General features: G+C 58.7%; 2 protein-coding genes across 2 annotated transcripts; one reads left to right on the top strand and one right to left on the bottom strand.

Annotated features, from left to right (window-relative positions):
* Positions 1-16500: 16500 nt before the first annotated feature.
* On the top strand, positions 16501-44544 carry DHX30 (DExH-box helicase 30). Its single transcript, XM_088528926.1, has 20 exons — positions 16501-16522; positions 19537-19588; positions 27781-27911; positions 29545-29655; positions 31600-31955; positions 32563-32689; positions 33334-33483; positions 34102-34254; positions 35525-36346; positions 37873-37951; positions 38870-38974; positions 40014-40189; positions 40978-41184; positions 41547-41628; positions 42122-42315; positions 42395-42554; positions 42805-42962; positions 43222-43325; positions 43411-43550; positions 44217-44544. The coding sequence occupies exons 2-20, from the start codon at positions 19558-19560 to the stop codon at positions 44450-44452; spliced, it is 3522 nt and encodes a 1173-aa protein (XP_088385052.1). The 5' UTR covers positions 16501-16522; positions 19537-19557; the 3' UTR covers positions 44453-44544.
* Positions 44545-47764: 3220 nt separating this feature from the next.
* Positions 47765-105695, bottom strand: MAP4 (microtubule associated protein 4). The gene is made up of 24 exons (XM_088528938.1): positions 105440-105695; positions 102396-102461; positions 85866-85997; positions 83300-83410; positions 82650-82775; positions 81984-82058; positions 79805-80328; positions 79315-79597; positions 78336-78482; positions 77966-78136; positions 73233-76844; positions 69005-69509; positions 68755-68882; positions 62522-62622; positions 61598-61804; positions 60216-60393; positions 56831-56890; positions 56409-56725; positions 54421-54549; positions 53199-53291; positions 49595-49676; positions 48556-48668; positions 47878-48013; positions 47765-47772 (listed from the first exon to the last, which is right to left on the bottom strand). The coding sequence occupies exons 1-24, from the start codon at positions 105678-105680 to the stop codon at positions 47765-47767; spliced, it is 7545 nt and encodes a 2514-aa protein (XP_088385064.1). The 5' UTR covers positions 105681-105695.
* Positions 105696-139067: the final 33372 nt, after the last annotated feature.

The raw sequence follows: 139067 nt of genomic DNA, 5'->3' as shown, positions 1-139067 counted from the left end.
TTCCTTTGACAATGAACTTGGAGAACCAGGAATTATTCAATACCTTCCTACATATAAAATGCTTATTGCAGGATGTATCTTTTAATCCTCAACTACTTCTAGAAAAACAAGCAAACGTTAAAGATCATCTGGACTCATGTTCCTGCTTCATCTGGAGAAATCCATAGCAATTCCATTCTCTTACTGTTTATTTAATATCATTAAATGCATTTCCCAGCAGTCCCTTTGCAAGCTGAATTCCCAGTGGATCTGCAGCCCCAAGGCATTGCTGTCTAAGAAGTGCTTCCAGTGTCTCCTCTATGGCTACTTCCCCTGTTGGGACTCATTTGTCACAGCTTTTGTTTCGAGTCCCCATTGTGGAGCTGCCAGCAAGAGGGATTTGGCTGAGAAAAGGGGTTGGAGGAGTCTCTGGGTGCAAAGGATGTTATTTGTGCGCCCGAGCACTGGGAATGGGGAAGCTGCGACTGTACGTTCCTTCAAACTGCCTTTCCCTTCTGGACAACAAACCTGTTAATAAAATGTGAACAGGAAACCAAGGTGAAGTCAGACTGTTCTAAAATCAGTTGGTGAAGTTGCTACCATAAGTTCACATGAAACCTCGTGGGGAACACTGTGCAGAATGGCGACATCGGGGAACACACATGAGTACCCTGAATGAAGGGTCAGTGCTATTCAGCTCAAGGACGTCACTTTCGCTGCAGGTTTCCAGGCTGAAGTGGAAAGTGATGGAAAAAGTTTACCCAAAGCCAAGACTCTAGTCCAAAATACAACTCCTTTAAAACACTCCCAAAACAATAAAACCACCAGTGTCTTTCCTTCATTGTAGCAATAGTCAAGCTGGTCCCATTTCTAACCACCGCTCCAATGACAATCACACTGATTTTAAGACCAATGTACTCTTCAAAGTCCTATGGAATTCCAGATCAACATACTTTTCTCTCCTACATTTGTTAATTTTTTAAACTTTCTCCCATTTGTGCCTGGATTCTTCCATGCAGGATACCACAATGGAGCATCTTCCCAACCTGCTCCAAACCACTCCTTGCTTCTGTATTCAAACCTTTCCTAAAGGTCTAGGTCTTCTGGGAGACTCTTGGTACCCGCGGGTCCAGAGAAGTTATCCTGCACTACTGCATCCCCCAGCAGAACATGCTCTTCACCCACAGCAGGTGCCCACGCTCGCACAGCCCATGTTGCCCAGAAGAACTGCTTGCATGCAGCTTCCTAGCTGAACATTTGAAAAGGAAGGAGGTTGAGAGTGGCAGATTAGCTAAATGTCAAACAGCTGCTGCAGCTTTACTTCATGAGATGGCTTCAAAATCCCAAACTGATCTTTTAATCCAAACTGAAATGCAAACAATCTTTCAGTGATGAAATTCAATAGGAGATCAGAATTACTTAGCCTCAGCACACAAAGAAGTATGTCATCTTGCTTAATTAAAATAACAAAGAAAATGATGTGCTCCCCCAGCTCCGATTCAAACGGAATTATCAGCTGCACACATACAGGAAGGAGGCAGACTGGTGGCAAAATCACTTGCTGCAGTGTTTTTCAGGCATCCTCTGGCAGGTTCCTTTCATTTGTTCAGCACTAAGCACCTGCCTGTTATATCCTGACTTACTTTGTCCTGAGCGGATTGCTGAAAGAACGTGTCTCTCGGAAGATAACATTCATCTCCAGGCTAGTGGAACCTCAGCTTTAAACAGGAGTTCAGCCTGATTAAACCCTGTTAAATCACGTTGTAGCTCAGGACTCCACCAGCAAGCACATAAGCTGGTGCTGCTCATTTCTGTTGAGCAGGTTGGTTTTGTTTCATTTGTTCATGACAATTTGTATCAGCAGCTGCAGAACACAGCAAGTATTTTAGTCAGCAGCTGCATGTTGACATCAAAAATGCCAAGGACATGTCCAGTTGGCAGTCTGCACATGTGTTACCTTTCGAAAACAAGCACACCTTTTAAAGAAAGCCAAACAGCACACAACTTTTTCTTTAAAGAATATGCATATTTTCACCAGGTTTCCCTCTCCCTGGCTTGAGGAACAGAAGACTCAAAACAGTTTCATCTTAAGCTTCTGCAGATCATTTTAACAACATCAAGTCCAATGGGCTAAAGAAAAAAATGAGAACTTGCAAATCAGCAAAAGCAGCAGGCAACTGTCAACAACAGTCAATTGCTATCACAACGCGAAGAAAGCTATCAGGATTTTCCAGGCAAGCACTGACATGCTTTACTTTAAAATGAAGTATCATAAGTGCTTCTTTTTGGTTAGCTTGTTCCTATGAGCTAAACACACAAAATGGTGAGGTTTTCTTTGGTTTCTATAAGCTCACTGTAACACATGTTTATGTGGTCAGAATTCCTACAGTTTGCCAGACGCTGACTTGGTCACAGGGGCATTATTATCAGACAGAGCTTGGGATTATCTTTCACTGGAAGAAAGGGACTTGCTTACTCCATTTCATCTGAATTGACTGCCCTCAAGCACTGGCTAATATTAAAAAAAAAAAAAAAAAAACACACACATTTAATGCCACAACCTCATCTGAGTCTTGCTTAACTCACTGTAAGGAGCCAGAAGCGAAGAGTGTAGCTTTGGAAAGAGGCTGCTGCTTGGATCGTGTTGCTTTCCAACATGGGACATCTCCAAAGCGGCCAGTTTGCAGCTCAGCAGACTGTGCAATCTATCCTCTCTCAGTAAGGTTTCGAAGTTTGAGTGTAGAGGGTTGCCTGAAGGTAAAAAGAAAAAGTCATTCTCATAAGCACAAATTTCCTCATTTCATAAACAAAAAAAAAACAGTCCTGCACACAGAGCAATTAACACCTGCCAGTACTTAAATAGAACACCAGTATGACATGGGTAATTATTTACAGAATAAGAACAGAAGCACGGTGAGGGGCACCCTCCCCAGTCAAATGATGCGATGCCGAGCGCACGGGATATGATCCTGCTTCACATTATAAGGTTTTACAGCGACGCAGGGTGCCAGAGTTGGGCCACGCACAGCTGCACTTCCCTCTGAGGGTTCAGAGGCTGGCAGGAGGGAGAACAGACATTTACAGAGGGAAGTATTAAGTGCTCCAGATCGTCTTTTCCGAGTCAGAAAGTAAGCACTCGCCAGCAAACAGATCCCAGCACTGCTGACAAAAATAAGCTGCAGTTCTGCAAGGGGAAAAGTAAGATCAGGTCCCATGGTCGCTGGCAGAGCAGTGAGGAAGAGCACTACAGCGGACGCTCTCTCCTTGGAGCGCAGACGAATCGCTGTGTTACCCTGCTATTTCATCCCCATCAAATAATTACTTGTATGAAGGGAGCACATTTTATGTCTTATTCTTTTATTTAGGTTTCCAAGGCAAAGCATTTCCCTTACAACTCCAGTGAAGCCATAATATTCTATCGCTGCTTTTCTTCTTATAACCTCTCCAAACATCTTCCATGCCTTTTCCCCTGCGCTTCTCTCATCTTCCTCGGAGACTCTTCATAGCTGTGATGCTTACTAAAATGTCAGTGCTTTCCTGGCCTAACATTTTTATCAAGAACAGAGTCCATCATTCTGACCAGTATTGTCTCATTTTCCACTTTTCCCATCTGTAAGAGGCTGTTGTCTTAATTTTAAGCTCCTTGTAAGGACAACAAGACTTGTCCTGTTTAGTCTGCAGTTGAGGCATCAGTAAACTACAACCGAAATAGTTCTGTTGTAGCTCACTATTCTTTTTCCTCACCATTGCTATATGGTAAATGCACACCACATCTCCCATCCCCTCCCCAGAGATACATCAGGTCCTGTAATGGCAGTCAAGCCAGAAGAGGGAGTGTTGTCAGTCCTTTTATCTACAGCCTAAATAAATAGATTGAATTAGACCATATTCGTTTGTGCTCTGGCAAATCAAGAAATCCAAGACTGGGGAAAACAGTCAAATTTTAATCTTCATGTTAAATTTGCAGCCTTTCACACACCAACATCCCAAGTCTCAACTGGTTTATTTTTTCCCTCCAGTAAATTAATAACTCTTAAAAAGCAAGAGGCTAAAATCTGAGATATGCTCTGGTCATCACGATTCAGAAAAGCAGCTTGATTTAAGAACTGAATTTTAGAATCAGTTTCTAAACCACAGTTAACCAGAGAGCAGCCCATGCCATTCTTTGCACGTACATATATTTGCAACATGAAGCTTAAAAAAAAAGAGCTCAGAAAACTTTGGATCAGGAGCAGAGTCCTGCATTATGACATTTTTAAACCAAAAACAACTGCATGCGCTCTAAGTACGAAACACAGCCTAGTTTGCTAAGCAGCAGGCAGCTCCTTCGCTTACCATCCTGCTCAAGCTGGTTCTTGTGTTTGCAGACACGGCGGGTGGTGGCAGCAGCACGGGTGGTGTCCGATGGAAGGGACACATGAAGGAGGTTATGAAGCTCTTTCTGCTTGACGAGCTCCCCGGCACGTTCCAGCTGACCCGAGCAGCCAGCGCACAGACTGCAATCAAATGGAAGCAACTGTCACTGTCTCGGAGCCAGAGAGGTAAAATACTGTCTGGTGGCTGTCACCTCCCCAGCAGCAGCTAGTGCTTATCAGTTCTGTTCTCAACACATTTAGTCTTTCCTAAACTGTATCTTCTTAAGGTGATAAAAACTTTGGCATATTTCATTCTCAGCACAGATTGGAGACCAGAGGGTCCTAACAACTGTATTTTCACTAGTTAAGTGCAGAAATCACTACAGCCATTAATAACATGCACTCTGACAAAGAACTTTATAATCAGCAGCTTATCTGATACCACAGTGCTTTTCCTTTCTAGAGTAAGATAGCTGCTAAACTTAGTACCAAACGTTATTTCCATTTCCCTCTTTTTGCCATGGACCTGTGATTACAAGATTGTATTTCAATGCATAGATAACATTTGATTGCCCCATTGTGTACTTTTCTACCAAAACCAATTGCAAAACCAGTGCCACCTTAAAAGAGCTTCTCCCTCTGTATTCATTCACACATTCAGACTGGTGGTAGGGAGGCTCATTTATTCATCATCTTTCTTGGTCCTATACAAATGTGATAAAACTGTTTTCCTCGCTTGAATGGCAAAAGCTCTACTCAACCTACAAATGTAAAACCTGTATTTTTAGGCAAGCCAAAAAGACAAATTTGGTACTCCAATTCCATGCTGAGCTTGTAGGAAATCAATGTCACCAGGCATCCAGCCTAGGTGCTGGCCAGTGATGAGGCTTTAAATCTAGAACAACAAAACACTTGCTCCCAAATCTTCAGTGAAAAGCTGCCAATTTACACCTAGGGGCAGATCCTTGTACAGTGTCATCCACTTGTTTTCAGTCCCATACTTATCAGCAAAGCTCTAATTACACAAGTATATGAGGAAATGTACCTATAGAAAAAGGAGATATTTAGAGACCCAGATTTGCCCGGCTATTTCTGAACTGCACAAATTAGAAAGACAATGAAGATTCACGGACAACAGAAAAAGGCATTCAAATGAGAAAGTGAGAAATATCTAATCTTCACATGATACTGAGCTAGTCGCACAAAACAAGCTAGGAGAAGCCCTTAAAAAATAGCTGCAGAACTGTGTGAGACTATTTTTCACCCCAGTAGTTTCACACTCCCTGTTGCCCTGCACTATGCTGCAAGCTGCTGACTACAGGTATTTTGTACCTGAACCTTTACAAACTGTAACAGCTTCCAAGAATTCGCTTGGCCAGGGAATGAGGAGAAAGGGTTTGTTATAATGGGCCGCCAGCCCTCAAATCTGGGAAAACTAGCATCACAAAGACAGGTCATTCCACATGGAAAAGCCACTGCTTCCAAGGATGTTGTAGCCCAAGCTACAGTCTAACAGGCACCATGAACTTGCCAAGGGCAATTCAGGTGCTCTTTCCCCCGCCCTTTTGCCCATCAAGAGGTACCAGCTTGCACCAAGAGATATCAGTCCAATCAGTTGCTCCAAGAATGGGAATAGCTGATGAAGGTCTAAACACTAGGCAAAAAATGTGTTTGGAATCCCAGATACTCCACCAGTTCCCACCAGATTGCTGTTCGGTGACTTTTGGAACCATAGGAAAGACGTTGTATTCAGTAGTTCTCAGTATTTCTCAGCTTCTTTAGTCAACTTTTAAAACCATTTATCATCCATAACAGCCAATAACAAGAAACAAGCCAATTTCAGTTCAATTTCAACTTTCACTGACCTCCAAAGGAGGCTTCCTGGAGAACTTCAGCTTAAAACCACAACTGATGAAAGGATCAGTCTTCACTGATGAGAGAGTCCCTCCAGTGTTCACAATTCATGAGCTGCTTGGAAATGGCTCATTTAATCTAGCAGATAGGGAGGGAACATGTTTTCCAATCCAGAAATGCATGGCTGAGTCCCAGACATCTAGCCCCATCAGCCTCTTTTCATCTCTCTCCCCCAACAAAAGCCAGCTGTTCTAACAGGGATTTTTAACAGAAGCAACGACATTCCTGGCACTACACTGAAGCTGCTTGGAAGAAAAAAAATAAAAATAAAATCAAGTCTGAAATTTGTAGGTGGTCAAGCCACTGGAGTTTTGGGTCTCACAAGTACAACATCCAAGGCCGTCTGACTACAGTTAACTTCCACTTCTTACCCTCTGCACCTAGAGATGAAGGTAATTGTACCTGTCACCACAACTGCCTCGTGGATTCTGCTGAGAAAAGCAACAAGTTGCTTGTGGTTCTGACAAATTACTATTTAGTTGCTCTTCCATAACAGGTATTGTTTTAGCCATATGTACTGGGCACATATTTCAAACAAATATGTTTATCTTCTTTTGTTACTGCTGTTGAGTAGCTGAGTTCAAGTTTCCTAAGCAAGCACAGTTTTCCTTGTGGCATGGGTTTCTGCTCAGTGAGCAGAACAGCTCACAGAACATAACAGAACAGCTAATAAAATTCTATAATCATGTTCTAAAGCTCCACAGATGGAGCAGTAAGGCTTTTAAAATTCCTTTAACAGTGTTCATCCACTCTATTTGACTGAAGCAAGAATTTAAGGATATGCAAAGAATGCAGAACATTTCTGAAAGCAAAGGGTGAAGCAAGTTCATTAACACACGTCAAATATTGGTTTGCTGGTATCAGCTGACATATTAACGTATGAGAAAAAAATAGAAGTAGCAACAGTAAATTATAAGTTATAAATAAATAAAAATTATTGGCTTATGAAGACCAAACTATTTCATATGATTTATGAGCTAACTTCCACAAATCCTACTGCTGTTAAGTTAAGATGCTCTTTAATGCACGGATGTTTTCTACTTTCCTTCCATGATTGCCCACTGAGCTTCCCAAGTACTAACCTGCTTCTCCACACTATGCAAGAAACAGGAAGGAATAGTGTCTCCTGTCATTTGGGAGTGGAGGATGAAGACTGCAAGAGCCACTTGTTCTTTTTCGGAGGCATCAGTGACACAGAACCCAACTGGCCCTGCTGCTTGGTCAGGTCTTCAGGTCACCACCAAGGACTACTGCATCCTGGGAATAAGAAGCGACGTAGAAATTCAGAGGTGACACATGCTAACAAATTAATTCTTGAGATTGCTCCAACGAGGAGTCAAACTTCTATAGAACACTGATAAATTCTGAATTAATTTAGGAAAATGCTTAAGGAAATGTTCCTAGGCTGGTATCGATACCGTTTATTTTTCCTGGAAGAGTTGTCCACATTCATGGCTCATAATTCACACGCTGTTTAGAAGATCTTCCAGCTCTGCTCACAATTACAGGAAGCTTTAACCGACTCCATTAAAGATAAAATCAAGGCACAGCAATCTGCTGCTGCTCCAGGCACATATATTCCCTCGTCCTTACCACACTTTCTCTGTGCCTTGTGGCATACAAGCAACATTCAACTCCCTAACCCATTTCTCCTGATTATTTTCTCCACGCTCAACAGTAGGTTAATACTTTCTTGTATTAGGAAAACATCTCCCCAGTAAAAGATGCAGGTTGAAAATAATTGGAAAGTTACCCTTCCTTCAGGGAGAATTAGTGTTATTCACTCTGCAGTCTGCACCTCATAGCACATGTGCTGAAACTAGGCATATACTGGCGAATGGAGAAAACTTTGTAAAGAACAAACAACATATTCCTCACATTTATATTTCGGGCAGTAAAACTATCATAATCATTTGAGAGCAGTAAATGCTTTGCAGTAAATTCAAGATTTACATAAAATGTGTTACTAAACACATTTGAAGAAATGCTGAAATAGACGAGGCAAGCTGCGGTTACTTAAAAAAAAAAAAAAAAAAAACATTTAAAGCATCTGAAAAGATGGTGCTTCTCTGTATGTCATTGCTCTGCATTAGAGATTAAGGCCATTGAAGTCTCAGACCCTTAGGAACTATTGTTTTCCACAGAGTTGGAGCATAATTTAGGTTAGAAGGTAACTGAAGGACATCTAGCAAGATGAACCCAAATTCACCAACAAAGGACATGTATTCCTGTCACTAAAGCTTAACTAGATTTCATTTTCTTTTTAAATCTCGTCTTTTCTTTATTGGATTTATCAGGCATAATGTGCTTTCCTGTATTCACAAAACAATGGAAGTGAGAATTAGAGTTTAAAACTAAAAGATCACTAATCCCAAGAGTCACATTAGCAGTCATGCTCAATTTATCAAGGCAGGGGGGCACATGCAAGTGATTTCAAGGCTTCAGAAGCAGCTTGAAAGGAAAAATTAAGTGCTTCCAGAGGCTTCTGCAGGAGGCTGAGAGACTCTTAAAAAGGGAAAACACAAAAAAAGGTTTGAAGATGCAAAGCAGTTTTAAATTTCTCTTCAGCAAGTCCAGCCACACACATGTAAGTACCCCTCTAACTCAAGAAAAAGTTTCCAACCTGTCCTTTTCCTATCCTAATGCTTCTCAAATAGTAAACTGAAACTTTAAAAGGTAATGTCTTAAAGGGAGACACAGGCTCATACACACAACGCGCTGCAGTTTTAAGGACTAGTAAAAACTAGGCTTTAAACGGCAACGCTTTCCCTTGCGCCTCAAGGTGCGAGCCTCCAGGGAGGCCCCGGAGCTCTGCCAACTAAACTGACACTTGCACAGATGCACTTGGTGTCTGAAGCCACCAAGGAACCCTGCGTTTCAGCCACCACAAACAGGTGCTGAAATTACCTTGCTAGCACGATGCTGCTTGTAGGTATCTGCCTGCTGCCTTATTCGATACCCCCGGTCGGCGATTTGAGCCTGCTGCTCTCTCCATTGCCCATTGACACGCTGCGTGATGACAGCTGAAAAGAAAAAGTTTACAACTAATTTACTTAAGATAAACATAAGCAAAAACAAACAAGTCACAGAAGACCATGAATAACTTCTTTATTAAAAAGGAATGCATTTTCTTAAATCACTTAAGAGCTTGTCTCTGATACAGAACCAATGAATTTTCCCCCACAAATACTATCAATTATGAGCCTTAATACCAGCCTCTATCCCCAAGATGGAATGGTCAATTCAAATGAGGGGGGGGAAAAAAAAAAAAAAAAAGAAGGGGATATATATATATATATATATAAAAAATATATAAAATATATAAAATATACTATATTTAGTATATAACATATATTAAAACAGGGAGCAAATCTTATTGTGACTATGACCAGCCAAGGCAAGAGCCTGGCTCCCTCTAGATAAGCATAGAAGCATTTCTCTCCTTTGTGCAGAGCCATAAATAAATAAAACTGAGAAGCCAGAGACCTAGCTTGTATCGCCTGCCACAGAGCAGCACTAAATGTTTTTACCAAGATTAACAGCAACCGTTGCCTTCATTCCTAGTTACGTGAACAAAGGCCTGTCTTTGAGGACCGCACCATAACGCGCTGCGTTTAGCAGCTAATGCTTGGGCACTGTGCACTGGGCAGTAACCTTATCAGCCTCCCCGGGAGCAGCCCAGCTTGCAAATCACAACAGGAGAGGTGACAATTCTCACTGCAGCACTTTATGCAGCCCAGCACAAGTGACAACTGCCTGCGCCCGTGATGACCCAAGGGGGTCAAACAGGAAGAGAGACCATTAGAAACAACAGCTAACATAGACACCACCTTTCACAAGCACAAGTTGGTCCAAGTTGTGGTGTTAACAAGGCTCTACTTCTGCTATCGCGAAATCTGTGTAATAACATTACATAAAATGTCACAAAATTGCTTCAAAATCTGTTATGTAAACAGGAAGGAATTTCCAGAAGGAATAACCCGGGAATATCCATGTCTTTCAGAAAGCTTTTATGTAAGATTCTTTTGTTGGTTTTACAGGAGTAGAATTCTGCCAAAATCAGGAAAAATATTTGAAAACAAAACTGTGTTTTTAAAAACCTCTACTACAAATAAATATAAACACGCAACACCCCTTCGAAGCATTTTAGTTCTCCATAAAGAAAAACAACAGAATCAGAACAAAATTCAAAGGGAGCTACACTGCACAAATCCACAGTGATAACTCAATATGGAAGGTGTCTTTAAATTCTGCATATTTATAAATGTGCAGTGAGAGACACTTTCTGTACATACCATCCAGGGGAAAAGAAACAGCTCCATCCTCTGCCACAAAAGCAGAAGTAAAAACTGCCAAGGAGAACATCGCAATTATACACAGCTGCTGCCTTGAATTTACACACAAGAAGTTTTGAATCTATTTCTGACTGACAAGTAATAAATCTGGACATCTCTCTCCTTTTTTTCCTTTTTAAAATGAACAGAGAAAAGCAGAAGAACGTCATACAAAGACACAGCTCCCTGGCTGCTACCCTCTATCCTGCCCCCTTCTTGCTCTCCTGGCATGTATGCTTTTCCAGCAAACCCCCTTTCTGAGAGTCTTTTGCATCCTCTATTTTCCTATTAATATCTCTCCGAGAGGCTGCCATTTCTTAATCATGAGCATGAGGAAAATCCATGCGCAAACACATTTATTCACCACAGACTGACAAATAAAGGAAAAACTAGATTGCGGACAGTAGTATGAAGCAAAAAAAAAAAAAAACACAGCACATATGATTTTCTAGGCAGCTGGAATGAAAATATAGAGGCTACATAAACCTAAAAGCAGCAGCCTTTCTTTACCTTCCCTCTCCCTCTTTCTCTCCCCATCAGACATCCCAGGTTCCACTTAAAGAGTCACCTGAGGGTGGAGAGAACAGTTACGTCAATAAAAGTTAGGAAACAAGGGGGGGTCTCTAACATTTGCTACATAAACTGAACTACCTGGCACACTCCTGGCAGGCATAAAAGGTCACCTGGCTTTACAGTCTGTGTTTAGCACTAAAATCACCACACGGAACCACTGCTGGTTTGGGTCTTTCCTAAGGAACGGGCAAGTCCTCCCAAGAGCTTAGCCGCGTCCCCAAACCCCAAGAGCCCCTCTTGGAGGGCAGCTGAGCTCACAACACCCGTTTCACGGACAGGAAACGACAGGACACAGCTCATTTTCCTGCAGAGCTGCTTTTCCAACTACTTCATGCCTTTAGCCCCTGTGCAGTGAGCCAGATGCAGAGCTGTGACAGCGGGAGGGCACAGAGCTGGGGCAGAGAGCTAGCCCCCCATTTCACCTGGGTCTGACAGGCAGCTTAACTGCGTCAAATTGCCTTTTAGATGCACCCGTGAGCACAGTTTTATTAAGAAGATAAGTCTTCTCTGTTCCAAACATATGCTAGTTTTCAGGCTGCTTCACACACAAAACACAAAGCTCACCACTTGCAAAGTCCTGGTGTTTACCACAAAACAGAGCCAGCCACAGGAACCAGGGCTTCTCACACATCAGAACTGACGGGTACTGCTTTCTGGTGCACTTGAGAAACATCACTGCTTGGGGAAAAAAAATGAAAAAAAAAAAAGAAAAACACTTTAACCACAGGAAAAACATTTCCAATTTAATCCCGGTCACAGAATGATGAAGTTCACTGCTGGGCAGTCCCAGGGGGCAAAGAAACATTTCCCTGACCTCAGGAAAAGGGAAAAGCAGGCATTCCGATGACCGCGATTAAAATTATGCTTCATGGTGAAGGATGCCCAGAACTCACGTGGGCCAGCCATGGCCCTTAAGTAACTCTAACAAAATAAATAAATAAAAAGGAATAAAATAAGTAAACAAAACAAGGTCCACTGGGGTAGGAAAGGGGGGCACTTGTGGGGTAGGAAAGGGGGGCACTTGCTGGGTCCTCACCGCCCTGTGCTCTCGCTCTCTGTCTCGGTGTCGTCGCCGGAGCCGCCGCCGCTGCTGCTGCTGCTGGTGTCGGAGTCGCAAGTGCCTCGAGCGGGCGGGCGAAGGCAGCTCGGTGGGGGCCATAGAGGCCATGGCCGCTGTCGCCGCCCCTGTCGCCGCCGCCTCCCCTCAGGGTAGCGGGCGGGAACGCGCGGCCCGCGCCACCGCGCAAGCGCGGAGCCCTCCCCCGCCGCCCGGTGCAGCCCACCCATTGGTCAGCGCTGCAGCCGCCGCTGCCGCCGGTTGGCTGCCGCCGCTCGCGCTCTCTGCAGAACGAGCTCTCTCCACCAATCAGAACGGGTAAATACTCCCGAGCACGTGCTGGAGAGGGAAGAAAGCCGGGATGACGAGCCAATCACGAGCGTTAGCCCGCCCCCACGGACTCTATATAAGGGCCGCGGGCAGTAGGCGAGGAGGCGCTGCTCTGTGTGAGGCGACCGCCATCTTGTCCCGTGGTGGCAGCGGCTGACGGGGCCGTTTCGACCGCGCCGGGTCGGGCCGATGCTCTGCTGCGGTCCCCGGTGCGTCCGTACACAGAGCGAAACAAAGACGTGGTCCTGGTGGCACCATCCCCAGCGTGAGGATGAATTTCCTCCCTCCCTGACCCATTTTGCGTGCTAATTCCATTTAAAAGCATGTCAGCCCACGGTTCATCTAGCTCAAGTAATGAAATAAAGGAGGCTCAGCCAGTTGCCTCGGGCCTGCCGTGCTGTGTGGGCGTGCAGCGCAGAGGCGCTCAGGGTAACAGTGCAAGAGGACAGCGACCACACTAGGATGCGACCAGGTCTTCAAAGCCGGTCAGCAGTTAAACCAAGAGCTCTCGCTATGGGGATGCTCAGTGTCACTAATTCAGAATAGCAGGTGCAATTAATATATTCAGCTTAGAAGCTTTAGGGCAAAAAATAATAATAATAAAAAGTCAATGCTGTAACTTCACATGAGTGACTCATGAATGTGGATGTTGACCGTGGCCAAGGTCAGCATCTTCTGGATACATCATGGCCCGTTGCCTCCTCCGGTCCCTTCCAGCCAACATCTTTCTGAATTACCCTTTTATGGTTTAATTAAGCAGGGTTAGCATGACTCTGCTGGGAAGAGGAATCTTCTTTAGAAAACAACACGCTGAAAACCACATAAAGGAGTTGCAGAGAGCAGCTGCAGCGCATAAACCACCAAAGAAATACCAGGACCGAAGTCCTAGCAGTGTTTCCACACGTGCTCACCAGAGGATGGGTGTTTCTATGTTATTTCAAGCAGTAATACTTTCATCTGAATCTCTGAAAAAAGGTCACTGAGTTAGTTATTGAGCTCTAATGTTTTATTAGAGGTTTGTGGCAAGCTTGCTTTATTTTTGCAGCAGATTAAAAACATGGTTTGTAAAAACGTTGTTTAATACTTGATTAAATATTTTTTTATCAAAGTAATCAGCCAAAAGCAACATTTCAGAATTTAATGTTCGCAGTTGTTTAATTTGGCCATGCAAAACCTATCCCCAAAGGTTTATTTTATGGTACAGCTGCAGCTGGGGAGGTAATGTCATTACTGGTCATATTTTCAGGCCCATGTAATTCAGAGAAAATTGTATCCTTTGTAACAATCACTAAACCACAAAAAGGTGCCCGAGGCAAGCAAAATAAAGGGAAAGAAAGAGGGAAAAAAATAGAGAAAAGGAGCAAAACATGGATTTAAGAAGGGAAAGAAGATTTTTTTTCAGAGATCTTTACTGGACCTGTCCACTGTGAAGAAACTAATAATTTCTGTTTCTAATACTGATACTTAATGGGGAGCTGGTTATAAAGTTGCATTAAGATGCAATGGGTGTAATTGTTCCGGAATGGGGACCTTAGGGAAATCCAGTGGTCATACTTTATTTTTGAGCAGCTCCTGTAGCTGCTTTAATACCCAAGAACTATACACATCCAGTGAGGTCTCATCATGAGAGCCGTGAAGTGACATTAGCAATTAAAGCACAGAGTTTATTCTAAAAGTCTAAGGTGTGGTTTGTTATCAACCAATAACTCAGCATAGAAGCTTCCCTTAGAGGCACATTTTATACTTTAACTAGCAGCTTTGTCACACACTTTGTTTTCACAATTCTTGGGCTTAAATTGAAATGCAATTTATCCATTTGCTCCAGTATCTTCTTTTCTGACATCAAACACCTCATCCATATTATCAGAAGTTTTTAAAAGCACAGCAGAAAATTTTAACATCTTCTTTCCCAACACAGGATATGGGAGAATCATCTTTCTTTTTTTGTTCCACTGATTACAATGCCATATGAGACCAGACGGATTTTCCTTTGGGAGGTTTTGAGGTATAGGGGATTTTTTCCTGTTTCCTGCTTGCTTTCTTTTTAGAATACTTTTTGTTTTAAACATCTTCAGTGATTTGTTCCTCAAATTCTACTTCAGAAGTTCTGATTTCTTACGCACTAATTATGAGGTTATGTTCCTTTCTCTTGGCGCCGATAGAAACTAGCCTTTCTGGGTACAAAACCCCCAGGTTGGATTCAACGATCTCTTGAGCCTTGCTGCTTTGCCAGACTGGTTTACTGCTTCTCTGCCTCTTTGCCGAGTTACTCACACTGCGGGTTCCTTTACTCATCACCGTGCTACCCTCAATAGCTTTATTTTGTGTTTGACTATTTACTAAGATGCTGCAGTTTCCCTGTGAGATTCCAGGTCACTGCCGCAGTTTTGGTGGCATTCAGAAAAAGAAAAAAATGAAAATAAAAAAATCCGATTCTCAAGGACAACTGACTTTTCAAGCTAATCCTTCCCCCCTCACCAAAAAAATATATATATAGAGAGAGAGAGATTAGGAAAGCTTGAATTAAAATGGAAATACTTCCCTCTACAGCACTACATTTTTCAGCATGCTTTGGGTGTTGTGTCAGAAAAAGTTATGAGTCTGTCTTACCTCTTCTGAGGATAATTTTCCATGAAATTACATTAACACAGTATTAGCGTATTTGTCTTTAGGACTGCTACAAGGAATAGAGAGCCCAGCAGGATGAACTGCACATGAGTACAGCGTAAACTCACAGCCGGCCACCGCCGTCCCGTCCCACTGTGACAGCCAGGAAGGGACACGGACGGGACAGAGCTTGAGGGGGAGCTCGGGGGATGCAGCTGGGGAAAACACTGGAGTGTTTGGGTGTCTGGGGGAAGAAGTGAAGATTTGGAGCAGGGAATCAGGGGCTATTTTGTACCGTAACAAGATGTGCTGTAGTTCTGGGCTCTACATGGGGGCTGTAACGACTGTTATTGCAATTTGCTTTAAGTAGGGGGCAATAGGGAACTGCTTTTAGTTACTTCTGTTGCACATGAGTTTTTTAAGGATTTTCTTTTTTTTTTTTTTGCATGTATACATGTGTACTTTTTTACGTGTTGACCCAATGCAATCAAATACCTCGAATTAAAGATTTATTCTAGCTCAGCAATCCTTTATTTATGTCCCCCCCCCCCAGAAAAAAGCATTAGGAAGACAGTTGAGGATAAAAAAGGAAAATCAAAATACCAGTTATGGTTCATTTCACTAGTTACAAGTTATTTCATTTTACTAGTTATGAGGAGTGATCAACTACATTTAAATCTAAATTTAAAGCCAGGTAAATCGGGGGAAATCCTGCTCTGACCTCCTTCCCACTGCTTTTGGTCTCGCGTCCTTCATGTGACGAAGGGCCCTGCGGGCACAGTAGGAAATGGGGAGTTTATGACGTTTAGACACATTTCAGGCACATCAGTGCTTCCCGGGAGAAAGCTCCTAAGTGAGAACCCGTTAAAAACGCCATTTTGGTCTCTGGGAAACGGCGCTTTTCTTGGCGTTGGCAGACGGAGAACTTCGCTTTATAAATACAAGCGAACAGAAATGGCCAGAAGGACAAGCCGAGAGCTGCGCGCACTGCTGCTAAACCCCCCAACACAGCCGGGGCGGCCTTGCAGTGCTACGGAACCCGGATCCTCACAATTTTCCACGATTTCAAGCCCCGTTTTTGTTCACATTTGCTCGTGCTCGCCTGGTTACCCGCGGCCTGTAATGGCGGCCTCCCCCCGGCAATGGCGCCCACCGTTGCCACGGCGACAGGCCCCGCCCCCCCGGCGCGCGCCCTTCCCGGCGGGCCCCGCGCGCGCGCGCGGCGCCCTCGCTGGTAGGGCGGCCAAGCGGGGCGGGGGGGGAGGCGGGCGCGCGGCTTCACATCCGGGCGGGCGCCCCGGAAGCAGAGCGCGGGGGCTGCCGGGAGTTGTAGTCCGAGCGGCGGCGGACCGGCGCCAGGGAGTTGTGAGGAGGTCGGTGGCGGCGGCGGTAGCGCGGGGGGGGGCGCGGGCGGCGCGGCGGCTCCGCGGCCCCGGGCGCGCGGCCGGGGGCTGCGGGACGGCGCGGGGGGACGGAGGGAGGGAGAGACGGCGACGCGGCCCGAGGCCGGGCGGGGAAGGGGAAGCGGGGGGCAGGATGGCGGCGCGCGGGGGGCGGCGGCGGCGGCGCGGGGCCCGCACGGGGGAGCCGGGCGGAGCGGCGGGGATGGAGCCGCCGGGCGGGGGCGGGCGGCGGCGCCCGGGACGGGGCCGGCCGGGGCGGCGGGGCGGGAGCGGGGCGGAGGGGGGGGGCTCGGCGAGCCCCGCCGGGCCCGGCCCGGCCCGGGGGCTGCGTTCCCGGCCCCGCGGCCGCCGGTTCCGCCCCCCGGCGCGGCCTCGTTGCGCCGTTTTCCCTGACGCTTTTTGTTGTGTTGTGGCCGCCGCGTCGGGGCCGCGGCCCTGCGGCCCCCGCCGAGCCCCAGCGCATCCCGACCCCGGCGCCCTCCCCCGCGGGCTCCCCCGCTGCCCGCCCGCCGGAGCGGAGCCGGCCCGCGGCATCGGCGCCTCGCAGGGGCCCCCGCCGGGCGCGGGGCTCGGGCCGCGGGATGCGCGGGGATGATGGAGCCGCTCTCCTTTGTTCCCGTGACAGCCGCTCGGCCCTTCCTCCGCGGGCGCCGCCGCAGCTCCGGCCTTGTCTGCCCCGCGAGGCACCGGCCGGGCCTGGGATGTTCTCCTCACCCAGGCTCTTCCCCTGGGCAGGTGTCGTTTCCTCGTGTGTGCGGGTAGATGTTTCCCACTGGACCAAAGAAGTTTAGAAAAAAAGACCTAGTTCCTCGTCCTTCGAGGACTTATCTCGTAATTTCCAGTGCTGCTCTCGCTCCTCCGTCCCTTTGCGGCAGTGGCGCTGGCTCTTATCACACACTGACTCCGAGGGTCTCTTTTGCATCTCGTGTTTCCAACACTCCATCCAGCGCAAGGTATGGAAGTGGCCCACGTCCTGCCCAGCTCACCCTGTGCGGTTGGTTCTCATTCCAAATCTAGCCTTAACTTTCCCAGTGAGGGTCCTCTGTCATCGCAGGCATCTTAGGAGGACCTCTGAGGCCCCACGTGTCTCTGCTGTCCCCGGGGCCTTACTCAATGGGCTCCAAATCATCCAGAGTCTCCTTTCACTGTTTCCTTTGTGTAGCCTATTAATTTTGGTGAATGGAGCGGCTGCCCTAAAACCAAACCTCTTTGGTATCTGCCCCTTCAGCAATGTCAACAGCAAAAATGGGGGGGTTCCACCAGGAAACGGGTCATTCCTGGCTCGAGAGCGGGGACACGCGGGGCCAACCCCTGCGGTGATCGTCCCGCGGGGCCGAGCTCTTGATGACCCTAAACCCAGGTGGGTCCGTCCGCGCTGTCCTCCCTGCTCGGACCCCGCTGCTCCGGGATGCTCAGGCTCGAGGGCCTCCCCTTGGGCTCCTTCATCTGCCCGCACTGTTACTCCCCTTCCTCTTGCTCCCATCCGACCTGACTCCGGATCTTCTACTCTAGGGGCTGTTTCTCACTACCGATCACAATGAGAGTCCCCATCGTGTTGAGGAAATTCTTGGTCGTTAATCTTCCAAGTTCATCGTGTTTTCCCCCGTTGGCATTGCATAGAAAAGGCTCCGTTCTTCAGCGTCTCGCGTGCGTTTCTGTTTCCATCTCCGGGCCCAGCCCTTCTGCCCAGCCCGGCTTATTTGGGCTGTTCTTCGTCCCCTTCCCGCTTGCTCGTGCCGGGCGGGCGAACGTCGCCCGCTCTATCCGCGTCGCTGCGGCAAGGCGCCGCGGGCTCCCTCCCTGCGCGTGCAGGGACGCGCTTCGCCTCCCTGCGGGCAAACAGCTTCCCGGGATTTGCCTTGCGTGGAAGTTTGGGAGGAGGAACGCGCCACGGCTCCCTCTCGGATCCAAGGCTATACTGCAGCCGTGCGCGTTGCCGTTTGTCATCTCCAGCGACTTCAGGGTTGTTGATGCTGCTGGGATCTGCAGGTTGGCAGAAACGCTCCAGGTTTTACGATCCCAACTGGGTTGCCCGGAGAGGTTATGGAGCCTCCGCCTCTGGAGATGCCCCAAGTGGGCCCTGGGCGACCTGCTGCTTGAGCGGGCCCAAAGGTCCTGCCCAGCTCAGCGCTCCGTGCCGGGATCCGTGCCGGGATTCGTGCTCGGGCTGAGCTGCTCCGCCACGAGGGCGGCCGAAACGCGCTGCCTGCTCTGCTCTTCGCCCCGTGGCTCTGTGCCGGCCCCGTAGCTTAGCTCCCCATTGAACGCCTTGTCCTTGCTGGGCACGAGTCACCGGTGTCACTCCCATGCAAGCACAACGGTTGTAGGACACGAATTCCGTGCACCGCGGGAGCCGTTAGTGCGGGGAGCGAGTATCAGCCCGGTCTACACAACGACCCGCCAGCTCTGCTTCACACTTGCTATAAAGTCTCTGTTACTCTATTATCACATGCCTAAAATACATCAAATATTTGGCATGCCAGATAAAGCGTCCCTCAAGCAGGTTGATTTTTTTTTTGATTTTTTTTATTTGAGTAAAAGCTATTAAACAGAAAGTGTAACTTGATTTCAGGAAAGAACACCTACAAACGGATGCGGGGATGCGGGTCCTTAGTTTGCTTTAAGGAAGGGCTGAGTAACGGCCGCCTTCCACCTGTGTAGGGTGTTTTGATTTAAAAGGGTTAAAAAAACAGTAGGCCTAAAGCGTTATCTTCACAGAGACAAAGGGTTTCTCAAACCTGCAGATGCTCATCAAGAAAACGCTTCCTGCCTTTGGATGCAGAGCAGAGGGGTTTAATACCTGAGCAAACAGGACCTGCAGAATTCCCGTGAAACTGGGCAGGGGCGACCCCCGAGCAGAAGCGTGGTCGGAGCGACCAGTTTTCGAGACAGTTTCAGAAATACAAAACACTTTAAGCGCCTCGAAGGATGGAAACACTAACTCTAACTTCCTGTTTCTTTTTTGCTGCCTCTTGCTTTCCTAGGAGTCAAACCTTTTCGCTGTAATGGAGATGTTCTCGTTGGATTCGCTCAAAGGTAAGGACCTGAGAGAACCTTCACACCAGCTCCTGCTCTGTCTTTCTCTTTTTCCCTTTGTCCAGAGATTTAACACGTTAGCAGATTGATGAAGAAAACGGGTTTCTAGGAGATAGCACTGTCTCTATTCTAGGTGAATTAGAGGTTTGTCCTGCAAATGTCTCTGTTTGTCAGACTTCCTTCTCATGCATCAGAGACAAAAAAGAAGTGGATATAAACATGAGTACACCCCATTTCTGCCCTTAATTTTAGGTGTAAGGCTGTAGCTGTTAATGTCACTCGGTTCTGTCCGGGCTAGTGTACCAGGTGAAGGAGTTTACATCAAAGCACTGTAACATTGAGCACAAGTGGTAATTCTGGGGAAACAGCAGAGCCTGCAAAGGGGAAAAGACCTACAGAGCATCCAGTCTAACTTAATGATGAGGTCAATTTGATCCCTGTTGTTTGGCTTTAAGTAGCCTGGTTTAAGTTGTTTTTTCTTTTATTGTTTTTCCCTTCTTAAGGGTTTTAAGGGTTTTTTCTTTTTCTTTTCACTTTTAATTTCCTCCTCCCACACATAGCTGTATCCTTTTGTACCACTTCAGTAAGTGCTTTCTCCTTAGTGTTTGCATACTTCAAATATTTGTCAACTGTTATCGTGTCCTCTTTTCCTGTCATTGCTTTGCCAACCGCTTTATTTAGAACTTCTTAGATTTTTCTTAACGGGTCCCTCCAGCCACTGGCCGTTGCTTTGGGCTATTACTGTTATTATTTTTAAGGCTCTTTCTCTGAACGCTGTTACGTGGGCCTTACAATAGATGCCTAGGGCTGATGGAGTCTTGCAGAGGAGGCAGAATCGGCCGCGGCCTCCTCGTGCCGAGCAGAGCACCCGCCATCCCCACGCTGCTGCCACGCGGGTGCACTGAGTCACCAGCGCTTGTGGGCTCCGCATTTAACACAAAAACAACGAAAAAAAAAGTGCTTTATCCGTCCAGGCTGTTAATTATGTGCAGAGCAACTTTAGCTGGGGACTAAAAGCCCCTGACGTGGCCCGTGGAAGGTGAGCTGGGTGGGCGCGCGTTCTGCTGCGGGCCAGGGGTTTGTCTGGCCCGGTGAGCTGGGGCTTTGCGTGCGGAATCGCTCCTGCCCTGGTGGGGAAGGGAATCTGTCCGCACGGAGCTTGTCCGTAGGCACCTGAGCAGCCTTGCAAAGGTTTGGGATAAAACGAGCCAGCCCCAGCTCGCCGCGCTGCCGGGGAACGCGGCCCTGAGCTGTTCTCTCTGTGCTGTTTGACCCTCATCGCTGCAAAGGAAAGATGCCTGGATTTAAATTATGCTACCTGTGGCTTCAGGACTTTTCAAATAAATCGAATCTTAAATATTTTTTTCTTTGATCATAAGATTTTTCTTTTTTTGGTCATTTCTGGTCCCGCTCATGTCTCACTTGGCATGTGTCACCACGCTAACTTTCAGCATCCTCTCCCAGATTCCTCCTTCCCACTGACTGTGTTTCCAAGAGTTTTCCAGAGACCTGTGCTTTACCTCCCTTTGTTTGTTTTGCTGGTAATCACTGTGGTCTACACCCGTGGTTTTCACCATCCTCAAGCTCTTATCATCACTTCTGTTTCTTTCCTGATATTCACAGCTCAAAGCAGCTTAGTGGCTGTGACATTTTTCACTGATTTTTACCTCCTCTTGACCTTGCAAAAATACTAAATAAACTGTATGGAGTTGAGCAGTGTCTGAATAGAGGAACCTTTCCAGAAGGACATGTTGACGTTCACCTACTATCTGTCGCTCCGCTGTCATTTCAGCCCTCTCTGAAGCTTTTGTTTACAAACCAAATGGATGTTTTTGTTTTTATTTGAAAGTAAGAGCTCACGCAACATGTTATCAAAGATTTACATACAATTCATTTCTTTAATTGGCTGGTCTAGCCAGATGGGTTTCCTTTTCAGCGTAGGGATGCTCTTAAGATCGTCAATTAAGTGCCAGAGCAACCTTGGTCTTTCCCAAAGGCACGTTGCCCTTTGCCTTGTGGTTTTGGGGCTGCTTCAAGACTTTCTTTTGGTCAAAAATAACTGCGTGGAGACAAACAGAGGTCTAAAAAGTGTGTATATTGAAAAAGGCAAATGTACCTAAGATTTTTAAAGTGTTTTTTTCATGAATTTAATTCCAAAGACTTCTTTTCCCCTGTGCGGGATTTAGTTTGCCAACTTTTCACTCTCTGAAGCTCTTCTGGTGGAATAGGCTTTGCAGCACTCATCTAATGACACTAGTTAATCTTTTTTGTGGTTTATTGGAGACTTCTCCTGCTGACATATAAAAATAATCCTATTCTTCTGTCATGACATTTAAGCAACCGTTCATGTAAAAATTTGACGTATACGCAAGTTCTTTCCTGAATCACCGATTATTTTACCTAACAACGACATCCTTGCAGCTTATGGCTTGTCTGAGATGTACGTTGTTTGCGTATGATAATTGCTTAAAAATAGTTCCGACTTCCTTAAAAATAAAATTTCCCCGGAGCGCTTGAAATTCAGCACCGGGAACTTTGTTGGTGACATTTTGCCATTCGTACAGAGGGCAAGAGCGGGAGTCTGAACAAGAGGAAAATATGGAGAAAAAAAAAAAAGGGCAAAACATGATCGCGCTGTGCAAATGATTGCGGAATTCTTCCTTTTTGCCTCAAACCCGCTGCGGCGGAGGCTGGTGGTTGAGGAGCGGCTCCGGTGCGAGGGGGCTGGGGACGCGGGGAGCTGCCGGTGCCGGGGCTCCGCGTTCCCCCTCGGATTTGCTCTGCGGCTCCCGGGCGGGCGCGCGGGCCGGGGCCGGTGCCGGTGCCGGAGGGAGGGGGCGCAGCCGGTGCGGGGAGCCGGGACGGGCGGATTGTCCCCCCTCGGCGCCTCCCTCAGGCCCCGGCACGGAGCCCATGGCCACGTCGGGGTCCCTGCGGCTGCTCCTCCTCCTCCTCTTCATCCTCCCCTTCCCACTTCTTCATGATCCTCCTCCCCCTCTTCTTCCTCTCCATCCTCCTCCCCCTCTCCTTCATCTACCTCCTCCTCCTGCCTCCTCCTTCATTTTTCCCCTCTTCCTCCTCCCGCTCCTTCATCCTCCCCATCCTCCTCCCTCCTTCAACTTCTCTCCTCCATCCTCCTCCCCCCCTCCTCCATTCTCCTCCTCCCCTCCTTCCCCCTCCTTCATCTTTCCTCTCCTCTTCCCCCTCCTTCGTCGTCATCCTCCTCCTCCTTTCCTCTCTCCTTCATCGTTGTCCTCCTCCTTCATTGTTGGCGTCCTCCTCCTCCCCCCTTCACCCTCATCCTCCTTCCCCCCTCTCCTTCATCTTCCTCCTTCATCGTTCTCCTCCCCCTTTCTTCTTCATTCTCCTCCTCCTTCCCCCTCTCCTTCGTCTTCCTCCTCCTCCGTCCTCTCCTCCTCCTTCCCCCCTCTCCTTCATCATCGTCCTTCTCCTTCATCTTCCTCCTCCTTCATCGTCCTCCTCCCCCCTTCTCCTTCATTCTCCTCCTCCTCCTCCTTCATCCTCCTCCTCCCCCTTCATCCTCCTCCTCCTTCTCCTTCGTCTTCCTCCTCCTCCTCCGTCCTCCTTCCTCCCCTCCTCCTCCTTCCTCTCCTCCTTCCTCTCCTCCTCCTTCCCCCTCTCCTTCATCGTCCTCCTTCCCCCCTCCTCCTCATCGTCCTCCCGCTTCACCTTCCCCGTTCCCGCTCCGCTCCCGCTGCCTCGGGCTCCTCCGGGCCGCCGGGGGGCGCCGCGGAGCCCGCGGCCGCTCTGCGCGCACCATGGCGGCGCTGGGGCTGCTGCTGCAGGCGGCGGCGGCGCGCGGCTGCGCGGCCCCGCGGCGCCTCTGCGGCCGCTACCGCGCGCTGCCGCCGCGCGGCCTCGACGCCGCCGCCGCCGAGGACGAGGACGAGGCCGCCGCGGGCCCCGGTGAGCGCCGCGGCGGGGGCCGGCGCCGCGCACGCAGCGGAAGGGAGGAGCGAGCCCCGCGGGCGCCGGAGCCGGCGGCCCCCGCGCTGCGGCCGCGCCGCCATGCGCGGCCAGGGCGAGGAGCCGGCGGGCGGCGGCGCCGCAGGTAGAGCCGCGCGGGCCCCTTCCCTCCCGCGCGCGGCGCCGCGCGGCGCCGGGGGCCTCCTCGCCGGCCGCCGCGTTCGTTCGCGAGGGCGACACCTGCCGCGTGGGAAACCCCGCGCGTGTCGCGGCCTCTCCTTCATCCCGCGGGCGTTTGCGGGATTCCGCCCGCGCGGTGTCTGCGCTCGCCGGGACCCGGGTGCCCGTTTCGAAGCCGCCCGCGTGCCCCGTGCAGGGCCCATCACTTGCTGGCAACGTAATGAAGCTTTGCGAGCTCGCCCCAAGTTAACGAGCCTAACGGGCCCGTTCCGGTGGCGGCCACGAAGGGCCGCGGACTGGGTTTATTTTTGCACCTTTTCTTCGTTGTCCCTCCGGTAACGCTTTCTGCAGGGGATGTTTGCCGAGCGCTCCAGCGCGGTGTCCCGGGGACGTTTGCGGAGCGCCCGTTTGTTCGGCGGTTCCGTGCGCCCTGTGACGTCGCCCGCAGCCCCTTCCGCGTGGGAACGGCCGCGGCCTCCGCTCCGCCGCGGCCTCCGCTCCGCCGCGGCCTCCCGCATGGCGGCCCCGCCATGCCCGGCTCTCGCGGCGGGAGCCCGGCGGTGTCGGCAGGTTCGTGTGGGGCTGCGGGCGGCCGCTCCGCGCCCCGAGGGCCCTCTGCCGCCGCGGGAACCTCTAGAGCTTGGCCAAGATACCCGAGAACCCCGCGCAAAGGCTTGGGCTCCCGCCTGCTCCGTGTGCTGCTGGGGGTTACGGTTGTTCCTGGCCTTGGGTCCCATCCCAGATGGGGGAAAATCAACGTTTGTCCAAGGCGTAGAAGATGGCACTGTTGTGCCGGTATTCACACCCACGGGTGAATGGTGGGGTATTGGAGCAGGGTCTGTGCTGAAGGTCTCAGCCTCCTCATCCGCTCCATGGTGCTTCCCGCTTCCCACTGGGACTCGCCAGAGCTCAGCCTGTGTTTTCCCTAAGGAATCCTTATCCATGGGTGGTTACATTCGCCCACCCGTAAAGTCCCGGAGACTTTAGGTCAGAGGGAACCTCTGGACAACAGAGAGAGACCAACAGATGGGTCTAAACCCGTGCTCGGAGCGGGGCGGTCTGGACTGGGGCGACAAGGGCTGCGTCCAGTCAGGTCGTGAATGTCCCCAAGGGCGAAGAGTTGACGTTGGTTGTTCTGGTTGTCCGCTGCGGAAATCTCCTTGCACCTGAAGAAGCTTGGGCGGTTTCGTTGGTTTTTAACCTTGCTGTTGTTCAGGCAAGAGCTGTGTGCGTTTTTAATGGATGTGTGCGCTTTGTTAAGGCTCCTTGAGAACATTTATAAAAGGAAGAGAGCCTTTGTGTGCTCCAGAACGGGCTGCCGTGTGGCCTTGCCTCTCCTCTGCCCCACTAAAGCATCCTGGGCTATGGCCTGGGCATCACGGAGCCGCGAGGCTTTCTTCCTTGTGAAGTTTCGAGGCGCCTTCTTTTCCCGGATGGATTTACTACAGTGGGAACCTCCGTCTTGATGAGTTTTGTGTTTAGTAGTTCGTCCCGGCTGCTCTCTTGTTGCTTCTCCAGAGATGCTTGTTTGTTGTGTCCTTTGGGAAGAGGATTTGAGGGAAGACAGGAGCTGCGGAGGCTGCTTTAAAGTTTTAAAGCTCCTCTGTTTTCCTTAAGCAAGACTATGGGCCATTTTATTTGGCCTCTTTGGGACCTGATGGTGTTTCTACTTGTCAGATCTGAGAGGGTTAATAGAAGGTTTTTTTCTTTCCTTTTTTTTTTCTTTTCCTCCTCCCCCTTTGGAATTATTAACTTTTCACAATAAAGTTAAGCACTCAACGGCTTTGAAGAATAGAAATCAGTAAATTGGCCGATTTTGATAACCCCACCCTGAACGGACTGCTATCCAAGATAAGCTTTTAATATTCCTTCATGATCTCAGAGCTAGGTGGGGAGAGCTGTTCCAGTTCTGGCCTTGCTGTAGGGACTGGGGGGAAAATCCCGTTCATTTCACTTGGGGAATATTACGTTATACTCCCTCCCTCCGCAGGGCTGCAACTACCATTAACATAATCCCTACCCAAACAGCCCTTCTCAACAGGCAGGAGAACTAAGACGCTCTTGGGATGAAGATGCCAAGAAATAGAGTCTGGCAGGAAGGGAAACGTTCGGCAGGTCCCGCTCTGCAATTTGGGGTTGTTTCTTTGAGACTCACTGGTGGGGCTCAGCTTCGTGCACGACGAGGTCCTTTCAGCCCTCGGGTTGAGGGTGAGAATGGAGCCAGGCTGATCCACGAGGGCCCGGCGCTGCTCCGGGCGCATCGGATGCTGCTGCTCAATGTGCCATTGTAGCTGGGGAGAACACGCCGCGTCCGGCTGCTCATGCAGAGCCCCATCTACAAGCCAGAGCCGGGCTTTGTTATTCAGAGCTCCTGTTCTTTACTCTAGAATGGATTAAATATTTAGTCTTGACTGCAGAGTCACCTTAGAATCGAAGAAATTGGCTTCGTTATTTGGTAATCGCGTTTTGAGGGGGGTGTTTGGATTAAAAAAAAAATCACTTCTTACCTCTGCCTGTTTCTTATCACAAAATTTCTCAGGTATTGCTTTTGAGAGGGGAAGCAACTGGAGGCCAAATGGCACATGCCGCGCTCGGAGCTCTTCCTTATTTCTCGTGTACTGAGTGAGTTTAAGAGGCCGTTTGGGACTTGCCTTGCTGCTCCTCGCTCCATGCATCCCGCGGCGTGTGGGGAAGGAGCTGCGGAGGGTGCCCACACCGCAGTGGCTTTTCCAGTTTTCTCCACCAGGTCCGCGTCCGCTCCACGAGCCAGCAGGTGCATCCCATCCGCAGGGCAATTCCTGAAAATCGGCACACGGCTCTGGGGGAGCCGGAGGCCGTTCTGGTGCCCCGTGTCACAAGTCCCTGCCAGGTTTCCCTTTGTGTTTTCCGAGTCTCAGCCCAAGCGTTTGGCAGAGGTGACAACCCGTGGGGTTTCCTTGGAGCAGCGTGCTCCACGTGAGGTGTTTTTGCTTTGCGACACCCCGTTATCTGCAGGCTGGCAGGTGTTGTGTCTGCGGTGGTACCCGTAGCTCTCACCTCCCCCAGACCCCTGGCCTTTGTGCACATGTGTTGGTTTTCTGGTGAACTCTCGTGATGCTTCCCAGTAACCCCCGTCTTCCCTAGCTGAGCAGCCGCTTTGAGAGCCTCCCTCATGCACATCTGTGTTACAAAACCTCCCTCTGAAATGTTTGCTTTCTTTTCTGGAGCTACCTTCACTGTAGCAGCTCTGCAAGCCGAGTTTTCAGCAAAACATGATAGCAGATCTTGGGGATGCGCAAGTAAGGGCTTCCAGTGGGTCACTGCTCCTCCTTGGCTTTGGTGGCTCGGTGTGAAGTCCAGGTTCCAGCAGAACAGATCATCATGTACTCTTCACTTATCTCTAGATACTGAAACTTCCCCCTGAACATGGCTGGAGGATCAGAAACCTTCCAAACACAAGTCACAAAGCCCCTTTGTGGTCTGCAAGAAGTCACTTGGTGAAGCAGCTTGGTACAAACCCATATTCCATCCTCAGTGTGAGCCACCCCAATTAATTCACAAAGAAGGGAGCAGAGACAAAGTAGGACTTGCCAAGGTGCTATTTCTTTAACTTTATCCCCAATATCTGGATCGAAGTCGGAGCTTGTCTGGAGTTTCTCAGGACCCTTGGTTGGACCCCGAGGTGCTGTGCTTGGTTCGGGGCAGAATGCAGGCTCTGGAGTCTGGTCAGGATGGTTGCTGCTCGTTTGGGTTTCGATGCTTTATTTTAAAAAGGGCCTTTTCAAGCTGCTGTTTGTCAGTGTCAGCAAATCAGGGACCTGGGCACTCTGGCTTCTGAAAGAGTGGGAAGTCAATAAGATCCGAATTTTGGGAAAAGCAGGGGAGAAGCGGTTTTGCATTTTAGGAATGCAGCGTTTTCTTGCACGGGGAGCTCGGGGGACTCTGTGCTGCTCCGTTTGGTGCCTGGAGACGTGGTGGAGAACCACGTAACACTGCTCTCTGCGTAGCCTGGGGAAGCGGCCGCGCGCAGAGCCGTCCCCGCACGCCTGCAGCGGCGCCGCGCCGCCTCGTCGGGCACTCAGCTCTGCTCTCATTCCCCTTTGCAGATTCCAGAGACTTGCTAAAGGAATTTCCGCAGCCCAAGAACTTGCTCAACAGCGTGATCGGACGAGCCCTGGGTATTTCCCATGCAAGGGACAAGCTGGTGTACATCCACACTAACGGGCCAAGAAAAAAGGTAATTTTGTTGGGCTGTAAGTGGGGAAAATGAGCCAAGGACGCTGCCAGACCTGATAGGAACCCCTTAATGTACAGGACTGCAGCAGCAGTGCTGTCATTCCAAATCCATACTGTATGATAATCCTTTAAGCCAAGGATTTCTCCCTTCCCCTGCTTTCTCTTTATTTTACACTCTTTACTGGGGGTTTTGGTGTAGGTCCTGTCCCTTTCCTTTGTTTGTGGAAGGGTGATGGTCTTTTCTCCTCTCTAAGTAGCTTGCTGTAAGTGACTTCTCTCAGCAAGAGGACACATAGTCTGCTCTTGAATGTGTTGGGATAGGTACCTCACTACCTTAAAAATATTTTAAAATGTGAGGTTTTTTAGACCTTAGTAGGTCTAGATTTTATTCCTTCTAGATTCAGATGGAACAAATGCTGAAAATGCCCGAGCGATTTTACTAAAAAGATAAATCAGAAAACAAGGTGGTAGAAAAGGGAGTGAAGGGAGACTTCAGATGCTACTTAATGCAGAATGAGATGCAGACTTTTGGATGGTTTAACAAAAAAAAAAAAAGTGGTTTGCCAAGTTGTTTGAGCGTTTAATAGGCTGTCAGAGGCCTGGATCTGACTCTGCGCTATGGAATGAGCAGGAGGGCTTTCCTGGGGCTGCTCTGTGCCTTGCCTCCCTTTCCCCCATCACCTCTCCAGCACCAGATGTCCCGTCCTGGAGCTGCAGGTAATCCCTCCTGCACCCTCCTGCTCATGGGCTGGCGTTTTCCAATAACAGCCCGTGTAAAAGTTCCCAGGCAGGTCTCGTTACCACATCCTTTTTACATCTCTGCATTTCAGGCCATACGTAATGGCTGCTTTAAAGTTCCTTTAGTATTTGCATTTTTGTGTTGCTTGCTTTTCTCAAGCAGTAGTGCGGTTTCCTGGCTTACATTTTGGAAAGCCTTGACATCGTAGGTTGCATAATTAGTTCAGATTCTTGCTAGCATTTAGATTAGCATTGAGCATGACTTCAGACTCCTTAAAAAAATAAAAAATTAAGATGCTCTTGGAGAAAAGGGAGGTTGGGTAGGGGGAGAAAAACCAAGGAGAAGATGTGTGTGAGGATGGGAGGACAGGTGAGACCCGCTGGAGAAGCCGTGCTTGGGAAGGGGACGAGGCTTTTTGTGAGCACCAGGTGACGTGGTGGCCTTCGTGAGACGTCTTTCCTTCCCAGCAGGTTGTTCCCCTCCTGGCAGAGCCCCTAGGCCGAGTGCGCCGCGGTCCCTGCGGCGGGACGGGCTGCAGAGGGCAGTCCTGCCAATTCCCCAGGCATTTCCCTGCTCCGAGCTTACAGAAACTCGGTGCCAGCATCTGCAGGGGCAGAGCGAGCTCTTGGTTTGGAGATTTTATTTTTTAGAGGAGGGTTAGGGTTCAGCTGGCCCTGCTCTGCCAGGCAGCTTCTAGGTGATCCTGAGCACCTCGCATCCCCTCTCCTGGCTTCTGTTTCCGTGTTACTGAAATGGAGCAACAGAGGCACTGAATGAGCCCTATGTTTGAGATTTTTATTCCTATTCTTTCCCTGGAATTCGGAGTTGTTTGAAGTGACTTGCTGGTGGAGAAGAGTTGTTTTGTGTTGCCTCACTGGTTATCCTTGCTTTTCAGAAAGTCACTCTGCACATAAAGTGGCCTAAGAACGTGGAAGTGGAAGGCTATGGGACCAAGAAGATTGATGCTGAAAGGCAGGCAGCAGCTGCTGCGTGCCAGCTCTTCAAGGTGAGCTCCTCCTGCCCGGCCCTGTGGGGAGGAACAGGCGTCGGGAAGGGCAGACTTGCTCCTTTGGGGGCATTTTATGCTGCTCTCTACCTGTTGGCTTTCTGAACTGGGGTACTTGTTAATTAGGCATCAAGAGCGACTTCTTCAGCTGTCTAAACCAGGTTGAGCTTAAGGCCCACTTGCTTCCTCAGCCAGGCAAGAGTTCCAAAATTTCTTTGAGCTTCATTTTTCATTCTTTTTGTCTTTAACCAAGTCCTGTCTCAGGCTCAGCACATACGGTGAGATGCAGACCTTCCCTCTGGTGTATTTGGTGCTCTTACTCACCAGCTTACCTACCCTTTCTGTCCATCCCCTGAATGTGCGGCAAGTAACTTCCAGCACATTCGTTTCCCCCGCACGTAAGCCAAGGAGTGGCAATTACATGTGTCTGCTCTGAAACTCCACTAATCGCTCACCTGCTCACGCTGGAAATGATCCGCACAGATGTGCAGCCAGCACCAAACAAGTGCAGCAAGGTTATAAAAGGCACTGCTTGAGGGATGGTGTTAAATAGCAGCTATTGGGAGTAAGGTACAGTTCTGTCCTCACCAGCCAACCTGCTGTGCAGCACGAGCAGCCCAGTTTGTTTCTTGGAATTTTGCTTCCTTGTCTGTAAAGTAGAAACGCTTCTAACTTCCTGTTAAAGAGCCTCGCAAGGATGCTCTGACAGTAAAGAGGATTTTTGATCTGTTTATGGATGAAGAAAACTACAAAACAATGTAGTTTTTAAGCTAAGCCTTCAGAAGTTAATGCAGCCTTAAAGCAAGCAGTTTTTTTAACTGCATGGTTGGCAAAACTTGTTCCACAGACCGACTTCATTCCACCTGAAGCGTGGTGCTCGTTCAGCTGGCATTCACTGAACATACCCGTTGGTTTTATCCTCACTCCTCAGCGTGCAATGAAAGCCTTGTTTCCTGCTCTCTTTGTGTGTCTGGAAGTGTTAAGACCTTTTTTGAAGAGCAAAACAAATCCCATCTACCTTAAAAAAATGTTTTTGCTGAGTTTCGGGAAGTGGCTAAACTTATCTTTCTGTTTAGAACTAAGAAGCAAAAAAGCTGAAAGATGAAGCCCAGGAATATTTTAAGCCAGATACTTTGCTGCACAAAGCTATAACCAAGAGAAAGCCCTCACAGTGTGAGGCCTCGTGCAATCTTAGCTATGGAAAGAGCCACAAAGTTACTGCTTTAAGTAAATGGTTGTAAATTCAGGAAAAGTGGCGCTATCTAATTGGGCAGAGACTGTCTAAACACAGTCTCTGTGAGCATAGTGGTGACCAAAGTGAATTCCTGCTGTCTTAAGCATTCCTCCAGAACAAAATAATGTAAATAAATATAAAATACGAGACTGTTGAGAGGCCTTGGGGTGGAAATTCTGGCTGTTGGCAGCGGTTTGGTACAAGGTTGTGTGTGTTGCACTCCAGGTAGGTCCGAAGCTCCGTGCAGGTGTTCAGGCCTGGGTGCAGGTGGTAGATGGGCAGGAATTAGGAACCCTTCTGTTAGGGAGCCCTTGCTACTCCGTATGCAAACAACCATCCTTAGGGAAGGAGAAGAAACGTTCTCCAGATTTGCATCTCGGGTTATCCCAGATTATGCTTGTTCAGACCTATGCTTCCCCAAAAAGAGGCATTTCATGCTCTGAGGCAGCTTGCCAAACTTCCCAACGCTGCTTTGTAAAACACCACTGGATCCTGCTCCTTTGCTCCTTGCTCTTTAACAAGCTGTGTGGTACCAGGCAAACCAGGCGCTGAGAAGTGAGGTTAGTGAGCAGATTTCTTCCTCTCCTAGTCTGCGGGATATGAAATCAAGTGTTTCTGTATTTCTCCTCTTCCCCGTGTGTGTTCCGTGCGGAGAGGCCCTGTTCCAGTTCTGTTCTGCAGCAGTCTGACGCTGCCCTTCTCTGTTGCAGGGCTGGGGTTTGCTGGGACCCAGAAATGAACTGTTTGATGCTGCCAAGTACCGGCTGCTGGCCGACCAGCTGGGCTGTCCCGACGAGAGGTGGTGCTCCGAGGGCAAGTGGCGCTCCAAATCCGGGCCGTCCCTCGCGGACCTGTCGACCTGCTGGCGCCGCATGGAGCCGGACGACTCCATCCAGCCCATGGAGCAAGGCAGGATGCCTAAAGCCATGAGGAGGGAAGAGCTGGAGGAAGGGGAGCTGGAAGAGGGGGAGCTGGAGGAAGGGGAGCTGGAAGAAGAAGCAATCGACGTTTCTGATTATCTGCCCATGGCACATCAGGACGCTCGGACCCCAGGCAGGGATGCGAGGTACTGCTCTGCTGGGGGCTGGCACCGCAAGGGAACGCAGAGGCTTCTGCTCGGGGGTGCTCCATGGAGAGCCTGCGGCGTAGCCGGCTGCTGCCCTTCCTACCTGGCTGGGTCCAAAGAGATTTTCATCCCCAGAAGCCACCCATGAGCATTTTATCAATCCCTTTTAAATCGAGTTCAGGGGCCATATTAAATCTGCTCCCCCATTACTCCAGTGGCTTGCTTGATTTTGTTTTTTGTGGACACAAATGTTTATTATCAATTTTTAATATGCAAGAATAGGATCAGTAATGACCTGGTTGTTATATATTTAGACATGCTCTTTGGAGGTAACTTTGCATGGTGAAAAGTCAGTAAAAGCTATTGATACTGTTTGGTTTGTAAACGTGTGATTACTTTTTAGTAGGTGCATGACTATTTTGTGGCTGACATATTTTAGTAGCAAGGTAAGCCAAAGTAATAGCCAAAGTAATCTTGTAGCCAAAGTAATCTGTGGCTTTAACTGCTCAGTGTTGGAGCCAGCAGCAGCCCCAAAGGGAGAGAGTCTGAGCGTGGCGATGGGCAGAGCGGGTGTTTGTGTGTGAACTGTTCTTCTCTTCCCGTTTAGCAGGGGAGGGAGTTCCATTGAAATGACAGATGACAACACTGCCATCCGTGCCCTGACACAGTTCCCGCTTCCCAAAAACCTGCTGGCCCAAGTGATTCAGATTGCAACCTCTTCCTCCACAGTCAAGGTAAGGTGCTGCTTGACTGGTCCTGCTGGGGACCTTCTGGGAAGGAGCATCAGACACTCGGGCTGGGCTCTCTTTGGTTGCCCTTTTGGGCAGCTGAGAAGCACGGAGAGGAGGGAGGTTGAAACTAGACCAAGGGAAAAATAGTCCAAAGAGCAAAACTGACTCCTCCATGGGAACTGAGGCAGTTTCAAACACCAAAAGTATTATTACTGGGGCGGAGCAGTAGAAGCAGTTATGTGTGAATGAGTATGTTCTCTAAGGCTTGCGTTTCCCCTAGTGCCTGCAGAAACTAGAAACACAATTTTGTGTTGCTCAGACAAATGTGTAATTTCTCTGCTGACAGAATCTTTCCAGAACTCAATTCTTGCCAGTATCTGGTGATTCTCCTGCGTGGTATGTGTCACCCACCTCCTTTCCAGAGCTCGTGTGTTAACAGCCGTAACCGTGCTCCCCCAGGGACGCTCTCCACGCAGCAGCCTGTGTCCTCTCACTCCTGCTCAGCCTGTGGCTGGGCTCGGGCTGCTGTTCAGTGCAGGAAACCTGGTCTAGTGCAGAGTGCTCCGATTTCAGCTCTGCTTAGAAATACTGGGGCATGTTGGAGGCACCTGCCTGCCCCAGCCTGATGGTGTTTCCGTGCTGTTTAGGAATATATGCAGTTCCGCACGGTGGGCACCAAGACCAAGATCTGCAAGCTCACGCTGCGCTGGCCCTGCCCCATGACTTTTGCTGCCAAGGGCCGTCGCAAGGTGGAGGCGGAAAACAAAGCAGCAGCACTGGCCTGTCAGAAGCTTAAGGTAGGTGTGGGTGTCCCTGCATCCCGTGTCCCCTGCGTCTGGATGCTGCTTGCAGCTGCCTTACCATGTTTGAGTCCCAGTGGGCTGAGCCTGTCCAGTCTTTGACATGATGCTGTACAGACTGAGCCTCAGGATCCAGTTGGAATTGGTGCTGTAGCCCTCAGGTATCTAAGCCATGGTGACCCCTCAGAGGCTGGTGTGCTTGTTTGTGCCCTCAACAAAGTGAGCTTAGGGATCATCCTGTGAGTAATTTGTTCTCTTGGCTGCTTGCTGCTGACTGATGAGACGGGCGCCATTCCTGCCCTTGGAGGTGGACTAACCCAGGCACACTGCTGTGTTAGCTTTGCTGCAGACTACGGTCAGCCGAGAGAAGGTCTGAGGAAACAGCTTGGGGTTTATTACAGAGCTGTCACACACATGACAGAGCCGTAGCACGAGTGTTAACAGGGTGAGGAATTGGCCCATCTGAACTGTGCTGCGGGAGAGTGTGGCTTGAGCGTTGACTGCCTCTGAAGGTGCCAGACTTGCAGGCCTTCCCCAGGCCTCTGCTTTCCATAGAGCAGCACTTTGTCTGCAGCAGTCCAGTGTCTGATGCCAGTTTGCCTCTTCTCTTTGCAGAGCCTTGGCTTAGTGGACAAGAACAACAACCCGCTCAGCCATGCTATGTACAACATGACTTCCCTCCGAGAGCTCGGGGAGAACCAGAGGAAGCCCTGTCACATCAAAGTCCCCGAAGCCACTCTGCGCAAGATCGAGAACTACCTGAACCACGTAAGGCTTGCTCGGTGTCCCAGGACCGCCTTTCCTCATTTACAAAATTGGGCACGAGTTGAGAGCTTGGCGTTGGAGTGGTGAAGGAGGTTGTGGCTTGGTGGTTGTTGATTTCCAAAATTACTGGGAGAGGCGCTGTGTTTTGCCACGGAATTGATCAGGTGTTGCTGCCCCTCGGGGAAGGGAGACCCTTTCTGGGCAGTGGGCCCTCAGTGCCCGCTTGTCTGTGTTACTTGGCCCTCAGGGGTGTCAGGAGTGTAGTTTTGACGTGGCTACAGCCCGCTTCATAGGCTGGCACTGCTGCCTCTCGCAGCAGGAGCCGCTTTCGCCCAAACCCAGTTTCACCTTGATGCTCTGCAGCGCCTGGGTGCCAGGAGCTGGGGGTTTCCTATGGGAGCATCTCCTGCAGCAGTTGTGCTGGGCACAGCTCTCCTGCGAGTCCCAGGCACCCGGCAGTGCTTCCACCCAGGACATCCCGCTCCTGGCACGGGGGAAGCTGGAGCTGCCTGAGCAGAGACCAGCTGCCCTAGGAGCGCTCGCTGCCAAAGCAGGATGAGAGCTAAGGTGGGGTGAGGGGGAGCATAGCGAAGGTACCAGTGTGGGTTTCAGCTTACTGAAATCCGTTAAAATAGAGCACGTGAATGATGATCTCCTGCACGGGGGCATCTTGCACCGAGCATGGAAGGCTTGGTTTGAAATAAGACTGAATCTGAAAGAACTGATTTGTAGCTGAACTTCTAATTCTGTGGACATCTGGGCCAGCGCTTTGATTTGTGTTCTAGATGATTCCTGACCTACTGTTGCTCTTTTTAGTTCCTGTGGGATGTGGAATTCTTTTTCTTGTGCCAAGATAGAATATTTCTGGCTTAGTCGAACACTTGCATTTGTGCAAGTTGCATGTCTTGACTTTTTGAGAGAGAAGGGTGATGGTGTTGCTTGATAGTTCCCAAAAGTTGCCTTCGAGAGGCAATTACCTCACTTGCATATGATGGACCCCCTGACACGGAGAGCTTAAGGTGTGGGCTCCAAAATCTCTGTTGCAAAGTCTTCAAACTTTAGGGACACAGTGAGGAAAATGCAGGGAACCACCCAAATGAGCTCCTGAGTTAGGGTTGTTTCAAGTGGGCATTACGGGTCTCTGTTGCCTGAGGTTTGGAAGTGGCTTTGAGGAAGCTTCGTGGTCACCACAGAGCTGGTTTGGCTGAGTCCGTTTCCCGTGTGGGTTTCTGTTCCCTAAACTTTTTGTGCCTGCAAACGTTGTCTCTCCCAGTACCCGGTGGACATTCGGGAATCCCGGCCCCGGATCGCGGACGACATGATGAACCTGAGCAAGGAGTCCGGCGCCATCAGCGACGCAATCACGGGCAAGACCTACATCCCCATGCTGGAGGCCGAGGAGGTGCGCCTGAGCCAGAACCTCCTGGCCCTCTGGAAGAGGAGAGGAGCCTCGTGGCAGGAGAGCCACCCGCTGCCAGTGGATCCTCACAAGGACACCATCCTGTCGGCCATTGAGCAGAACCCCGTGGTGGTCATAGCGGGAGACACGGGCTGCGGGAAGACCACGCGGATCCCTCAGCTCCTGCTGGAGCACTACATCCTGGAGGGCCGCGGCGCCCGCTGCAACGTGGTGATCACCCAGCCCAGGAGGATCAGCGCCATCTCGGTCGCCCAGCGCGTGGCGCAAGAGTTGGGTCCCAACATGAGGAAGAACGTGGGCTACCAGGTGCGCCTGGAGAGCAAGCCCCCTGCCCGGGGCGGCGCGCTGCTCTTCTGCACCGTGGGCATCCTGCTGCGCAAGCTGCAGGGCAACCCCAGCCTCGAGGGCGTCTCCCACGTCGTGGTCGACGAGGTCCACGAGCGCGACGTCAACACGGATTTCCTGCTCATCCTGCTGAAGGGCATCCAGAAGCTCAACCCCGACCTGCGCCTGGTTTTGATGAGCGCTACGGGAGACAACCAGCGCTTCTCGCACTACTTCGGGGACTGCCCCGTGGTCAAGGTGCCGGGCTTCATGTATCCCGTGAAGGAGTACTACCTGGAGGAGATCCTGGCCAAGCTGGGCCGGCACCGGCACCGGCACTACGAGATCAAGGTAGGCAGCCTCTCCTTTGAGCTCCTCTGCTTTGGGTGAGGCTCCTGGTGTGTCATCAGGGAGAGTTTGGCACCGGGATCGGTCCCTCTTTCCTCTAGTTCTTTGGCTGTGCTTGCTTAGGTTTCACTTCAAGTCAAACTGACTGAAACCTGCTTAGTAGTAGAGTTCCATGTATTTCAAACTAAATTATGGATAAAGAGGACTTCAGATTTGGGTTTAAGTTACTTTTGTCCCTCCTTGATACGAAGTTTGTGCTTGAGTAAGCTGACGGCTCACTGTGCACATGTATGGATACCTGTGCAGACTTGCACATCTTCTGTTCGTGTCTTTTTTTGCAACTAATCTTACTGCCCCAAACTGTTCCTCTGGAAAACGCGCTCCCAGACTTGCGCTTTTGCTGTGGGTGATCTTCCTCCACTTGCAGGGCACAGAATTGTAGAGGTTGGCAAGGACCTGTAGAGCTCACCCCGTCCAACCTCCCTGCTCAAAGCAGGGTCAGCTGGAGCAGCTTGCTCAGGACTTTGTCCAGCAGGTTCGGGATAACTCCCAAGGATGGAGACTCCGCAGCCTCTCTGGACAACATGTTCCAGTGCTTGACCACTCTCACAGGAGTGGTTATGTTTAAAGAGGGTTTTTTTTCATGGCCTCTTGCCACTGGGCACCGTGGAGAGGAGTTTGGCTTGGTCTTCCTCATGTTTATACTTGTGATAAGATCTCCTGAGCTGTCTCCGCTCTAGTCTGAGCAGTCCCAGCGCTCTCAGCTTCTCCTCATACTGCAGCTGCCCCTGATCAGCTCCGAGGTTCTTTGTTGGACTCACTCCAATAAATCCTTGTCTGTCTGATGCTGGGGAGCCCAGCCCTAGAGCCCGGATTCCCGATGTGGCTGCATGGAGGGGCAGGATCCCCTCCCTGGCCCTGCTGGCAACGTCTTCCTGACGCAGCCCCGGGTGCCACTGGCCACCTCGACACCCTGCTGGTACCTGGGGACATTGCACTCCCCTTGGTGAAGGTGCTGAGGTTCTCCAGCGCCCATGGCAGCTCACCCAGCAGGTGCTGAGGACACTTGCCTTCAGGGCAGTCTTTGTCATGTTGGGGCAGGCTTTTGTCTTGCTCCTTTTAAGCTGGCCGGCTCCCTGTGTTCTGCCAGAGACACCCAAAAGATGCTGTCCTGTGCCAAGTGGATTTGAAGTCCTATTTGCACAAAGCCTGACTTTGTCCCCAAGAGTTTCATTTTAACTTCTTGTTGCATGTTGTTCAGTAGAGGTGCACAAATCTCAGCTAGCTTCCAAGCCTGGAGAAGAGGGAAGGGACCATGTTGCCACTGCACGACAGAGGAGACCGGCGGCAGCTGTGAGCAGAGCAGGTTACAGATGGAACCAGAAGCAGGTTCCTGGGTCCTGGGCATGGGCAGGCAGTCCAGGTGTAGACATTAGCTCTTTCCAGAAGGTGCTTTGGGAAGCTTTGTCCCTTTCTGCTGTCTGCCAGACTGCCTCATTTACCTGCGTGTGTCCTCCTGTGTTATCTAGCAATCGGATGATGAGTGTGTCCTTGACCTTGATCTCATCACTGACCTTGTACTCCAGATTGACGCCCACGGAGAACCAGGTAGGTGCTGCATTGCCCACTCCCTCTCTCCTTTTGCTGAGAAAAAAACAGCTGCAGAACCCAGGCCCTTGTAGAGAAGATGGGGAGTTCAGCTGGCTCCCGCAAGGCCACCTTGGGTCCCCGTTGAGCTGGGTGCTCCTGAGCAGCGTGGCAGGACCGAGCTCTCAGGCTTTGGCTGAGACAACGTTCTCTGAGTCCTCCTGCCTCACCTGGAGGCTGAGGTGAATAGTGCTTAAAATGGCTGTGTAATCCTGGGCTTTTTTTGGAGTTTGGAAAAATAATCTGGAAACATCTGGCTGTGTGCTGGTTCCTGGGCTGGTAAGTCTCCAAAAGACAGTGCCTCTCATTTCCAGCCCTTCCTGGGGTGAAGTGCCAAAGTTGTCTGTGCATGAGCACCACACAGCTTTGTCCTGCACAACAGGACGATGGTGGGTTTGATTTGTGGAGACCTGCACCCACAAAGCATCTTGCCCTAGGAGATGATGTCTTTGTGATGAAGGGTGGCTTCTCATGGCCCTTGTAAGTTCTCAGTGTGTCAAAGCCAGCAGAAGGTGTTCGCTCACGGCACAGAAAGGCTGCTTCTTCCTGACACAAACCCCTTGCAGTCGAGCACTTCAGCAGGTATGGGATCTCCCAGATGATCCCTGAGTTCCTGTAAGGACTGTTCTGCCGTCTGTTCACCATGAATATGACGCAGGTTTCTTTAGTGATCACCTGGCAGGGGGTAGCAGAGACTTTGAGACTGCTCCTCCTTTCTTGGAGCCTTTTAAGCTAAGCGCTGCTGAGAGCTCAGGGAGGTAATAGGTACCCTGCAGTTTTCCCTCTGTGCAGTGGAAGTGGCTTTGGTGTCTCTGGCTGGAGAAGAGCGTCTGGATTTTGGGGTCATTTGGGGTTTTTTTCGCTCTTGCTCTGTTGCAGGCGGGATCCTCTGCTTCCTTCCTGGCTGGCAGGAAATCAAAGGGGTGCAGCAGCGGCTGCTGGAGATGCTGGGATCCCAGAACAGCCGGTACCTCGTCTTGCCAGGTGAGATGTCCCTGCCAGCCCTTTTCTGCACGGGCTTCGGGAGAGAGCGGGAGGCAAATGCCTTGAGGGGCTCCTTCAGCTCTGGCACGCACTTGCAGAGCAAGTTTGCGTGCTCTGATGCATCTGCACGTTGCATAATTTTGCATGTAAAACACAACTTGTAGATCCAAACCTCTTTGTGATCAAAAAACCTCTGTCTGCTTCCAACAGCTCAGAATCAGGCAAGTAGGAAACTGCAAAATTTTGCATTCCTGTAGCTGTGTACTGAGCCTAATTAGAAAAGACCTGCTTTGTGTGAAGGAGGTGTGCAGTTGTGGGATGGAGATGTGCTTCATAGCTCAGCTTTAATTAATGAATTTAACTTTTTGTGTCCTGAGAGGAAATGTAAAACGAAAAGCCAGTATAAGTATCCCAGGCTTGTGAATTTTTATTTTATTATTATTTTTTCTTTATTAACATGTTTCCCTGTTTGAATAGACTAGCCAGGAGCACAGCTTTGAACAGCTCAGCTGCAAATGAGTGCTGATGCTGTCTGCAGAAGTCTGAGCGTTTGTTCTTGTGCTGCCCTGCTGACATACAGAGACATCACCTTTGCCACCAGGAGCTTCTCCTGCATCCCTGATCTGTAATACAGAAAATATGGGGCATAAAAGCGTTAGGCCCTCGTTAGGGCCTGACTAAGAGAGATCAGATGAGAAGGGGATACCGCGTTCCCCTACCCTGCGGGCGTTTGGGAAAGGAGGAGCTGCAGAACTGGACTTCTTGGAGTGCAGGGAGGTTCTGGTGGTGCCAGCAGCCTCTGTGGGGCAGGTAGTGGTCAGAGCTCCTGCTAGTACTGAGACATAGGTCAAAGCAACTGGAAAGAGCCCTTTCCAGATGATGTGTGGAAGCTCTTCCTGGGAAGTCAGGAACTCAGCAGCAGTCAATATTGCAGGTGCCCCTGCCCTCCATCCCTGGAGGTAGGAGGGATGCTGCGGGGGAGATGAGTGTGTCTGTCCTGCGCTGTTGGGGCAGGATTGACGTTGTCCTTGTCTGCTAGTGCACTCCAACATCCCCATGATGGACCAGCAAAACATCTTCCAGCGGCCTCCGCCCGGCGTCAGAAAGATCGTCCTGGCCACCAACATCGCCGAGACCTCCATCACCATCAACGACATTGTCCACGTGGTGGACAGCGGCACGCACAAGGAGGAACGCTACGACCTGAAGACCAAGGTACTGCTGCCTTCTGGCCTGTGCCGAGCGTGTTCAGGACGTGCTGGAGCATGAGCAGAGCTTTTGAAGTCATTGACAGGGGCTCTGATGGGGGAATCGTGGATTCAGAGCCATGTCCTCCTGGCCCCTGAGGTGCTGGGACATTGTCCCTGTTGGCGGACTGAACTTCTCACTGATCGTTTGGGAAGGGTTTATGTTTAGCCAGGTTTCTCATCAGCTTTTGCTGCCCAGGCAGAAATCTGGTGTCTTCAAAGAAACTAAGGCAAATCCTGCTCCCCTCCCACTTCTGCATCCTAACTTTTGTAGCTTTTTCATTTGCTTTTTGCCTTTTTCTACGGTCTCCATCCTAAGCTTCTTTCTAGCCAAAGCCCGTTGAGTTGCCAGCCTCGGTGCTGGACACTGCTGTGAGCTGAAGCCACCTCGGCCCCGTGTCCCGGCTCTGCAGTCGGAGAGCGGGGTGTTACGTGGAGCGGGTGCCAGGAGCGGGATTGGCACCGGGAGGTTGGGCTGGCAGCTCTCGGCAGGGTCCTGCTGAGTGCCACCACTTGGGGACAAGGCAGGTGTCCAGCAGATGGCATCAGGGTCTCACTCCTGCAGCGAGTGGCTTTTGTCCTGCTCCGTGTCCTGGCAGTGCAGGATTCAGGAGAACGGGAAGGGTTGCCCACATCTTTAGAGGGATGGTTCAGTGGCCGCAAGAAGTTTCTGGCATCCCTGGAGTGATGCAAAGCTCCAGCTGAAGCAGGATGAAGAGCCCTGAGAGCATCCGTGTCTACCGCTCGTGTTCCTAGGTGTCCTGCCTGGAAACGGTGTGGGTGTCCAAGTCGAACGTCGTGCAGAGGCGAGGACGTGCCGGCCGCTGCCAGTCGGGATTTGCCTATCACCTCTTCCCTCGCAGCCGCCTGGACAAGATGCCCACCTACCAGGTGCCCGAGATCCTCCGCACTCCGCTGGAGAACCTGGTGGTTCAGGCCAAGATCCACATGCCGGAGAAAACGGTACGTGCAGGACGTGTCCCCGGCACTGCCGCGGGCTGGAGCAGCCTGCCTGGGGCAGCTCCACGGCGGGAATCTGACCACAGGATTGATTAGGAGAAATCCAAGATGCTGACAACTCTAGTTCTTGCTTTCATGAACCAGAGTTCTCCAGGGAAGCCCAGGCAGCCTACAGGTCGCCTAGATCATAGACTAAGTCTAAAAGACTGTGCAAGAAGGAAGAGGACTGAGCTCGTCTACCTGTGGGCAGATAAAGGGCAGGATCAGTGCTGCAGCCTAGCCCTGGGGCAAGGTGGTGGCATCTTGAGGGCTTTTCCACGTTCCTGTTGGAGAATCGTGTCCCACTTCTTCACCATGTGTTGCAGGCAGTTGAATTTCTCTCCAAGGCTCTGGACAGCCCTGACATTAAAGCTGTGGATGAAGCAGTGATCTTGCTGCAGGAGATCGGTGAGTAACGCTGTGTCCTCGGCGTGGGCACGAGGGGAGCGTGTTTGCTGTCTCAGCGTGGGAAGTGGGAATTGGCACAGGATCCGCAGCGATAGACCGGGCAGGGCTGATTCCCAGCCCACAGACCGGGATGACGGCGGACAGGGACTCTCCAAACTGCCCACGTTGTGGTGCCTTTTTATTTGCCACACTGCTGTGTTGAGGGAGTGGGGAAAACTCTCTACCTTATAAAAATAGGCAGAGAAGGGAAGCTGTGACTGGGAGCTCCTGCCTGGGGGTTTGGTGATTCTCTTCGAGCTGGTAGAGCCATTTAGAGAGGTGTCGTTTAGCCCTGCATGGATCCGGGTGCTCGTTGCCACATGCCTCCTCGGGTGCTCGTGCCAGCTCTTCCAAGCCCCGTGGGAAGGTTCTCCTGGCAGGAGAAGGAAGGTTCTTCCTCTCTGTGAAGCTCCCGGCCACCCCGTTGGAACTCATGGACGCGGCTCTCTTGCAGGAGTGCTGGACCAGCGAGAAGCCCTCACCACGCTGGGCAAACGCCTTGCCCAGATCTCCACGGACCCTCGGCTGGCCAAGGCCATCGTCTTGGCATCCATCTACCGCTGCCTCCACCCTCTGCTCGTCATCGTGTCCTGCCTCACTCGGGACCCCTTCAGCAGCAGCCTGCAGAACCGCGCGGAGGTGGACAAGGTGGGAGCCGCTCCGCGAGGAGGGCGGGAAGTGGGAGCGAAGGGGCCGGCAGGGCCTCACGCCTGTTCCTCCCTCCCAGGCCAAGGCCGTGCTGAGCCGGGAGAGCGGCAGCGATCACCTGGCCTTCGTGAGAGCTGTGGCAGGCTGGGAGGAGGTGCTGAGGCGCAGAGACAGCCGTGCCAGAGATAACTACCTGCAGGACTACTATCTCTATGGCCCCAGCCTGCGCTTCATCAATGGTGAGTCCTGCAGGCCTGTTCTGCTCCCGTTTGGTCCCGGAAAGCGGCTGGGAAAAGCACAGCGCGGCCACGGGGTGGACGTGGTGCTCGGAGCACTGAGGGGGCTCTGGCTGTGGGGCAGCCACAGGCAGGAGAGGTCTCTTGTCCTTGGGCCCCTGAGGGCAGCGCTGGTGCCCTGCCGAGGCCCTTCATTTCCCGGGGAGCAAAGGAAAGCCCAGGTCTCACTGCCCGGGGCTGGGTCTCCCCCCAGGCCTTGTCAAGCAGTTCTCCGAGAACCTCTACGAAGCCTTCCTGGTGTCGTCGCCGTCCGACTGCACCATGCCCTCGTCGGTGTGCAACCAGTACAGCGAGGAGGAGGAGCTGGTCAAAGGAGTCCTCATGGCCGGGCTCTACCCCAACCTCATCCAGGTACCGGCGAGGCCGGGACGCCCTTGGGAGGAGGCGGGAGCTCCCGCTGCGCTCGGGAGCGTCGTGGCGGAGAACGAACCCCGCGCGGGCCCTGCCTGGCCTTGGGGCCACCCCACTGGGGCGCGGGGCTGTTGGCCACCCCGGTGTGGCCCCACTGCCAGCTCTGGTGGCTCCCCGTGGCGGAGGCCGGCGAGGAGGCTGCTCGTGGGCAGCCCTGCCGTGCGCGTGGGTGCTTGCTGAGACGTCCCCCGTGCCGCAGGTGCGGCAAGGCAAGGTGACGCGCCAGGGGAAGTTCAAGCCCAACAGCTACGCGTACCGGACGAAGGCGGGCACTGTCCTGCTGCACAAGTCAACCATCAACAGGTGAGCGCCGCGCGCGCGGGACGGGGCGCCGGGCCCCGCGGAGCGGCCGCGCGCGCCGGTGCTGAGGGGGCTGTTCCGCGCGCAGGGAGGCCTCCAAGCTCTACAGCCGCTGGCTCACGTACTTCATGGCGGTGAAGTCCAACGGCGGCGTGTTCGTCCGGGACTCCTCCCAGGTGCACCCGCTGGCCGTGCTGCTCATGACCGACACGGACATCCACGTCCGCGGTGAGTGTCCCCGTGCCCCGGGGCTGCCGCCGCGGAGCCGCGCGGGCAGTTGGGCCTCCCGCTCCCCAGGCCTCTTGCTTTGAAGAGCCTCTTGCTGCAGCGGGGCCTGGGGACGAGCAGCTGGGCTGGTGGCTGCGGGAAACGGGGGTGTGTGGAGGAGCGGGGCCCTGTCCCCAGGGATGCAGGTCCCTGTCCCTTGAGGAGCGGGGCCCTGTCCCAGGGACACAGGCCTCTGTCCCTGCAGGAGTGGGCCCCTGTCCCTTGAGGAGCCGGCCCCTGTTCCCCAGGGCCGCAGGCTGCTGTCCCCAGGGATGCGGTCCCTGTCCCTTGAGGAGCGTATCCCTGTCCCCAGGGATGCGGGCCGCTCTCCCCAGGGATGCAGGTCCCTGTCCCCAGGGACATGGGTCCTTGTCCCCGCAGGAGCGGGCCCCTGTCCCCAGGGATGCAAGTCCCTGTCCCCAGGGATGCAGGCCGCTGTCCCCAGGACACAGGCCCCTGTCCCCGGGCCGCGCTGCCTCGGGTGCTGCTCCGGCCGCAGGGCTGAGCCCGGCTGCACTCCGGCGCCGCGGGAGGCACCGCGGCCGGTCGGGCCCTGCGCGCTGCCCCGCTGGCCCCGGGGCCGCCCCGCGTCCTGCCCGTGCCTCACGGCTCTCCTCTTGCCCCAAGACGACGGCTGGCGCGCGACGGTCTCGCTGACGGACAGCGACCTCCTGGTGCTGGAGGGAGACTCCTACACCATCCGCCTGCTGCGCGACTTCCGCGTGTCGCTCTCCAAGATGGTGGAGACGTGCCTGTGCTACGAGATGGCCGCCATCCCCGGGGACCTGCACCACCAGCACAGCCAGCTGCTCGACATCCTCGTGGATCTGCTCAAAGGCCCTCCCGGCAGCTTCGGCGCCTAGGCACCGCTGGAGGATTGTGCGGGGACTTGTAATTTGTATAAAGATGTTCACAAATGTTTATTTAAATAAAAGTTCTATTTATCCCTTGTGAAGTCATCTCTCTCCATCCTAGAAGATTAATGTTGTCTGACTCTCCGGCCGCCGGCTCCGTGCATGGTCACCGCGTGGGACGAGGCAGCGCCCGCACCGCAGCGCCGCGCCGACCGCCGCCAGCTCCGTGGGCAGCCGCCGCCGCGGCCTCCGGCGCCGACCGCGAGCGACGACGCGCGGGCACCGGAGCGGCTCCCGCGCGGGAGCAGGACGGGGGCACCCGGCAGCGCCAGCCCCGCCGGCGCCGACCGCGACCCGGGAGCCGCAGGATCCGCCGCCAGCGTGAGCCGTGACTTGTCCTCCCCGAGCTGCCTGCGCTCTGTCCTTTGCGTTGTTGTTTCTTTTTTATTCCTGTTGTTCTTATTCCCTGTCCTCCCCGCGGGGAGGAGGCCGGACCCCGGCACCGCGGCACGGGACTGGAGGTGCCGGCCGGGCCGCGCGCGTCTCCTGCGGGAGGCCGGGAGCGCGCGCGGCCGCGCGGGACCCACCTCACAGGGCTGTTGTGAGGCCGCCGCCACTGGGGATCAGTTGTTTTTATTCACCGTTTCTAATGCTCTTTGTATATGAAATGGAGGCGCGCGGGCCGGCGGCGGGGCCCCTTTTGGGCCGCTGTCCCCGCCGCGCTCTGCTGCGGGTCGGGTCACACGTCACGGCGCGGCGGGGCCCGTCCCGCAGCCCCGTCCACCCCCTGCATCCGCATTTCACTTGCTTGAGGTTGTCACTATGATTTGACCAGTGTTTGTTTCTTTCTTTGGGCCTGTGTAAGGGGCAGAACCGTTTTTTTTTTCTTTTTTTTTTTCTTTTTTTCTTCTGCCTTCCAACAGGTTAAAAACAAAAACAAAAAAAGGGAAAAAAAAGAAAAAAAGAAAAAAAACCCGAGACTAAGCTATTGTCTAAATGGTTCCGAACTAGTGTGATATTGGGATACTTCAGTGGCTGTTATGTGATACTGGATCTTTTTACAACATAGATTAAAGACAATAAAAAGGGATAGAGTAGTAACCGCCTCTGGCCCTTTCTTTCTTTCCGTGGGTGTTTGTTTGGCTTCTTGGAGGCTGGAGCTTCCTGGGGACGAGGAGGGGACGGAGGGGCCAGGGCCGAGCGCGGCCCCGGGGCCTTGGGCACCTTTGGGGGGGATTTGCAGTGATTGAGCCCCCTCCCGCCGCCCGGTCCCCCACAAAGCGGAGCAGGCACAGGCGGAACATCTAGAAGCTTTATTCAACCCTTGACAAGAGGCAGAATCACAACATCAACTCAGGAGAGATTTTTTTTTTTCGTTGGTTTTTGCTAAAGGCAACAAGTCCTACGGCCCCGGCGGGGCGGGTGCAACAGAAAGGCAGAAGCAAACGGGCCGCGTCCCCGCCACGAGGGCCCCCGGCCCCCGCGCAACACCCCGTGACACAAAATAATACTAATAATTATAATAATAATAATAATACTTCACATTGAGAGCCCGCTTTACATGCTGCGCGTCCCCGGCGGAGGAGCGGCCCCGCGGAGGGAGCTACATTCAGGCGGCAGGAGGGAGCCCTCGCGCCCCACGGCCCTCGGATAAAAGCGCCCGATGGCGGCGGCGCCGCCGGCACCCGCGGCAGCGCCCGGCTGCTTCCCCAGCGCTGCCGCGGGCCCGGCCCGGCGCTCCGGCTCGGAAGCGAAGGCCGTTCCCGCCGCCGGCGCAATGGACACAGCTGCTTCCTTAAAACAGAATTTAAAACTCCTTGTTAAAACCGAGCGCGTCCTGGAGAGAAGAAGCGAGCGCAGCCGGAGCGAGCGGAGCTGCGGTTAGTGGCGGGCGGCTGCCGCAGGCACGAGGCGGGTTCGGGACGCGGGGAGGGCGCCGGGGTCTTCGCTTGGCGCAATGGCCAAAGGGCAGCGTTGCCGGCGCCCCCGGCGCCCTCCCCTCCGCGGCCCCCGGCTCCGCTCGGCCGGCGCCGCCGGAGCCGCCGTCCCGGCGGGAAAACCCCCCGCGGCAGCCGGAGCCGCTCGAGGCAGTGACACACGCGGGACAGTGACACACGCGGGACGGTGACACCGACACAGCGGGGCGGGGAGGAGGAGGAGGAGGAGCAGGGAGGAAGGCAGCAGCGGGAGGGCGCGGGGTGGCTGTGACCCCCCCGGCCAGGTGGAAATCGGCATCACTGGCTGCAGCTGGTAGCGGGGAGGGGAACAGAAGCACTTACGAAACTAGCAGACGACGTGGATGCAAACTAGTACGGTTTAATGCCATTTTATTAGAAACCATGCAAACTTTAATATAAAAAATACAAGTGCAATAAGAGTCTTTGTGTGTAAATACAGGGTGGGGGTAGCGTGTCGCTCTCGGCTGCCCCACGAGCTCCCCACCAGCGCGGGAAGCGTCCGGCTTCCCGCCGCCCCCTGCTCCGAGCCGCCCCCAGCGCCGCCGCTTGATCCCAGTATTTCGGCACTCGGCTTTTTGCTTTAAATTAGTTTGCTGACCCCAAAAAACTCCTTTTTTTTTTCCTTTTTTTTCTTTTTTCCTTTTTTTTTTTTTTGTTAATTTACATTTCACTTCTTTAGTGTCTTTCGCAATGGCACGAGGGGCCCAGCGCCCGGGCGGGCGCTAAACCCCCCCGCACCTCGGCCTCGGCCTCGGCCTCCGCCGGGCGGCCTCGTCCCCCACCGCGGCCTCCTGCCCCTCGGGCCGCCAGCCCGGCCGGGGGCACCGGCCGCTCCGGCCCCGCGCGCCTCCCTCCGCGCTCCCTTCCGCACCTCCCCGCGCCTTCCCTTCCCGACATGGCTTCATCCCACGAGTTTGCTCCGTCATTTTAAAATATTAAAAAAAAAAAAATAGACGAAAACCAAACAGAAAAAAAAAACGAAACGACGACAAAAAAAATATATAGTTACGCTTGCTGGATATGTCAGTAGGAAGCGGGCGGCAGCGGCGCGCGCGCCGGCGCCGCGGGAGCGGGGAGGGCAGCCGGGGCGAGGGCGGGCGCGGGGCCGCGGTCAGACCTGGGGCCCAAGCGGAGGAAGGAGCGGGAGGAGGAGCGGGAGGGAGCGGGGGGTGCGGGAGCCGCCGGGAGCCCCGGGCGCCGCCGCGGGGCCGGTGCTGCTGGGGGAGGCGCCGCCGTCCGCTCCGCTCCGGGGTGCGTCCGGGCCGCGGCGTCGCGCGCAACGGCTCCCGCAGCGCTCAATCTGCAGCGACACAAGGGCAGGGGCGGGGGGGACGGGGTGGGGGGCGATACCAGAATGGCAGCGTTAGATGCCTGGAAGATAAAAGGCAATTTTTTCCGCGTTAACAGCGGGGCGAGGAGGCCCCTGGGGCGGGCGCTGCGGCCCGGGCCGCCCCCCGGCGCGGCGCTCGCGCTTACTTGTCTCTTGGATGCGGCTCTCGAAGGGCGGCGCGTCGCGCGCCTCGGCCGCCGCCGGCCCCACGCCGTTCTCGCGCGGCGCCTCCGGGCCCTGCGCGGCCGCCGGCACCGGCTCCGCGTCCGCCGGCGCCTCCGCCTGCAAGGAGGGACCGCGCTGAGCACCCTGAGCCCCATGGCGCTGCCCCACGGCCACCCCGAGCCCCACGGCCACCTCGAGCCTCATGATGCCTGCACGGTGCCCCATGGCCACCCTGAGCCCCATGGTGCCCCCTACACCGCCAAGTCCCGGGGGCAGCAGCAGGGTCCCAGCCGCAACGTCCCCACGCTTCCCGGCCCTCGGTGACACGGGGAGGCCCTGGGTGCTGCTCGGGTGAGCCCAGGCCATCCCTGGCGCTTCCCGCCGGTCCCTTCCAGCCACCGCAACGTCCCGGGCGACAGCGGCGCAGCCGGAGACGCCGCGGAGCGGGAAGAGCCTTAACGACCTGGACTAGATGATCTCTAGAGGTCCCTTCCAACCCTAAGCATTCTATGACTCTATGACCCCCCCCCGACACCAGCAAGGGGCACCCGGGCACCCGGCGGCCACCAAACGCTCCAGGAACAACCCGGAGAGCCGGGCACGGCCCCATCCTACCCGCTGATGGGGCCGCGCCGGGCGCCCCGTGGTCCCGCACGCACCTTCACGGCGCCTCCGGCCGGCAAGTGGCCCGCGCTGTCCAGGGACCCCACTTTGGCCTGGGCCTTCTCCTTGAAGTTCAGCTTCTGGTTCTCGATTTTGACGTCTCCTCCCCCTAGGACAAGAGGAGCAGCCTCGGTGCCAAGCCCGGAGCGGAGCCGCTGGATCCCGTGTCCCTCTGCTCCTCGCCCGCTCCCGTCCCTGCTGTCCCCGAGCAGGACAAGCTGCAGAGCCACCAGCCGCTGCTCCGGCTGCTCCTGCCCCGGGAGGCCCGGCCGGACACGGCGGCTCCTTCGGGAGCACCTGATGCAGGGCAGGGAACGGGAGGGTCCTAGCGAAGCTCCCTGCGTTCGGAGCACCGCGGCTCCTCTTAGTGCATAAGAGGCCGTGCACAGCCTGCATTGCGCTGCTTTTCTCATGGAATTATTCACATTTTGCCAAACTTTGCTTCTCAGCGACACTATTAAACACCCAAAGTCCTCGGGCCCTTTGGAGCTCTGCACGGCCAGGATCAGCCAAGCCGGAGCCACCCGATGGTTCCGGCCGGGTTGTTCTGCCCTAGGCTGGGACGAGAGCGGTCGGTGTCTCGCGGTGCCGCATGCTCCGCGCACGGGGCCGATCCGCTCCCGACACCGAGCGGCGCGGGGACGCGTCCCAGCTGGGACAGGGCCCTGTCCCCCGCGCACGGGGCCACCACGCGGACCCGCTGCTCCAAGCGCCACCCGCAGCGTCCTGCATTCCCACCCTGATGGGAAACGCGGGATCCGCTCAGGCCGGGCGGGATAATTGCTATGCGCATGGCAAGTCCACACTGCGTCATCAAAGAGCCCGAAGTGTTTAAATATGACTAGAATTGGCACAGAGCAGCAGGCTGAACAAACCCCTCGCATCTGCCCTGCAGCCGAGCAGGAAACCCCACGGCTCCCAATCCCCTCAGGAAGCCACGAGGGATGGGGCACCCTTCAAACTGTCCCCCCGGACAGCAGGTGAGTGACCTGCAGCACTCACAGACACATCAGGAGGAGAGGGTGACATTTCTACCTGGTTTATGCTTGATATTTGCTTTAGAGCCGCACTTCGAGGACACTTTGGAAAGGTCGACTTTCTTGTTCTGGATCTGCACCTAAAGAGACAAAAAGGGAACAACTCAGTGCAAGGAAACGTCTCCCGGGAAGCTGGGGCCACCTCAGCCAGCAGGTCATGCTTTGGGAATCCGTGCCCCTTCTCCTCTGAATGTTTTTTCCCTGTTAATTTCCTGCTCACCGTATGCCTGATGTTACAGGAGGCTTTAGGAGCGTTTCAAGGCCTGCACCAGCCCCAAGTGGTTAATGTGAGCGGACAGGATTGAGACCAGAGGAAGCCAGCAGAGATGGACAGTGACCAGAACCCAGAGTCTGGCGGCCCGGGCACATCCACGGACCAGGAGCACTGGAAAAGGGCCCCGAAAGGGCCCCGTGGTGGCAGTGCCAGCTGTGCCGGGCGGCTCCGCAGGGACGAGCGCGGCTGTGAACAACACCCAGCGCCTCCTCGCGCCGCTCCTTCCCACCGGGACGGGGCACCGGCAACGCTCATCGCGCCCAGATGGAGCAACTGCTTCCACAGGCTCCCCTTATGCTTCCTCGGAGCCAAACACTGGCACTGGGGACACTGTGTCCTTGTATTATTTTCGTTTCATCCTGCCAGGGACTCGCTCCTGGCACAGAGAACCCTCTATGAGAAGCACAGAGCGATGCGCTCATGAAATCCCGGCATTTGTGACTCAGTGAGTGATTTTCTTCCGAGCCAACAATGAGCCAAATGTTCTAGCCCGGTGTTTGTGGACAACAGCTTGAATGGGGATAAAAGTGCCTTCTTCGGGGTGGGACCAAGCCAAAATGTCAGCGGTTTTTATGCCTTTTCCTCAAAAAGAGGAGATTTTATCCCTGACATTCGGCCTAACAGCACTGCAGGACAACTCTGATTTTTGAACTCACACTGGCACCTCGCACAACCACGGGGGTCATTGGGGTTGGAGGGACCTTGTGGAGCTGCTCCGGTCCCTCCTGGCACCGAAACCAGGGCCCGCTCCGGCGTCGGGCCGGGGCGCTCGGGGTCTCGTCCGGATTCGTTACGATGGACACGGGAAACCGATGGGTCGGGTTGTGTCTGGCTAAGTTGGGGAGATGCTCAGCACCATTTCTGCTGGAGAAAAAGCCCTTCTGCTGCTAGAGCTTTGTCACAGTATTTACAAGCCTTTGTTGGCTTGGAACTGGACTAAAATGAGGTTTAGCACCACAGAGGTGCCCTCAAAATGCAGGAACATCCATTACCAGCGAGGGTGGATGGACTCAGGAGGTCCCTCTCTCTTTACTGTTACTTTCTTTAAGGTGAGAGGGTGAAAAAATAAAGTGCGACCAATGCTTTTGTGCTTGAATTCCAATGATGTTTGTGTGGAGACTTTCCTATAAAATACAATAGGAGCAACAGCAGCTACTGCTTTTGAACAAGCCTGAGTGTCTTGGAGGGACGGAGAGGTTATCTCCCTGTACAGAGGGTAAAACGGGTGTTCATTGGACCCCAGCAGCAGCAATTAATTCACGTGGGTAAGTGTCGATCCCCCCGGCCAGAGCAACCCTGGTGCTGAGGCAGTTTCCTGCCATCTCTTGTCCCTGCGATTCCTAAAACCTGCACTGAGGCCACGGCCTGCAACGCTGGACTTCTGCAGGCACCCCATGGAATAAAACCCGGGCACCGCTCCGACCAGGAGCGCCCACGGCGGCTCTGTGGAGCAGGAAAGCCCTTGGAGGAGGGCACCGCCGTCGCGGTGCCCCACAGCAATGGGGCAGCCATACAGGGAATACAAGGAACCGCTGTTGCGGGAAGCCAGAGCGGCCACCGTGTCTCTTCTACTCACATGGGCACTGCCTGGGCTGGGTTTGGGGGCGTTGGAGAGCTGGGGACGACTGTCTGAGGCTGCTTTGGGGGCATTTGGAACCTGGAAATAATAAGCACTTTATTCTCTATTCTTAAAGAAAAAGAAAGCTTAAGTAGTGGAACAAGAAGTAAGTGCAGCAGTAAGAGGAGAGCGTGGAGGAAGAGAAGCAGCGAGTGGCACAGAGACCCGTCCCCTAGAGCTGGAAGTGTCCCCAGGACAGGACAGAAGAACAGCAAAACGCCAGGAGGAAGGGACAGGTTTGGTGAACTATTGGGAGAAATTACAATTCATTAATGCAGTTAATATTAGCAAGAAAAACATCCCCATATTTGAAGTAAAGTACACCCCCCAAAAATGGAAAAGTACGAGAGACCTGGTGCCCACCAAAACACTGTCCAAGATAGATAAGAGTGGTAAAAGTGCATTACAAAATCAAGCTCCTTCAAGTGCACGAATACTTCGGTTGAAGCAATTGCAGCTGCCACAAAAAAAAACCTTATTACCTATAAAAATCTGGGCGACAAAATTGGAAATGCACCACAGGAAGAGGTGCGCAGAGCTGGGAAGAGCTGTGCACAGCACGAGGGCACCCGCGGCTCTGCTTTCTGTGCTCCTGTCTGGGCATTGCCACGGGAGGCTCCATATAGACATATATGAGCCCCTGTAAACGTGGGCACGTCCACGAGGCTGGGAAAGGCAGCACTGGTGAGTGTGGGCAAGGGGGACAGCCAAGACCCCCGACAGCTCCGGGGGGAAGGGAGCCCGTCGGGCTGCAGCTTCTCTCCATCAGCACCTGGGGAAGCTGCAAGCGACCTGCAACCAACCAGCTGGTTAATGTCCCCAGGAGGGGCCTTGGGGACCTCTTGGAAGGCTGCCGGGAAGGGCTGCTCATCCACAGCCACGTCCATGGCCCAGGAAAAGAGGCAAAGTGGGTGCATCCTACGCAGCAGTCGTGGCACGACCAAGAGACCAAAGCTGGACCATCTGCAGAGCCAGGATCCGGGGCACCCGAATGCAGGGACCTGCCCTCCCTCCCTGCGGGACGCGGAGCGGGAGCCCCGGGCACGCATGGGCAACCACCAAGACCTGCATTTCTACCAACCATCGCTCGTAGGAACGAGTCAGCAGAGATTGGTCAAGGCAGGACAGACTGTGTCAACAAGGGAACAAGCCTGGCCAGCTACCACGGTGTTCTCAAAACCTTTAGTATTCAACTTTATATATAATTTAAAAAACATTTTCAGAATATTGTACTGCAAACCGTGGCCACAGACAGCACAGGATTAGCTCTCTATCTTAATAAGCTCAACTCTGTTACCAGAGACACCAGCAGCCTTTAAATTTAGAAATTAATCACAGCTCAAAGATTAAGTCCCCGAGTATTTGCTGCCTCCTTTTCCAATGTCTCCCTCCTTATGAAACAAGAAGGGAAATGAATCCGGCCTCGGGCCTGCTCTGCTGGCCAGCGAAGAGCTATGGGTACTGCTAGGGTACAACCTGCTACACCCTAATTGAGAATTTGGGGCGACCTAACTCCGACGACACCGAGCGCCGGCTCAATGAGCGCCATGGAAGCCATGGGAGAAGGAGGCCACATCCGCAGGGTCAACCTGGCGTCTCCTGGAAAAGCCCCGGCCCTGCATTCTGCCTCCAACGAGGACGAGGACGCACAAACAAGAACACAGGAACAGGAGTTAGTGGACAGGGAGCTTGCCCCGAGCCCATACTTACATTCCCACCTCCAGGGACATGCTTAATATTGTCCTTGGACCCACACTTGGACTGAACATGGCTGTAGTTCGCTTTTTTGGAGACTATCTGGACCTGGAATGTTAGAGAACGGAAAAACAACACAAGGGAAGAGGACTGGTTAGCAGCGCCGCGCGGCAGGCCGGAGCGGACGCCGGCACGGGCGGGCACGGAGCCGCGTCCGACTCCGTCCGCGGCAGCACGAGGTGTGAAAGCAGCAGAGGAGGAGAGGGAGAGCAGGGCAGGGGGACGGGAGCTGCCGGGGTTAGTGCGGAGCGAAGCGCTGCGGGGAGGAGGCCGGCGGGACGGGCTCCGCTCCGGCCTCGCGGGCGCCTCCGTCGGAGCGGCCCCGGAGCCGCCGGCCACGCGTTCGGACACCCAACGGGCACCTCCACGATCCCAAACCCGCTGGCTCGTTATTGGCCCCACTTTAAACTATCTCCGCTGGTTCCAGTCCCCGGGAACGTCCTCCAAAACCTCCGGACAGGAAAGCCCCATCCGAGCGACAGCTTCTCTGCTGAAGCTGCCGAAGCTTCGGTTACCCCCCAACAGAACAAGCCTCAGGTTAATTAAATGGATGCCTGTTTCTCACTGAAACCCAAGGGGTTCTGGAGGACTCTGCTGAACGGGAGGCTTTTCCTCGTGGAGGTGGGACAGGTCCGCAGTGACACCGGGTTAGTGACACGAGGGCTGAGCCTGGGGGTTACGGAGCACAGCAGGATGGTGGCAGAGCTGCATCCGGCGGGGCTGGGAAGGAGGCGACAGCTCAAAGCACCAAAGGGACCACCAGAACTCACCGCCCATCCCTGCGGCCCCTGTGCTGGGAAAACAGCTGGAAAACCTGCGCTCCGAACGGGCTGCATCCTCAGGGGAACGCGCGGCGCTGCCCTAACGCGCTCCCCCGGCACGGGGCCGGGTCCTGCGCCAAGAGCTGCGCTGGAGGGGAAGCTCCTACCCAAAACAACTCTGCCCGGGAAGCGCTTCCAGCAGTCGGAAAGGAGGGATCCGACGGGATCACCCGGATGCCTCTCACGGGGCTTAACCGAGAGCATCGCGGGGAGCACGAGAGAAAAACAGGGGGTGCCTGTGCAAGGGACAGTGACACTGACAGGAGAGAGCAGAAGAGTAAAGAGGAGGGACAGTGACTCCAAAATGGAAACGTTTTCCTTCAGCGGCCACAGAGAGAAGTCGGAAATGAACTCACTTTCCCATTGGGCTGCTTGGGGGCCCCCTCTTTTGTTACGGCTGTTTTAGCAGGAGCCATTTTAGAGGCCGCATTGGGTTCAGGCTTCCGCGCGGCAGCGCTCGGCTCGGGCTTTTTCTCTACTTTCCCCTAGATGGAGACAAACGGATGGTGTGAACCAGCAAGAGCGGAGAGCCCGGAGCGCGGCAGGACGGAGCTCTTCCCGCTCCGAGGCCAGGGATGACGCTGTGCCCAGGGCAGCGGGGAGGGCAGGAACGCCTGGACGAGGGGCACAAGGGGCTCCCTAAGGATAAGGAATCCCCTTCGTATCCCACCGTGCTCCCAGGGCGTCCCCAGCAGCGAGGGGTCCCCTCCTCTCCACGCTGCAGGTGCTCCCCGGTCCCCCGGCCGGTGTCCTTGGGCTCCGCTGCTCTGACTCACGCTCTGAGCTCAGCAGCTGCTTGGGGGCTTGTTTATTTATTTATCTTTAAGCAGTCAAATGCAGGTGGGACTGATTAACCCACCAAAGCAGAAAATGGGATGAAAATCACAGGTTTTAGAAAAACTCAGCAGCTACCTGAGAATATCCATTCTAATCTAGATGCAGCTAAGTGCAGAAGCTGGGTTTTGGGCTCGGCATAAACCCTGGATTTCCCAACCCTACCTGAAGCAGCAAACAAGAGACCCCAGCGCTCCTGAGCTGGGGTCCTAGATTCCCAACACATCCTGGTTACACAGGGCAACCTTAAAGACTCAAAAAGACAGTATTTTTCTTCAAGTGTATGGCTAGGCTTTACCACTTCTATTAAAAAAGAACACAAAATGAAGGGCAGTGGAAATAACTGTAATAATTATTTCCCTTAAGCTGACGCAATAAGCTAAAAAGCTCCACAATCCTTCAGAGCCCAGTTTGAAAAAGAACAGCTTCACGTGCTCGTTTTGGACCAGATGGCCGAAGGATTTGTGAGCTTCAATTTGTGTTCAAGTGGCACTAGATAGTACTGGAAAGGGTCACCCTGCTCCTGGCTTCAAAAACCCCTCAGCAGGTTTGGTTCAGCATTTCCAGAAGCTGCTTTGAGGAGTGGAAGGTTGTCTTCTAGGCTGCTAAGCTTTGAGGACCACATTATGACCTTGTCTAAGTCCATAACTAAGACATTTTTTAACTTTTAAGGCTCAATTCCCTGCCTGCACCGATGCTGGGACACACAGCAAGAACACCCTTCGCTTTAATGTGCCTACAAAGAGATTAAGGCTCTCAGCATGGTGTGCTCTCCTGGCCATCCGCTTACAGCTACGTGCTGGGTTAGTCACTCCAGGAGATCTGCAGTAAAGATAAGTGGGCAAATTTGTTCCATCCCGTGGGAATTAAACCCTCCGACGGGCAGGCTGCTAACATGTTTAGTTTACTGGATGGGCCTATCTGTTGTACAACGCCCAAGGAGGGTTTCAGGCTTGCATGTACCTACAGGACGGCTTTAAAACCTCAGAGGGGTGCTACAGGTGCAACCCAAACCTCTATCAATCATCTACATGGTAGGTATTCATAATGAAATGGGAGTCTAAGTCCATTTTTAAGGCCAATTTGAGCCTTGAGCAGGCTCAATCCCTCTGTTCCCAGGCAGCATTTTGGAGTAACAAGGTTTGAACGTGTAGATGAGGCACTTAGGGACATGGTTTAGCAGGCATGATGGTGATGGGTTTATGGTTGGTGATCTTGAAGGCCCTTTCCAACCATAATGATTCCATGATTCCAAAACCAACTGGTTTCTCTACTGGCATATAGGGCAGGGAAACAGCAGCACGGTTTTGGATTCCTGGATGGAGGCCAGGGAGGCTCTGGAGGTGGATTCCTGCTGCACACCAGCCCCGCTGCCCTGCGAACGCCCTGTGCACACACCAAGACCCCAAAGAGGAGCTCTGCAGAGCACGAGCACGAGCCAGCGGTGAGCACACAGCCACCCACACCAGCAGCGCGCGCCCGCGCTGGAAACGCGCTGGAAACGACCTACCTTCCCTCCGCCGGGCTGATGCTTAATGTTATCCGTCGATCCGATTTTGGAACGTACGTTTTTCAGGTCCGGAGCGGAAACGCTGCTGGAGGGACGCGGCGGCTTGGCGACCGTGCTGGCCTTGGCCGGGGGCTTCGCGGCCGCCTTCTTGGCGTCGGCGGCCGCGCTGGCCGTCGCGGCGGGCTTGGCGGGCGCCGCCTTGGGCTTGGGGCGCGCGGCGGCCGCGCCGGGCACGGCGGGCGAGCTGGCGGCGGCCGGCGACGCGGCGCTGGCCTTGGCCGCGGTGCCCGCCGCGCTCTTGGGGCGCCCCGCGTCTGCTGGGGGGACAAGAGCCATCAGGGGCAGCCGCGTCACCTTCCCCGCGCCCCGGAGACGGCCGGCGGCCACGAGCTCTGATTTAGATGGAAAATGAACAGCATTACCTGGCGGCGGCTTGGCGGCCGTCTTCTTGGCATCCGCAGGCTTCGCATCCGTCTTGATAGCTGCCCAAAGAGAAGGGGCGCGTTGGGGCGGGCGGCGCGGCGAGGGGCTGCGGGCGCCGCCGGCGCCAACGCTGCGCCCGGCCTGGGGGCCGGGGGATGCCGCAACGCAGCTCGGCGTAGATTTGCATCTGCTTTTTGTCTTAAAATAGCCCGAAAGCGCTTCCCCTAACGCTGTCTTAATCCTGCCCCGATTGCATTTCTTGAAACGATTTATAGCCTTTCTTTACCAAATTGCAAAATCAAAACCACATTTGGCTATCTATAGCCTGGGTGCCATGGCTAGATCAAGTCTAACCGCATGCGGATCTTCCTCACATAGAAGTTCTTGCCCATATTTTGGCCTCTGCTGTGACTGTACTACAATAAAAACTGCTGAACCAAAAATACACCTTTAGGCAGACACCAGGACTTGGCTACGTTCCACGTAGGAAGGGGACAGCCTAAAGAAGGAACAGCAGTCTTAGACTTTTAGGTAAACTAAAGGGGCTGAACGAATATGTATGAGATTCCAGGACAGAAAAGAGCAAAAAGCAGAAGCAGAGGTTGAACCAGCGCGGGACATCCCGCCCGGCCTGCGCTCAGTGAGACCCCCCAGCTGAGATACTCGCTGATGAGATGAAACCAAAGTGACACGGGATAATTTAATCAGTCCTCAAGGACAGATATATCATTAATACCAACCACTTTAAAAATAGGTCCTATCGAACAGACCTGATCTTCCTGTATGAGCCTGCACGTTTAGCTGAGAAAACCCACTGTATGGATGGAACGTGCCTGGTTTTTATATAGCTGAAAGGACGGACACGGTCCTTAGCTGTGCAAAGGGGTGCAGTTACCAACGTCCGTGCCAGGCAGCAGCCACGTCCATGTGTCTGGCCGAGGTTACCTCTCTTCCACCTCGTCTACCTTGTTGATGTTGGCCCACCTCGATCCCCCGCCGGGCAGCTCTGGAGGCCGCTCTGTCGCCCCTTGCTCCATCCTCCTCAAAACACGACTCCTCTCCTGCCATTCCCGGCTCCCCTCCGCGTTCCCGGAGCCGGACTAAACTGCCCGGGCTCCTGACGGGATGTTGCCGGTGGGATTTCTCCGGCTGACCTCATCTCCACCGTGCTCCCCGTTCCCTCGCTGTCCTCTGCCAACGGCCCAGCTGGTCGGGGGAGAAGCCTCTTCCCCTCCGCGTCTTGCTGCTTGGAACAAGCTTCTCGGATCTCCGCATCATTAACTCCATCTCCTTTCAAACGCCATCAGAAAGCACTTTTCTCCTTTGTTTGGGCCTCAGTTTTGGAAGGAGAAATTAACTTAATTGAACTCATTAAAGCACGTTGGGCATTCTGGGCCCCAGCTTGTATGGAGGTCAGCACAGAACGGACTGTCCAGGGCGGTCCATGGGATCAGCTGAGGTGCATGGCTCTTGGGAAGGGCAATCACTTCCCCAATGCAGGATTAATTGTATTTTCCTCTAAAGCCTGAACTAAGGAACATGTATCCAGCCTAGGGCATTCCAGTATCATTAAAACACGGACGCTATTCCCTTGGGAAAGGCGGGTTATGAATTCCTTAGAATAAAACCAGCGATACGCCCCGCTCTCCCTGCACAACTCAACAACTGACTAATGAGATCCAGTCCCTCGACAAGACCTGGGAACAAGTCATTCCATTTGTGTGGGTGGTTAAACCTCTGCGAGCCCACGGGGAGGCCCACGGGTGCTGCTGGGCCTGGAGAGGCTGCTCGTGGCTCACACGGGGGTGTCAGGCGGACGGGGACCCCGTCGCAGGGCTCAACTTGGACACAGCGCAGGCGGTTTCTGCTCCAGGATCCTCCCACATCAGTCCCGAGGGGAAAAGCAGCAGACTGCAGCTATGGAGAGAAGGTGAGGCTCGCTCCTCATGGAAACTGCTCCCACAGCCACCTTAGAAGCCGTTTCTAACGGGTTTCTGCTACCGCCTTTGGGCAGCTGAGAAAACTCATCTCTGGGAAGCCAAGGGGTATCCTGGCCAAACGAGCACAGCCCGGCCGAAGCCATCGCTCCAACGGCATCGCAAGCGGCACCGATGCCCGTCCTGCAATCAAGCCCTCTGTTCGGCCTCACAGTCCTCACGAGCTACAGACATTTTTTAAACGATAGCAATAGCAGGGCCTGTGCAGCTGGAGAAGAGGGGACCTGATCAACGTGTGCGAGTACCGAGGGGAGGATGCAGGGAGGACGGGGCCAGGCTCTGCTCGGTGCTGCCGCTGCCAGGACCAGGGGGAACGGCACAAGCTGAACCCCAGGCAGCTCCATGTCCGTGTGAGGAAGAACTTCCTTGGTGTGAGGGTGCCCGAGCCCTGGCACAGGCTGCCCAGAGAGGCTGTGGAGGCTCCTGCTCTGGAGATCTCCAACCCGCCTGGATGCGCCCGGGTGCCCCGTGCTCTGGGTGTCCCTGCTGGAGCCGGGGCTGCACTGGGGGGTCCCTGGAGGGCCCTGCCAGCCCCGGCCCTTCTGGGATGCTGTGAGGCTCAACCCCACAAACATCCTAGCTTATCTAAAATATAAGCCAGTGTCTTCTCACCTGAACGTTGTTTAATTCTAGCTTTACTCCAGGTCTAAGTGTGGAAAGTGCTATCAAAGGAAGAGCAAGTGCAGTCATGTTGAGGCCTAAAACCTAGAACTTCATTTCACAGTTACAGTATGGAGAACATCTTGGAGGTGAGCTGGTACATCTCCATGAACATAATGCATCCAGCTGGGAACACACCAAAACAAACTGGATTCACCTAATTCCTCGATTACCTGCTGCAATGGCTATCTCATCAGCTACCAGCTGTTCCTGTGCTAGGCTGGCAAGTCGTGGCTCTCAAAGCTCTCATGCGTGTCCTGCATGGCAGTCCAACCTTCTTCAGAGGCTGCTAGATTGAACTCTTTAAGTTCCATTCTCCAGATTTGTTTTCCCCATGTTCTGAATTGTCTTCAAGTGCTTATTCTAACTATTATCATTCCGAAGTTCATACTTAGCAGCATTCTTTAATCAAGTACGTCCCTTAAGCACACTAGCCTTGCAGCCCACATTGCTGTTGGGCAGCTGGAAACCCAAGCTGATTTGAAGGTCAGTCAGGGTCGCTCTTTGGAAGAGGATCCCTCTGGAGAAAAGGGCTGCAGAGCAGCCTGCTCTTCTGCTAAGTGGCTGCACTTCAGCGCTTGGTTTTCAATCACGGCTGTTTATTGGGACACTGATCAGGACACGCTGACGGGGCCAACACAGCGACACAGGAACCACGGGTTCCCGGGAAGCACCAGCGCTGCTCACACAAAACCCTGCAGGAAAGGAGAAGCAAACCCAGACTCACACGTGGGCCTCTTGGGCGGGGAAGCAGCAGTGGTTTTCACGGCCGGCGCCGCAGCCACCGGGGACGCTGCGGTTGTCCTGGGGGTGGCCGGGCTGCTCCTGACGGCCGCTCGAGGTGTCACAGACGACGGCGGCTTCGACAGCGACGTCCGCTTCTCCGGGCTCTTCGCATCTGCAACCTGCAGAGGAACAGGCTGCAGTAAAGCCCCCTCACTGCCCTCCTTCAATGCATTTAACAACAAAGAGCCTGAAATATATTGAAATTCTTTTTCTGCTAGAGAAGGCACACACATTTAAATTCTTGAGCACACAAGCTAGGTGATGTTGACACAATATAATGCAAAAGATAAATATGTGTGTATATATATATATGTTTAACTAAAATATGCAAAAATGGCTGATCATATTTAGCGCAGGACACAGACCCTGCTGAATACTGGACTTCACCCACTTCTGCTCCAAAGTTAATGTGCAGAGGCCATCTACAGATGTGCACAGGGCAAGGCCAGGCCCTAGCAATGCTTTTGGAAGCGAGCTCCTTCCTTCCTGAGCTAAAACACCTTCCCAGTTAGAAAGATGCATTTTACAGGGTCCAGGACATAAGAGATCAAAGAGCGACCTGCCAGGGCCAAACGTGAAGTCGTTTTCCCAAGGCAGAATGAACCATGGACAGGGGTTAATCCAGGGCCTGGATTAACCCAGGATTTCAGTACTTGAAAACAAATGAGATGAGATTGATCACTTCCCAAAAAAGGAATTTACAAAGATGCAAAAATCTTAAATAAAGCTGAAAACACTGCTTCCCAAAGAAGCCAACTGTGCCATTTCAATTTACCTTAAAAATAGCCCAGCCAGTGCGAGATGTTTAGTGCTACGTACGACCCAAGGGCTAGAGCGATATAAACATGCGGATTTGATTTTTAAGCAGTCAAAAGCATTTAGAACAGATGTAAAAAAGGATAAAATAATTTCATCTGTCGTGCAGATTGAGAGCAGCAAATTCATTATATTTTAAAATGCAGCTCAGTACGTTTCCAGGCGATTTCTTTTTAAACAACATTTCCATAGTGTTTAAAATTGATCAGACCGATCTGACCCATTTTGTGCTTGTTGCCTCCCAGAAACGGGGAGCTAAAGAGCACCACTGAAGCTCTCCGTTGGGTTTTCTCACCCGCTTCCCCAACCTTAGCAGTTACCCTCAATACAGGGAGCGCTGTGTGTGTGTATTAAAGAATAGATCAATATTCTCCTCCAGCGGCAGGGGAAAACAGGGGATTATCCGCGTGCCCGGGGCCGATGCGCGTCCCGCGGGCCGGAGCGGAGCCGCGGGCGCCCCGTGCGGGGCTCCGGGCCTCGCTCGCGGCGCGGCGGCCGCGCTCTTACCTTGGCCTTGGCGTCCCTGGGCGCGAGGGCGGCGGGCCGCGCGGTGGCCGGGCGCTTGGGAGCGGCGGCCGCGCCGGGGCCGCCCGGGGGGCTGCCGGCCTTTTTGGGAGCGCCCGGCGCGGCGGAGAGCGGCCGCTTGGGGCTGGCGGCGGCCGCGGGCCGGGCCTTGGGCGCGGCGGCCTTGGCGGGCGGCGCGGACGCGGCGGCCTTGGCGGGGGGGGATTCGGAAAGCAAAATCCGGGAGCGGAGCAAAGGAAAACAAACGACAGACGGACAAATGAACAACGAAAAAATACAACAGAACACAGGGCATCGTGAACCAAAACGTCGAGCTGAGAGAACATAAAAGTGATACTTAAAATCCAACGGAAAGAAATAATAATAATAACTGGCGTTCTACTTTCTGAGCGCAAAGGCCAAACGGAAGCTGCAGGCAAGGGCTGGCGTCGGGGCTGTTCAGCTCGAGGGGATCGGGCTGCATCCAAAGGCGCCGAAGGAAGCGCCGGGTGTTCCTGGCGCCAGCCCACGCGCCCCGAGCGGGTCCCGGGCGCCACTCGCACGAGCACGAGGGGCTGCAGGGCCAGGCGTGTTCCTGCCACCAGCAAGGGCACCAGGCGCCCGTCCCCACGGCCCCACGGCTGTCCCCAGGCTCCTGGAGGTGCCACCGGATGCGTTTCCCACTTCCACACCCCAGGCACCAACCAGGCAGCTACTTGCATCAAAGCTCATCATAAATTTAGGAAATCCATCGGCAATCGGATCAGCGAGGGGCTGAGTTATTTGCAACTCGCACCCACTGCCCTCGTTTGGGTGAAAGCTCCGACGCGGCAGCTCAGAAAGCAGAAGGTGGGACCCACGGCATAAGAAGCAGAGAAGCTGCAAAGGAAAAGCAGGAAGGGAGCAGGGCCCGGCAGCGGCTCCTACCTTGGCCTTCTTCTCCGGGCTCGGCGGGAGCTCCTTGTTGGGAGCTGGGCTGATATCGTTCCCTGCCGCCGCCTCCGCCGCTTTGCTCTCTCCTGGTTTGGCTGCCGAGAGAAAAGGAGGGTTTCTTAACTTCAGGCGCTTTCGGTCTGGTGCCTTTATTTCTTTATGGATGTTAATGCAGGAAGAGGAGGAGGCAGAAGTGGAAGGGTTACAGGTTGGCTGCTCGGGGAGGCCCAACGCAGCGCGCCGGCGAGGCCGTCCCGGTGCCACCGCGATGCCGCAGGGACAGCAGAGAGCGGCAGCGCCAGCCTGCCCATCGTACAAGGGCTTTTAAAGAACAGATGGTGGAGGGCTGTTAAACGCCGATCTCCCTCCGCGACCCCCGGGCGGGACATTCTGCAGCCATCCCTGCTCAGCTCCCGTCTGCTCCTATTGCTGCCTCTTCGCCTTCCTTCTCCCACATCCCGGCCTACAGCAGCGGCCCCCGGCCGGAGCAAGGAGCATTCCCAGCAGAAGGAGCGAGAGCAACACCCGGGAAGGCCGGGAAGGAGGCGGCAGCGCGGAGCCCGCGTCCCCGCGCACACGGGCCGCGCCGCGACCGCACGACCGCTTTGGAGATCACCATTGCACGGGGCATCTTCCCACTCGGCACACTTCAAGGGAGATTCCCAAAGAATATTCCAGCCAGAACACTCCAAGAATATTCCATTCCAGAAACGCCACTGCAGAAACCAGCAAAAAAGTCAGCGCTTTCTGCCAGTTTTGGGGATGCTCAACCAAAGCATGCTTGGGGGGTTGGTTTTCGTTTTTTTCCCCATATTTTCGGCCTCCATGGTAATTTTGAGCAGCCGTTTCCCTTGCACTGCCGTAGCTTCTACCTCGCCACTTGGCTTCCAAACCAGACTGACGTTGTGCAGCACTGAGCTTAATGTCCTACGCACACAGAAAAAGACTCCTGAAGAAAACGAGCATGGGAATGTCCAGGTTGGACGTTATTAATTTTCTTGCACAATTCCCAAGACTCAAGGATCATTCATGTTCATCTAGAAAGCCCTTTTATTCCACAGATAATCTATACTGGTCCTCTAAACCAGTTTTCTCCACTGAATTTCAACACACCTTTATTTTCTCCCCCATTTAATTTGTCAATTTTATCTACAGCAATACTGGAAAAAGTGGCCAACAGCTCCCGTCAGCAAACAGCCAATTTTTGTCCTTCCGCTGCTCCTCGCTTCCCATGCCCAGAGATTCCCCTCGAATCCTCCCGGCTCAGGTATCGGAGCCACCAAGGTGACTCTCCAGCTCCCTGTCCCACGCTGCCAATCGCTACGATTATTTCAGCTAATTCAGCTAATTTCCGCTTTTGGAAAAAAAAACAAGCTCCAAGACCCACGGGCAGCAGCCAATGATGTGCTGATGTTAATTATAAGTAATATATAATAAATAATTATAAATAATTATAATAATTAATATAATAATTATAACTAATATATGATAAATAGCTATAAATAATTATAATAAATAATTAATATATAATAAATAACAAACGCAGGGCATCTGGGTGGGAACTCTCCTATTTCTTGACTGCTGCTGGGACCGTCCTGATACCCCGGGGGACACAACCCCAGGATGGGGGGATAGTGAAGGACCCCCACGTGCTCCTGGGGACACTCGCTCCATTCTGCACCTAATTGCCCGGCCTCGCGCTCCCCTGCCAGGGGACATTGCTGGTTACGGGGAACAGCAGCAGAAGCTGCCAGGCCTTAATGAAAGCTGCTCATTAGGCTGCAGGGCCGTTGCAGGGAGCTTTCCCGCTGCTCGCGGCCCCGGGCACGGCAGGAGCCTCCAACGGCGTCGCAAGGACGGCCCGTCCCAGCGCGAGGAGCCCGGCCGCCCTCGTCGGCCCCGCGGCGGCAAACGCGGCACGGGGATCCCCGGTCGGCCAAAAATACGGTTTAACGGAGGAGAACGCCGGAGGCAATGAGTTAAAAAGCATGTTTGGGAATGATTTTATCACCAGGAACCAGGGATCTGCTGTGAGCGTGTGAAGGAGCCAGCCAGCAAGGCCATGGGATGCTCTGATGGGAGCAAGGCTTCGCCTGTTAAACACCACTGAGTTGTGGGCACGATCCAAAAAAGACGATCTGTGCCAAAATCGACCCTTCCAAATGGCCAGAAGCTTCAGGCCACGGTCCATGCTCTACTCCTGGCCAACTCTGGTCCTTTACATCACAACGGTGACGGGAAGGAGCTCTGTGTGGCTCACCCTGATCACCTCAGGACCCTACCGAGAACATCTGTAACAACGGCCACCGAGAGGCCCTCTGCGCTCTCAGTCCTTCGTTTCTTGGCTTCAGGTACAAATACGACCAGTTTCTGAATGCCGCATTTTCAAAACAGGTCACCTATTTGCGGAGCTCCCCCCTGGCAGGGGGGTGGCAGTTGACAAAGCCATTTCCCTTCCACCTCCTAACGCCAGGTCCTCGCAGGGCAGCAGAGCGGCACGTTTGACCTAGCCCATCTTTAGATATTCAGCTCAAAGCAGCTCTGGAGCTATTTCAGCTTCTGTGCGTGACTCCCTTGATTAACCCTGATTTTTGGTAATAACTAAGCACTTAATTACTTATGAAGCTGAGAAGATTCTGAGCGTATTTTAGCCCTCACAGGGGCTTCCTCCAAGGCACCAGCAGCAGGTGAGCACCCAACAAGGTGTTGGGATGCAGAGCTCTGCAGCGGGGCTCTTCGGACCCATCGGCGCCTTTTGCCAAGACCCGGGAGCTCCGCGGACAGCGCTCAACGCTTGGAAGGAGTTTTCCAGGTGCAAACGGGGGCTCTGTCCTCAAGCCAGCAACAAGCAGGGGGAAAACACGGTGAATCTGCTTGAAACTGGGCAAAGACAAAGGCACAAAGGGCGACCTTCGGCTCGAAGCCATCGCTCGAGCGCGGCCGCGCCGGGAGCTCGGACCAGCGCACGGCCCGCGGGCCGACTCCGCTCATCTCCTGGTGCTCGGGGGGTATCGGCACCGGGTCGGGGGCTGCACTCGTGCACATCACCCACCGCTGCGGGATGCAGGACCGCGCTGCCGAGCGAGGCCGCGGGCTCCAGCGAGGGATATTCACGGGCTTAGGCTGCGCCGAAAACATCATTCACTCAAACAGCTCCGTAATTCCCGCAGGGATTAGAGTCATCAACCAAAAATCCACTGAGAGAGATGGATTAAGGAATAAGGCAGGGACCATCTTTACTCTCCCTCTTACCCGTAAACAATTTCAGAAACAAAATTGGAGCACGTTAAACGCTGCTTTGGCCAGAGAAACGCTGCCCAGAGGCAGGAGCTCCGGGGGGCTCAGCCAGCCCCTCCAGAAGGAGCTGCTACATCCCAACATCCACATCATTAACCCCTTTCTGTACGAGGCCCTCCACATAAAGTAGCCACAAATATAAAAAGTCTCATTTTAAAGAGAAATACGAGCTTTAAACCCCCCAGGAAAGCCTAAATAAAATGTCTCCCTCTTGACCCACATAGGGCACCGCTCAGCGCTTGATCCGGCGCTGCGTAGCTCAGTCACCGCGCGCCTCTGGCCGCGTTATCGGAGCACGCAGCGAGCAGACGTCCTCGCCGCCTCCATCTTCCCAGCCCCGCGCGCTCGGGCTCTCCGTGTTCACAGGTCCCCGCTGACAAGACGCTGTTCTTGCATCGGAGCCGAACCGCGCGGCGCTCGCACGGCCGGGGTCCGTTCGCAGCCGCTAAGGCGGTTCTGCTGCTCGCATCGCGCTGCAGCCCCGCGCCGGCGCGCGGACCCTTCAGCGACTGCCCCGGCGCGCTCGGGTCCCTTCCGCCCTCCTCCGCGCGGCCCGGGGCGCTCGGCTGCTGCTTCCCGGCCCAATTCCAGCCTCTCCTCCGGCTCATCCAGAGCCAGGACCGGCGCCGGCCGGGCTCCGCGCTGCCCCTTCCTCCAACGCGGGGCCGGCGGCCCCTGCGCGCAAACCGCCAGCGAGGGCCGTTGCGGCCACCGCAGGACACAAAGGGACACAAAGGGACACAAAGGGACACAAAGGGACACAAAGGGCCGCGGCGGCGCAGAGCGCGGCCTCAAAGAGGCGCCTTGTTGGCAGCGGCAAACAAGGCGCGCGCTTGTTCCCGAGCGGCCGAACGAGGCAGCGGAGGGAGCCGCGCACCCGGCGTCGCCGCGGCCCTGCGCTCGCACCGGCCGCGCGGCCAACGCGGTCCCCGGCTGGAATGGAGCCCATCGCGCGCTCCCGCCGGCAGCAGGACCAAGGACACCTCCATCTAAAGCTGGTCAGGATGGAGGCTGGTCAAGGAGCTCCGCTCTGGGCAATTCCTTCAGGAACGTTTAAGAGGAAAGACGGGGGTCAGCGACACAGCGCGCCGAGCCCGGCTGCAGGGGCCAAGCTCACACCCAGCACCCGGAGCTGGCAGCCAACGGGCACGGAAAGGGAGGAGCAGGGAATGTTGGATCAGGTGGAATAGGCAGCGCTGGGCAGGACGCTCCGGGCGTCCCGCCTGGCGACGAGGAGACGCACGGAGCAGCACGGAGCCTGGGGAGCAGGAAGCCCCTCGGGATGCGAGGGAGCAATTTCTCTGTAAACGAAAGGCAGGGCGGATTTAGCGGCACTTCTATATTTAGAGGCAGGACTGACGGGCTCCCTGCGCGGCTCCCGCGGCGCGGCCCCGGGCGGGAGGAAGGAGACGCTTCCAAAGCCTGGAGGCAGTGCGAGGGCATCCAGGACTTTTTGTTGTTTTCTTTGCCATTTCCAACCCTCTTGGGAAAGTCGTTACCCCCCAGCTCGCGGGCAGCTCCACTGACACGAGAGCTAGAAAGCAGCTCCGAACACGGCGGTGCTGCACGAGAGCGGCTTTCCGCGCCGCACGCGGCTCCGGCACCGGCAACGGCTGCGGCGGCCCGGGCCACGCGCGTCCTCGCTGTCCCCAGCCTGCAGCACGGTGCCAGTGGCACCAAACACGCTGGAGCAGCTCCCTATTCCGACCCCAGCGACTCCACGCGGGCTCCCCAAACCCCGCTCCGCGCCGGGCGCTCCCGGCACCTTCCCGACGGGAGAGCGGATGAGCGCTGCCCCGTCCCCGCGCACACCGCGACCCGGCCCCAGAGGACGAGCACGGGGGCCGGTCGGGACGAGCGGCGGCTGCGGGGGGAAGCCCCCGCCAGGCTTTTGTCCTCGTTCCCGCCGGGACGCGCTCCCGTGCCGGAGACAAAGCCCCGGCGCCCCGCGGCGGGAGGACGCGGGAAGGGGCCCGGGGAGCTGCCGAGGGGGCAGAGCCGCCGGGACGCGGGCGGCGGCGGGATCGACCGCGCGCCCCGCGCCAGAGCCCGCGCGGCCGCCAGCCCCCGCGGCACAACCGGGCTGCGCTCGGCGCGCGGCAGCGGGAAAGCGCCCGCGCAGCCGGATTACGGCAGCGGGGAAGCGCCCGTGCAGCCCGGGTTTCAGCACCAGGAAAGCGCCCGCGCAGCCGGATTATGGCAGCGGGGAAGCACCCGTGCAGCCCGGGTTTCAGCAGCAGGATGCTCAGGAGGGGCTGCACCACGCTGGAGCCTCCGGAGCTGAGCTGGCAGCTTTGGACACGCTCTGAGCGGATGGATCCCGGCGCACACCGGAGCACCCCCGCCAGCTCCCCGCCATGCCCCCGTCCCACAGCGCGGTGCCGAGCGTACGTACCCGGCAGGTCCGCGGGCCGGGGCGGCGGGGCGCTCCGGCCGCCTTCCGCCTCGGCGCTCCGGCTCCCGGGAGCTGCGGGGCCCTCGGCGGCACCCCCGGGCTCTCCCGGCGCCGCCTCCTGCCGCCCCTTGTCACCGCCGCCCTCGGGGATCCGCTCCAGCGCGGCGCGCCGGGCGCCCGGCGGCTCCTCCGCCGCAGCCGGGGCCCTCTTGCCGGGGCCGGCGATCGGCGCGGGGCCGTGCGCCAGGCTGCTGTCGGGCGCCAGCAGCCCCGTGGCCACGTCGGCGCCCGGCGGCGGCTGCGGGTACTTGTCGGCCAGGTCGAGGGCGAGCGGCACGGCGAGGCGGGAGCTCTCGGACATGGCGCGCCGCATGGCCTTGCGCTGCTGCGCGGCGCGGCTCAGCGCGCCGCCGCCCCAGCCCCACGGCTCCTCGGGCTCTTCGTCCGGCTCGGCGCCGTCCGCGGGGCCGCCGCGGCCCTCGTCGCGCGCCAGCTCCACGGTGGTGGTGGGGAGCTGCGGCGCCGCGCCGGCCGCCTTCCTCGCGGCGCCGTCGGGCGCTGCCGCCTGCGAGCCGGGGCTGCCGGCGCCGCTTCCCTGCGCCGCGGCCGCGCTCTTGCTCTCGGCGCCCGCCTTGCCGGCCGCTTTCTCCTGGTCGGTGACGGCTTCATCCTTGGCCGGGCCGGCGCTCGCTTTGGGAGCCGCCGCTTGGCCCCAGTGGAAGTCGGAGGCTTTGGGGGCCGCGGGGCCGCCGTCGGCGGGGGGGAAGGTCTCGCAGAGCAGGGACCAGGTCTCCAGGTGCTCCTGGTACTTCTTGCCCTGCGCCTCCAGCTCCCGGGGGTCCTTGGCGGCCGCCTTGAGCTCCTTGCCCTCGAAGAAGCAGAGCTTGTCCTCGTCGGTGAAGCCGGCGCCCTTGGGCAGCGCGTCGGCGCCGGGCCCCGCGGCGTTGACGCTGAGGCCGATCTCGTGCAGCTTGCCCTCGGTGCGCTGCCACTCGAAGGCGCCCGCGCCCAGCTCCTTGGGCGCCTCCATGCGCGCCGCGCTCGGCTGCCCGAGCGGCGCCGCCTGCTCGCCGGCCACGGACATGGCCCGAGTGCTGCCGGCGCTGCCGCCGCGCGGGAGCCGCTCGCCCGCCCGCCCGCTCGCGCGCCGGCGCTGACGCCACGCGGCGCCCGCCCCCGCGGCCGCCCACGCGGGGGGGCCGTGACGCGCCGCGCCGCGCGGGACAATGCTCCCGGATGCTGCGGGGCTGCCGCTCTTCCCTAGGGAACTGCTCCTCTCCGAGCGGAACGCTTGCGCCGCCTCAGCTCGGCTCACGGCGTTAACCCCTTGCGAGCCGGCGCGCGGCCCCGCGCCGGGAGCCATGGGGCACCGCTGCCGCGACGGGATGTCCCCAAGCACCGCGGGGCGGCTCAACGTGTCCCGCCGCGTCCCCCCATTCCCGTGGGATCAGCAGCGGTGGCCGCAGGCTGCTCCCGCCCTGCACGGCACCCCTTGCAGCCGCGGCGCTGCTCCCGCATCCGCCGGACACGGGGACCCCGCTCTGCCCGCGGCACCGCCGGCTGCACGGCCCTGCCTGCCGCTCCACCGGGATGCAGCTTCCCGGTGCAAGCCTGGAAAACCATTCCTGGTCATTCGGTCACCGGCAGCTGCGGGGACGCTATTGCATGAGCAGAGCCGCAGAGCCGCGGGCATCTCCGGTGCCGGATGGGGAATATCCCTCCCCAAGGCCCACGCCGCCCCGGGGCCGGGGTCGGCACGCGTTCCCGGGCCCCGGAGCAGCCCCGGCGCGAACGCACACGCGTTGGCAAAGGCAGCGCCGCGAGGGCTCCGCACGCCCCTGAATCCAACCTGCTGCTCGGAGGTGCCACGAGCCACACGCTTACCCACCCGTATTTAAGTTCTGGGTTTAAGAGGTTGCTATATTTAAAAACAATGACTAAGGAACTGCAAATTATCCGGATCTCTCCTGACAGCCTCTAATTAACCAGAACATTTCCACCCACGGGCTTCACTTCTCCAAAGGCATCGACAGTTTTTGTGCTTTAAATATTGCTGGGTGTCTCGCTGGTGGAGAGGGGCTCCGGCTCGGCCCGCGCCGCCTCTCCCGTCGGTGCCGGTGTTAACAGGGAAGGGCTCGGAGCCGCGCGGCCGCTCTCGCCGCGGCGCTGTCGGAAAAGCAGCAGAGGAGCGGGATGGAGCCGGAGGGCATTGGGAGACCAGCACGGGGATGGGGGACGGAGGAGCCGGGAGCGGGTTACACGGCCCTGCGTGGGGACCCGCCGTGCCAGCGGGAACCGTCCCGGCTCATCCCGCGCCTCCGGAGCGAGCGGCTCCCGCGGGAAGACGCCGGGAAGCAGCCGGCGCCGCGCGGAACTGGGGCAGCCCGGCCCGGCGCGTCATGCCCGAGCGCCAATCCGCGGCGCGCAGCCTCGGCGCGCGGATCAGCCCAGCGCTGCTATTTTTTGCTCCGCTCCCTAAGCTCTTGCTTCTCTCCTCTCTCAGCCCCTGGCGTTTTCCCCCTTCCTTCCTTTCTTTTCCCTAAGCCAGCAGCATTGTTTCGGCAGCCCTTTGTGCCAGTTCCTAAGGCAACGTCGCTTCCCGGGATGAGGGGCAGCTCGGACGTGCCACGGGGCCGGGATAACGCGGCGACGCCGGGCGGCTCCGGGATCCACACCGGGCGGCTCTGGGATCCACACCGGACAGCTCCGGGATCCCCCCCGCGCGACGTGGAGCTGCAATATTGACGCTCCCAGGGCGCCGGTTCCGGCTGCTCCGAGCGGTGCTCCAAGGACGCGCGGCGCCGGGAGATGCCCCTGCGCTCCGCAGCGCGACCCGCGCACGTCGCGGCGGTGCAAACCCGGCTGCTGCTTCAGCAAAACGTCCCGCTAAAACGGCAAAACGACCCAAAGGAATAAAAAGGAAAGAAGGGCAGAAACGGAGGGGACAGCGGCGCGGTTCTGCTGCGGCTTCACAAATCTGCCCTTCGCACAGCCCTGGGAGCGTGTGCTTCACCAACGGCACTGCCGGAGACGGGGCAGGAGCCCTGCTCAGCCCCCCTCTCCCCCACAGCTCCCTGGGTTCATTAACAAGCCTTAATTAACGTGCACGCCACATTATAACTCTATGCTGAGCACTAAAACCCGCAGCAGGACCGCCCGGCCCGTGCCCGCGAAGCGCGTGGCCGCCGCGGTGCCTGCGCCCGCGCCGCGGCCTGCCGGGGCAGCAGCAAATCCAGCAGGCTGCAATAAACCACAGCGAGCCAGGAGGGGGTTCCCTTCCAAATCACAGCTTAAAAACACACAGAAAAGCGACGGAAGGGGCTTTTCCAGGCACGAGCTGCCGGGGATCTCGCAGCTCCCAGCAGCGGCCGCGGCACCGCAGCTGCCACGGCTCCCGGCACGCCGCTGCAGCAGGGTTATTCAGCTCTATAAATACAGCATGATTATTAATATACCATAAAGATATTTCCGTCCATATCTTTATTGTATAGATAAACCTGCTGCTGCTGAGCTGGTCCCGCCGCTCCCCCGGCCGCGGTGCTGCAGGGATAAGAGCAAATGAGCAGGACCCGGTGCTGCACACACCTGGGTGAGGGCCAGGTACCAAGGCAGGGGATATGGGCACGCAGGGGATATGGGCACGCATGGGGTACGGGCACGCACGGGGTACGGGCACGCACGGGGTACGGGCACGCACGGGGTACGGGCACATGCCCGCGCGCCGCGAGCCGCTCCGAGCCGGAGCCCTTCGGCAGAGCGCGCGGAAGAGTTGGGCTCTTCTGCACGGGTCTCCTGCAGAGCATCGCCCCTTAAACACAACCGTCAGCGGGGGAAGAGAGAGACTTGTAGCAGGTAATGGAAAAGTTTTAGAAGAAAAAAAAAGGGGGGGGGAAGATAGGGAAAAAGAAAAGGAAAAAAAAAAGGTCGGCCTTTAGCTTGCTGTGTTTTGCAGCATCATGCACTAGGGACGTTATTTCTGCAGGCACAGGTTCATGCAGAGTGCAGCGCTTCCACCAGAATAGCAGCACTCGGGGTTATGCAAGACGCGTTAGGAGCAGCAGCGCTGCGCAGAGCCCGGGCGCGCAGAGCGCCCGCCCGCGGGTTAGCGGCACGCGGGGACGAGGGAGGACAAGGGCACCTCGAGCAGGGACAGCCCGCGGCAGCAGCCCCCATTTCGGAGAGGAGAGACTCCCTGGCTCTGAGGAAAGCTCAGAATGAGCAGAAACCCACGGGTGTTTGTCTTTTTAGTTCACCTGTGTCCATACTGCATTCTCTGTTTCAAAATCCCTGTCAATTTCCATCTCATTTCCTACAGGAAAGGGGGCTCATTCCATGGACACAGCCAGAGGAACCTCCCCCAGAGGTGACCGGTCCATCCGCGGTGTCGGTGGAGGGATAAAGTCTTAAGATTATCGCTCCAATTAGGATGTCGTTACGGCTCTGCTCTGGTGAAGATTACTTCTCTGCAAGCCCAGGGCAGGAAACGTGTTTTATAGACAGAGCAGCTCAATGTAGCTTAGGATGAGAGTCAGAGCCCAACCGCAGGAGGAAAAGGAGCTGGTTGCAATTAGCCTGGTGCAGTTTGAGCCCCAGCCCCGCGGGCCAGCACGTTTCCTGCGCGCCGGGGCGTGCGGGGCTGTGCAGGGACCAAGAGGACTCACCGTTGCATTGAGAACGGGTCTCGTTTTCGGTCTCTGACGGCAAGAAGCTAAGGCAACTCAACCCCAGAGGTGCAAGTTTGCTTAGCAATTAGGTGGCACAATGAGTATGTCACATGAACTCCGAATGAGCAAAACAGATCAGTTCTGGAACTCACACCAAGCTGTCAGTTGGTCCGGGTTGGGGAATTAGCACTGTGAGACAGGCAAGCAGAACCAAGAGCCTTTGGAGATGAGCCCCAAACCCGTCATGCCACACTCGGTGGTGCCGCAGAGGATTAGGAGTCCCGGCTTCATGCGAGCGCACGACAAGCAGCGCGGCTGGCGCGCGGCCGGCCCGAACGCGAGCACACACCTGTGTGGGGCCGGGGCCGGGCCGCGGCGCCCGCCGGCTTCGCCTTGTCCCTGCCCGCGGCGGCGGGGGCACCTCGCGCCTTCGTGGGTCTCATGTAGCCTCTGAGCTGCTCCTTGCCTTTCGCGCCTTCTTCTGGCTTCGGCGCCTTCGCCGTTTGCTGGGCCGGCTCCTCCTCCTTCACCGCGTCCTTGGGTTTCTCCGCTGCGGAGCCGGGCGCCGGGACACCCTCCGGGGGAGCTTCCCCGTGGCTCTCGCCCCGCTCTTCAGGGCTTACTGGGGCCGGCTGGGCAGCGAGCGGGTCCAAAGCAGCAGCCTCCGCGTCACCCACTTTGTCACCCAACCCGTCGGCGTCCCTGGGCAAGCCTTGGTGGCCCTTCCCGACCGCGGGGGGCTCCGTCTCTCCCGCTCCGCTCCCTGCGGACACCTGGGTGCCAGGGGACCCGCGGGCCGCGTCCCCCTGGGCAGCGGGGCCCGTTGCTTCTGTCGCCGCCGCCACGCCGGCGCCTCCGGGCGCTGTCCCGCTCGCCGTGCCCGTCGCCTCCTGCGGCGGCACCGCGGAGGAGCGGCCGGGGTCCTGCCTCGTCTCCGTGCCCCTCGCGTCCTCAGCCACGGCAGGAAGGGGAGCTTCGTCCTGGCTGGATCGGGCGGCCTCCTCCAGCGGCGGATCCGCGGAAGGCTGCGTGTCCGCGGCCCTCTCATCCCGGGCAGGCCCTTCCCGGCGCGGGCTGCTCGGGCGCTCCTCGCTCGTCCCCGCAGGCCTCTCCGCAGCGCCGGCTCCCGCGGCCTCTCCCGGGAAGCCGGGAGGAGCCGGGCCGGGCGTTCCGGCGAGGGGCCGGGAGCAGCTCCCGGCGGCGCCCAGGCCGCGCACGTCGCTGTTCCCGTCCACGACGGCCGCGTCCGCCGCCGCGCGGAGCGGCGCCGCCGGCTCCTCCGCCCCTGCCTCCGCCGCAACGCGCTGCCCAGAGGCGCCTCTGGCTCCTTCACTTCTCCCATCGCTCCCGCTCTCTCTGGATCTATCCCGTTCCGCGGACTCGGAGCCGGCCGCTCCGGCCGCACCGGGCTCCGAGGGCAGCGCCTGCTCCGCGCCAGCCTCCGGCTTCCCGCCTCTCTCCTCGTTCCCTGCGCCCGCTTTCCCTGGCTCCAGCGGCGCAGGAGGAGCCTGCCCGCTCCCTGCCACCGGGAATTCGCTCTCCTGGCCGCTCCCAGGAGCCTGAGCGCCCGCAAGGGCTCCCAGCTCTGCGGCTCCGGCAGGGATTTTGGCCGGAGCCGGTGCAGCAGGGTGCTCTTTTTCAGCCTTTCTGCCTTTCACATCTCTGCCCTTTTTCTTAGGCCTGCTCTCCGGGCCTGGCTCTGACGGACTAACCACCACCTCCTTTCCCTCATTCGTGGGCCAAGTTTCTCCAGTTTGGACCGTTTCGGCCTTTGCTGTCTCTGTTTCCCGACCCGAGCGGCCCAGCTCCTCAGAGCAGCTTCCTCTCTCGCCCCCCTGAACTCCAGCCTTTCCCACCAGCTCCGTGGTTGCGCCTGCCCGGCGCTCCGGCGCGGGCTCTCCTTCACCCTCAGCCCTTTTCCCGCCGGCAAAGCTCCCTTCCTTTGCCTTTCCATCCAGCTCCTCCTTGCTCCCAAGAGGACTCTCCTCCGCCCGACTCTCCGGCACAGCTGCAGGAGCCTTCTCGCTCTTTCTCTTCCCATCGCTACTCCTCTTCCTAGGCTTGTCTGCCAACGAGGCGCCCAAATCCACCACAGCCGGTTCCCCCAGGGGGGTGAATCCAGCCTCCCTGCCTCTATCCGCGGCATCTGCCTCCTTTCGAGGCGCCGGAGCCGCCTCCGAAACGCTCTCCGGAAGATGCCCGGCGGGAGGACAGCCCCGCTCGCCGCCTCCGGTGCCAGCACTCGCTTCTTTGGGCCTGTCCGCTGTGTCGGGAGCGCTACCTACGTCCCTCTTGCCCTCCAAAAGGAAAGGCTGCTGGAAAAAGCTTTTTTCGCCCTTTTTGCTTCTTCCATCACTGCCTCTCTTCTTCGCCTTATCCGCTTTCGCGGTGTAACCGTGTGCGAAGGCTGCGGACGGATGCCCTCGCGCAGCAAAGCCGTTCTCCTTGCCTTTGTCAGGAAAAGTCATTTCTGCTATCGGCTCGTCCATCTTCCATTCACCATTGCTCACGTCCTCCGGGAAGGGAACCTGCTCCGGGAAATTCCTCGTTTTTCTGCCTTTCCCCTCACCGCGCCTCTTCTTGGGTTTGTCCGTCCTCTGCGCAAAGCCGGGCTCTTTTGGGGCCTGATGCTCCGGTGCAATAAGCCCAGGCTCGTTGCTCCGGCCGGGGGAACATCCCGGCGCGGCGCACGGAGCTGCCGGGAGCTGCTCCGAGGAACCGCCCGCCTTCCTGCTTCCCGAGGGAACGGAATCCTCGGGCGGTGATGCCACCAACGGGGCAGGAGCGAGGGCGCCCGGGGCGCTGACGTTGACCTCGGGGCGCTTCTCGGGGGACCCCGTTTTAGGCTTTTCAGCTGCTTTGGCCTCGGGGGGAAACCAGGCCCCCGGCTCTAGAGGACGGGGCTGTTTGAAGGACTCATGTGCAGCCTCTTTGCTCTTCTCACTACCCCTTTTCTTTGCTTCTTTCTCCAGTGACGCGCTGGAAGTCGGAAGCTCCGCGGGGACAGTCTCACTGCCCCGTTCGTGCTTGGAAGCAGGGCTCTTGGCCTCCTTTCCTTTACCAGAAAGGGCAGTTTCGGGAGGTTGGGTCGTTAGAGGGGTTTCTACCTTGCTCAGACTGTTCTCTGCCGAAGGAGCCGCCGTTGGGACGGAGCAGCCTGTCCCCTCGTCCGCCCTCTTCCCGTTTGTGGCAGGAGGGCTGATTTCAGCAGGCAGGGTGGGCACCTTTGCAGTAACAGGATCCCCCACCCTCGTCTTCTCTGCCTTGTCCATCGGCTCCAAGGGAACCTGCTTTATTTTGCCATTGGATTGTGACATCCAACTGTCACCTCTCGTCTCTGCTTTTCCAAAGCCTCCACTTTTTGCATCCAGCAGGTCGGGCTTTGGGGCCTGCTCCCTGGGCGCTGGGAAGGCATTTTCATCACCCAAGATCAGACTTCCAGCTGTTATTTTGGCACCCTTTGCCGTATCCAAAGCTCCATTTCCTGGGGCAATCAAGTGCTCTTTGCGAGCTTCAGCAGGCAGGATGGGAGCGATATCTGTCTTCCGCAGTCCAAAAGCAAATGGACAAGTTTTAGGAGCCTGGGAGATATTCTCCTCCCAGAACTCTGCGGTTCTCGGCTGCTGATTCCTCTTTTGTTTGGGCTTCTTCTTCTTCTTCTTCACCACGACCGAAGAACCTTCCACATCCCAGCTCTCCCTCGGCACATCTCCGTGGCTCTCGGCACACTCCGGCAGTGCGCGGGACGGCTGCTCCTTTTTATGGGAAACCCTAGGGGCTGCTCCAGCAACGCCGCCGAGCGCCGCCGCGGCCGCGGGGTCTAGCGCGGGGCCGGGACTCTTCGGCCGAGGGGAGCCCACGCGCCGCTCCGCGGGCACGGCCGGCCCCGCCGCGGGTTTCGCGCTGCCGAACCGGCGCTCGCCCGCTTTGGGAGCGTGCCCGAGCGGCGCGGGACGTGCACCTGGAACACAGGAAGCCTGCTCAAACATCAGCGCAACCACCCGCCTCGCAGCAAAAAAACACTGAAAGAGAAACAGGTGAGTTTAGCTACATCAGGCCGTAACATCGTAAGTAAATCGGAATTGTCAGCGCTGATGCTACCCTAGCTCTAAATCCTCCTCAGCGGTGCTGGGATGGGAAATTACACACAGGAACCTATTTAAATACTGCCGATAAATAAGTCAGCATTATTAAAGCTCATTTCTGATACATGCTCTAACCCTACCAGAAAGCAACTGTTCTTGTAAGGACACATTATCTGTTTTTATAAAGCATTAAGGATCCATTTTGCCTTAGCAAGACAGGATAACAGATGCACTTTTTTTTTTTTTAATAATCCCTTTTCTTTGGCTGCTTTCCAAACTGAGAAAACAGAAGTTTAGTGAAAAGATGAGACTAGGGTAGAGAGGATGGATGTAACGGGGCCGAGGGGCGACAGCAAAGTGTCCCTCAGCACCCCCAAAGCAGAACCCCCCGAGCTGAAGGCATCTGCTGCGCTCGGTTATGGGCAGTAGCTGCAGGCCACTGGTTTTAATGAGAGCATCAGTCATTTGTGGCCCACAAATCAGCCTCCCGCCGGACACCTGAGCAATAAGAGCTCGTCGGAGAGGCTGGGGTAGTGGAGCAGGAAGCAAATTACGTTTTCCTTTGGTAATTAAGGGGCTTGCTTTGGAAGGAGGGCTTCGCTGGGAATATTTTAAACAGAACTGATGGTCCTTTTTAATACCCAAAAAAAAAAAAAAACCTATACAGTAAATGTCAAAAAAAAAGATGTTGAGGTTTTAAGCTCTTCAGTGGAAAGATATTGAGGTTGTAAATGTTACAGCCGAAAAGATAAGCCCATAGTAGTGCCTATATTTGGACTTTTAGTCCTGTGAAAGGGGGGAGGGAAGCACGTTTAAAAGGGCAGGAATCAGAGGCAAAGTGCAAGCAGAATCACTGTGATGGATGCAAAGTACAGCACAGCGACTTGGTGCAAAAGAGATTTTTGCTTGCTCAGGAGGCAACGCAGTCAGGAGGACAAGGTGAACTGTTCCCGGGGGCTATTTCCATTCTACAGCTCCATTATTATCTACATTCTACCTGTGCTCTCCTGCAGGGGCTCTTCTTGCTGGGGTTCTGCGTGTTGGATGTGGTTGTGCTCAGCCTCCTCCGCCGGTTTCTCTGGAACAGGAAGATCCGCAGCAGTAACAGGTTTTTCGGGAAGGAGCTCTTTATTTTCTAGTGCTGTGGCTTCTTTCGCTTCTACTGGAGCTGAGCAGAAATATGGAAAAGAATAAATAGAAGAAAGAATAAATAAATAAACAGCAGAGTAAAGGATAAATAGAGTATTTTGGGTCTCATAAACACAGGAAAGCAGCGCTTTGGGAGCAAGCCTGCAGCAAGCACAGACTGCTTTGGGCTTGTTCCTAACGAAGCGCTGCCGAAGCGCCGGTCCCAGCGGGCTCCTCACCTGCTGCTTCCCGGAGATGGTCCGAGTTTTCCGGGAGATGCTCTGCCCGGCGGCGGGGAGACGACCCGGCGTCTCTGCCATTCTCTGAGGGAAGCTCAGCACAAGCTTCTGGCACCTCCAGCTCTTGCTCCGCGCTTGCGGGTGCTTCTGAAGCCAAAGAGAAAAGATGTTCACGTAACTTTTAATTTAGATCAGATTAAGGCAGATAAAACCCCTTCTTTACCTAGCCCACCTCTCCCACAACAAATTAAAGGTGTCTCACTTTCCTAGGCGGGATAAGCTGCTGTTGAGCCTCGCTTTGTGCCAGCCCTCCCCTCCTGCAGGCCTTGCTGCTCTGCTCCACACAGCCCCGCTCTGCCCGGTATTGACTCTCCTTCTCCACCTGTGTCTTTGAGCTACTACGTCCTGGTAGCAATTTCTTTTTTTTTCATTAAAGCTCCTCTCCTTTGAAGTTTATTCCCACCATAAAAAGAAACAGTTTTAGAAGGTAATATAGAAAAAAAAAATCTTACTACTCATCTTTCTGCAACGTTCTGGGTCTTCCCAGGACTAGCTGTTCTATTTTGACCGTCCCTCTCAAGTAGGAGAGTCCCTCTCGAGACATCTATGCAGGGCAAAAGTCCCTTGTCCACCACAAGGGAGAACCAAGCCTCCCCCATGGGCTCTCACAGTCATTCTGAGATGCCACATGGTGACCCAAGCCTCTCAGGCTGCTCAGAGACTGTTCTCAGATCAGAATATTGTGTATATTGCAGAAATATATTGTGTATATTTGGTATATTGGGGGAAAATAATGATACAAGAAGAAACGCTACCAGGGATGGACTAAAACGTCCTTAAAGCACTCGAGAAGGTTAGTGCAGGGCAGGTCCCCACTGCTGCCTTGCAAAGAGCCCTGCAGCGAGGGGCTGCGCGCGCAGCGCGGGCTGCGGCGCCCCGAGCGCGAGCGGCGCTGCCGGCACCACCAAACCGCGGTCACCTGCTGGGGCCCTCTCCACGGGCGCCTCGTGTCGCTCCACGGCGCGCTCCGCTGCCACCGGCTCGTCACACGCAGCGGCCTCGACGCCAGCGGCGGGGACAGGGGCAGGAGGAGTCTTGGTTTGTGCTGCAGGGCCGAGCCCGGGCTCCACGGCGTGGAAATGGTTGGCTTCCGCGGCGGGGGCAAACTCCAAATCCACGGCGTGGTGAGCTGCAGGATCCGCTGTGGGGGAAAACTCCAAATCCACGGCGTGGTGACCTGCAGGATCCGCTGTGGGGGCAAACTCCAAATCCACGGCGTGGTGACCTGCAGGATCCGCTGTGGGGGAAAATTCCAAATCCACGGCGTAGTGACCTGCAGGATCCGCTGTGGCCAAACCCAGAGCGTGGTGAGCTGCAGTATCTGCTGCTGGGGCAAATTCCAGATCTACAGCGTGGTGACCTGCAGGATCCGCTGTGGGGACAAAGTCCAAATCCACGGCGTGGTGAGCTGCAGTATCTGCTCCCGGGGCAAATTCCAAATCCATGGCGTGGTGAGCTGCAGGATCCGCTGCGGGGGCAAATTCCAAATCTGGAGTGTGGTGAGCTGCAGGATCCGCTGCGGGGACAAACTCCAAATCCACGGCGTGCTGAGCTGCAGGATCCGCTGTGGGAGCAAACGCCAGATCCACGGCGTGAGGGGACGCAGCATGTGCTGCCGGGGCAAAGCCGGCACCTTCTGCTGGGGCAAACTGCAAAGCCGCCGTGTGCTGGGCCTGGGGATCTGCTGGTGCTGCCGCGGGGACAAACTCCAGCCCCACGGCGCCAGGAGAGCCGGGATCTGCTGCTGGGACCAGGGCAGCCCCTGCGCCCGGGGCAAAGGCGCCCGGAGCCGCAGGAGCGAAGGCGCCGTCCGCGGCGGCGCCGGGAAGGGCTTGTGCCGCCGGGGCCGAGGCAGCGGGAGGCTCCGCGGGAAGGGAGCCGGCTGCTCCCGCGGGCACGGACACGACGTCGGCGGCGGGAACGCACGCGGCATCTGCGACAGAAACACACAGGAACGAAGGAGAGCTCAGATACGTGACACTGCGGTGCCATGGACAGGGGACACGGGGCCTTCCTGGCCTCAGCGCGTCGTGCCTGATGCCAGCGAGGTCTGCGGTGGCGACACGTCTGCCTCGGCGCTGACTTTGCAAGAGCTGAAGCCCTCAGAGGAGTCGTTTCGGGAGCTCCAGGCCCGGGCTTCAGCTGTGCAAAGGGTTTTGTGAACGATCGGAACTCAGCGCGCTGGTGACCCCGCGGCTCCCGCGTTGCGCTGGGCAGACACCAGCACCAGGGCGGCCCCACACCACGAGCCGCACCGAAAAACGCGGCCCCGGCTCCAGCAACGCTGCAAAGTCGGATATTAAACGAACCCAGAAAGAAAAGAAAGGAAAAAAAAGAAAAAGTGCCATCTTAAAATAGCCCTTTGGAATCCGTCTAGACAAAACGCATCTCTGGGGACCACGGCACGGGCCTGGGGAGGAAGCTCCCGCGCATCCGCATCCCGGGGGATGCAGGTCTGCGGGAATTACCAATCCGCAGCAGATTAACTTGTGCAGGACCCAAGGCAACACGTGCGCGGGGCAAAGCAAGCGCCGGAGGAAAGCGGAAAACCATCGAGCAGCGAAGCAGCCCGGCTGCACCTGAGCTCTCCTTAGAGCCCCCAGCCCCGGGGACAAGTTCCTCTCCTCCTGCCTGCTCCACCGGGACCGGCAGCGCTGACACTGCTGCGGATCGGTATCGTGACACGCGCAGCTGCAGCGGCACCACGGCCTTGGTGAGGCTGCAAAAGGTTTAGCTGGAACCCGTGTTTAAAGATAACTGGACAGCGTACACAGCTTTGTAACTGGGATTTAATTTGAAATGCCGTTGATTATGCGTGAGAGCAAATTCTGTTTGTTGTTCCCTCCGCTGCGCTGACCCTTGGAAAGGGCAGGCACGAGGGATGCGGCTTCCCACTGGAATCAGCAGATTTGTCTCTCATCATGCACAAAGGCAGGAGTAAGGACGACAGGAGCAATAAAGCTCTGGTTTTATAGGGCTCCTTTTCAAGAGGAAATCCCATCCGTGTCAATTATTATCTTAGCATCGAGGAACAGCTGAGCACACGTCCTGGGGGAAATCCCCATTCCTGCCCTGGTACCAGGGCCTGCACAGAATGGAAAGGCAACCTGGAGCCCATAGATCTGGTGGTTGAACACGGGCTTTTTGCCCAGCTCGGCACTGGCCACATTCCCTGCACCCAGCCCAGGGAAGGGAGGGTTTTCCAGGGGGCTAAGGCCCTGGTGACGGGATATGTCCCCAGAACAACACACCCTGCTGAGGGCTGGGCTTGGAGCTGCATGGCAAGGACGTGCAGCTACTTTACTTGGGGAAATGTGCTATTTTGGGATAGCCTAGAAGTATTGACAGTGCCATCATTAACTCTGTTATCCTTAACTAGGAGTCAACAGTCTACACAAACTCCTCCCACCTCGTAACACACACTCGATGCTTAATTAGTGCCCCGTGGATCATCTCCCTAAAGCACACGTTTCTCTGGGAAACTCCTCTGAGAAGCACACGGCTCCGCTAGCGTCTTTCGTTTCCTGCAAAGGGGGACAAGGACAGAAGCTGCCCCTGGTGCTCGACGCTCTCCAGAAACACCCTTACCTGGCGGCTGAAGGAAGCAGGCGGCGCCGGGCCCCGCTGCGGCGTGCTGCGCTGCCAGCCAGTGCTCCGCCGGCGCTGGGGGAGAGGCACGCGCTGAGTCCGCGCCGCGGCCGCCGCGCTGCAGCGCTGCATGGCTGCCTCGTGCCCCACGGCTGCATGGCTGCCTCGTGCCCCACGGCTGCACGGCTGCCCCATGGCTGCACGGCTGCCTCCCGCCCCACGGCTGCACGGCTGCCTTGTGCCCCACAGCTGCCCCACGGCTGCACGGCTGCCTCGTGCCCCACAGCTGCCCCACAGCTGCACCGCTGCCTCCCACCCCACGGCTGCCTCCCGCCCCACGGCTGCGCACCCGAGCGGGGCGCGCGGGCCCCACAGCGTGTGCCTGGGGTGACGGCTGGCACCAAAGAGCTGCCACCAGCGCTCAGGCCAGGGCCCAGCACGGCAGGGTCTCTGCTCAAGAGCGCATTCGTTTCCTATTCCTCCTCTCAGGAAACTCGTATGGATTAAAAATACATCATTTCCAATAGGATTCTTCCTAATCTTGACTCGTTTTATGGAATAAGCCCTCCCTGCAATGGTTCTTTAGGACTCACACCCGAGGCTTTTCCACGTGCACACGCTCCGAAGGCAGCTCGTGCCCGGGCCGGGGCGGCCCCGCGCTCTCACCTGCTGTGTCCTGCAGATACTCCGCAGCCGAATCCAGGCCCATAAAGGCTGATGGATCGAGAACTTCTGCAGGAGAATACGGGGGCCCCAGGAAAGCTTGGTCAGGTACCATCATAGACGCGTGTGCTGATAATGAAAGAAGAAGCCATTTGTCAGTCACCTTGCTGGCCTTAAAAGACTCCTCTCCAAACCCGTAACATACCTGGAAAATTAACTGTTCTGCTCCCACACAGGCTACACGAGTTTGCAAGTAAATCTATTAGTTTACCCTCAAAAATTACATACTGTGTGCAGTATAATTAGTAACAAGGTATAAGAGAGTAAACACAGGCAAATGATTTCCCTTTGATACTCCTTCTTCTCCCATGAATTCTTGATTTGTCTTCCCCAGCTGGAACAGTCACGGGTACTTGTTTCTAGCCATAGTTCAGCCTTTCAGTTCAGCTTTTCTGGATGTTCTATCTCCCTGTCTGAACTAAATATACTTCAAAAAAATCTTCCAGGAAGTAGTTATTCAACGTCTTCAGGTGCAAAAATGGCACCTGAAGAGAATCTACAGTCCGCGCTTTGCTCAGCTTTGAGTTTTCAGTGTGTGCCATGAGAGTCAATTGGGAAAATGCTGGGAATGGAGCGCGAGGGCAGGAACTCACCGTGGATGTCCGCGGCGAGGCCGACGTGGCCCGCGAACACCGGCACATGCTGCGCGTCGCCGGGGAAGGCCAGCCCGGGCAGGGCGTCCCCGCGGTGCGCGCCGAACGGGTCTGCGGGGACAAGAAGGGCCCGCGTGAGCAGCGGGAGGGCGCGGAGCCGCGCGCGGCTGTTGGCAGCGGCGGGTGACGATCCGCCTGACGCCAGCGCTGAGGGCCTCTCCGAACAACCCGCCGCGGCCGGTGGAGCCCTGGGAGCGCAGGGACGCTCCATTCCCGCCCGTTCTGCTGCTCTCCTCGGGTCAAGCACAGCTAAAAGGGGTTGGGATCCCATCCAGCACGCTGCCTGCGGGGAAGGCAGCAAAATCTCCAAGGTTTCCCACATCTCGGCACTGGGGGAGCTCCAGGAACTCCTTCCCAGGGTATCTGAAGGGCTAAGACAACGTCCTGCCTTGCTGTGAGCCTCAGAAACGCTTCACTCCATCTTGTCCCACACCATATAACCATGACCAAATAACCAAGTCCGCTTCAACAACAACGCTGGGATGAAGGGGATGGCAAAAGCCGGCAGAGATGCTGCTGGATCCTTCTGCTCTGCCCAGCTCTAGGATGACTTGTGCAAATGGAGGACCCAGACTCAAGCATCTCTGCGACAGGGCGAGAGGAGAAAGGGGGGACGGAGGCAGCTTCAGCTGAACCTTCATCCTTCCCCTCGGAGATGCTCCGGGGGCTACGGCAGGAGCCGCCGAGGCCGACGCTGAGGGCGAAGCGCACGGACGGGTCTGCCCATTCCGTTGGTCACTGGAGCTTGCAGGACCCGAGCCCCAAGAACGTTCACCAAGACCTCCCGGCACGGGTTGGGAAGCGGAGAGTCGCGTTTCCCGGGAGCCGCCCGGCAAAACGCCCCGAGAATCCGTTTCCCTTCAGCTTCCTCCCCGGACGCACCCGTCCAGCCCGGACGCCGCGTTTTCCAGGCACGCGGAGCAGCGCGTCCTGACCAGGAGCGGGAGCTGCGGCAGGGCCGGCTGCGAGACCCTGCCCAGGGACGGGAACGCGCCCCCGGACAGGGAACGTATCCTCCTGTTCCCAAAGAGCGTGAATGAAGGAGAAACCGAGGCCTACGGGAGCCTGCGGAGCCTCCTTCTGCTCCTGCCGGCAGCTCCTAGAGCTCGTGATCCCCTCCGAGCCCTCTGCTCCGGGAACCCACGGATCATAGAATCACGGAATGCTCAAGGTTGGCAGGGACCTCTCGAGGTCACCCAGTCCAACCCCTGCACACGCAGGGTCACCTAGAGCACGTGGCACAGGACTGCGTCCAAGCGGGTTTGAAGATCTCCAGAGAAGGAGACTCCACAACCTCTCTGGGCAGCCTGTTCCAGGGCTCTGGCACCCTCACTGGGAAGAAATTTTTCCTTAAGTTCCTGTGGAACTTTTGGTGTTTCAGTTTGGGGCCGTTTCCTCTAGTTCTGTTGGTGGCCACCAGTGAAAAGAGGCCGCCCCATCCTCCTCACTGCCTCCCTTGAGGTACTTCTAGACACTGCTCAGGTCCCCTCTCAGCCTTCTCTTCTCCAGCTGAACAGGCCCAGCTCCCTCAGCCTCTCCTCATAGGGCAGATGTTCCAGGCCCCTGATCATCCTTGTAGCCCTGCGCTGGACTCTCTCCAGCAGCTCCACATCCCTCTTGTCCTGTGGAGCCCAGAACTGGACACAATACTCCAGAACTGGACACAATACTGCAGAACTGGACACAATACTGCAGAACTGGACTCAATACTCCAGATGTGGCCTCAGCAGGGCTGAGCAGAGCGGATCCCTGCGGAGCAGCCAGCGCTTGTGCCACGGGGCCAAGGGGCCCTTCTACACCGAAGCGCCCATTCCACACGCTGCGTCTCGCACAGCCGCACAGCGACAACCGGGATTCCCCTCCTGCAGGCCAGGAGAACCCCGGGCAGAGCCGCAGTTACACCCTGCTCCTCGCGGGGTGTTTATGGCAGGGCCGCGTTCCCGCTCCGCTCCGCCGGCCTCTGCAGAACCCCCTTGGTAATGGGATGTGGCCAGCACAAAGGTGTTTACCAAGCAGGTCCACAACAGTAGGGAAAATAAAGGAAATTTAAAAAATAAGAAAACCAAGTTTCATCCTGGTTCGGTGAGGATTTCGGCCAGTGTTTCGGCTGTAATCCGGCAGCACACACGTCTCTCGTGTTCTCAGGCAATGTTTCCTATGGATTTTCTCCGTGCTGAAGATGCTTGTTGGATGAAGGGGAGGCAGCGCCGCACGGGCTGCTCGCCGGGCTGGCACCAGCACCGCGGCTCACCCGCATGCTGGGCCCTGCTGAACCCTCCGCCCGCGGCTCCGGTTCCACCCGGGCAAGCCTGGAGCCGGCGGCGCAACGTGACGGCGCCGGGGCCGAGACGTTCCGCGTTTTAGGGAAATGCGGCACTGCAAGAACACCGGCACGAGGAGACGGCAGGAGAGCACAGCCACCCCTGGGGACAGCGCCAGGGCTCCGCCGTGTTACATAACCCCGAACTGAAGCGGCGCGACGGCGTCGGGATTTACTGGGTCGTACCAGCCATCTCCACGGGCTTGAACACGGGCTGCGGCTCGAAGCACAGGTCTCTGTCGTCCATCGCCGAGGCGGCGCTGCGGGCAAAGAACTCCTCGTAGGACAGGCTCTCATCCATCATTCCTGCTGGGAAGGCTGAAATCAAAGAAGAGCGACACAGTCAGCGGGAGGCACCGAGCTCTGAAACCCTCTAGTTAAACCGTGCGGAGGAGGGAGCCGCGCGGGGCCGGGGCCGGCGCCCGGCTCCCCTGCGCCCCGCTCTGCCCCTGCCTCCACGTCCCTCCTCGCGCCCGGGCACCCCGGGGCCGCGGCAAGGACAGCAACTCGAGCCCTGAAGTCTCCGGTCACGGCAAAAAGCCCCCGGCTGCTGCAGCTGAACAGCCTGTTTGAAGGAGGCCTGAATCTGCCAGCTCCAATATCAGTAACATTAGACTTCCAAATCGCTTCCCATTTTTTTCCAGAGAGAAATAATAAATTCCAACTGCTCTTACCCCTCAACAGAATATTCAACACTTTTGCCAGCCAGTCTCTTCATGCTTTTAATGTTTTAATGTTAATAACGCAATGAAACCCGCTCGGCTCCTGCCGGGGGCCGGGATAGCCCCGGGAAGCGACGCTCCAAGTGTCGGGGCCGAGGGGAAGGGCACGGGGTGTCCGCGGGGCTCGCGGCTGCCCAGGCCCCCCGCCGACCCACGCACCCACCTCCCTGCTGGCTTCGATACGCGCTCCAGAGCGCATTCCAGAGAGCGGGAATGGGAGAAACGTAATTCCAGCAAATTGCAGCTTCACTGCTTCATTTCTGCAAAAACGCCCCGCACGGCGAGCGCTGATGCTCTGCCCGGCCGCCCGGAGCCAGCGCCGGCGCCGGCGCCTCGGCAAGGGCGCGCTGACTTTGGAACCGGCCTGCGAGGGCTGTTCTGAGAACACCTGCGACGGCTGTTCTGAGCACACCCTGCGACGGCTGTTCTGAGCACACCCTGCGAGGGCTGTTCTGAGCACACCCGACACGGCCGAGCACATCGGTACAGCCGAGCACGTCGATGCGGCTCGGGACGCGCGGGAGGGACAGGCCAAAAGGCCCTGTCCTGGAAAGCCACCAAGACCCAGCGCCAAATACAGGCCAGCCCGGTGGTGCTAACGCCAACGCCGGCGCGGAGCCGGCCCCCTTGGAGAGCCCCGGGCATCCCGAGCTCCGCGCTCCCCGGCACGGCGCGCTCCTCCGTCGGGAAGCACCTCCGGAACGGCTTGCTGTTCAACCCAGGGCTTTTATGTCCCCACATGAACGGTGCTCAGGGTGAAACTGCAGCTCCTCACGCCCGGTTACGGTGCTGTTTGCTGGTACAGACCTACCCAAGCACCAGACCCTTCCCAAGCCCGGGCTTTGGGTTTGGTGCCTTTGGCTACGGGGCCGTGGTCGGCAGGTCAGTCTGTACCCCGAGCCTGGGGTCTCAGGCTGGAATGAAGAAAATAGGAATCCGTAAAGGAGCAAAGGTGGGAGAGCAGGAAGCAAGGGAGCGAGCTCCAGCGGCGTCCCGGAGCGCAGGGAGCACGTGCAGGTACCCGGCCCCGGCGGGCCGGAGCTCCCGGAGAAGGAGCCGAGCGCGGAGCCCAGGCACGCGGCCTCGGAGCAGGAGGCACCGCGCTGGCGCCCGCAGCCTGCGGCGAGCCCGGCCCGGAGCGCTCCCCGAGCACAAACAGCGCCGCAGGACACAACCGTCCCAGGGTTGTTGCTCAGGCTGTTCCGTGCGCTTGTTAACAGCTCGCGGCCGGCCGAGGCCACAGGGAATCCGGCTGTGGCTTCGGGGGCCGAGTCCCCCGGGGCTCTCGGGACGCCCGGCTCCTGCTCCTCCGCTTCGGCCAAGGAAGGCCCTCGAAGACCTATTTTTACCCCAAAGGCCCTCCAGGTTTATTTCCACGGGGTTGTCATAGGCGCTGATAAACACAACAGCTCCGCTCCTTCCATGGAGCACCCTGGGGAGTCGGGAGCTCTCGCTGGGGCTCGGAGGAGGAGGAGGAGGAGGAGGAGGAGGAAGGCAGCAGGCCCCCAGCGGGACGGAGCGCTTTTCCCTCTGCTGTTTGGGTTTTCATTTCAATGAGCTTTCGGAGGGCTAAGTCACGCACCTCCTTTACCGTGTGCCGCTTCGGCTGCTTTCCCAAAGCGCAGGGGTCCTGTTCCGCATCCTGCGCGGGCGGCAGCTCCAACCGGACGGACACGGAGGCCGGCGAGCGGGTGACGGCACCGCAGGGCTGCGGCATTCCCTGTGCCCGGCCCGGCCCCTGCCGCAAATCCGCCCCCTTCCCGAGGGCCTTCCCAAGGTTCCTGCTCCTGCGGGGCACGAGAAGCCTGTCCAGCCGGTTGGCACCGCGGAGGACGGGATGGGGGCACAGGCCAGCTCTCCGTCCCAGGGCAGATATCCCGATTCGTGGAATAACACCATTCCCGTGCGTTAAGACCTGACTCTTAGCGGTCGCGGAGCAGGCGCCTTCCCTGGGACCATCGCATCCCCAGGCAGCGGGAGACCTTCGGGAACGAGGGCGGGAAGGGCAGGAGCTGCGGAAGGGAAACACTCGGCTCCCAGCAGGCCGGTTCTTTGGGATTGCCCACGGAAGGACAGGAATCGCCGGGATGCTCGAGGGAAAGGTCTCATCCCGAGCCGGGAAGGAGCTCCCGCGGGGTCAGCGGGATGCGCCCGCGGCTCCGGCGGGACCGCGCGGTGCCAGTCCCCGGCTCCGGACATGCAGCCGGGAAGGACCGCGAGCAGGACGCGCGTGTCCGTGCGAAGCGGCTCCCGGCACGCGCAGCCGCCGCGGGCTCCAGGGGCACTAAGAGTTCACGGAGCACAGGGCTTATGTAAGCCGGGATGACTCGGGAATTTGTGCGGAGCCGCTCCAGCATTTACCAAACTGCTGCTGCAGAAACCTCCGGAATCTCCCGTTTCACACGAAGGGCTTCTTGACCCGGAGCTCCGCCGCCGCGGCCCCTCTTTACCCTGTTGCAGGAGGGGGTCAGGGCTGGGTCCCTGTGGCTGGCTCCCGACACAAACCGGGATCCCAGCTCCCGGCCGGAGCGCACGGAGCGGCCCCCGCGCGGCGCCGTCCGCCCGCGTTACCGTCAGGCGCAACTGGAGCAGAAGGGCCCGGCGCGCGGCTCCCGCGCGGGATCCCGGGACACCGGCGCTGCCGCCGGCTCCGTCCGGGGAGCAGGGAAGGGCTCAGCCCTCCGGGAGCGGGAGCCCTCGGAGCCCCGGGCTGGATCCCACCACCCGCCGCGGGGATCACCCTGCGTGCCGCGTTCCATCGCTCAGGACGCAGCCAGGAGCGGCCGGTCTGTCCTTGGCGGCTGTGCACCACGCTGCACCCCAGGCCGCCCTGGCTGTCGCGTTTCTCCTCATGCGGATCCCTGCTCCGCATTCCAGAGCTTTGGAAGGATCCCCGTGCGCCGTCGCACACACGGAACGCTCGCCGCCGCGAGCTCCGCAGTCCGCGCCAGGCCCCGCGCGCCGCCCCGCGGATCCCCTTCCCATGGATTCGGCTGAACCATCTCCAGAGCCGGGGATGAGCCCATGGCCCCTCTCCCTGCTGCTCAGGCCTCCGCTTGCCCAAAACCTGCCGGTTCTGCCCTTTATTGCTGTTAAATCCCACACACCCACGATGGCACCGACCGCCTCACTAACCCTCCTGGGAACCCCCAACCCGCCCAGGGGCTCCCAGGCAGCCCGGAGCCGTGAGCGAGGACGGCAGCGAGAGCCCCAGCAACGTACAGGAACATACAGCAACGTACAGCAACGTACAGCAACGTATAGGAACGTATAGGAGCGTATAGGAGCGCGCAGGAGCATCCAGGCACGCGGCGCCCTGACCTAGTTTCCGCTCCTCCGGATCCGCGGCAGGAGCAGGCGGCTCCACGGGCAGTCGGAGCAGTCAGCGCTCTGCTAATGTAGTTTTTATGGTCGTTAATTCCAGCTAGTGTCACACTAGTGACACGGGGGGCACGGGAGCGGGAAGCGGCTGCCGGTGCCGCGCGGGAGCGCTCCGTGCCCGGGAGCCGCCGCTGCCGGCGAGCGGTGCGGACAGGCCAGGCCAGCCCTGAGCCCCACAATCTTCTTAGGGAAATCAATTAAAACACGGCCGGGGGGGGATTTCCACCTTGGAACGCGGTTGTCGGCACCGTGCCGGGCGCTGGCGCCGCGGCCGCCGCGGGTGACACCGTGCCGAGGTGTCACCCTTCGCGCCAGGGAGCTGCGACAAGGGCTCACGTGTCCAGGCAGGTGAATTTGGCTTTCCGGCCACTCCTGACGATAAAAATGAGGAAACCTCCATGAACCACCCCAAACGCTCCCACGCGAGGCTCGCTCCGCGGGCCGGCGATCCGCGCACCGTCACCATCCGCGCCTGCTTCTCCCTGCCCGCGGCGCAGCCGGATCGAAGCCGGCTCCATCCCGGCGTTCCGGGAGCAGCCCCGGCGCCCCGCGGAGCCTCCGGCCGGGTGACGGCTGGAAGCGGAGCTGCTCCCGGCGCCGGGCGCCATCCGCGGCCACGGGCTGTGCCAACACGGCTGGAAGGGAACGGCAGGGACACAGCAAGCGGAGCGGCGGCCGGAGCGCCCGGAGCCGTGCTCGGCGCTGGCTCTTAACCCCCAGGGGTGAAGGGGCGAAATAAAGGTGGAGGGTTAGGGCACAGCGAGCCGCATCCCGGGCCCAGCAGCATCCACGGCACCGCATCACGGACTCGGACACCTCTAACCCTTTTTTCCCCCTTTTCCTGCCATATCCCATTAACGTGGAGCGTTTTACACAGCGACGCCGGCTGCCCATCCGGCCCCCCGGTCATTGGTGACCGCAGCGGGGCGGGGAGCAGGGAAAGGCGGCACGGGCGGCCGGCTCGCACGGAATGAGCTCCCAAAATCCCTCCTCCGCAAGGGCAGCTCAGGCAGAGGGGGCTCCGGGGAAAAGGAGGAGGATCCAACGGCCCATGACAAAGCAAAAGCCCCGTGTCCCGGGGCTGCTCCCGTCCCTGCCACGGCCCTCCCGCTCCTCCTCATCAAGTCGCTGCTCATCCCGCCGCAGCCCCGAGGCAGGAGCGCTCCGCAGGGAACGCTGCGGAGGGAGGGATCGGCGCTGCCGCGCGTGCGGGCAGGGATGCGATGCCGGCTGCACGCGGAGCGTTTCCTGCCCTTGGGAAAGGGCTGGCTGTGCTGCTGCCCCTGCTGAACCGACCACATGGTCCTCAAGCCACGGTGCCACCAAGGGCGTTGAGGGATCAGGGAAAGGTGGCTCTGAGGGGTGAGGGCTGCTGTGCGGAGGGACCACGAGCTCCCATCCTGCTGCATGGAGCGAGGAGCCGGACAGCGCTCCCCACGGGAACAGAATCCTGGAATCGCAGATTCCCAGGAGGGCCGGGGCTGGCAGGGCCCTCCAGGGACCCCCCAGTGCAGCCCCGGCTCCAGCAGGGACACCCAGAGCACGGGGCACCCGGGCGCATCCAGGCGGGTTGGAGATCTCCAGAGCAGGAGCCTCCACAGCCTCTCTGGGCAGCCTGTGCCAGGGCTCGGGCACCCTCACACCAAGGAAGTTCTTCCTCACACGGACATGGAGCTGCCTGGGGTTCAGCCTGTGCCGTTCCCCCTGGTCCTGGCAGCGGCAGCACCGAGCAGAGCCTGGCCCCGTCCTCCCTGCATCCTCCCCTCGGTACTCGCACACGTTGATCAGGTCCCCTCCGTCCCCTCTCCTCCAGGCCCCGCTCGCTCAGTCCTTCCCCATCCCGTGGCTGCTCCAGCCCCTTCACCAGCTCCACGCTGCCCCTCTCCACAAGCTCCACGTCCCGCTGGTGCCGGGGCCGAGGAAGAGGAGCCAGCCCTGCCCTCCGCAGCCCGAGCAGGGCCGGATTCGAGGAAAACCAGCAGGAGAAGCCGGGCAGCAGCAGGAGGGCAGGATTCCCCCTCCCGTCCTTTTACGCCCCCATTTCTGTACGTGTTTCTCCTCCAAACGCTCCGCACAGCGGGTCCAGCAGCATTTCCTGCACAAGGGCCGCGTGTTCTCGGAGGCGCAGGCCGTTCAGGAGGCCACGAGCCGCCCGCGCCGTGGGCTGGCTCCGAGCTCCGCGCTCCGCATGGAGCCCTGGAAGCAGCGGGAGGCCACGGAGCGGCAGCACGGCCCCCGACTCGCCGGTTTTAGCAATGAACGCCACCAAATACGGGAGTGACACGGCACGAAGCCACCCGGGTTTTCCCACAAACTGGGCTCAAATGTTAGTAGAAATAGTAATAAAACGCGTCGTTTCGGCTCGCTCCAGGGGAGCGGGTGTTTTCTGGCAGCCCGGGCACGCTCAGGGCTTCTGCCCTTTGCTTTTCTGCCTTTCGCTCCGTCCCTCGTGCCTGCGGCCGGTCCCACAGCCAACACAGAGGCAGGCGCATGGCCAGCGATATCAAGGGCAATTTCTCCTTGTTCCTAAGCCAAACAGGTAAGCAGCTCTAGTGATAGGTGGTAACAGAGCGCTCAGCCTGACGATGACACCCGAGGCACCAATGCCAGCATCTTGGAAGGCCCATGCAGGTAAAGCCCAGTCATCTACAGGGCCCACGGCAAAATTCCAACACAGGAAACCACATTAAGCAAGAAAACAAAAAGGATGTTGCAAAGGAAAAGGAAAGTGTCTTTAAGCTGAAGCTACAGAGCGGCCAGCCCGGGAAAGCTCGGCTTAGCCGAGGGGGTTTGCGGAAGCAGCGGGAAGCTCCGCAGCGGGAGCGGACGGGGCAGGCGGCCCCGCTCGGCACCCGCCAACGCGGGGCTCTCCCACCGCCGCACGAAGCTGCCCCAGCTCCTGCGGTTCCCCAGGCGCCGCTTCACGGGCCGGCTGCTCCGAGCGGGTAACGTAAGAAGATATTCACCTCAAGACACAAGCTCCAAGGCTTGCGGCTTGAATATTTGAAGCAGCAGCTGCTTGCTCAGGGACTTCAGGCTTCATAAAAAACCTGTCAAGTCATCGAGGCGCTCACTAAATGCACCGTAAACACCCTGGGAAAGGCAGGGGGATTGGAGGAGCGTTTGTGCTCAGCAAGGCAAGCCGGGATACGGCTCAGCTTTGAGCCAAGCTTGGAAGAGCAAAAGGCACGAGGTGGGAAGCTGGAAGAGGCCGTCCGCGAGACACGGCCATGGCAACGGCTTTAATTTTTAATTTAAGCTACTAGATACTGCACCCAAACTAAAGAGGGGCCGGCAGCGAGACCCCCGGCCTGGCTTTGCCACGAGCTCGGAGGTTTGGAGCCCCAGCACCGATTCCGGCAGCGCCAGTTTGTTCCCTTACTATTGCACTTGGAAAAGAGGCAAAATGTAGTTTGGGGCAATATTAACTCAGGGATACTGCAAGAAGGAACTCGGATACTGCTGCAGGGGGTTCGAATGAAGGCGTTTCTCCGTGGCCACAAAACACCATCTCGCCTGCGGCAGCCGCTCCGCAGGGAAGCTCCGCAGGGAAGCAGCAGCGGGAAGCGGCTCCGCAGGCAGCCAGGAGTGCCCAGGGAAGACGGGATGCTCCGGCTCGCCCCGGCCACGCTGCCCTCATCCTGTAAGAGCTCACATGCGAATTATTTTGAGGTTAGAATTGAAATCTCAAGGTTTAGGCTCATGGTTACGGCATAAGAAACTTACATTTTAATAGTCCAACTCTAAAATAAGCTCTTTTTTCGTATTTTAATACATACAGATACACAGAACAAGCAAGTTACAAATGAGCAACAGAAACAGAGCTGCCCACGGGAGGCACCTGAACACGGAAAAGGGCAGCACTTCGGGAAAGCTCACAGGAAAACACCTGCTTTACCACCACATTGCTAGCTGAGGCACGGACGTAGCCATCGGCACAGGTACCGGTTTTCCAGTCGGAAAGATCCGCGGTTTATTTCACATAAGGCCAAATGAGCTCGGCCTGCGGCAGGAGAGCAGGACAAGGGAGCAGCGCCCGGGGCCGGGCTCTGCACCCAGAACCTGCACGAACGGACCCACCAGCACCTGCAACGGGGCCTGACCTGCAGCTCTGCTGGGGCCCAGGGCGCTCACCCAAGCAGCCAACACGTGGACACCCTTATCTAAGCACAGCGGGCGCTGCAGCAGGACCAGGGGGATGCAGCGTGCTGCAGCAGGACCTGCAGGGAGGCAGCGCGATGCAGCAGGACCCATGGGGACGCGGCACGCTGCAGCAGGACCTGCAGGGATGCAGCGTGCTGCAGCAGGATGCGGGGGGACGTGGCACGCTGCAGCAGGACTTGCGGGGATGCAGCGTGCTGCAGCAGGACACAGGGGGACGCAGCGTGCTGCAGCAGGACCCACAGGGACACAGCGTGCTGCAGCAGGACGCAGGGGGACATGGCACACTGCAGCAGGACCCACAGGGACACAGCGCGCTGCAGCAGGACCTGCAGGGACGCAGCACGATGCAGCAGGATGCAGGGGGACGTGGCACGCTGCAGCAGGACTTGCGGGGACGCAGTGTGCTGCAGCAGGACACAGGGGGACGCAGTGTGCTGCAGCAGGACCCACAGGGACACAGCGTGCTGCAGTGGGACGCAGGGGGATGCAGCGCACTGCAGCAGGACCCATGGGGACGCAGCGTGCTGCAGCAGGACGCAGGGGGACGCAGCACGCTGCAGCAGGACCCACAGGGACACAGCGCGCTAAAGCAGGACGCAGGGGGACGCAGCGTGCTGCAGCAGGACACCGCGCTGCAGCCTCCTGTGCAGCCGGCGCCGCTGCTCGCAGCGCGATCCCGCCCCGCGCGCCGCTCGCCCCGCCGCCTCCCGCCCTGGGAAGCCGCTCGCCGTCGGCCCCGCTCGCTGTCGGGCCCCGAGGGCCGATCCCGCCTGCAGCCGCCCGCGCGGGCCCAGGGCCGCCGGGAAGCACCAAGGTGCCTTTCGGGGCCCCAAGGGAGCCGCGTCCCCGTCCCACCCCGACGGCACCGCGACGCACGGAGGCTCCGCACGCTCCGAAGGGCGCCCCGCCGCGCCGGCTCCGCGCCGCCCTCCTCCCCTCCGCTCCGTCCCCAAAATAACGACCCCAAAAGATCAAACGCGCACCCAGAAAAACCTCTTAGTCATGCTGGGCTGAGGAACTAAACAAGTCTCTTCAATTATTGAGGCTGCTGCTTTTTTTAGACTGGAGCAGCAGAAAATGTTAACTCTGGAGAACGTGGCTGGATGCAGATCCATCCTGGAAAAGCTGCGCAGCTCCCCCGGGAGCTGCAGAACTGTGAAAAGGCCTCGGCAAGGAGAATTCACAGCAAACATGAAATATGCAGACAGGTAAAGCAGGAGCAACAGCTTTAATAAGAAAGCTGGGTGTCTAAGCGTCCCATTTTCAAGCGGCTAACCCTACAGAACAGCACTTTTCTTTTAAAATGTTGTGCCATGGCAGCACAAAAGGGGATGGGTAAGAGCAAAAGCGAAGCCTGAGCCTCTCCGGGGAGGTCACTAGGTGCTGGTGCTGGCAGCGCGGGAGCGCGGCCCCGTGCACAGCGTGACCTGGTGCAGAATGCGGCCTGGTGCAGAGCGCTGCAGAGCGCGGTGCACTGCAGAGCGCGGTGCATCGCAGAGCGCGGTGCATTGCAGAGCGTGGTGCATTGCACAGCGCGGTGCATTGCAGAGCGCGGTGCGTCGCAGAACGCGGTGCGTCGCAGAGCGTGGTGCGTTGCAGAACGCGGTGCATTGCACAGCGCGGTGCATTGCAGAGCGCGGTGCATCGCAGAACGCGGTGCATTGCACAGCGCGGTGCATTGCAGAACGTGGTGCATTGCAGAACGCGGTGCATCGCAGAGCGCGGTGCATTGCAGAACGCGGTGCATTGCACAGCGTGGTGCATTGCACAGCGTGGTGCATTGCAGAACACGGTGCATTGCAGAGCGTGGTGCATTGCAGAACGTGGTGCATTGCAGAGCGTGGTGCATCACAGAGCGCGGTGCATTGCAGAACGCGGTGCATCGCAGAACGCGGTGCATTGCACAGCGTGGTGCATTGCAGAGCGCGGTGCATCGCAGAACGCGGTGCATTGCACAGCGCGGTGCATTGCAGAACGTGGTGCATCGCAGAGCGCGGTGCATTGCAGAACGCGGTGCATTGCAGAACGCGGTGCATTGCACAGGGTGGTGCATTGCAGAGCGTGGTGCATTGCAGAATGCGGTGCATTGCAGAGCGTGGTGCATTGCAGAACGCGGTGCATTGCAGAACGCGGTGCATTGCACAGCGCGGTGCATTGCAGAACGCGGTGCATTGCAGAACGCGGTGCATTGCAGAGCGTGGTGCATCGTAGAGCGTGGTGCATTGCAGAGCGCGGTGCATTGCAGAGCGCGGTGCATTGCAGAACGCGGTGCATTGCAGAACGCGGTGCATTGCACAGCATGGTGCATTGCAGAGTGCGGTGCATTGCAGAACGTGGTGCATCACAGAACACGGTGCATTGCAGAACGCGGTGCATTGCACAGCGCGGTGCATTGCACAGCGTGGTGCATTGCAGAACGCGGTGCATCGCAGAGCGCGGTGCATTGCAGAACGTGGTGCATTGCAGAACACGGTGCATTGCAGAGCGCGGTGCATTGCCGAACGCGGTGCATTGCACAGCGTGGTGCATTGCAGAACGTGGTGCATTGCAGAACACGGTGCATTGCAGAGCGCGGTGCATTGCAGAACGCGGTGCATTGCACAGCGTGGTGCATTGCAGAACGTGGTGCATTGCAGAACGTGGTGCATTGCAGAACACGGTGCATTGCACAGCGCGGTGCATTGCAGAACGCGGTGAATTGCAGAACATGGAGCATTGCAGAGTGCGGTGCATTGCAGAACGCGGTGCATTGCAGAACGCGGTGCATTGCAGAACATGGAGCATTGGAGAGTGCGGTGCATTGCAGAACGCGGTGCATTGCACAGCGCGGTGTTGCAGAGCGTGGTGCATTGCAGAGCACGGTGCATTGCAGAGCACGGTGCATTGCAGAGCACGGTGCATTGCAGAACGCGGTGCATTGCAGAACGCGGTGCATCGCAGAGTGCGGTGCATTGCAGAACGTGGTGCATTGCAGAACGCGGTGCATTGCACAGCGCGGTGCATTGCAGAACGCGGTGCATTGCACAGCGCGGTGCATTGCAGAGCGTGGTGCATTGCAGAGCGTGGTGCATTGCAGAGCACGGTGCATTGCAGAACGCGGTGCATTGCAGAACGCGGTGCACTGCACACTGCGGTGCACCGCAGAACGTGGTGCATTGCAGAACGCGGTGCACTGCACACTGCGGTGCATTGCAGAACGTGGTGCATTGCAGAACGCGGTGCACTGCACACTGCGGTGCATTGCAGAACGTGGTGCATTGCACACCGCGGTGCATTGCAGAGCGCGGTGCATTGCAGAGCGCCCGTCCTCCCGCGCATCCTCCCTCACGCCACCCGTGCGTTTCTCACCGCGCCACAAGCCCCAGGACTTGTTTCTTGGCTGCTGTCCACACGCAGCTTTTAGGAACCTTGCACACCCCACAGGAGACGGGCATCCCTCTCCTCCATCCCATTCCCTGAGCCCATGGAAGAGGGATTCTTTGCCTCCTTCCAGTCTTTCCCTCCCGCCCTCATAATAACCCCCTGCCACGGCTCCAACCTTCCGGGTTCTCCTGCGCAGACTGGACGGACGCCTCCACGGACGTGTTTTCCAGCACCCAGCCGGAGCGCTCCATTCGGGAACGCGGGCGTGCGGTTAGTCCGGGGCACGCGGCGCCGCGCGGTCACACACGACAGCTCCGAGAGGTTAGTTGGACGTGTTTATTGGGGTGCTTTATTCACACAGCGATACACAGCTTCACGGCACGCACCGCAGCGAGAACCATGGAAAAACAGCAGCCGGCACGGGCGAGCTCGAAGCACAAGGAAGTGAGAGCGGCGCGCGAGGTCCCCATGTTACCCCCGACCCGGACAAGGCACCAACAGGACATGGACTTGAGCAACGCGACACATCCGGCAGCGCCCTGGCTCTCCTAGGAAAACGCTGTCCGTTTTGGGCTTTCCTACGCACAGGTATTTATTGCACTGAGTTTGCAGCGGGATGCACACAAGTTTTCTACACGGGACGTGGGAAGAGCCTGTTTCCAAACCCCCGACGGGTCCCGGGTCCCTTCCCGGCAGGAAGGGCAGCCGGGACATCGCGGAGCTCCATCCCTGGCACAGAAACATGGAAACAGCCCCGGCCCCGTGCCCGGCCTAGCGCCGGATCTGTAAAGCCAACATCGCTTAAAGAACCGGGATAAAATTATGGGAAAAGGGGGGAAAAGGAAGTTCGCTAAGGTCCAGCCGCAGCACAGGGGGTGAATCATTCCTGGGAGCTGCAGCCGGAGCCCCAGCGCTCACGGAGAGCGCCAGGAATTTCCCTCTTAGTGGGACTGCTCTGCACAGGGAAACAAGGCGCCGGGAGGGGACGGCATGGAGGGTGGGTGAAAACCACCTCCTTTTGGCTCCCCAAAGCTCCTCTCTGCAACTTCTGCTCCCTCCGGACCGCTGGGGCACAACCCGCGAAACCCGCTTAAGGCAAAAGGTAGGAAAGAAGAACCGGAGGAGAACCCCCGCGTCAGCCCGACGGCTCCCGAAGCGTGCCGAGGGCTCTTGGAAAACAACGACCTACGGCAGGAGGCACCGAAAGGGAGGGAAGCGCCGGGATGGCGCTGCCCGGAGCGAGGACACGAGAGCCGGCCGCCCTCCCGCTCCGTGCGGCGGAACCGCGGGCCGAGCGCGGAGCAGACAGGGAAGAGGGGGAATCGCAGCGGGACGAGCGGCGCCAGGAGGGCAGTTCCCGGAGCAGCTCCCTGTTCCCAGGGCAGCTCCCTGCTCAGCATTCCCTGTTCCCGGAGCAGCTTCCTGCCACGAAGCCCCGAGCTCCGTGGCGCGGCCGAGGAGGCCGGGAGCCGCGCGGCTCCGTGGGATGCGGGACACGGCGGGAGCGCAGCGGGGACAGTGCTGGGCCTTGCAGGGGGGACGCCGCCGGCAAACTGGGAATGCACCGGCAAACCGGGAATGTTGCTGGCAAACCGGGAACGCTGCCAGCAAACTGGGAATGCACCAGCAAACTGGGAATGTACCAGCAAACCGGGAATGTTGCCGGCATAGCCGGGAGGGTACCAGCAAACTGGGAACACTACCAGCAAACCAGGAATGCTGCCAGCAAGCCGGGAACGCCGCTGGCAAACTGGGAATGTACCGGCAAACTGGGAACACTACCAGCAAACCAGGAATGCTGCTGGCAAACCAGGAATGCTACCAGCAAGCCGGGAACACCACCGGCAAGCTGGGAACACCACGAGCAAGCCGGGAATGTCACTGGCAAACTGGGAATGTACCGGCAAACTGGGAACACTACCAGCAAACCTGGAATGCTGCCAGCAAGCCAGGAATGCGGCCGGCAAACCAGGAACAGGGCCGGCAAGCCAGGAATGTACCAGCAAACTGGGAAAACTACCATCAAGCCGGGAACGCTGCCAGCAAACCAGGAACACTACCAGCAAACCAGGAACATTATCAGCAAGCTGGGAACACTACTAGCAAGCCGGGAATGTACCAGCAAGCTGGGAATGCTACCAGCAAGCCGGGAATGCTCCCAGCACACCGGGAATGCTCCCAACAAGACGGGAATGCTCCCAGCACACCGGGAACGCTCCCAGCACACCGGGAACACTCCCAGCACACCGGGAATGCTCCCAGCACACCGGGAATGCTCCCAGCACACCGGGAACGCTCCGGGCAGCCGGAGCAGCACCATGGGGGATGCAGGCTGCGCCTCGCGAGGGGCTCGGCGCTCTCGGCACCAGCCGGGTTTCCGGCTCCACCTTTCCGCCGTTTACAGACGCACGTTCTGCCTTCGGCCCCACTTCTGTTCCCGGAGCGAATCCCGAGCGCGGCCGGCGCGGCGGCGGGAAGCGCCGTGACCCCCTCATCCCGCCCCCGCTGCGCCCGTCCCCGCGTCGAGCTGGCGCCTGCCCCGGCGTCCCGGCCTCCCAGTGCTCCGCTCCACGCTCCGAGAGGCCCATCCGTCCCGGGGCGGCCAAGCCGAGCGGGAATTCTCAGGGGCCGGCTCCACCTTGGAGCTTGAGCTTTCCCCTCAGCCAGGCGTGCCCGGAGGGGCCTCATTCCGCCCTGTGTGCCCAAGGCTCCCCCTGCTCTCCTTCCCGTGCCGGGGCTGCCGAGCCGGCTCCGGACGCGACCCCATCCCGCAGAACGGCCGCCCCGGCCACCGCGGCCGTGCCCGAAGGTGAGACGGGAACCGCCGCTCCGAGGACAGACCCTTGGAGCGGGAGGGCGCCCAAGCAGCAAGGAGGGCGCAGGCGGGACGCGGGGTGCGGGAGAGGAGCTGCAGTCCTGGGAGCAGCCGCCACGGAAGCGCCCGGCGCGCACGCGGAGCGCGTGGTGCAGTCCGGCGCCGCCGCGCGCCGGAGCTCCCGCGGAGGGAGGAAGGTTTCAACAAGCACCGCAGAGCAGACGGGGAGGAGGAGGAGGAGGAGGGTCATCGGCCGCCCCTGGGCTTCTTCTACGCGCAAATCCGAGGAGGCAAAGCAAGAGCGCTGCGAAACGCGGAGGGTTTGAGAAGTGCAACGGCGGGTGGAAAAGGACACTGGTGTCGTGTCAGTGGCAGCCCCAGTGTTAGGAGACAGTCTAGGCCTCTAGGAGGAGAAAATAGAAGAGAGGAAAAGAAGGAGGAGAGGGAGAGGGGATGGGGAAAGGGGCAAGAAAGCGCAAGTCGTTAGTAAACATCGACATGGAGGCAGCACGCTGCGAACGAGCAACATTTCACCGCGCGCAGCCCCGGACACGGGGGATCCCGGGAGCCCTGGAACGGCGGCGGCTGCGACGGGAGCGCTGAGGACAGGGAAAGCAGGAGGAGCAAAGGGGCAGAGGCAACAAACCCAGCAGTAAAACCCCAAGGTGGCCCCTTTTCCCCTTCCCCGTGGGATGCCCGAGGTCGGGAGGCTCCGAGGAAGGGGGGACGCGGCGCGACGCGCCGCGTCCCCCCTTCCTCGGAGCCTCCCGACCTCGGGCATCCCACGGGGAAGGGGAAAAGGGAACCCTCAGGAACTCGATGCCTGTGACGTTACCCTTCAGCAGCATTCAAATAGCCATACCTGAGGGCCTGTCCCCAGGGCCACCTCCCGCCGGCCCGTGGGCTCCCACAGGCTGCAGGGACAGGGGAACGGGGCTGCACACGCAGGTCCCAGGCAGAAATCCTCGCACAAGGGAGGGAACGTTTCTCATTGCACACAATGGCTAAGGGGAGCAGCTCCTGGGTGAGCTACGCTGACACAAAGATGAGTTTTTTACTGATTCATAGAATCACAGAATGCTGAAGGTTGGCAGGGACCTCTCGAGGTCACCCAGTCCAACCCCTGCACACGCAGGGTCACCTAGAGCACGTGGCACAGGACTGCGTCCAAGCGGGTTTGAAGATCTCCAGAGAAGGAGACTCCACAACCTCTCTGGGCAGCCTGTTCCAGTGCTCTGGCACCCTCACTGGGAAGAAATTTTTCCGTAAGTTCCTGTGGAACTTTTGGTGTTTCAGTTTCCGGCCATTACCTCTAGTTCTGTCGGTGGCCACCAGTGAAAAGAGGCCGCCCCATCCTCCTCACAGCCTCCCTTGAGGTACTTCTAGACACTGCTCAGGTCCCCTCTCAGCCTTCTCTTCTCCAGCTGAACAGGCCCAGCTCCCTCAGCCTCTCCTCATAGGGCAGATGTTCCAGGCCCCTGATCATCCTCGTAGCCCTGCGCTGGCCTCTCTCCAGCAGCTCCACATCCCTCTTGTCCTGTGGAGCCCAGAACTGGACACAATACTCCAGATGTGGCCTCACCAGGGCTGAGCAGAGGGGCAGGATCCCCTCCCTCGACCTGCTGGAGACGCTCTTCTTAACGCACCCCAGGATCCCATTGGCCTTCTTGGCCACGAGGGCAACTGCTGCCTCATGGTCACCTTGTTGTCCACCAGGACACCCAGGTTCCTCTCTGCAGAGCTGCCCTCTAGAAGCTCGACAAGTTTTAGATATTGATCCACTTAAATCACAACAAGCTACTGGCGGACAAGAAACAGGTTCCCAGAGCTCAGCTTTGGCAGCACGCTGCCAGAGCAAATACCCGGGGGGACTTTCTACGAGGACACTTTGGGGTGGAGGGAGATGGAAAAATATGCGAGCCAAGGTGCAGAACCAGGGCAGCCAGGGCAGCTTCAGCAGCGCCCGAGCAGCGGGGAGCAGAACTGCCCCGGGAACGGCGGGAGCAGGGAGGAACCGGCCCCGGAGCTGGGGTAGACCCGGCCCGTGGACACTACGGAAACTCCTTCGGGTACCGGCACCCTCCCAACAGCAAGCATGGATAAAGCATAAGGATTCTTCCAAAGGATCATCGTGAAAACGAACCCGCAAACTGCACGGATGGAGACAGAGGAGCAGAACACACCGGAGCGCGCGGGCTTGCAGGGCAGGGGCGCTGCTGGCGGGCAAACACGTCAAGTTTGGGCAGGTTCCGTTCAGGCATCGCCACTTACCCGTGCGGTTATTTCCTAGTCCGTGGTCACCGTTTTCTACAACCATCGGCCCAGCCGCGGGAGCATCTGCAACAAACCACAGCAAAGGTTAGTTCTTGGCTGCAGCTCCTCGTCCCCGGGAGCTGAGAGCCGCTGTGAGCACGGGCAGCGCTGCGAGCTCGGGTAACAACTGCTTCGCTCTGCCCATTTCTTCTGCCCACGCGATGCCGGCACTCAGAGCTTCCTCCTCCCGTTATTTTGGAACAGAATTAAGGCCCCCACATCTCCCCCGGCCAGTGCAAGCAGGGCCCCAAAGCAAGAGCAGCTCCAGGGGACTCCAGTGCCACAAGGGACCCAAGCAGGCCCCTGGATTCCCTCTAGGCAGTACCTATGGCAGCTGCGTGTTTATATTCACAGCTAAAAACGTCTTTTCTGCTAAGATCCTTAGAGAGCCGTGAAAGGACCGCCTGAGGGACAGAAATACTGCCTTTATTCCCTGTGCACAACCCTCTCCAGCACACAGGCTGGCCTTGCCCCGTGCAGGGAGCTCCTGCACGCACGACCCTGAGCGTTCCTGCGCATCCCGAGGCGATCCCGCTCCGCGACACGCTCCAAGCCCTCCGGGACCTTCTAAGCTTTCCTTCCGCGCGCTGCGGGATTTCGAGGAACTCATCCCATTTGCCAGATGTGAAGGAGCAAAAGGCAAGGGATTGCGTGGGCGACGCCGAGCAGTTGACCATGACGAGTGGCACAAGCTGTCGCGGCGGGTCAGCCCCGCGCGCTGGTCATTCTGCTCCTGGAGCGCCAGCTCAGGGCAACGGGGAAGAGAAAAGCCTAGAAAACGAAATCCAAACGAAATCCAAAACGAAATCCCTGGGACCGCCGCCGTCCTGCCTCCGACGCAGGGTATTCCCAGGGTGCTTTGGAGGAGATCTCCGGTGCAGCCCACTCGCCCTCCTGAGTGCTCCGGTTGTATGGAAACTCAGCCCCGATTGCCAGGCGGCTTCCAGGGAAAGGCAGCCTTGGCCGGGGGCCCGTGCCGGATGGCAGGTGTTGGGAAGCGGGAATGGGAATGCGCCCCGCGCAGCCCCGGGAAGCAGCCCGCGCCGGCGCAGGGAGCCGGGCGCCGCGGTGCTGCCCTCCCCGCCAGGGCAGGCGCCCGTCGCGCCGCGGCACCGCCACGATCCGCGCGCCCGCCCGGCCGCGCTCGCAGCTGGCCCGCGGATCAGGGACTGCTTTTACATCAACAAATTGAAGGCCGCGCTGGCTAAACCGATAATCTCGAGCAAACGGAGGGTGCCGAGGGAAAGAGCGGCTAATCCGCCGCGGTGCCGGGCACGGCGCGCACGCAGCGGCTCCGCAGGCGCTCAGCATGCCGGGCGTGCTGCTCTGCAGCGGTTTGTGCACCGTGCAGCGCCCAGTGCGGCCCCTCGCGCGGAGGAAACGCGGGACGTGGCCACGGGCGGCGCGAGGAAGCAGGAACCCCTCTCGCCTCGGGCACACGCAGTTCCGGCACGTTAAGCTCTAACAGGATCCAACGCTAACAGCGGCCTCCAGTAAAGTGACACCGCGCGGTGCCGTCCGCGGCAGCGCCGCCTCCTCCCGCCAGCGTCCCCCTTCGGTCCCCACGAACGTGCAGAGGCTGCTCGTGACTCTTCTCCTGCTAGAGCTCCGCGGCACAAAACGCGCCGGAGGGACGAGCGCACGCGGACGGCGAAACCGCAGCGTCGGGTGAGCTCCGACCCACCTCCTTCCCAGCGCTGTGCTTTCACAACCTCATAAATCGTTAGCAGCAAAACTCTCAAGTTACGTTTTTTGCAGAGAAGTGTCTTAAACAGGCCAGGAAACCCTGCCACGCAAACTCACTGCTCTGCGGCTGCGGAGGTCCCGCGCATCCTCACGGGTGATTATGATGGGTCTCCAGTGATTATCCTGATTACGGGCGATTATTGCAGCTCTTTTGTAGCTCCGCTTAGGGGCCTCGCTGATCCCCAAGACAAAGGCTCCACTCTGCCGACGTGCCCAGGTCGCCCCTCGGGAGCAGCCGGGTCCTGCTCCGACACCGCACGGCTCAGGATGCACCGCGAAGCCCCGGGCGGCGCTGGGGACCAGCCCCGGTTTAGGAAGAACCCAGGAGGAGCGAAAGCAGCTGAACGGCCCCGGGGATGGCCGTGCCGCGGGGAGCTGACGCGTGCGCCCGTCTCCCACCCAGGCAGGGAAGCAGCCTCTGCCTCAGCCTCTCTGCCTGCTCTGGGGAGTTTCCTCTAAACTTATCACACTGCCCTCTATCTATCCTGCCCCTCTGCTCAGCCCTGCTGAGGTCACATCTGCAGTATTGTGTCCAGTTCTGGAGTATTGTGTCCAGTTCTGGGCTCCACAGGACAAGAGGGATGTGGAGCTGCTGGAGAGAGTCCAGCGCAGGGCTACGAGGATGATCAGGGGCCTGGAACATCTGCCCTATGAGGAGAGGCTGAGGGAGCTGGGCCTGTTCAGCTGGAGAAGAGAAGGGGAGAGGGGACCTGAGCAGTGTCTAGAAGTACCTCAAGGGAGGCAGTGAGGAGGATGGGGCGGCCTCTTTTCACTGGTGGCCACCGACAGAACTAGAGACTGGAAATTGAAACACCAAAAGTTCCACAGGAACTTAAGGAAAAATTTCTTGCCAGTGAGGGTGCCAGAGCACTGGAACAGGCTGCCCAGAGAGGTTGTGGAGTCTCCTTCTCTGGAGATCTTCAAACCCGCTTGGACGCAGCCCTGTGCCACGTGCTCTAGGTGACCCTGCGTGTGCAGGGGTTGGACTGGGTGACCTCGAGAGGTCCCTGCCAACCTTGAGCATTCTGTGATTCTATGATTCTGTGATTTACACCCTCGGGGCAGGAAATTGAACACGCTGAAGACCTGAACAGAATGCAGGCAAAGCAAGCACGACAGAAGATGTGACTTCAGTCTTAAAACAAAATGTGTAGCCTAGAACAAGCAGCAACACCCAGCAAGGCCGGCTTTAGCGGCCTGGCCACAGTGCTGCGGTGCTGGAGCCCCGCGGCTCCGCGGCCTCGCCACACACTTACGTTCCCCGTGAACGGCGTCCGCGTGGGCCTTGCTCCTGGGCTCCTGGCTCCCGGCCTTGCCGTCCTCGTCGTCGTCCAGCAGCGGGATGTAGTCCGTTTTGTCGACAGTTTCTCCAACCACGTCGTCGAACTTCTCGGCCTCCAGCGTGGCGATGAAGTCCCTCTTCACCTCCTCCTCGATCTCGGGGGGCGGCTCCGTGAGCGCGTCCGCCAGGCTCAGGTTGTGCTCCAGCTCAGCCATGCTGCCGCCGCTGTGCGACCTGAGAGCCAGCGGGCGAGAAACAGAGAAAAAGGGATCGTTTTACTACCAAAAAGAGGCTGTTTTACTAAGAGATCCACCGCGGAGCGGTGCCAGGAGCTGCGGGCGGGATAGGGCAGGAGAACGCAGGGCCAAGCACCCGAGCGTGTTGGAGGCAGAGTCGCTCCCGGCGAGGACGGAGGAAAGCAGCCAAAATCCCACGGAGGAGCGGGACCGGCGCGGGCGCAGGGAGGAGTCGCAGGGAGGACTCGTCCCGGGAGCACCCGGGCTGGCCCAGGCCTTGCAGCCAGCTTGGGCTCCAAGCAGCAGTGCACGGCAGAACCGAGCGAGGGGCGGCGGCGCGCGGCAGAACCGAGCGCCGCGGGGCCAGGAGGCTCTCGCGCTCCAGCCCCTCGCGGAGGAGGGAAGCTGCTCCCTGCACCTGCAGCAACCGCTCCATAGATATTCCCTTGTGCAACGACTCCCTCGTGGAGCGTTTTGGGAACGCAGCACTGCTCTTCACACAGCAAGGAGCGTTCGGAGGGCTCCATCTGGGAGCCGCGGCGGCACGGGAAGCCGGAGCGAGCGGCTCCGCGCCAGGAGCTCACCAGGCACACGGCCCGGGCACGGCAGCAGCGAGCGCAGCCCCAAAGGGCCCGTTTGCTCTCGGGCAGCACACGCAGGGCTCGTGTCGAGGGCGCCGAGACCCCAGCAAGGAGCGCCCGGCTCCTGGGGACGCCCGTGGCCCCGCTAGCCCGGGCGTCCCGAAGCCACCAGGACGCCTCAAGGAGGGAAACGCACGGCGTTGCCTGGCCTTTACCTGATTCCTGTCTCAAGGAGCCAGCCCGTGCGCTGCTGTGCCAAAAGCGGGTGATCTACCTCGCCAGCCGCCGTGAGAGCAGCCGCGAGCAGGGGCAGGCGCGCGGGCGCACGCGGCGCCTTCGAGGACGGAACGGCCCCAGCACGCACGGAACCAGCGCGCAGGGCCGCTCGGCCGCTCGGCTGCTCCAGCTCTGCCGGCGGAGCTCGGGAAGCGGCTGGCACAGCCCAGCCGAGAGGAGACGCGTCCGCAGCGCTGCCGTAAGCCCCGGCCGAGCAGGGGCGGCTCGAGGCGCTCGCTCCAGGTGCTCGTTGTGGAACGCGGCGCGCGGCTCCTTCCCTGGGAGCCACAGCATGGAAATCCACGGCCCCGTCCCGCACGAGGCAGGGAAGCGCCGCCACGAGCGGCTTGCGGCTGCTCTGCAGCCTCGGCGAGCGCCGCCCTCGGTTCCGAGGAGACTGCAGGGGAAGGTGCAGCAGGTCACGCGATCGACACAGGAGCAGAAGCTCCCAAACTCAAATTCAACGAGCAGGAAGGCTCGTGCAGCTCTTCCCAGGGGACACTCCACAGCAAGGGGCACCCCGGTCCAGCCTGGCGCTGCCCGGTGCGGCTGCAGGCCGGCACGCATCCCAACGCTCCCACCTCGGGAACAGGACGCAGGGCCACGGGAAGCCGTGGGGCTTCGGAACGCGCAACTTTCCAAACCTCCAGGCCGAGTTTTGATCCTTACGGCAACTTCCCAGCAAGCCACAACGATGGAGGAGGAGGAGGGCAACGCGCGGTGCCTCTCCGTGGGCCGCAGGCTGCGAGCCGACCTCACGGCACCGCGGTGAGGACGTTCCCTTGCCGAGAGCACCAGCGCGGCGAGCAGCACCCGCTGCAGCCCCGTTACAGCTCACGATCACGGGGCACCGGGCAAACGCAGCTCCTGTGATTCAGTTATCTAACTCTGCTTTGAACTCCTTCCCGTAAGCATTAAAAAAAGAAAAGCCTTCCTCTGTGCGTGACACAGGATCTTCTACAACAACTCGTCACATCAAATTCTGTAGAAATTAAGCAGAGATGACATCAAGTTTGATTTATGCATTCATATATTTCCTCTTGAAAATCTGTTCCTAAAAACATTGCTTGGGGGAGGGCAAGAAGATGATGAAACAGGGCCGTGTATTGCTCTGCAAACGCTGCGGAGGGCAGGGCTGGCTCCTCTTCCTCGGCCCCGCCACCAGCGGGACGTGGAGCTTGTGGAGAGGGGCAGCGCGGAGCCGGTGAAGGGGCTGGAGCAGCCACGGGATGGGGAAGGACTGAGCGAGCGGGGCCTGGAGGAGAGGGGACGGAGGGGACCCGATCAACGTGTGCGAGTACCGAGGGGAGGATGCAGGGAGGACGGGGCCAGGCTCTGCTCGGTGCTGCCGCTGCCAGGACCAGGGGGAACGGCACAGGCTGAACCCCAGGCAGCTCCATGTCCGTGTGAGGAAGAACTTCCTTGGTGTGAGGGTGCCCGAGCCCTGGCACAGGCTGCCCAGAGAGGCTGTGGAGGCTCCTGCTCTGGAGATCTCCAACCCGCCTGGATGCGCCCGGGTGCCCCGTGCTCTGGGTGTCCCTGCTGGAGCCGGGGCTGCACTGGGGGGTCCCTGGAGGGCCCTGCCAGCCCCAGCCCTTCTGGGACTCCGTGACCTGCTCGTCCTTCCCTGCAGGCCGGGGCGCGCGGGTCGCGACGCAGAAAGCCGCGATGCTCCTCACAGCACGTCCGAGAGCAGAGCCAGCCAGGGCTGCCACCGCCACCACTGCCCGGGAACTTGCAGGAGAAGCTTCCAGACACGGGACCGCAGCCCTGCCGAATCCCCCGGAGCTCGTGCTGAGGTCTCCCCGTGGCCCTGGAGAAGCGGCACGTTCCCTGCGCTCCGGTGCTTTCCGGCAGCGCGCTACAGAGCGCTCGCAGTTGCAATATCGCTCATCAAGCCCTCAGCGCCTTAACGAACTCGCAGCGCTTTGCTCTGTGTTTCTACCCCTTTCCGTGAAGGGGAGAACTCGGCAGCCCCGGAGCGGGATTCTGCGCGTTGCATCCACGTCGTTCCTCACACTGCAGTAAGGGTCTTGCCAAATGCAGGACTTAAGTTCTGGGCCGTTTCTCTCCCCCTCGAGTTGAGGCTGCTGCAGTGCAGCCGGGTGCAGGGCATGGGCTGGCAGCCAGACGGACACACGGACCCCGGACGGCACCGGGGGACCTGCCGGGGCGCCTGGGCCTGCGCAAGCAAACGGGTGCTAGAGAGGCGCCCAGAGCCAGGGCTGCCCCCAAAGCAGGGCAGCTTGGACGTCCCTCAGAACACGACGCGCTGCAGGGAGCAGCACATGAGCACACACCCCGCGCAGGTCTCCTGGCCGCGGGCGCTGCCGGTGCCTGCTCTGGAACTCGGCCCGGACACGGGTTGTGCCCCTTTACCCACATCACATCATTCCCGCTCCGTCCGTGACCAACTGGAGCAGCTGCTGGAACTGGAACAAGCGCCAGGGCAGCGCTGGAGCCCGCGCAGCGGCACGCGGAGGAGGGCGCCGCGGGGCGACGCGCAGCCCTGCGGATGCCTCGTGGACACGCGGCGTGCAGCCCAACGTCGCCCCGATTCCAAAGCCGGCCCTGGCAGGACGTCCCAAGGCTTCGGGAACGCGGACCGAACCGCGCTCCAACGGGAGGAGCGAGCGCTAGCGCCCTGCGGCTCCGCGCGGCCCACGCCACGGAAAGGCTCCGCGCGCGCTCCCCGGGACCGTGCCCTGCGGTCGGGCTGCGAGCGGGGCCGCCGCGGGACCTGCAGCCCGAGCACGCGCTGGGGCTGCCGGCTGCAAGCGCGGCCAGAGCTCAGGAAGGAGCAGCGGGGAAGGAGCAGCCGGGGAGCGCGGGCAGCGCCAGCCCGGGGCTGGGAGCAGCAGACGGAGCCGCGGCCACGAGCAGACGGCACCTGTGGCCAGCGGAACCAGCTCCCCGTCCCCCGTGGCCAGCGGGACCACCTCCCTGTGCCCCGTGGCCAGTGGAACCAGCTCCCCGTCCCCCGTGGCCAGTGGAACCACCTCCCCGTACCCCATGGCCAGCGGGACCAGCTCCCCTGCCCTGTCATTGCAAAGGGGTCAGAGCCGCTGCTGCCCGTGGCCGCAGGGCAGGAGCAGCAGGACAGGGACCTCCCGAAGGCGGGAGCAGGGCCGCGGGCTCCACGTGCCAGCAGGAAGAGCGGGATTCCCGCGGGAGCAGCGGCTTTCCGCCCGGAACGCCGTGCCGGGCACCTCCGCAGCAGCCGCCGCTTCCCGAGTGGGAAAGGGGGGACTGACTGAAAGGGCCCTGTGACAGGAGGGCACTGCCCCTTCCGCAGGCCCTCCCGGCATTCCCGCCGGGATGCTCCTCCTGGCGCCGCTTTGGGAATGGTGCATGGAGAACACGTGCGGAACAGGAGCGCCCTGTGGGGCAGGGCCAGCAGCGAACGCGCTCGGACTGCGGCTCCAGGGCGCTGCCTGCAGCGGGACAGCTAAAACATAAATGAACCCAAGACAAAACGGTCCTTTCTGCCCGTGCTGCAACACAGCAAGAAACTCAACTTTGGGAGCCGCAGGCTGAGGCAGCCGGTGAGAGCAGCAAGAGCCCGCGCGGAAGCAGGAGCAGACAGAGGAAGCGACGAGCCGGGGTGGAATCCACGGGGCTGTTCAGCAGCGCACAGCCCCATGCCCCTCGGTGCCAGCGACGGCAGCACCAGCCGCACGCGCCGACGGCACCGGGATGAGCGCGCCCGGATCCGCTCGGCAGGAAGCTGCTGTGTTCAGTCTGCGGGGCTGCTGCGTCCTGCAGCGGCAGCGCTCGCGGGTCCCACACATGGAGCCGGCGCGGCCTCCCGGGAAAGGACAGCAGGAAAGCGCCGAGCGCGGTGCCGCGGGAGGAACCGCACGAGCAGCGCCCGGGCACACCGCGGCACCGCCGCGACCCGCGGGGAGGGAAAGCAGGGGCAGGAACACGGGGAGGAACAGCACGGGAACCGAACGGGGGTGCAGGCAACACGGGGAGCGCGACGGCACCGCCGCCACCGCCGCTCCGTGGGAACCTGCTCCCGCGGCACCAGCCGCAGGCCAGAGCGGCAGCCTGAGCCACGAGGGAGGACCTGCTTGGAGACTGCAGCAGGGCAAGAATGATCTTATTGCAAAGGATGGTACCAACAGCCAGGAAACGCAGGCAGCTGCTGCAGCTGGAAGCGGGCGCAGGACTCGCAGCAGATGCTGCTGTCGGTGTCACGTCAGCGCGAGCTGCCGCCACCTCAGCTCCCCCCGTCACTGCAGGCCACTGTCACTGCCCGCCGGCACACGCCTGGGGACGGCCAGGACCCAAGGAAGGAGCCGGCGCTCCCGGTGCCACCGCGAGCAGAGCCAGCCCTGGGCTGTGGCTGATGCCACGGAGCTCGGCTGGCCACAGGGCCGGGCAGCCCGGCTGCTGCCTCGCCCGGCTCCTCCACTTCCATGTTCTGGAGCCCTCCCATTCCGGGGAATCTCGAGGGAGCCACTCAGGCCAGGTGTGTGGGACAGGCAAGAAAGGAATTGCAGCCTGCGAGGCGCACGCTGGCCTCGCTGTCCCCAGCGCAAGCAGAGGGGTGCGAGGAACCCCAAAACGGTGCAAGACTAGCAGGGACCCTCACCGCCTTTCACACGTGTCCGCTCTGCACCAACTCGAGGCACTCTCCGTGCCAAGCCCCACAAAGGCTGGAGATCCCCCGACCCCACGGACCCCCCGGGCCGGCCGGGCTTTGCTCCCGGAGCTCCGCGCGCGGTTCCGGAGGCTCCGGCTCGGCGCCGCCCCTGCCGCGCTCGGTGCCGTGGGCGCAGCGGGTCGTACCTCCGAAGCAGGCGGTCCCTTCAGCCGGTCCTTGGGTCTCCACAAGCCGCTGATCTGCAAGACACAAGGCGAGGGCAGGTGAGGGGCGGCCGCCGCGGTGCCCGGCACCTCCCCGCGCCACGCGGCTCCTTGCGCCGCGGCGAGCCCGCGCGCCCTCACCGACCCGCTGCAGCCTGGCTACTGCCCCCCGGAACCTGCTCACGCTCTGGAAGATCATGGGGAAACCAACTGCGCATCCAAGAGCGTTGTGCAACCCCCGTCAGGGCGGCAGGGCTTCCCAACTGTGGGGCCGAATGGGTCGCCACGTTATTCGTTAACCTGCAGGTTGAGTGAGTGTGTTGCTGTCATCGGCAACCAGGTAGGGCCGTCCCCGCCGCCGGTGGCACCTTGAGGGGGGCGAAGGGCCGGAGCCTCGAGCGACATGAAATAAATAAATAAAGACCCGAGACGCAGAGCATCCTTCCAGCTCCAACAACTGCCCGTGCGCTTGGGAGCGAGCGGCTCCTGAAGGCAGCGCTCCCTTCCTTGGGGCTCATCCGCGCCGAGCCGACACGGTTCCCTCCCGTGCTCTATTCCAGTCTCTTGGCATTGAAGATCCCTAATTTCACCTCATCTGATAAGAAGAAACGCTCATTTCCGCAGCAGAGCAGTGACGCAGCCGGGAAGGCTCAGCTCCCTTCGGAGTGCGGCACCGTGAGGTATTTCCAGGTGCACACGCTGATTTGTGGCTCGTTTGACTCCACGGAGCCAGCCTGGAGCGCTCGGCCGGGCACACGCAGCCCTGTCCCTCGGGCTGCCCTGCAGCAGCCCCTAACCGAGAGGGCTCCCGCGCCGCCGAGGGCCCAGCAGCAGCGGGGATTTATTTTCCCCCTTAAACATTGGGTACTCTTCATCAAGAAGCAAGAAAACCCCAAAAACCAAAAAATCCCCCCAAAGCAATCCTTCCAGCCTCGCAGAGCCCTCAGGAACAACGGCTCCCACGGACGTCACCTGTGTCCATCCACTACCAAACCGAGCAGGGCTCCAGCCACGCGGTTTACCGAGCTGCTGGCGAGTGGAAACACACAGAATTAAGAGGAAATCTTTATTGCACGAAACAACTCTCCGCGCTGCCTAGGCCATATCGCAAGGGCGCTGCGTTAGCGCGACTGCTGCCTGGCCCGCAGGAGCATCCCGGGGACGCGCTCGCTGCCCGGGCCCCGGCTCCGCAGCCCCTGCCCCGCTGCGGGGTGCCGGGCTCATCCCGGTGCTCCGTGATGGGAGCGAGCAGGATGGGAGCGAGGAGGGACACGCCGGGTCCCCCCACGGACGCTCTCGTGGCCCCACAACCCCGCACGGCTGCGCGGACAGGGCACAGAAGCAGCCGCCTTCCCGCATCCCGGGAGAGAGAACTACTCAGTCTTGAAACTCCTGCCGGCTCTCGCCCTTCATGCTTTATTTACAGGGCTCTGCTTTAAATACCTCCCCGCGTGAAATATGTATGTGCACGCGGAGCGCGCGAGCGGGGACGGCACGCAAGGCGCGGGGGATGTGCCGGGCTCCACGAACAGAGCCCACGAGCGGGGACGGCACGCAAGGCGCGGGGGACAGGCCAGGCTCCATGAGAGGGGACAGCACACAAGGCAGGGGGACGTGCCGGGCTCCATGGGCTCCATGCATGGAACCCACAAGCAGGGACAGCACGCGAGGCAGGGGGACATGTGGCACCATGGGGCTCGTCGCTGGCAGGGCTGCTGCTCCCAGGCACGAGGAAAGCCCCGGGTTTGGCCTCCCTTCGTGGCAACGGGAAGTGCCACCAATCCCAAGGCTCGGGGGGCTCCTCGGGAAAGCCAAGGGCTTGCGCTTCCCAAGCAGCTCCCGGGAGCCCGGGGAAAATACAGGGCTTCGATGGCAAAGAGGGCAGCTGTCCTTCACTTCCAGGAAATGGGAAGGGCGCCGCGGGGATCTCCGAAGGCCCAGGGCCAACCAGCAGCTTCCAGGAGGTCCTCGGGAAGGCCCAAGCTGTCCTGCAGCACGTGCGCAGGGCGGCCGCAGGCACCGAGGCCAACGCGTGCCAAGAGGGCTGCAAAGGGGCCCGACGTGCCCTGCGCGGTGCCCACAGACACCAGGGCCTGCTCCCAGCAAGGCTCTCACATGTACATGTAAAACAAACAGAAACGGCGACGAGGGAAAAGCAGATGCGCCCCAAACAAACCCACGTTGTCAATGTCCTCGGCGGGAAAGAGCAAGGAGAAAACAGCTTGCACGGAAGCTCCACCAAAGAAGTGATGTGGGCAAGAGCACAGGCTGCGTGTCCACAGCTGGAGAGCCAGGAGGCCAAAGGAGCTGCCAGGCCACGCAGACCCGGAGGAAGAGCGATGATCCTGCTGATACACCGAGCCCACATGGATCCCTGATGGCTCCAGGCACGGTGTTCGTCGGAGCACAGCCCTGCGCGCGGCTCGGACAGCGTTACCCAGCACGCAGCCTGCGACTCTTTGGGGAAAAGCTGGATTTTTTAATGACTTCTTTTAAGGGAGAGTCATCATTACAGGCTTGCTCGTATGCATGCTTTAGGCACCGCAAAAACAAATGGAATTAAGCCCCTGCTTTAACATCCCTCCCACAAATCAGCAAAAGGAGAAGACAAGGCCCACCAAGACCCTCTTGCACCTCTCCCGTCGCGCAGCAGCTGCTCTGGCAGCTCTGACGCTTTGCAGTGCAGTTATTTAGTGCCCCATTCCCGGACGGGACAAGGCTGCGTTCCCACCGTCAGCTCCTGCTCCGCAGAGCGGGGCAGCCAGCACGAACACGGCTCGAGCCGTGGCCAAGGCTCTCGTGGTGGTGGCCAAGCACAGCACGCAGGAGCGCTGCCGGTGCCGGCAAGTCCCCGAGCGCCACTTCCCCCTGCTCCCAGGGGCCACAAGAGGCGGCGGGCGCCGTGCGGAGCCTGTCGGGATGATCCCGAGAGCGCGGCCGTCCGCACCGCTCCCGGCGGCACAGGAGGAGCCTCGAGAGCCCTCTCGCCGCCAAAGCAAAGTCTGCGTCCCCGCTCGTTCCCCCGCTTTCACATCACACGCAGCTTGTGGAGCGAAGCAGCCGGTGCCAAAAGCAGCCGGGCACGTTCCACACTGCAGACACTCCACGCACCGGCGGGGCGAGCGAGAAAGAGCCCGGATTCCCCCGGCCCCGGGGCGCAGGAGGCGTCTTGGCCATGACGAGGCACCGCAGGCCGAGTTTTAAAGCCACTGACTACGGGATAGGAACCGGGACCCTGCCGAGGCGCCCCTGCTGCAAGAACGCGTGGAAATTCATGAGACTTAAACCTACGTATGTTGGCAAGGGCAGCCAAGTGTGACCCTTCGGAACCGCAGGAAGCTCCTCGCACACAACAGCCGCCTCCTGCACGGGCCAGCGTCCTCTGCTCGCCTCCCCACGCGCAGACGCTGCTACGGGACTTCGCTCTCCTTAGGAGAAATAAACCACCAGGCCGCTGTGATCTGCAAGGTAAACGGCCCACGTGCAGAACAGGAGGTGTCCCTTGAAGTTCCAGCGTTTGTTAACGGGTCATTTGGCTGCGACTTGAGCTCGGATGTGGCTACTTCACCCACGTGTCCCTGCCCGAATCCAGAAGGCTTCAGCACCAAGTGCTTGCGGCGGGGGGACAAAACGAGACCCGAGAAACCCACCGGGTTCCTCCGTGGAGCGGCAGCCGGGGCGGCACCGCAGCTCCAAAGCCCCCACAGGTTCCTGCTGCTATTCTTACAGGAGACGGCTGCGTCCAAAAAGGTCATTTATTTAGAGACAATTCCCATGCCCGGCGCGCGCCAAGTAAACAAATGTCAGCGTCTGAGCAAATGGCTCTGACGGGTTGAGTGACCCGTGCGTTGCAAGTGCTCAGCTTCAATCTTCATCTTACCGTTTAACCTCGGGGGAGCGGTGCACGGTATTAAAATCACATCTTCCAAACAGCAGGCGGCCAAGGCCGCCGCTCGGGAAGGTGAGCGGGACCAGGACGAGCCCGTGTTTGCGGCGATGTATTTTAAGACCTGCTTGCTCTTTATGTAAGCAGCCCGCCGAGCCGCTCCGGCTGAAGGCCACGCGTTTCCACAACAAACCCCAACACGGAGCCATCCGCCGCGGCCTGCGCTGCGCTGCCCTCACGCTGCTCCAGGGCTCGCGGGCAGCAGTGTTTTCGGGAGACGGATTCGGCCTCGTGGAAGCAGCTCATGGGAAGGGCCACAACACGCAAACGCCGCCACTTCGGCGGCCGGAGAAGCGCCTGGCCCCCAGGAACCTCCACGCTCCTGCACGGCCGTCCCTCCCCTCGGCACGCTCCACGGAGACCCTCCGCCGCCTCGATCCCGGGCCGGACACGGGACGCTGCGGGGAGCAGAGGGCTCCGCGCGCCGTTCGGGGACCCCTAAGGCGCCTCCGCAGCGGCGGCTCCCGGAGCTGCGGCGGGCAGCTGGCCTGGAAGGCGGGCGCAGATCCGCCTCGTCCTCGTCCCCGGCACGCTGCGCTCCGGCCGGGGCCACCTCCGAGCCACGGGGCGGCCGGGACGGCGCCTGGAGCCAAGTCCCTTTTAGCCACGGGGCAGCCAGGACGGCACCTAGAGCCAAGTCCCTTTTAGCCGCGGGAGGGAGCGGAAGGCAACGCGGCACACGCCGTGCCCAAACGGGGAGGTGCGGTGCGCGCACGGAGCCTCTCTGCCTGCGAGAGAGGCAGCAGGAGGAAGGAGGGAAGGAAAACCAAAGCAAAACACGAAAACAACCCACGGAAATCAAAACAAACCCACGCAGCCGCTGCTTGGAATCACTGCTCTTCACCGCTCGCGCCACCCCAAATCCGCAACACACCGCGGCTGCTCCACGCGTCCCCGAGGCCGCCGAGCTCCCTGCAGCGGAGAGCGCCGGCGCGGAGGCGCCAAGGCCCCAGCGCGGCCAGAGCCACCGAGCACGTGGAGCCGCGCGGTGCTGCGGGCTGCTCTGCACCACGGCGATGAGACACGGCGCTCCCGGTGCCGCGGGCCGCTCCGCACCACCCCGATGAGCCGCGGCGCTCCCGGTGCCGCGGGCCGCTCCGCACCATGGCGAGGAGCCGCGGCGCTCCCGGTGCCGCGGGCCGCTCCACACCACGGCGAGGAGCCGCGGCGCTCCCAGTGCCGCTCCGGAATCGGCACCCCGTGGCGCTCCCGGTGCCGCCGCATCCTGGAGCTGCAGCACAGGCCGCGGCACAGCTGCGGCTCTACCAGCAGCACCGCGTTTCAGGCCGCAGGGATCCTGTACAGAATCCCAGGACGGCTGAGGCTGGAAGGGAGCTCTGGACATGGTCTAGTCCACGCGCTGCTCCAGCAGGGACACACAGAGCACGGCACAGGGCCGGCCTTGCTACAGCAGCGAGGTTAGAAGGGACGAGTGAAAACCGAACAGCCGCTCAAGACCGATTCTAACACTACTACAGGCAAAGAGCCCTCGCAACACGGTTACGTTCTCCGGGCTCTCGGAGGACGCGTTTGTGGGGATACGAGCGAGGACACTGCACCCACACAACGTCACTGTCCCGAGGGACCAGATCAGAGCCGGATGCCAAAGGCCGCGGCAGCCCTCGAGCCCCGCTGCCCTCCTGCTGCCATGGAGCCTCCCTCCGTGCACCGGCCGGAGCGGGACGCGGCTCCCGACGCAGCCGGCCAGGCCAGGGCAGCACGCGCTGCCAGCGGAGCCCGTTTTCCTCCGCACGTTACTGGGATCGCTCCCATTCCGTCATCCCGAGGGAAGAGCTCGGGGCGGTGCCGGGAGCCGCAGGGAGCAGCCGCTCTCCTGTTGCTCATCTCCCAGCGCCAGCGCCACGATTCCCGCCTGGAATGAGAGCCGGCGAGCGGAGCGGAGCCGTTCCATGGGCGGAAGGGGAGAAGGGGCAGCAGGGGCAGCCCTGAGCCCAGCGCGTTACCCGCCTGGCACCTTGGCCAGGCCCAGCCAAGCCCGTCTCGCCCACCTCCATGTGCCACCCTACCTGGGGACATTTGTGTCACCTGCGCACGGGCCACGAGACACCGCTCTCAGCTACGTAACTAAACAGCGGGCAGGAGGAACAGGACACGAACTGAAGCGGCTGCACGACCGAGGCAGAGAACGGTCCTCCGGGCTCAGATTGCTGCGTTTCGCTCTGCATTTCGCTTTGCCCTTTAGAGCAGCAGAAGTGTTAGATCCCTCTTGTTTCCACACGGGTTGGAGAGCCGAGGAGCCAGGAGAACACGCAGCAGCAGTTCACACGCAGCTTCAACGCCTGCTTTGAGCTGCAGCACATGGACAGGGGCAGCAAAAAGTAACAGCTGGCCTTAAAGCAGAGAGCAAGCCCAGCGAAATGAAAGCAAACGCACCCAACCTCCCCGTGAATCCTTTGGACGTTTATTTACAGCTGCAGAAGAGCGATTAAGGCAGAATCTCCCTGAAACAGGGAGCAAAATATTAGCAAAATATTAACTAGGAGACAGACCCAACAGCGACTTGCTGTTACACTTCTAAAATTATCAATGAACTCTTCCAGCAAGGCTGCAGGCCAAAACCCAAATCAAGGGAGATTAGTGTAAAGCTCTGCCTCCTAAATAACCCTGTTATTTTTACAGTTGCCAGCACTTCACTTACCAAAGTACCAATATTTGCAGGGGGTTTTGCCTCCCGCCGCGCACATGGAGCAGGACCGGGGCACAAGGCAGCACGTGCCGGCGGGAGGCCGGAGCGCACGGAGCCGCCACGGCTGCATCCCGACCCGGCCCCGTTCCTGCACGCCAGGAGCTCATGGAAAGGGCCGCGTTCGCACGGCCCTGCGGCTCCTGCGAGCCTTTGGGTGTGGAGTTTCTGCTGCTTTGGATCTAGAAAGCCGAGAAGACCTTTCACACCTTCCAACCACGCGATTAGAATCGCGCTAAGCACGTGGACGTCTCGCTCCTCATATCAGAGGGTCTGGGCCGGGTTTTTTTTGCTTCTCTTGGTGCTTTAAAGAAAAGCCACGATGCTGGAGACACCATGACAGCCCTCAGCCCGGCTTTGCACGGGGGGAAAAGACCCCGAGACGCCCAAAGGGGCCTCGGAGCCACGCGGGGAGGAGGCTGCCACGGTCCAGCGCGTCCTCCTTGAAGCACCAGCAACAAGAACAGCCTCCAAAAAGCACAAATCTGGGGAAAGGCAAGTGAATGCTGAGAAAAAAGGAGGAAACGCCCGTGTTGGCTTTCTTTAAAGGAAAAGTCCAAAACGCAACCTTGAGCTCCCAAAGCTCAGGCTGGAGGAGTTTGAGTTCACCGAACAGCTCAGTGCGAGGAAACGGAGCCAACGCGGGGCGGTGCCAATGCCGGGACGGCGCGTGCCCCGAGCTCCGCGGCGGCACCAATGCTCCCCTGTGCGAGCGCGGCCTCCAGCGCGGCCGGCACCACGCGGCACCTTCCCTACCGGCTGGTGAGGAGCGGGGCCCACACGCCAGGAGCGGCCGAGCGGGCACGAGCAGCGGCGGCTCCGGGAGCCCAGCGAGGCCGCGCGCTCCGGCCTCTCCCGCTTCGGCTCTGCTGCAGGCCGCATGCCCAGGGCCCACGCGAGACGCTCGCTGGGTAACGGGACAGCCCAGGGCACCCCGGCGGCCTGTGCCCACCCGAGCCTCGTCCCGACCCTGCTCCGGCGCCCGTCTCCAGGCCCCGGCCAGGGGGAAGGAGCGAGCCGCCCGCAGGGTGCCAAGGGAAACCCAAAGCAGCCTTTAGCGGTGCGGCCAGCGGCACCGCGACCTGCTGGGACTTAACGATCATCATTTCTAGAGAGTTAGGAGCCATCCAGCAGGAGTCACGCAGGAAAAGGCCAATCGCTGAGATAGAGAGAACCAAGAGGGCAGCTGCAGATAACCCCAAAGCCCATGGGCGCCCCGCACACCCCACAGACACGGGCAGACCCGCAGCCCTGCCGCTCGCCCCAGCGCACACCGTTCCCGGCCTGCGTCTCCGGAACAGCGCCACGCGGAGCTGGAACCGAAGCTGGCGGCTCCCGCGCTCCGTAGCGCTAGGGAAGACCTTTGAGCAGGGCCGCGCGGCTGCAGCTTCCTCCGGTCGCAGCAGGACAAGGGAGCGTCGCCGGCCGAGACAGCGGCTCCAACGCGGAGCTGCGGAGCCTCCGGAGCGCCCCGAGGAGCGCAACGCGCGGGAGCGCCGCTCCCGGGAAAGACAAAACAGCGCCGGGACGCGCAGCCTTGAGGAGCAGCGGGCGGAACGGGCCGGGCCGGCGGGAGCGGCGCTGCGGCCGCCTCCCACACGCGGAGGCTGCTCCTTATCGCGGGCGGCCTTGGGAGAGGCCGTGCGGCCCCGCCGGCACCGCCAGAGCCGCTGCGAAGGGAAGGCCGGGGAAGAGCGCAGGGACGTGCCGGGACGTCCTCGCTAGCGCCTGGCGACGGCCGGGGCTTCCGCCGCCTGCTTACGGGAGCGAGCGCCCGTCAGCTTTAACCGGGGAGTTCAAACAGTTCAGCCACAAAACAAGGGCGTTGGAGGACCTACAGTATCATTACACAGGTTAAAAATTTAGCATGAAGAGGTGGAAAAGCCAGAGCAACCCTCACCTAGCGCACACAGGTGCTGCTACGATACCCGAGCTCGCCCTGCGTCCCCGTTACGACACCCGAGCTCGTCCTGCGTCCCCGTTGTGCATCGGAAGGCTGCTCGGGCTGAGCGCGCGTCCCCTCGCTCCCGAGGCACAATCCCTCTCCATGGAGCCCCGGGCCCCCAGATTCACCCGTTCCTGCAACGAGGCCACACGCCAAGCGCCAAGGAACACGCGGCCCCGGGGAGCCGGCGGGAGGAGCGCGGGGCCCCGCACGCCGCAGGAGCCAGCTCTGCGCTGGGGGATCGGACGCCCGCGCCGCGCTCAGCCGTTTGATTACATCAGCGCCTCAAAACCACGTTGGAAGAGGCGAAGTTTGCCAAAAGATTTCATCGGGGAAATACTGCAGGCACCGTCAGCACATTTGGCCGCCGAGAAAGCAGGACTGCACATAAATTATATACTGGGGAAGACAAACCGAGCCCGCCGCAGAGGAAGGGGAAGACGTTAGTTCTGCTCCCTCGTAGGTACAGCGAGAGAAACACAGGAAAACATAAGGAACAAACGAGAGTGATCTCATTACTCAATAAAGTGTGAATATCTGGAATTAATCATCAATGTTAAAGCCCTTAAAGAGGCATACATAGATTTTACAGAAGTAGATGTGTACACATACATTCACATAGGTATCACTGCCCTACCAACAGCACCAAAAGGCTGTTCTGGCCCTTGCACTGTTCTCTTCAAGAAAGCTCCACAAGCAAGGGACAAAGTGCAGCTGAAAGGAAGGAATTCCCCCGTAAAAAAAGAGAAGTGATTAAGAATAAAAATACTCAACATGCAAGTCAAAAGAAGGGCAAGACACCGTGACTCGGAAGCCAAAGCTGGTGCATGGAGCGTGCACGGGAACAAGGAGCAATCCTCCCGCAGGATGAAGGGAGCTGCGGCCTCTCCGGGCAGGCTGGCACCGGGAACGTGCATGGGAACAAGGAGCAATCCTCCCGCAGGAGGGCAGGGAGCTGCGGCCTCTCCGGGCAGGCTGGCACCGGGAACGTGCATGGGAACAAGGAGCAATCCTCCCGCAGGAGGGCAGGGAGCTGCAGCCTCTCCATCCAGGCTGGCACCGGGAACGTGCACGGGAACAAGGAGCAATCCTCCCGCAGGAGGGCAGGGAGCTGCAGCCTCTCCATCCAGGCTGGCACAGGGAACGTGCACGGGAACAAGGAGCAATCCTCCCGCAGGATGAAGGGAGCTGCGGCCTCTCCGCGCAGGCTGGCACCGGGAACGTGCAGGGGAACAAGGAGCAATCCTCCCGCAGGATGAAGGGAGCCGCGGTCTCTCCATCAGCCCCTCGCCGCGGCAGCTCCCGCCCGCGCTCCCGGCTCAGCCCGGAGCAGGACTCCCGTCCCAAAGCCTTTCCGCCCGTCCCGGTGCCGCTCTCGGGCCAGCTCCCTGTAAAGGAAATCTCGCCTTGTCACAGGAAGCCAGGCCCCGAGGGAGAGCTCCGCGGCGGCGCGGCCGGATGCGCCGATCTCGGCGCGCTGTGACACTCCCCGCGCGCAGCCCTCGACCCGCCTCCTCCAAACCCTCTGCAGGGGAAGGAAAAGCCCCAGCCCGCCCCACCGCCTGTCCCGCAGCTGGGACTGGGGAGGCAGGAGCAGGAGATGGAGGGAAGCAGCAGGCAGACGCGCGTCCCGCCCAGACCGGTGCCAAGAGCAGGACGGGACGGAAGGAGCGGAATTCTCAGGCAAATTGTAGGGTTTTTCCTTAAGAAGAGAATTCACAGTCTGAAATTAGGTTGGCACTCAAGCAAATAAGCTGGGGTTAAATCAAACCCTGCTAATACAGATACACAACCCCATAAATCCAGGCAGTCATTCACCAATTACACCAAGGCAAGCTACTAAGAGGGTCAGCGCAGGACAAATATGTAATCCCCAATGTGACACTTGATCCTATTGCCCTGTGTGATCTGTTCAAATCCCAATGGCCAAAAGGAAAGGAAAAAAAAGCCACTCATTTTGCCCAAAAGCCTAGCTGGAAACAAACCCCCAGCCCTGCGCATGGATGCAGGCCTGTCCTTAGTGTTCCTGCTGTAGCCCAAAAGCCCCGCACGGAGCGCAAGCGGCGGCGCCTCCAGGACAAGAACCCCCTTTTCGTGTCCCATTTGCAGCCCGGGTTCCTTTCCACAGGCCCCATCTGCCCCTCTCAGGCGCAGGAGGAAGGGCCCAGCACAGACGAGGCCATGAGCACAGCAACCTTTCCGAAGCTGAGAATCCACAGCCAACCAAGACCTTTCCTGGATGCTCCACGTAAAGCATTAAGGTACCACAGCGTGTGCAAGTAACTCCAAAATTCACAGCTCCTGCTGAGCCAGAAGCCCAGATCATGCAGCCCCTGACATCTTTGTCCCCTGCTTTCCTTTTACGACCCAAAAGGGCAAGCGCTGCAGGCACGAAGGGGCCGGGACTCGCTTTGCCGGGGAGCTCGTCCTTGCTCCCGCCGCGTCCGCGGGTCCAGCTGCCGCCAGGGCCCGCAGCTCGGGAAACCGCCGGGATTCCCTCGGGGCTTCCAGGCCTTCAGGAGCAGCGCCGCATGCAAGAGAACAGCAAGAGAGGAGCAAGCCCTGCGAGGCCGATTAAGAGAAGCAGATTATTCCTGGGGCCTGGAAGGAGATGAGAGAAGGGAAAGAAGAAACAACAACAGGATTAAGCTCCCTATCTCTGCTGATACACGGCATCCCCCGGGAGGGACTGCAGGGACTCCCGTAACCCTCAGCTTTCTCTTGCTTTCTGCCTGGCCCTGCTGGCTTTGTTTTGGGAGGCCTTGGTGCTCTGCAGGGCTCTTTCCACCATGGCCCGGGCAGCGCTTCTCCAGCACCTTTTCTGCAGCACCACAGAGCCGGTTTGACGTATTCTTGGCCTCTCCTTCCATAACTGCTCCCTTCTTACCTCCTGTCTAATGGAACTGATTCAGCTCCTAAAATTAGCTCCAGAAATCCCACCTGATCGCTGACCCATTTTGCAGCCCCGGCCACAAATAGCTGTGTTGACATAACAAGAGCGTTACAGCGGGCAACGCGGGAGGGGACGCGGCCGCCAACACGTTCAGCTGCAGAAAAGGGGGGAAAAAGTCTTAGTGGCACTAAGTGCTCAGCCCCAAGCTCCTGGAGGACAAACGGCCGCAGTGCCCGTGGCAGAGCTACGGTCACACATACCCCTATAAACACGAGCAGCTGGTGATACATTAGTCGAAACAGAGGGAAGAGGCAAAGGAAGTTTAAAAAAATAGAGTCAAGGTGGGTTTCTGCTCCCCTTCCCGGGATTTTTAGCATTACAAGCAGCAATTGACACATGCAGATGTACAAGAAAGTCCTCGGTTTGGGGACACGGGGTTCACACAGGAGTGCAGGGCAGGGAGGGAAGCGGGCGCGCTGGCAGGTAGGAGCCGAGGTGACGCTGCGGCACTCGGCGAGTCCCTCCTGCAGCCGGCGCAAACCCCCTGAGCAGCTGCTGAGGGCTCTCCTGGCCGCGCTGCGCGGGCCGCGCGGCGCCGCGGGGGTGACTCACTGCCGGCAGGAATGCGCGCGGGCCATGAGCTCAGCGCGCCCGGAACGCGGGCCCGCGCCGGCGCTCGGAAGGGAGAGCTTCCCAACAAAGAGTTACAGAACAACCCCCCTCGCAGGGGGCTTGCTGCAGCCCCGGGGCCTTTGGGAAGGGCTGCGACCGACCCGGGCATCTTGCTGCGGGTGACACCCGTGGTGACTCACCCTCCCGGCCCTGCTGGCTCTTCCCATTAAGTCCAGGGAGCACCAATCCAACCGGAGCACGAAGATGCTGCCAATCCAGCAGCAACTATGGATGGGGACATTCAAATTGGGCTGCCGGGACTGCACGGGGAACGCGAGCACCGGCCTGACCAGCACAACGAGCCTACCTGGTGCTCGGCCGCATTCCCTGCGATCCTGCCTGGGATTGACCTGCAAACAGCTCCTTAATAAACCTGTATGTTCACGGCAGCAACGCAGCCACCTGGAGAACACATCCACGGGGAGCCCAGCGAGCACCCATTGGCTTTGGAGCCACCTGGAGAACACATCCACGGGGAGCCCAGCGAGCGCCCCTGGGCCTTGGAGCCCGGAGAACACATCCACGGGGAGCCCAGCGAGCGCCCCTGGGCCTTGGAACCCGGAGAACACATCCACGGGGAGCCCAGCGAGCGCCCCTGGGCCTTGGAGCCCGGAGAACACATCCACGGGGAGCCCAGCGAGCGCCCCTGGGCCTTGGAGCCCGGAGAACACATCCACGGGGAGCCCAGCGAGCGCCCATTGGCTTTGGGGCTCGCATCCCCACAGGCCTCGCACTCCTAAACGTGCTGGGTAAAAGGGGCCGGGTGTAGGTGGAGAATGGGAGCAAGTGACACAGGCTTAATCAGGATGCTAATCATGCTAATGGCTGTGATTAACTCCCTGCTCCTCCTAGGAGCCTCCTGCGGCCACCCGCGAGCCCTGCGGAGCCAGGAGGGGCACAGGGGAGCTGCTCAGCCCCTTTAATCCGGGCTGGCGCCCTGGTGTCACGTCACCCGCGCGGGGACGCCCGCTCACCCTGCTTCCTGCCCGCACACCAGCGCGGCCGGCGAGCGCCGAAACTCCCTTTGCTCCACAGGAGGGACCTCTTTACGGAAAGGGTTTCTAAAGGACAGCTCACGTAGGGGCTGCTGCATTACAGAATCTGCCTGGGTTACGGCACGAGAATCCCCCCTCACCAGGCGGCCGTGACTAGCCCTATTGCAGGGTTAAGACCTTGTTATTCCTCAGGAGAGCGACTAAACTGGCTACCAAGCAGGGAGAGAACTCCCGAGAGCTCCGAGCCGGCCCAAAGGAGCAGCGAGAAGGAGCTGCCGGTACGGGGGAGGAATCCAACCCTTCCTCCCCGCCGCGGTGCAAATTCAGCAGCCCGGCAAATAACCCGCCGCCCTCCCACTGCCAGTGGCATCCAAAGGGAAGAATGGGCATTATGAGGGCGAATACAGAGTCATTCATCCATTTTTATTTTTTAATCTGAGGAGTAGATTTGCCCTCCCCATTAACACAGCGATTCACAGGTTTTCTAGAACAACCACAAACCCTCTGCTGCCAAATACAGCGACGTTGGCAGAACGCAGGCGTGCGACACAATCCCCAGCTCGCTCGGGGCATGACGAAGATTAAGCCCATTTGGGAATAGGGGCTTTGATTTTTTCCCCCTTGCCAGTAACCCCTAACTCTATTCTGATACATTAAAAAGACAAACATGATGGAGCTCAAATACTATCTAAGAAACACACTAGCCTCTGCGCCCAAAATTTTTCAGGTTAGAATTCCAGAACAGGCCAGTTTTAATACCAAAAAATTCATTAGTTTCTAACATTTACATTTCAAAAACCGTATAAGCAGCGTCCCCCAAAATCCACATAGGGTGCTAGTGCGAGCCAAAAATGTTTTATTCATCTCGCTACCAAGTCCAGATTCGCCTCAGAGCCACAGCAGATGATTTCCCTGACCTTTCCTTCCCACCACCAAATTCCTGTATATGTGCAAATCACCAAGCCATGGAACTGGCTCCGGAGGAGCGGCTCGGCGCGAGCAAGGCCAGGGCCCGCCTGGAGAAGCGGCGCCTACCCCGGAACGTGAGCCCAGGAGCCTTCGGCCTCCTTCGGTAGGTGACGGTGACGAGGGCTCCCTGCCGCAATCACTGACCCCTGCGCGTCTCTGATCTACGGCCAAGTGCAATTTAGGTTGCCCGCGAGGGAAAAGGCAAAACAGAAAGACAAACAAAATAAAGCAGTTCAACAGCACTGCTAAGTCATGGGGAAAGCCAGGTACGTGGATATTTGACTACGCAAAAATAAACACAAATCTAGCCATCTGTTTTAGGCGGGGGTAGGAGGTGCACATGAAGCTGCAGGAAGTAATCTGCCATTCAAAGCAATATTCATTTCTATACGTTTTCCTCGGAGACTCCAGACACATCCACAAGACAACCCTGCCACCTACAATCAGACGGCAACAGCGAGATGAGTAACACACCTTGAACTCCCATTCCCAGGGGAGGAGATTCAAATTTTATCTCCCAGGCTACATCTTAACTAGCAAAATAAATTATTCGGGATGCTCTGGACTACAGCAAGATATAGTTATACGTTACCCTGGCTTTTAAGTAAGCCTCGCTTTCGTTTGAGTTGTAATTAGTTTGAACTGCTCTCGACAGATTTATACTGTCTGAGCAGCGGTTGCCCTTAGTCATCGGCTTGGCATAGAGCAGGGTTTGGAAATCTGCACATCAGGGCCCCGCGCAGTGACAAATAGGTTAAGCACCGTCTAATTAGCTAGAGATAGAGATAAAGAGTTTAGAAAACAGAAGGAAGACTAAAAAAGAATAAACTAGAGCGAGAACAAGCCAGAGATTTCTCTTTCCACCCCGCCCTGCTAATAGTGATGGGTCCAAATTAAAACTAGGCCTGACCTCTGCTAGCAGCTCCATCTGATCTAATAGCTCGGATTCATTTATCCAGGGAAGCGAGGTAACCACTAAAACACCACGGGCGCTGGACCTCGGCTATAATTACAGCCCTATTCACTGGAATTAAGGCTGCGTCAGCCCTTTCACAAGCACCACAGAGAATATGCAATTCAATTGTTTAAACCAAGGATCCAGACTTTGGAAAACAGGCTTAGGAATGGAAATCCAGCCATGCCCCCCTCCACGCGCTCTGCCCAGCGGCCCCTTTAGCAACCCGGAATTGCTCCCGTTTCCTTTGCGTTTCTGCCGATCCAGGTGTCTGGAGCTTGTCTCTTAACTTAGTGCCACAATCCGAAGGATTTAAGCCTGACCTTAGCCAGGAGGTGTCCCTGGAAGCTCGGGGAGCAAGCGCGGCACGGGCAGGTACTCCGGGGGCAGCGCTGCCGCCTCCAAGGGGCTCAGGCCCAGCCTGGAGCCTATCCCAGAGCTCATCCTGCCTTACTCACCTCCCGCTCCTTCCTCGGTGCCCGCAACCGGGGCCGACAACGCGGAGGGCAAGGGTTGTAAGGATGCCCTCGCCCGCAACAAGGCACAGCTCACAAAGCCCAGAGCGTCCCGCGGGACAGCGCGGACGCCCTCGGATCGGCGCTTCCCGGCGCGGAGCCGCTCCGGGCGCTCCGCAGGGAGCCCTCGAGTCACCCTGCGGGACCACCTGCTGCCCAAAAGCCAGCGAAACTCTGTCACTGCGATAAAGGCGGGTACGAAAGCCCCAGCGCGTGCTACCAAAAGGCTTCTTTTTATTCCTGGAAGATGACAGTGACTTAATCCTCCCCTAATATCGCTCAGGATTGGGGGCGGGATGATCCAGGGGCGAGCCTTTGGCCTAGCCAGACGTGCAGAGTCATGGGCATCAAGTCATGCAGCCCTCGCGCCATCTCTGTGGTGACATACCGAACAACCTCAGTGTCACCTCCCAAGCAGATCAACTATTCTACCTCTGTGCTTGTTTCGGGCCACCAAGAACACAGTTGTTATCCAAAGAAAACAGAAGATGGAGGAGGAGGATGCTACCGCAACAGCGCCTCAGAGACTACTTTACAAGCTGAACCATCGATTTGTTCTGCTCCAGGCACAGCAAAGACTCGGGAATGCTCCAAAAGGCACCTGGAAGGATAATCAGAAGCATCCCCAGCTCCCACGGGGAGCACGTGGGAAAAGTTCAAGCAGCTCTGACACAGCAAAGCTGGCTGGGACAGGTGGTTGCTCCTGCCACGACACACAGCTCCCGTTCCGCTCCTTTCACCAGCGCCGCATTCCAGCTCCTTTTCGAATAAAGGCAAAGTTATCGAGCTGCTTCACGACACGCCGGCGGCTGGAAGCGCCACGCTGGGACACAGGGAAGCGAACGGCGCTCCAGCGCGGTGCCGAGGGAAGCGATGGCGGCGGCACGAGGAGCACGGGCAGAGGGAAGCGGCCGGAGCGGCGCGACATTGTCCAGCCCTGATAAACCGCGGGGACTGCGGGAACTGCGAGGAGCAGCGGGGCCCTGCGGAGCGAGGAAATGCAACTTCGGGAAAGTCCGCCGGCCCCACCCCCCGCAAAAAAGGGCCGAAAGAAACGATTTGATTCTTCTGGACAGTAAGGACATGGGCTCAGGCCGCACTTGGCGGGGATAAAAGAGGTGAGCAGCGGCCTGGGCAGAGCTGCTAGAGAAACAAACCGAGGAGCGGCCGCCGCCCCCGCCGCCCGCCCGGGGCCGCGCTCGGCGCGGGGGTCGCGACACGGCGGCCCCGCCGAGCGGGCCGGGGCCCTTGGGCGGCCTCCGGGGTCCTGGGGCGGCCTCCGGGGCCGCGCGGGCCCCGCAGCGGCCCCGTGAGCGCGACAGGGCCCGGCCGCGCGGCCACCACGCCCGAGCCCGCCGCTGCCCTTATAAAGCAGCGAGGCACAAAGCGCCCCCCCCGGCGCGGCCCGCCGCCCCGCCGCGCGCCCCCCCGGCCCGCCGGGCCCTTACCGGAGGCGGAGGGGCCGCCGCCGGGACGCCGGGACGCAGCCGCCTGGCGAGTGTCGCTCTCCCCTGCGGGCCCGGCCGGGGAGGAGGAGGAGGAGGGCGCGGAGCGGCCGCTGGCCTCACGCCGAGCGCACTAGTGTGCTGGCGCCGCGGGCGGGCTCGCGGCCGCGCAGCCAATGGCGCCGCGCCGCGCCCGCGCCCCAGCCAATGGGCGCGAGCGCGGGCGGCCGAGGGGCGGGCGCGCGGCGGGCGGCGCTGAGGCGGCGCCGCGGGGACAGGGCAGCGGGGTAGGGTGCGGCGCGGGGGGCGGGGCCGCCGCAGGGCGGTGGCCGTGGAGAAGCTGAGGGGAGATGGGGGAAGGAGGGAGGGAGGCAGATCCCGGAATCCCAGAAAAGCTGAGGCTGGAAGGGCTGGGGCTGGCAGGGCCCTCCAGGGACCCCCCAGTGCAGCCCCGGCTCCAGCAGGGACACCCAGAGCACGGGGCACCCGGGCGCATCCAGGCGGGTTGGAGATCTCCAGAGCAGGAGCCTCCACAGCCTCTCTGGGCAGCCTGTGCCAGGGCTCGGGCACCCTCACACCAAGGAAGTTCTTCCTCACACGGACATGGAGCTGCCTGGGGTTCAGCCCGTGCCGTTCCCCCTGGTCCTGGCAGCGGCAGCACCGAGCAGAGCCTGGCCCCGTCCTCCCTGCATCCTCCCCTCGGTACTCGCACACGTTGATCAGGTCCCCTCCGTCCCCTCTCCTCCAGGCCCTGCTCGCTCAGTCCTTCCCCATCCCACGGCTGCTCCAGCCCCTTCACCATCTTCGTGGCCCTGCGCTGGCCCCTCTCCAGCAGCTCCAGGTCCCTCTTGTCCTGGGGAGCCCAGAGCTGCCCCCAGTGCTCCAGGTGCCTCCCAGGGCTGAGCAGAGGGGCAGGATCCCTCCCTCGCCCGCTGGCAACGCTCCCGATGCAGCCAGGAGCCCATGGGCCTCCTTGGCCACGAGGGCTCGTTGCTGCTTCCTGGGTAACCTGGTGCCACCCAGGACTCCCAAATCCCTCTCACGGAGCTGCTTTCCAGCAGGGCAACCCCTAATCCGTGCGGGTCCCTGGGGTTATTCCTGCCCAGGCGCAGGGCCCTGCCCTTGTCCTTGTTGACTCTCAGGAGGTTCCTCTGTGCCCAACTCTCCGTCGTGTCCAGGTCCCTCTGAACGGCAGCGCAGCCCTCGGGAGCGTCGGCCGCTCCTCCCAGCCTGGTGTCACCTGCAGACTTGCTGGGTGCCCTCTGTGCCCTCGTCCAAGTCACTGATGAACAAGATGAGGAGCCCCGGGCCAGGACTGGACCCCAACGGGACTTGGCCGCATTTATCAGCACCTTCCAGGCCCTGCCATCCAGCCAGTCCTCAATCCACCTCCCCATCCACTCGTCCAGTCCGCACTTCGGAGATTTCCCATGTGGATGTTATGGGAGATGGTGCCAAAAGCCTTGCTGAAGTCAAGGTGACAACATCCATGGCTGTCCCATCGTGCATCCAGCCGGTCACCTCCTCGTAGAAGCCTCTCAGGTTCGTCAGACAGGACTTTCCCTTGGTGAATCCATGATCACTGCTCCCGATCACCTTCTTTTCCTTGACATACCTAGAGATGGTCTCTAGGATGAGCTCCATCACCGTTCCAGGGACGGAGGTGAGGCTGACCGGATCCAGGCCCATAGATTATGGGTGCCCAGTTTGCCTAAACAATCCCTACCCTAACCCTCCTTGGCCAGTGGAAAGTCCTCCTCTCTCCTGGTTCTCTCTCATCGCCAGGCTCAGCAGTTCATGGGACCAGCCTCAGCAGTGCAGACTGAGGCAATGAAGACTTTTAGTAACCGTCGTCTCTGCATCCTCCCCAGCAGGGCATCCTCCCCGTTCAGCAGAGGACTAACATTTTCCCTAGTCTTCCTCTTGCTGCTGATGCATTTGTAGAAGCCCTTCCTGTTGCCCTGACGGGGTGGGTGCCAGCAGCACCTTCGCTCACCTCCCTGCTTCGTCCCAGAGATAGCTCCCTGCTCGCACGCAGGGCAGGAGGAGGCCGTGAGGATGAGGAGGAGCGATGACATGGAAAGGCTCTAGAATGGTGACTTTTTAATACTTTTTTTTTTTTTTACAGTGGGTATCGTTGGATGACACGTGGCTGAAATGCAGCAGAGAGTGCAAAAAAGGGGCTGCAGGACAGATGAGCCGCTGCAGAACTGGTGCAGTGACAACAGTGGCGTGGGAGGGGGTTTTCAGCCGGCGCTCCCTGATTTAAACGATTGCAGCCTGTGATGTGAGTTAATGCAGGAGAGGCGGAGGGAGCGCGGCCCGGATCTGGTTACTGCAAGGTTCCTGCGTGGGCCCCAGGGGCGTCTGTGTCACTCCTCTGAACGGAGGCAGCCTTGGAGCCACTCAATCTCATAAGAATATGGGACATATTGGCCTGCTAGATAAGGAAATCAAAGAGCCAGTGACTAGATGAAAGCAGGAATGGGTGTGCCTGTGGTGGGTGGTCACTGCGTGGAGCAAACAGCCTGTGCATCCAGCCCTGGGAAAGGGGCGCACCCCGTCCATGGAGCGTCCACGGAGCGGTAGGGCCGCAGCGCCTGCCCTTCCCTAAGGCGTCTGGAGACCATGGATAGAGAGGAGCAGGCGGGGAAACCCCCGTCCTGATGAAAGGCATACGGCTAACAACTGTTTGCACCCTGTGCTATTTTAAGCTGCAGGATAGAATAGCATCCAAAAGGCTTTCTTGGGATGACTGAGCAACAGTTTGGATTTCAGGGACGTACCGGCCTGTCCAGGGCTGCAGATCATCATCTTAAAGACTTAAAGACCCCCTCTCTCCTCCTTAGTAAATCCGCATCTGCTCTCCTCTAAAGCCTCTGTGCTGGGCGCTGCGAGGCAGGAGGGACTCGGCTCTGCGGAGTCCTGTGTCTGCGCATTGACGCTGGAGTAGCACAGAAAGCTTCGCTCACACCAGTGCCAGGCTCTGCCCACCCGCTGGCCCTGCTTTGGGCTCCAAAGGGAACTCCAGGTTGTTCAGCAAACTCTCCGTTTCTTCCCCAAAAAGGAAACCATAGGAGTGAAAGCGACGCACTCAGCTCGAGAGCCGGCGTGCTGCTGTTGGAAGGAGTCACGAGCACCTCGTTCTGTCAAGGGCTCCCTTAGCTCCCTCGTGGCTGCCAGGCACACCCTGCCCTCACGGGGAGAACAGGTAGTGGCAGCTTGGCTTATAATGGACCAGGTGTGTCCACTGCAAACTAGCTGGTGCGGCAAGAGATTGTCCACCGTGATCCAAACCACTGCGCTGAACTGCACGGAGAATCAACACCTGGATTTTTGTATGAGATCTGAGGGCAGCGACACGGCGTTCCGGGGCGGACGGGCTGTTCTCTCTATGGTTCCACTGAACGTTGCTTTCCTTCCATACACATCGTTAGCTGAGAACTGATTCACCTCACCCTGCTTAGAGCTTCTCCACGTGACGTGCTCCTTGCTCCCGTCCCGAGCTATGATGTTTGTTACCCTCCTATGCGGAGCTCCTCGGGATACTGACCCCTGGGCTTCCTCGCTTTGCTGGGCCCTGTCCTGCTTCAGCCGGGGCCCCTGGAATTTCACGGCTGGCACTGGAAGGAGCCGCATCGAGGCTGAAGAACAGACTAACATATTCCTGACAGGAAGGAAGGAAGGAAGGAAGGGCAATATGTAGCACAAGCTGCAGCTCTCTTCTGCCGGGATGAGATCCTGTGTCTCCTCAGAGGCCACCAGCGTAGAGCCGGGACGAGATCCAGCAGGGCTCCTCCGGAGGAGGGTATCGCATGGATGTATTCCCGTAGCCGGCCCCACAACCCTCGCTGCCCAGGAAAGTGGGTGGCTTTTTTGCTATTCTGCCCGAGTACAGCTCCACCTTTGGAGTGAAACCTCCCTGTTCTCTAGTTTGAAATCTGAACTCTCCCCTTTGCCTTAGGGGAGAAACTTTCGGGTAGACTCCCTTTGTTGCCATCTCATCTGCCTCCCTTATGCAAAAATCCAGGACCTTTCTGCCATTTGGAGTTGTTTGTCCCTCCAAAGAACATCTCCTGTTTATCCCTCCAAAGAACATCTCCTGCACTTGCTCGTAGCTCATTTCGTGCTGCTTTTCCAGGCTCCAGCAGCCCCTTCTCAGCTAGAACTGGCCTTCAAGGAGGGAAGCAGGAGCCACTCTCCTCAGCCACGCGTTGCACCGAAGCTGGAAGGTGCCGCGAGTGCCTCTGTCCTGGTAACAGGGAGAGCGATCTGGTTTCCCTGGAGGGAGAGGAGTGAGGAGGCAGCAGCCTGCCCTGTAATCAAGCCGTGGTAACCAGGGAAAGTGGCTGGGGAAAGGGAAGGGAGCAGCTCCTGGCCCCGGGGAGCCCCCGGGCCGTGCCCGGAGCGCGGCGGGACCGGCAGGACCGGCCGTGGGAGCTGCTCCCGCCGCAGCGCCGAGTCGCTGCCGCGGCGCGCCGGGAGGCAGCAGGTGAGCGCCGGGGGAGCAACGTTCACAAACCGGGCGGCTTTGGCCCGTTTATGGAGTCACCCAGCAGACTCCAGCCCTCTCCTGGAAAACTTACTGTGCGCCTGGGGAAAGCGGGGCCCGGGAGCAGCCCGGAGCTCGTAAATCCTCCTGGAAACGGCCGGCGTGCGGCTGGGCCGCCGCGCCGCAGCCGTCCTCCCTGCGCGGTGCCTGTCGCGAGCGGCGAGCGCGGCCGGCGCTCCTGCCAGCCCGGCCTCCTGCGCTCCACACTGACTCCAGCGTAATGGAAGGCCTGGAATTTTGGCCGGGGATCCCGCCGTTGCAGCCGCCCGCCGAGTCGCGCGGGCTGGTCATGAGCTTGGCCCGGCAGCTGGCGCATCCCGTGATCCCCGAGCGGGATCTGGCCGTTCCCGCTGCACGGGGTCCCGGAGCAGGGGGATGAGGGGCCTGCTGAGGGGAGCAGGATGCGTCCCAGGGTCTCCCACCGGGGACAACAACCCGGACTGCTGGCAGGGGAGACCCCTGGGCTCGGAGCACTCACTCCAGTCCCTAAGCGAGCCGCTTCTCCCGGGAAGCTGCCTGCGCTCCGGGGAGCTCCATCCCGCTCCTGCACCCTGCCGGCCTCCCTGCGCGTCGGGAGCCGCGGCGGCACCGATCCGTCCCCGGGAGCCGGTGCCACCTCGAGTCCCCTCGGACAAGCAGGTGACCCGCCGAGGCCGTGCGGGTCCACGAGGAGGACAACGCGCGGTGCGTGCGCGGTGCGACGCGCTCGGCGCCGCGCTCTCCTCCAGGCTTTTCGCTCTAGATCTGCAGATTAGAGGATTTGCTGCTCGGTGGAATTATAGCCCTCGAGGCGGCGAGCCGGGGAAGGGGCTTTGCTCCCCCTCGCGCCGCTCGTGAAGCCGCACGCGCAAGACATCGACCTGCCCGTCCCCGTCGGTGCCTTCGGCTGCACTGGCTATTTCTGTCCTGTTCGGGGGCACGGGACGCGCCAGGGACACGAGAGGGCTCAGGGCCCCAAGGAGCCTCCGGCGCGGATGAGACGGAGCACGTGATCGGGACTGACAAAAACCGCGTGAGGAGCAGAAGAAGAAACACGTTGGAAGAACCGCGCTCTGCAAAGAGGCGCCGTGCGGCTCCGCGCGGCTCCGCGGCCGCAGGAGCACTCGGGATGCGGCGCGGGCGGCTCTGCGGCGTCCCGCGTGACGGAGGGGCCTCCCCGCCGGCCGCGCGCCGTCCTGGCGCTGTCCCTGCTCCGGAGGAGGGCACGGGGCACCCGGCCCTGCCGTCCTGCTCACGCACTGTCCTGTCCCCGACGGCGCCGTGTGACCTCCCGGGCCCACGTTCCCCCATTCAAAGCTCTGGGCCGTGAAGCTCGTTGCCCTCTCCACGCCATTCCCGGGAACAACCGGCACCCACGGAGCGCTCCCTTCCCAAGGCCCCGGCCCTGCCGCTTTCCCGTTCCCGGGAGCTCCTTGGTGTCACGGGGCATGGACATGTTTCGGGCTCGGCCGCGAGCTGCGTCGGAGCCCTCGGCTCTGCGTCGCGGCGGCGGCGCTGTGCGCCCTCCTCGAGGCCACCGGCGGGGTCCCCTCCAAGGGCCCTTCCTGCTGCGGCAGAGGGGGCCGATCCCGCGGGCCTTCCTCCATGTCCTGCTCTGCTCCGTGTTCCCTGCTCCGTGTTGTCTGCTCCACGTTCTGCTCCGTGTTCTCTGCTCCGTGTTCTCCTCACTCCAGGCCTTCTCGCGGCGTCTCCCGGCCCTCCGGCCTCCTCCCTGCGTGGGCAGCGGCAGGGCCTTGGCAGGACGCTGTCCCGGAGACGCCTCCCGCATCCCTCCGCAGGTCCCTTCAGATCCTGACAATTCATGGATGCTTCTGCTCCTGGACGAGGCAGGGTCGGGAGAGCCGTGTCGGGGACTGCCCGCGCCCTCCTTCGGAGCGATGCCATCCCGCCGGCTCCCGGGAAATCCCCGTGGCTCTGGAAGCGGCTGCCTGCAGAATTCCCAAGGCCTTCCCGTCGTTTATTCTGAGCGGGGCAGCTGACCCGTTGCGCAGCGCCGGGAAGGCCGTGCGGGATGGAGAGCGCCGGCGCGATGCCCGACCGCATCCATGGAGCAGCCCCGCGGTCCCATCCCCACGCACAGACATGTGGATAGCGGCGGGTGGCCCCCCATCCCGGCACTCCGGTGTGAGCTCCGAGCTACGGAACCGCAGGAAAATCCTGTCCTCAGCCGGGAGCACCCGGGGCCAGAAGCAGCGCCAGGGCCTGGTCCCTGCCCGGCACAAGGGTCACTCCGACGGGCAGCACCAGGGCCGGGGCGGCTCATCCCAAATCCCTCATCCCGAAATCAGAGCGGGAGCAAAGGGAGGCGCCGGGGGGATGCGAGGGCCCACGCAGAAGTGAGCGGCGCCCACCGGCACGCAGAGGCAATCCTATAAACAATCTTATAAAATCCTATATAAAAACAAGGACAGGTGACATTAGGAATAAGGGCTGCTTGGAAAAGCCGCGGGAGGAAACCCAGGCTGCCGGATGAAGATCTGAGTTGTTCACCCTGAGCTGTCCACAGAAAGGAGAAGCCAAGAGGTTCCCGACGGCTGTTTCCTCCCGCAGGACCCTGCAGGGCGGCTCTGAGATTTTGTAATTGCTCTTGGAAAAAATAGAGGAATAAACTAAAAAACAGCAACAGCAAAAGCAACCCAGGGAATATCCCATGCTCAGAGGCTCCCAGCAGCGGTGTCTTTTCCAAACGCCCTCCTGCTCTCGCCCGGGAGAGAGCCGAGAGCCAGGGGCTGGCGGCGGCTCCCGTTACGATGGGCGCCGCTTCCCCTTTCGGTCCTTACTCATCTCCCAGCAATGAGAGGCCTGGAGCGAGGGGAGGGGAACGCGCTCCGGCTGCTCGGAATAGAAACCCGAATCAGTCCTACGAAGCCTGGAAAATAATGATAATCCGATGGAGAAAAAAGAAGATCTTGGCAGCAGCCAAGGACATTTGGGGAAGAGGGAGAGCGGAGGCAGAAGGCTGCAGAAAGCCTGAGCAAGGACCCGGGAATCCTGGCATCCTGCGGGGTCTCCGGGGATGTGGAGAACCCCCCGGGCCAGGGAGGTGCCCCGGGCTCGAGGGCCAGGACTGTTCCCGGTCGGGTTGTGCTTGTGCGGCAGGAGGAACCTCCAGGAAAAGCGTCGCAGGGGACGAGTGGAAACACGGGCGGATTCGGGCAGCGCTCCGCGAGCAGCCGGGATGCGGCAGCCGCACGGCCGCGGCTTGGGAGCTCTGGGAAGGCTCCGCAGGGTCCCTGCCCGGGAAGGAGAGCAAACCGGGCAGAGCCGAAGCCGCCTCGCGCAGGCTGCTCCCAAGGATTTTAATTCCTGCAGGTTGGGTGCAGCGGAGGGAATTACGGGCTGGAAACGCCACAAAATAGGTGATAAAGATGCCCATAAATAGAAGCCCCAGCACCAGCAGCAGGCAACAAACAGCGACTCTCACTGCTAGACGGAGCTGGGGAAAAACGAGTGGGAGAAGAGGAGCGGGAGGGAACGCGAGGAGCCGGGAAGGCGCCGGCTCCGGGAGCTCCCCAGGCACCTGGGGCCAAGCAGAGCGCGAAGGCAACGCGGGAAGGCAGCGCTATCCCACCGGGAAGGCAGCCCTGTCCCGCCGGGAAGGCAGCCCCATCCCACCGGGAAGGCAGCCCCGTCCTGCTGGGAAGGCAGCCCCGTCCCGCCGGGAAGGCAGCCCTGTCCCACCGGGAAGGCAGCGCTATCCCACCGGGAAGGCAGCCCCATCCCACGCAGGGACCCACCGTCTGGCCCAGGGCCCCGTTAGTCCCGGCGTATCCCGCACATCAGCGCATCCCTCCGCTTGCTCCAGCGGCGTTGCAGGGAATGTCGCAAACAGGGACGTGCTGCACGTGCACACGCTCCGCGGGGATGTCCCGGGTTATTTAGGAGGGGGCCGGGAGCTGCGTGCTTTGGTGGAGAGGAAAATCAGCACAGAACGAGAAAAGGCTGTGGAGGGACGAGAAGGTGCCTGGGTGGCTCTGCAGAGAGCTCCGGGCTCGAGAGAAAACTCCCGGCTCCAGGGGAAACTCCTGGCTCCATAGGGAGCTCCTGGGCTCTGTGGGGAGCTCCGGGACCCATGGGAAACTCCTGGCTCCATAGGGAGCTCCTGGGCTCTGTGGGGAGCTCTGGGCTCCATGGGAAACTCCCAGCTCCATAGGGAGCTCCTGGGCTCTGTGGGGACCTCCGGAGCTCTATGGGGATCTCTGGGGCTCTCTGGGCTCAGCTCCCAGCTCTGGATTCACGGATGGGAGCAGCCCCAGGGGCATTTGGCCCTGCTGGAGGTGCCGAGCTTGGCCGAGCCCCATGGGGGCTCCAGCGGCTCCGCAGGCACCGGGCAGGGCCCGCGGGGATACCTGGAACGTCGCTCCCGGGACTCCCTTCCCCTCCTGCTCCGGTGCCTGCGGATCTTGTGCCTCTTCCAGACCCTGGTGCTGGAAAGGCCAAAGTGCCCCCCCCACTCCCAGCTCCGCTCCGGCTGCCGGGAATGCCCCGGCGGGCGCTGCCGGGGGCCGCTTCCCTCCCCGCTCCAGCTGCTGCTCCGGGACAATTGCGGCTTTGTCTCCTCCGGGAGCCCTGGGGCAGCCGCTGCGCGGGGGAGTTCGGGACGGAATCCCGGCGGGAGAGGCCCGGGGCCGCGCGCCGCTCCCGGGGAGCAGGACGGGCCGCAGGCCCCGCTCCCGGGAGAACGAGGGCCCCGGCCGTCTAATCCGGGTGCACGTTCCCGGCTCAGCCCGGCCCTAATCGCGCTTCAGCCGCTGTAATCCCCCCGTGCGGCCCTGCTCCCCTGCATCCATGGTGGCACCGCTGCAGCCGCACACCTGGCTGCGGAATCCCCTCCGGAGCGGGGATGCGGGGCCAGGAGGCGGCGCTCAGGCAGCTCTCCGGCCTTCCCGGCTCCGGTGCCTTCCCGGCTCCGGTGCCCCGGCAGAGCGGGAGGCAGGAGGGCACTAAGCCAGGCTGCACGCAGGAGCGCACGGGAGGAGCTCGGGAAGCCCCTAAGCCGCTTTCCAGGGCAGTTCTAAGAGCCACAGATGGAGGCAGGAGGAAAACCCCCGTCCTCGGCTTGAGCCGCGGCTGGATTGGGAGTCACATTGCGCCGCTGTGCGGGGAGCGGCTACCGCCGAGCGCCGCGGGGCCACCGGCTCCCTGCAGCGCCTGGCCCAAGGGACCGGCCCTGCCGCTGCGCCCTGGGGACAGGGTCCTGCCACGGGGGTGACAGCCGGGGACCTCCTGTCCCTGCTCCGGGGGCCCCAGGGCCGGGATGGGGCCGCTCCGGCCCTGTTCCTCTCCAGCCGCTCCAAGCTCCGGGCACGGAGGGGGAAGCGGCTTCCAGCACTGCTGACCTCGAAGCGGAAAAACCAGGGGCTGCCCCCAGCGCCACGAGGCCGCTGCAGCCGCGATTCCGCAAGGAAAACAGGGAGACAGCGGCATGGAGTTCAAGTACTTTATTCTGAGCCTGCAAGAACCTAGAGGCCGGGCAGGCCCTTCCACAGCGACCCTGGCCAGAAACGCACGCGTTGCCGCTTTCCCGTCCTCCTCCCACGGCCCGGCCTCGAGCGGCCCCCGGCTCGAGGGCCCGCACGGCGCCGGGGCGCAGAAAGCGGCAGCTCCGAGACCCCTGGGGTCCTGAATGCCAGGAAGGAGGAGCTGCTTTGGAGACGGGGAAGCCGCACGCCGCGCCGGTGTTCTGCCCCGGCCACCCGAGCCCCGCGCAGGGCTCGGGCCTCCAAGTCACCTCCCTGGGGCCTCTGGGAACGGGGGCCCTCCCGTGAGATGGGGGTCGCACTTGCTGTCCCAAAAAGCGTTTCAGCAAGGCCCTCCCATTGCAGCATTTCTTAATCCTGCTGCTCAAAGGGTTTCGCTTCCTGAGAGAGGAGTCAGCAAGTTATTTCTAAAATTAATTTGAGAGTTCAACATTTATCCTTTCACTTCTGAAGACAATTAACCGCAGCCTAAAAACCAAGTTAAAACCACATAACCACCTCCATTCCAGTATTTTTTTGACAGATGCAGCTGCCCGCGCGAGCGGCTCGCGGGGCGCCCTTGGGCCCGCGGCACCCCGGGATTCCTGGAGTCCCCGCAAAGGCCTCGGGGCGGCCGTGCCCGG

Source organism: Tinamus guttatus, unplaced genomic scaffold (assembly GCF_059628265.1).
Source record: "Tinamus guttatus ecotype Peru unplaced genomic scaffold, ASM5962826v1 Tinamus_guttatus_pri_ptg000317l, whole genome shotgun sequence".
Taxonomy (NCBI): Eukaryota; Metazoa; Chordata; class Aves; order Tinamiformes; family Tinamidae; genus Tinamus; species Tinamus guttatus.
The sequence above is the reverse complement of the archived record's forward strand: the minus strand, read 5'-3'. Positions and strand labels throughout refer to the sequence as shown.

Excerpts from the sequence above, each read along its gene's own strand:
- DHX30 (XM_088528926.1), top strand. The coding sequence starts at position 19,558 with ATGGAGATGTTCTCGTTGGATTCGCTCAAAG. Across the intron at positions 19,589-27,780 it reads CTCGTTGGATTCGCTCAAAG|ATTCCAGAGACTTGCTAAAG; the intron begins GTAAGGACCTGA and ends TCCCCTTTGCAG. Across the intron at positions 27,912-29,544 it reads CTAACGGGCCAAGAAAAAAG|AAAGTCACTCTGCACATAAA; the intron begins GTAATTTTGTTG and ends CTTGCTTTTCAG.
- MAP4 (XM_088528938.1), bottom strand. The coding sequence starts at position 105,680 with ATGGCTGAGCTGGAGCACAACCTGAGCCTGGCGGACGCGCTCACGGAG. Across the intron at positions 85,998-102,395 it reads ACTAGGAAATAACCGCACGG|CCTTCCCAGCAGGAATGATG; the intron begins GTAAGTGGCGAT and ends CTTTGATTTCAG. Across the intron at positions 80,329-81,983 it reads CTGCTTCCTTCAGCCGCCAG|ATGCCGCGTGCGTTCCCGCC; the intron begins GTAAGGGTGTTT and ends TTTCTGTCGCAG.